We start from the raw sequence: 110,399 nt of genomic DNA on the forward strand, positions 1-110,399 counted from the left end.
AGCTATTTTGAGCTGTCATTATTCAAACGATGTCATACGACACCAAACAGAACATCAAACAAAGGCAAAAATCGAAAATTAAATTAAAATTTGCGAGAAAAATGTGAAAAGCGAGAATACCGTAAGCAATTCACTAAACACATTATAAATTATTTCCAATTGGGACACCTTCCAACACCATTGCGACCTTTCATTTGAGATAATTCAACAAGAGACCAAAAAGAACCACAAATATGTGTCAATTATCAAAAAAATTATGAAAACGAGCTTCGAAGTCAAAGAACCTTTAGTTAAGACAAAAACAACTACAAATATTAGCTTTGTTTTCAATTGAAAATGAATCCAACCTGTCGCTAATGAGAGTAAGTTCAAGTTGAAAGTTGACAGAAAAATTGAAAGATGGTCGATAACTCACTGATATCTTTGATATTTTATGAAAATCCATTAAAAGTAATCAGAGCCGTTAGTTAACAACTGAAAGACTTAGATAATATCGAGAACCCTTCTTTAGACAGCCGAATGTATCTTCCTTTAATCAGGACACATCATAAGCGAAAGATATAGAACAACAAATGAAGGCAAAATAAAAATTTGTCAAAAGTTTACGAAAAGATTGCCCGACCCATGAAAACGATTACGCTTTCTCTGAAAATATAATATTCGCTCATTAGGCGCCATTTAAACGCAATTGAGATCTCTCATTAACTAAACCTCTGTAGAAAAAGTGAATGATTTGCAGTTGTCTTCAAAAACAGAGAATTGATCTTTCCTTGAATGGTTTGCAGTTGTCTTCAAAAACAGAAAATTGATTAAAAACATGACCAATATGAGAATAACTCATTGCTACTGTGGTGAAAGAGAAAACGCAATAACGATGAGTTCGTTAATTCCAATTGGAGCGATGAATACTATTTCAAAGACACGAAAAGGCAGAACTGCACTTTTGCATTGTTGCGCATTTGCGCTATATATAGTGCTAGACAGACACCTGTCAGATCAACGTTAACACTTTCATTACATACTGCGATGCGTATTCAGTAACATACAGATAAACCGAAAGTAATATAGCTTCACTGCATTCAAGTACTACACTTTAACAGGAGTATATATATATATATCATATAGTTTATCAGTGTTTATAAATACTACTTTTAGGAAACTTGGTTGTCAGTTTGTTATCTCCATTTGGAGATAGGTACCCTGGTACCACAATCCCCCAACCACCGCGAAGAATTTCACTTGTGTAATTCTTCCTCATAAAAATCCTCGGGCTTGATGTCCAAAATCGAGATCTTCCCCGGGGACGTTGCTGCCATGTAATGTTCTTCATTACGATCGTTTTCTGCTTCCTTACATTCTTTAGACCTTGTTTGCTCGTTTTCGTTTTGTGTCTTGGAGTTAGATGTTAACGCTAACTCATCTGCTTTTTCAGTCTCTTTCGATCCGCATTGTTCTTTATTCTCCTGCGTTGTAGTTCCATCTGGAATTGCTATGTTCAGTATTGGTGAACTACTTAATGTCGGTGTTGATTTCAATTTATGTATCTTTTGGACTGCTTTATCAATCTTTGGTGTCGATATCGTTGACACAAATTTTTGGTGTATTTCGGGGCTGTTTGGCGACGTGACCATGAAGTCGTATTTATTGTCTGACGTGAATATCTTTATGGGGCTGCTCTGTGTTGAATCTGATAGTGTAATGACTTCGACATTTGGTGACTTTAGCATTTCCTTTTCGTCTATCTGTATAAAAGATCTGTTTTGTTGCTTCTCCAAGTGGATCTTTGATTGTTGGAGTGCTGCTGCACGGGATTCTGCAAGGAATGTGTCGTTTGGGTTTTGTTTACCCTTTGGTTTTCCGGCGTTTTTCTGATGAGTGTCTTTTTGAGGCATAGTGTGTTTTCTGTTTCTACGTGGTGATAGTTGTTGATTCTCGTGTTGTTTTCTTGGTTGTTGTTTCTTCACCGTTGTTTCCCGTCTTTGGTTGTTTCTTCGTTTCTGCTGTTGTACTTTTTTATTTTTCTTGGCGATGGATACCAATTGTTCGTGAGTATACAAGTTGTTTTCTCCGCCTGGAGTGTTGGTTGCTGAAGTACTTGGTCCTTGGGTCATTTGTTGTTGTCTTTGTTTCATTTGTCTCTTCTCTTCTAAACAGAATTGTTTTATCTTTTCTTTGTCATTGATTTGCATGCTACCATATGTATTAATCTTTTTGGTGGTGATAACTGTCTTTGTTGTGAGGTAAGTGGTTGTGTCACTATTGCAAGGTCGTTTTTCCTAATAACTGTGTTTTTTCTGTTATCGGTGTTAAGTGTGATTGTGTGTGGTGAGTAGTTTGTGATTGTGCCGTTTTCGATTATGTTCCATTGTGGTTTTAATGTTCCACGTGGTTCTGATTCTTTGCGTGCTATAGTTTTTCGTGCTATTTGTTTTCTACCATATATTAGTGTTGATGTTTTATCTCCGAATGTGATCTCAAGTTTTGATGGTATAATCTTACCCGGGGTGCGCGTGGGGCTAAGCAGCGGCGCATTCTCGGAGTCGTCGCTTTCGGAGGTGATGTTGTTTCCAGATCTTGCTTCTTTCTGTGCTTCTTCCCTATATTGGATGTTCAATTCCGGTTCCGAATCCTGCTCCATGTCCCAAATGGTCGCAGGTGACAAGACTGGTTGTTTGAGTAGTTTGCGATCTGAAGCAAAACTGTTTTGTTTTTATATGACAAGTTGTGTTTGGTTGATTTTGTGACTATGTTTGATAGTGCGGTGTTTGGTTTTCTGCCAAAGTGTGCTTCGAACGGTGTTATTTTTGTTATTCTATTTGGAATGAGTCTGATGTTTTGAATTATATTTGATACAATTGTTGTTATATCTTCTGATGACCATAGCGGATCTATAGCCATTACACCTAGTTTTCGATTTATAGTTTGAATTAGGCGTTCGACCATGCCAGTTGCTCTGTGATCTCCAGCTGGAGCTAAGATTAGTTTTATGTTGTTGTCCTTACAGTGTACGTTGAAGTCTCTAGATTTAAATGGTTGTTCTTGATCGCACCTTAGTAAGCGGGGTATGCCGTGGAATTTACAGTATTCTTCTAAATAATCTATTGCGGTTGATGTGTCGCAATTTTTGTATACTTGTGCGGTCGGAAATCTAGAGTATCTGTCATTTGTTACAAGAATGTAATAGTTATCTACATGGTTTCTAAAGGGGATGGGGCCTGCAAAACCCATTTGGAGTTCTTCATTTGGTTCTTCCAGCGTGTGAAGTTTTCCTAAGTTTTGTTTCGACATTAAAGGTTTTAAGTTTTTACCTTGGTTAGTGCACTCTTCACAGGCTTGGGCTTTATATGTTAGGCTACGGAGAATACAGGGGAACCAAATTAAGTTCCCTAGACTGAGCATGCCTGCTTGTCCCGGGTGTGTCTGGTGGATTTCATCTATTACGAATTGTTTTAGGTTCCTTGGTATAACCAGTTTATTATAAAGCATACAGCCGGAGTTTGTGACGGCGAGGTCCTTTCGTAGCAAATAAAAATACTTGTTCGATTTTCTGAGTGCTTCCCAGTCCTTGTCTTTTATCATTCTAATGATTGGTGTGAGCGTGCGATCTTGTTTCGTTGCCTCCGCCAGGAATTCTTCTCCGAAGACTCGGGACAAATGTTTTCGATAGTCTGGCATTCTTTCACTGTTACTGCTGAGGGGAAATATTTGTGGATGGAGTTCGGCTTGGATTGGATCGCGCCCTCTTCCGATGTTATCACTGTCCTCCGTTTGGGTACTTATTGTTACCAGGGGCGGTCTTGTTGTTTGGTTTTCCATGTTTTGCGGGATTGTCCTCTTCTTGTTCGGCGCTCTGTGTCTTCTAACGACTGGTCTATTGAATGTATCTACTTGTGGTCTATTTCTAGTTATAACGTTTATAAATTGATTTGTAGATTGATAATTTGTAGAGATTTGTGTAAAAATTTTAGGGGTTTGTGTAATGAATTATTTGAATTAGGCTGTAGTTTAATTGAATTAATTTTGTCCGTATGGAGAATTTGTGTGTTTAAGTTGCGTGTTAAATTTAGCGACTGTTTTCTAGGGCGAGAATGGCAAAAAGCGTGTGTTGTTGTTTGCTTGTGTTGAGAACGATTCGTGACGTCATTGTTGTTAAGTCTATTATTAGTGTTGTTACGTAATGTGTTCTTAATTAGTGTGAATTTGAAGTCGTTTATTTGGTTTATTACAAAATGTGTGTCTTCTTCGGTCGGTTGGATTGCAATTCCATTTGGATTGCGGCTAAAATAATCTCCAAATCCCATCTGTTTGCCTGGGATGTGTTCTATGTTGAAGTTAAATGGCAATAGTCTGTCAACCCAGCGTGTTAACCTACTTTGGTAGGTTTTGTTTCCTCTGTTTTCTTTTAATGCTGTTAATAATGCTTGGTGATCCGTTTGGAGTGTGAACTCCGAACCTTGAAGATAATGTTTAAAATGTTCCAATGACCAGACTACTGCTAGTAATTCTAATTCATTCGTACTATATCTTTGCTCGACTGTATTTAAAAATCGGCTTGCGAATGCGATTGTGTGCCAAATGTTTTCCGTTTTTTGTTCTAGTGTTGCGACTAAACCTAATTTGCTCTCATCGCATTTAACTCGTGTTTCTTTATCGACATCGAAGTGTTTGTTTTCTACTATTTTTGCTATCTGTGATTTGATGTTTTCGAAAGTTTTTGTATGTTTGTCTTCCCATTTTAATTTGTTCGAAGCCACTACGTTTTCCTTTTTTAGTAGTGGGCGTAGTGGTTCTGAAATTTCAGCTAGGTTTGGAATGAATTTAATTAGATGGTGAAAGCTACCCATGAACGATCTGAGTTTGAGCGTTTTCGGTGTGTCTAATTTTTGTAGTGCTTCTGTTTTTCTGATCAGCGGTGTTACTCCTTGTGGAGTTATTTTGAATCCGAGCCATTCAATTTTTTGGCGAATTCACATTTTTGTAGGCTGATTGCTAAACCTTCTTTGTTTAACCTATCTAGGATTATATCTAATGTTTCTTCGTGTTCTTTTACTTTTCCTTAGTTGCAATGAAAATGTCATCTAGAAAGGCGCAGTAATTTTTGCATCCTTCTAAGGTTTTGTCAATGGTTTTTTGAAATGTTGCCGGCATATCGGTTAGGCCGTAGAATCCGTTGATGAATCTGTAAGTTCCGGTTGCTTTCCCTCCAAGTATATTGAAGTTGCAATGTTCGGCAATGCTATTGTCTAGTGGTATTTGGCTGTAAGCGTATTTAAGATCAATCTTATTGAACCACCATGGACCTTCCTTGTTTTTGTTTGATGCTATTTGCATTGCGAGAGAGTGAGATGATCAATGCTTTGCATTTGATATTTGTTTTTGTGTATTGCTTTATTTAGTTGTTTTGAGTCTAGTGCTATTTTTATCGACTTGTCCTTTTTTACTGTTAATACCACTGGGCTTATGAATAGGTCGTCTGGACATTTCTCCAGACGGATGATTTGTTTATCTTCTATTAGTTTTTGTAATTCGTGTTCTACTTTTTCCACCAGATGTAATGGTACTCTTCGTCCTTTGTGTTGTGTTGGCGTTTTTTCTTTTTTCATGATGGAATTCGCAATGTGATTTTTGCTTCTACCTAATCTTGTACAAAGATGTGGGTATTTTTCAAAAATCCATTGTAATATATTCTGTTCGATTATATTTTCGTTGATATTGAAAACTTTCTTACCTTCTGTTTGCTGTTGCGTTAGAGTTAGTCCAAGTTTTGATAGCACATCTCTGCCCATGAGGTTTTGTGATCTGTGTTTTACCACCAATATGTTGCAGTCCTTGGCTGTCCAAGATCCTGAGTGTAGTTCCATTTGGATTTGTCCTATAATGGGGATGTCTTGGTTGTTGAAACATTTGAATTTCATCTGTCCTTTGTATGATTCTAGGCTCATGTTTTTGTTGTTTTGGATTAATTCATTTGCTGTGTTGAGGTCAATGAAACTCCGTGGGGATCCTGCATCTGCTAGCCAATTCAGTTCGTTATTCTTGTTTAGAGTTGTTTGGATTATGATTTCTCCATTTGGAGTCATGTTGTTTAGTTCGAAATTTTTTGTTTCTTTGAATTCTCTTTATCAGATTGATCTTTTTCCAGTCTTCCATGAGTTCTGTTATATACATTGTTTGTTCTGGGTCGATTGATTCTTCCTCTTCTAGTGGTGGTGCTATTGTTTCTTCCTCTTCGTTGATAATCTTGACGTTCCTTGTTTGTTGGTTTTGTCGTTGTTGGTATTGTCCTCTGTTCTTTGGAAGTGGAGGTAGTTGTGATCGACACATTTTTGCGAAGTGTCCTGGTTTTTTACATATGTTGCATTGTGATATTTTTGCTGCGCAGCTGTTGTTGTGATTGGGTGTGGATGAGCCTCCACATCTCCAGCATTGTGGGTATTGCTTTATGTTTTGTGGTGTGGGTAGTAATGCTGGTTTTGTTTTGCGTGCTGATAAGTGTGCTACTGTTGTGTTCCAATTGGAGTTGTTTCCTCTCAATATTTCTTTTTGATTTTGTTGTCCACGTTCTCTTGCTAGTGCGTAGTTGAGTGCTTGTGCGGGTGTTCTCATCTCCGAAAGGAGTTCCATTTGTATGGCTGTGTTGTTCATTTTGCCGATGAAGAAGTCTTTCACTAGGTCTTGTTCTACTGCTCCAAATGCTGCTTTTGCTCCTAATGTCTGCTGTAAAATGTTTTTACGGATTCGTGTGGCTCTTGTCGTGCGTTTATTATTTGGAGTCTGTCGTATGTTGTGTTTCTGGGTTTCGTGAATGTGACTGCTAGTTCGTGTGCAAATTCGTATGTGCTACATGTGTCTATTTTCGTGTGAGTTGTTTTGATGATATTGTCGTGTTCCTTCTTGTCCGGTTGATAGGTATAGTAAACTTTTGATTTTGGTGTCAGCTTCGCCCCAAGGATATCTGTCCACATATGGTCCTCTAAATTCTATGGTTTTACACTCATTTTCCCAGTCAATTTTTCTTCTTTAGTTCTTAATTTCTCTTTTTCTCGATTCTTCTTCTGATTCGTTTGGTCTTGGGTCCTCCAGACTTGGCATTGCCGGGTAAAATAAGTCAGCTGGGGTTGGTTTAGTCCTCAGCAATTTTTCCGCCTTTAGGTTCTTCTTTGCCATTACGGCTAATTTGAATGTCGAGAACCATTGTGCCCACTCTTGATTTGGGTTCGCTCCTGTTTCCCAAAATAGCGGGACTCCTATTGGAGATTTTAATACTGACTGCGCCATGTGGTGAATGAGAAAACGCAATAACGATGAATTCGTTAATTCCAATTGGAGCGATGAATACTATTTCAAAGACACGAAAAGGCAGAATTGCACTTTTGCATTGTTGCGCATTTGCGCTATATATAGTGCTAGACAGACACCTGTCAGATCAAGGCTAGCACTTTCATAACCTACTGCGATGCGTATTCAGTAACATACATATAAACCAAAAGTAATATAGCTTCACTGCATTCAAGTACTACACTTTAACAGGAGTATATATATATATAGTTTATCAGTGTTTATAAATACTACTTTTAGGAAACTTGGTTGTCAGTTTATTATCTCCATTTGGAGATAGGTACCCTGGTACCACAGCTACAATAGGCATGAATCGAAAAAAATATCCGATAAAGCTGCAACCAATTATAAATATCAGATAAAGCTGCAATCAATCTGGAAAATTGAAACAAATAGAATATGAAATCTCATAGCCAAGTTGTAGCTCATGAAGTGAAGATTTTAAACTTAAAATTGGCTTCTTGGGATAGTACAACACTTCATTTAATAGGGTGTTTTAGACCAGGCGGCGGGCCGGTAATGTGCATTTTCACATGATGAACCAACCCCGCTAATCCACATTTCGACTTTTATGTCCACGAAATGAGGAAGAGAGAGGAAACGTTCAAAAATTCACATGGCGTATGGAGAGCAATTGGCGTATGAGCAAAACAAATCAATAAAAATAATGCCGCATTAGTGAACCCATAAGACCTGCCATTGATGAGACTACAAGACGAGACAGACAACATAACCTGTACTTCACTACAAAGCAGATGGACTCTATCCTTTATAAGATTAGGTTATATTCGATAAAGAAAAATGACAATATTAAAAAAAAACGAATTTCTAGAAATCAAAAAACATCAAAAGTAAAAAACATCAATTTTTATTAAAGGGGCTGTGTGAAAAGACGACAAAAAGAACCACAAAATCGCTGTCACTTCGCGAATACCAAAGAGTCAGTTCGTAGCGTACTACGTTATTTGGCATGCAAATATCTTATACATCGAAAAAATATTCATTTTGAAAAATATCGATTCAAATTAGCAGAAAAGGCCGGCAAATTAAACTTCCAGAAAACTTACTTTCAGAGCGAAGAAAAACTAGCCTCAAACAGTCTAAATAAAGACTGTTCAACCACCTTTTTATCTCTGTACTCAGGCCAATTTGAAATTAGTGTGCAAAAAACGCATATTTGCTGCCATTTTTCATTAAAAAACATAAATCGACTAATGTCGGACGAATTGCTCTCGAACGACAGGCGAGGCAAATTATTTCAGGGGCTGTAGCCTAGATGAATTGTTCTGCAAAAATAGTTTACTACGCCGTGATTCGAACCATGGACCTCCCGATCCATCACCAAAGCACTGCCAACTCGGCTATCAGGCCCTCCTTCTTTCTCTACTGCAGTCGATTTTATATTAGCAACAAACTTTACTTCATAGTGAGAACGATAGCGATCAGTCAAAATGAAGAAGCAAAGCGTGAAAAAAGTCACTTACAGTCAAAAAATGTTCTAGCAGAAAAGCGCTGAAATAGCCAAGCAAAAAATTTGCATTAATAAAAGACCAACACCTTTACAATTATTGAAACGAACTTCGTTCGAGAGCAATTAAAAATTTAGCCCAAAATGAAATCAAACTGTTCAGCAATTCATGTACATTTGAATGTAAAACCAATACCACTACCGTTGCAAAACCAATAAAACAGTGTTAACAGAAACAACGGAAATCAGCGGAATGTTCACAAAATTAAGCCTCAATAACTTCTCTGAAAAAACGAGAATCTTCCAAAAACATTTTAAATCAATTTAAAATTTTACCCTTGAAGGTCTTTCTAATAATACACCTCGCAATTCAATATAAACAAAAATATAATCCGGAAGCTTACAAAAAAGAGAAAATAGTGAAAATCAGGCGACGTAATTGCTTTCTTCATAATTTTCTACGAGACGTAAATATTCAACGCCAATATTCTACGTTTGAAGTACTTTCTAATGATACCACTCACAACACTATGGGATATATCGATCGGCTTAACAAAAAACATCGATCGGCCAAACAAAATTGACTGAACAAAAAACACAGTTGCGCACATAGTTCCTCCCTTACAATACATAGTGCTGGAAATAATAAATATGAGGAGTTAACCGTAGGTGGTTAGAAATGTAAACAGCCAAGAAAACAATTTAATTCAGAACCTGAAATACTAAAAAAAAATCAAGTTTGAGAAGATTTAAAAACTCAGATAGAACTTCATAATTAGGCGGCGAATTGTAAATACAGAAAAATGGGAAATTTTAAGGCATGAAAACGGCATTGTGTTGTAAAAAAAATATGAGATCCAATTAACCTACATTTGATAAATTTTCGGGTAGGGGTGAAGTGGAAGGGGCCAAATTCATGGTGTAAACCACCCTTCACACCATGAATGTATGTCTCCAAAACAGATTCGGTGAATCGAATACTTAGCGTCTAGTAAGCCGAAAGGCTCTAAGAGAACTTGCCGCCCTCGGGGCGTAAACTGTTAATCACGTTTTAAAGGACGAAAAACAAAAGTTTCAGACGAAAAATGGGTCGAGCGAAAAATCGCTTTAGAAAACGACCACAGGAGTAATATACATAATTGCTGCTAACTTCGTTTGAGAGCAATTAAAAATTCTCTTATTCCACAAAAAATCTGAGGAACTTTTGTTCAATTACTTACAACTTGGCTTTTCAAGTCAAATGTATTTCACACGTTGTTAACTTAACATCGTGTCAATTACATATGAAGTAAAAACCTATCGACGAGCAGCTATCGTGGAAAACAGTGTCAAATTCGAGGAAATTTACTCAAAACTGTACGTTTTGCAGTGCAAGGCAAGATTAGTAAAAAGATACGGTAAAAAACAGCTAACGATTAAAGAAACAAACATCCTTTTTGAAATCCTGAAGACTGCTGTTGTGCTACTGTGTTACATGAAAAGTTAAAAATCAAAAACTGAAATAAATTAATTTCAAAATTTTTAACAATTGAGTAGGCTGTGTTCGTTTGGAACGCTTCCTTAAAGCAATAAAGATATCAATAAATTTCACTTTTGGATAACTTTAAACTGTAAAAACAAATGGTATATAAGTAAAAAAAGAAATCAATTCCTACCAAAAGAGCTTTTATTACTGACCATGCTGGAAATTTTAAAGCCATGAAGAGTAACGCAATTCAAAATAATCTTCCAATATACCAAACAGTAACTAATTTTTTTCTCTTCAGGTCAATGTAATTTTCAGCCACTTTCAAAAGATTGACAGAAGCAATAAATTAATTTTTTTATTCTAATAATTTGAAACTTGATTGACTAAAATTAGTGACACATATACTGCACACATCTGTTCTACACAGCAGTTTCACAAAATATTGCACAACACTAATCTGGCATTTGACTATAAGCAGCAGTACAATATCATAAAAAATTAAACTAAAATATTTTTGTCGATAGAAAAGAAGTAGTTTGCACCATCGCAATGACAAATAAATTTGATCGCATGAAAGTGTGAACGGTGATATATAAAATGGGCGCATTCCTTTAAGAAGGATTTGTTGAGCTTGTTTTCGGCGTTTAGCTCTTGGATTCCGTCCATGACCAGCTTCAGCGATTGCTTTGGTCTCGATCTCGGTTGATTCTCCTGAAAAAAGCTATCGTTGCAAAAGATATCTGATTATTTATTTCCAAAGTTCAATAAAAGAATGGCGAGTTTAAATTTAGAAATCTAAATCAAGCGACAGTTTGGAATCCCAAAAAAGCTATTCGAATTTTCATAGAAATCTGATACAACTAAACAGCAGTCTTTAAAAAATTGCTCCACTTTACTCAATTATATAGAAAATAATGTCATGTTAAATTATCAAATATATTGAAAATATGAGATTTAGAAATAGACACTTTATATCGCATTGAAACCCAACAAGCTGACAAAAAGCAGCTAACAGAAATCAACAGACGACTGATTTCAGAACGGTCCACTGAAACGTGCGCACCTGCTTATTGACCAAAAAAAGGCAAGGTTTTTTTTCTAAATTTTTACATAAAAAGGAAAGATTTTGGGGGAAAAAATCAAAGGCTTCTAACGAGAGTGACAGATGTTGGTACCAAATTAAAGAAACAGTGCATAAAATTTTCCAAATTTGACACAATTTTTAAAACAAACTTGGTATCAACATCTGTGACAACAAAGATATTTTTGAAACATAGCCGGAAGATTGTCGGAAAAGACCAACTGACCTACGTGGGTAAAAAAAACAGTTAAGAGGCGACAGTCTAAAAAAAATTGGCGGCATTTTTATTTATCAAGTGCCAAGTGTTCTAATTTGGCCCACCGTCTCATTAAGCTTAATAAATATGGTGAATATAGCCTCTAAGTTAGAGGACAACAAGCTTAATACAATTAGCAGTAGGAAGTATACACAAAGAAACTTCGAAAACTTAACAAACATTTAGTCTTAATGCCCGGGTTTTACTGCTTTGAGCGTCTTCAGGTAATATTGCTGAACGAATTCTAAAACTCCGTTTATTTGAAGCAATGAATGAGGTAAGTCAGAAATCAAACATACAAGTCGTAACTTAAGTAAAACAGAAAACGTCATCGAAAGACAAACAAAACAAACTAGAAATCTTAAGTCCTAAATGTCTGTCCAAAGAATCAAACAAGTAAAAACATGGGTATACGAATCCGTAGAACAACTTACGCTTTTTGAAAACTGCTTTTTGTTCTTTAAGTAACAAGTCGAATAATAATTAAACACATAACAAGAAAATAAATAGTTTGCACAACAAGAATTTAGAAGGTTATTACAAGCTTTGTACAAAACAAATCACAGACAAAGTAAAAGGGCAACAGCTAGCAAATTCGAAAAAATCAAAGTTGCACCAAATATTTCATTAAAAAATGGCAGCGGCAAAAAATCATGAAAATAGCTAACAAAAACATCCAATCTAAGGACAAAAAACAACTGCATACTAGAAAGAACATAACATTTCAGAGGTAAAATCGTGGTTAAAACACAAAGCTAACTAATGAAGGCAACAATAAAAACTGAGAGCAATCTGATTTTTTAAACACAAATTTTTAAAGTCAAACAATAACTACTAACTGGAACCAGTAACTCGATTCAATCTTGTCTCATGTAAAACAAACACTTAGATGTCAATAAAGACACTAAGACAAGAAACCAAACAGATTAACAAGCACGGTCAAAACTCAGAAAATCTCAATTTAAAAAAATCAAAAGCTCTCACGGGGAGCACCACTATTAGCTACGAAATTAAACCATAAACTGGTGCATTTTTCACGTTGTTCGGAAAGTCTGACACTTGTCATTAGTTTGACGAAGCATAAAAACAACAAGTCAAATCAAATAAAATCGTATCGAAGTCATTAAAGCTATTATATATGAAAAACTCCCACTAGAAGAAACTAAGCGAGAACCAAGGAGACCTTTTATTGCCGAGACTTAATCAGTGGACAACAAAAAAAATGACAAAACCGACAAAACTTAAAAAACTATTTAAAAAAAAGAAGTACGTACACGTAGTTTAACTAATTATATATGAAGTAAAAAAATATTCATTTAAAATTACTACGCTTGACTAGAGAACCAACCACATGTTTCAGATATGTTTTGAAATAAGTAGTGTCAATGTAGTGATAAATTTAGATGTAAATTGAAAAAAATTTACAGATTCGATTGTGTCCCATTATAAAGCCAGCGAGACCTGCCTTTACCGAGACTAACTGACCGGACAAAAAGAACGGGAAATTTAGGTAAGACCAAAAAACCCCCCAAAACTTTTTCGAAAACAAAATAAAAGAAGTGACAAAATAGCCAAAAACCATAAGTAAAAACCTGTTATCGATGAGACTAAGTGATAGCACAACAAAAACGGGCAATAACTACAAAATCACTTAGCATTTTTTAAGAAAAGCTAGAGCCAAATTCGCAAGTTTTGATATATATTGAACCTGTGAAAAACCTCAAATTTGGATCATTAGAGAGCCAGGAGAGCCAACGACTAATGAGAGTAAGTAACATCACAACAAAACGAACTACAAAATAACCGTTTTTTCGACAGCAAGTTGTGGCAAAGTAGCAAAACTCTTGAATAGCTTATATTACGACCCGTTGAACCCACTAGTTAAGAAAATCAACGAGATAAAAGCAAAAATAGAAGTGTGAAAATAGTAATTTCAAAAAACCAAAGTTAAACAAGCTCTCATTTCTTGCTTCAAAAATCTCTCCCGCCAGGGTTGCATTTCCAGTATTCTGTAAGAAAACGACGTCTACTGCTAAAAAGGAGGGAACAGTTTCTTATCTCATAAAATGCAGCAAGACAAGAAAACCAAACATAAACCGACTAATGTCGGAAGAATTGCTCTCGAACGACAGGCGAGGCAATATAATTCAAGGACTGTAGCCTATATAAATTTTGCTTTATGGGTGCAAATAGTTAACCATGCAGAGATTCGAACCATGGGCCTCTCCCGAACGCTCACCAGAAGTTTAGGGAAGTTGAAAGTTTTTGACGGCAAAGAGGCTACGGTCAAACTATAAACACCGCCTTCACATCATGAATTTATGTCTCTAAAGCATTTTCTGTGAATTCGCATACTGAGTCTAGTAAGCCAGAAGTTTCTAAGAGAACTTAATGCCCTTCGGGCCTTACACGTTTATGCCGTTTTTGAGGATAAAAAGCCAAAAAGGATCAGATGAAAAATTGGTCAAGCAAAAAATCGCCTAAAGGAGACCACACGACTATAATTGCTACAAAATTTGTTCAAAAGCAATCAATCATACTTTGAAAACTGTAAGCTACAGCGTAGTTCCAATTGTGCATATTAATGAACAAACTTCTTGAAAAAAGAACAATCCTTACCCGCTTTCAAGCAAGCTTTAATGAAAAAATCATGAGAAGCCCAGGAATTACTTATCATTCCCTCCCTTCCTTTATTTTGCGGTCAAGCAGAAACTTTACATAAACGCCACAAGACTACACTATCCTCTTTTGAGAGCAAAAAAAATATCTGGAAAATTGAAAAGTAAAATTCATCCAGATCGAGGACTTAAGAATTTGGGAGCCTACCAACCAAATATCTTTCAGAAAAAAAAATCGCAAAACTTATAAGAAAAAATCAATTCTGCATTGAGAGGTATATTATAATTTTGTAAATTTTCTAAAGTATAGCAAAAACAATTGACCAGATTGTTAAACCACGAGAAAACTACAATTACTAGCGCATTTCTGGATTACTTGAAACGCTCTAAATTTTCGGAATAAGTGCACTTTTTTAGAGATTTATCATCGTCCCTCATGAATGTATTAGATATTTCAAAGCATCCGTTTTCTTATGAATATTGAAAATTGAAAAGAGCAACAAACTTACTTGAAAACGAGATGAGATTAAAGAACAGGTAGGAGAGGTTTAATCTACTTTACATTTCGTGTAAAACGCAGACTTCTGAGAGATTGGTGGATTAATTTTTTTTCCATTTTTCTTGCAAATGAAGCAGAATCAAGAACTTTGAGAATTAGAAAGATTCTCACAATGCAGAAACATGAGATATCAACAGCTTTTCATTCAGTTGCATATCAGAAAGAGGAACAAGTTGCCACAATTTGAGGATGTCAACATTGGCGTTAGAACTTGGAGGCAAAGAGCAATAGATTGACGAAAGTGTATATCAGAACGGATGGACTAGCATTGATAAATTTATTGAGTAAAGAGTAAACGCGAGATAATAATGGAGGAAGAGTGTGTGAGAAAGGTAAATGTTGACCATAGTTTGACCTGAAAAGCATGCACACAAAACATGGTAAATATCGCAACTGTAATAAAAACTTCCTAGAAAGTAAGTCTAATTAATATTAGGTTCTAATTTCAATTCTACTGCCAAAAATATGCAAAACGCCAACTTAACAATTAATTGGCCAAAGTTCGTTTATCATCCAAACAACCCTTAAATATTTGTTACCGTTATCTATTTAAAAAGTGAGGTACTTTTCTGCGTTCACAATTTTTAATACATATTCAATGCCATGTTTAGCTTTTAAACCTCTTTCGATTTCTGATGTACTAATGTATCTTGTACCTGGTATAATTCGTATTATTTCCACCTCTGTTGTAATCAGGCGATCTTCTGTTTGACCTGATTGGACTCCTATCACGGTGCTTGCGATCACTATTTCGATCATCATCGTAATCGCTCCTTCTACGCCCGCTGCTATTTCCGCCCATGTATCCACGACTGTTGTTACCTGTCTTAGAGTGACCGTAGCCTTTGGCCATTTCCACTGATACACGGAGACCAAACAAAGTACTGAAACAATAAAAATGAAAATTTAAAGCAATTAATAGTAGCTGTACTCCTCTGTGGCGACCCAAATGATTAGCCCAAAATTAGCTCACCTTCCATCTAGCTCTTCGCATGCGTCTCTCGCATCCATCTCGTCAAAGAAGTCAATGAAAGCAAACCCAGGCGGATTCTTTGCCATCCAAACTGACTTCACTTGACCAAATTTCTCAAAGATCTGCTTCAATTGTTTCTCTGTCCCTGTGTCTTTAAGACCACCCACAAACACCTTCGCTCTCAAGCTAGCATCCGGTGCCATTTTCTGTTTTTACTATATTAACATATTCTCAATTTGAAATTGTAACCGGTGCCAATTATGAACTCTGAAACAAGTGACAAAATGGTATTCGAATGACCACTCATTTTTCTTATACGAATCAACGATAAACGATTCAAGATAGAACGATCACGAATCAAGTTTGCTAACGGCTTATCCATGGGAAAAACAAACTCCGTTGTCATCCGGAAACCCGCTTCAACTTAAACCCGCTTCATGTTTCTGCGTAATGCTTAGAGAGATAGTACCGGCCAAAATAGTTTCCAAGAAGTTTAAGTAGGAACACCTTAAGTTCAAGTTAGAACAAAAGCATACTTGGCATGTTTCCAGGCACTCTTTTGTCAGAAGTTGAATAATTTTGAGAAGGCTTTGCATATAAGATTTTCATAAACTTAAACAAATCAGCTCTCTAAAAACAGTCAAAACGGTTGGGCAATCAAAATTTCAACACAACAGAAGACGTTGTTATCAGTGTAAATGAGCGCACACCCCCGACATCCAATTGCAAATGCATGAATTAACAGCTCAATTCATTCGTAACTGAGAAAATTGCAATAACAATCAAAAGAAGTTGAACAAAAAACTTAAAGTAAAAAGAAAGTGACCAACATTTTCACAGACAAGAATAAATTCCAATAGGCAAACAAACAGAACAACCTAAAAGTGTTTAAATAGGATCTCAACAGGAAGGAAAAAAGAAACTAAACAAAAGTGCATTGTAGAAAAAAATTAACAATTAGTTGGATTTATACTTGACATTAAAAAGAAGCATGGAAAAGCAACAGTACCTTAGTTGAACAAGTTTTTTGACCAACTATCAAAAAAAAGCTCAATAGAAACCCCATATTTTAATGGCCACATTTAAAATTTAAGATAATTGTTCCGACCCACTTTAGTGGGGGAACGAACTATATACTCCAATTGATTTTTTTTGTTCAGTCAATTTTGGCCGCTCGATATAATCATCGTAGAGAGTTGAGTGGTATCATTAGGAAGCCTGTCTAGCGTGAAATATGGAATTAAGAAGATTTTGTTGAATTTCGCTTTTTACAGGGCGTTACCGAGGTTGTGAATAGAAGACAATAATCCGTTGTTTTTTTTTTCAATTTTTCGTATTTCTGATCAACTTTTCATCAATTCTGCTAAATAATGTTAAAACTGTTAACGGTAGTGTGATTGATTTTATCTTTACAGATAGTGGAGTGTTGCTGAATTGTTCGATCCGAGTTTTCTGGCAAGAATTAATGCTAAACTTCTCAAAACTCAGACTTTCGTCAGAAATGTTTTTTTTTAGCCAGCTTTCTTTAAATTTGCTGGAAGTAGACACCTTAAAATTGCGATCATAATCTTCGTAAGCTAGTTGCACTCCGGCTTTTGGCATTATGAGTCTTGTGGAATTTTAATTTTGCCAGTTTTTCGCAAATTTAAACTCGATTATTATAAAAATGCATATATTTTTGATATATTGAAAAATTTTGTTTAAAAAATGATCTATTGCACCCTTTTGCACAATTGAGTGTTTTATCAGCCGCGCATCCATAACTGGGCTGATTTTGATCTCACCATGGATTTTTTGTCAAAAAATTTCCGCATTTTTTCGAAATATTTCCCCATTAATAGATTTTCAGGTAAATTACAAACAAAAATTCAAATCAGGGCTCAATTATGAAGATATCATTCGAAATGAGGCCCAACAAAAATAAATTATGGTTTCAGGTTCACGCTCATGGTTTTTATGGCTGACCAATTGTTTTCGCAAAAATTCAAATTGGCCTTCATGTTTTATGGCGTTTATGTTTTGCTTTCATTTGCAATATATTTGAAGTCCAATGACTAAGCCTCCACAATCAAAGACCCAAGTGGCTTTTTAAGAGCTATAAGTGAAACTAGACAATGCTTTCAGTTGTTATATAATGTCTTTTATGACTTTGAAGATATTTGTTTTAAGAAAGTGCCGTAGACATTTTCTTAAAACAAATTTTATCTTTTTTCTCTCATTCTCTGGCGTAGTCTCAGTAAAAACTAGCGAACGCCATTTCCTGTGAGTTATAATTCAATGTCTGTAACGGTTTTATAATTTACGAATGGTTTCTTGGTTTTAATACAAAGAGCTAATTTTTTTTTCGATTTTTGAGCGGAATTGCACATTTTATAGGTTCATTTTGTTTTCCTGTCAAATTAAAACTATACTGACAGTTCCAATTGAAGGAAAGCATAGTTGGGAAAATGCACAGTGTTGAAGAAAGCCGTATCTGAAAATTTTCATCGTTTTTGTTGAATAGTTTATGCTTTTGGCGGAGATTTTAGCTTTTTTATTTTAGACTATGTTGTCTTCATTTTTTTGTTGTAGGACATATATCTGATAATGATATGTCTCAATTGCTTCGCCAGGACGTATAACTGAACCTATTTAAAAATTTCAATCTATAGCTATTAGTTTTAATGATTTTCAAATTCTCTTAAAAAATGATTTCGACTCAATTTCACTAATAGGAAATCTGCAATACTTTTGTCAATCCAAAAAGTTTTGTCTCTGCTAAAAATATGTTTTGAATGATGGCTTCGACCATTTAATATTATAAAATTTTCAAGATACTCTATACTGTTCAATATTGGGCTGTCTTTTGTTGTCATTTCTCCGTAGTCCTTTCGTAAGGAAGAACCGTTGATGTTCGGATGAGAAGCAAGTGATGTAACTCAATTTCACTAAGAGGAAATCTGCATTACTTTTGTCAATCCAAACATTTTTTCTCTGCTAAAAATGTTTTGACGGATGGCTTCGACCATTTAATTTTATAAAATATTCGAGATATTCTATACTGTTCAATTTTGGGCTGTCTTTTTGTTGTCATTTCTCCGTAGTCCTTTCATAAGGAAGACCCGTTGATGTTCGGATGAGAAGCAAGTGATGATTTACGGTTCCTGCAGATAACAACTTATAACTATATTGCCTTGAACATCGTGTTGTCGAAAAATTGTTTGTGAAGTTTTTGCTTCTGCCTGTATTTTTGGTTGTTTTGTGGTCTCGTGACTTACTCTCATTAACAGGCCCAATTGGCTTCCTGAGGTGTTGCAACCTAAAAAAACTCCTTTGCTGAAATTTTATGTCTGTTGTGACTTCTGAAAACATTTGTTTTCAAAAACATTTGGATTTTTGAGTTTCGCCATTTTTAATTTTTTTTCAATCGATCTGTAGCTTAGTCTCTGTAAAGACAGGTCAAAACCCTTTTCCAGTGAGCTATAATTTAATCTTTGTACCGGTTTTAATTTTAACCATTGTTTCTCGGCCTTGTTGCTACTGTTACTACGACATTTCATAAAATGTTTTGAGATTTTTATATATTTGTACGTCTTAAAAGATTTTTGTTCTCTTTTTAAATTACAACATAAATGGTAGGTCCCATAAACATGAAATTAAGAATGGATTCTAAATGGGTTCAAAACGGTCCCGTTTGTTAAACGGCCTGGTTTAATTTCAGACAATTAATAGATATCGCATATTTCCAGAGCCGGGAGAGCACTTAATGCCCTTCGGGCACTACCTGTTTATCCCGTATTTGAGGACGAGATGTCAAATGGATCAGACAAAAAAATCGGTCAAGCTAAAAATGGCATAAAAAAAGACCGACAGCACTAATATAATTGCTACAAACTTCGTTTGAGAGCAATTAAAAATAAACGATTGATTGGCAACAAAAATCTCAAAAAACCTCATCCTTTAAAATAATTTACATTTTGGAAATCAAATAGCAATTAATAGCTGGAACGCAAAACAATGCGAATGTTTCTGAAACCAAAACTAAGGGCATCTAAGTCGTTTCATACAAGGAGAAAACCCATTCCACTGACGATATGAATTAACTTAAAATCACTCACGAAGTCGAATAAGTAAACATTATGTTTGAAACACTGTTCAGAACTGAAAAGCAGACTACAGATATAATGTAGGTTGTGAAACAGCATAAAGAATCAGTCTAGCTGTCCTAGAAAAGGATAGCAACTTTTGTGTACTAATATGCAAATACTATTTTTCAGACTCAGCAGACAACAAACAAAACCGCTTCAGGTGACTAAGCGTAGTTCAGTTTTAAAGCTCAGAGTTGTCGAAGCACTATTAAATAATTTTAATAACTTTTTCACGAAAAACGTTAATATTTATAAACAGTTTTCATTAAATGGCATTGGTGTTGTAATAACGCATTAAAACAGCACTACTGTTAACGATGAAACAAATCTCAACAATTGGCTGAAACTGAAAACAAACATCAGATATCAAGATCGAACACAACAATACCTGACAAACAAGAACTGTTTGTTAATTGCGCCGATAAACTTCATCATTTCTCTTTTACAGCTACGCACTCTTACGCGAACAACAATAAAGTATAGATTTGCATACCAACATCGCATTAATATATACGGTTGTACGTTTATATTACAGCAAAGCTCAACATTAGGTTGCTGTGATCATGGACAATATTTTGGATTCCACTGTCAACTCAACTATGAATACGACTACGTTTGGGGTTTCAGTAGGAATCACTGCATTTTCTGTGTTTGTGGCCCTTGCAGGAATATTTTTCGGAGGAATCTTAATCAAAGACGCCTACATTAGAAAGTGAGTTCTTCTAATTGAGTTTCCTCAACTATTATCCTCTAATTAAATTTCTAAATTTAATTCTTATTAACTTATTGACGCCTATTTTGACAATCCTCTGAATGCGCAGGATTAACTCGGTAAACAAAAAATAATATCCAGATTAACATCAAAAAACTGCAGATTTAGAGGGCCAAGTTGTAGCCACCTGTGTGACAACGTAACTCAATATCAAATTTCATTTCAGGCAAGTGCAGCTGGCGGTATGTCTGGCCACTCTCTGGATGTATGTCTTGTAAGTTCCCATCTTCACAAAGTACCACATTAAATACTATATAAACTGAATCATAAATATCTACTAGTATGCATCAAAGAAGGCAGTGTTTATAGATCCGAGCAAACATTTTGAGTATTCGCAAAACTTTTATCTCTTACAAAATGTTGAAATAAATTGATCAGGAAAAACTGATTAGGCATCAGCAATGCTTATCCGAGCACAAACAGTACACTAAATAATAGAGCTTTATTCAACCACACAAAAATAATTGTAACCCTAATATAGTTTGAAGTGCTCATCTACAAATTAAATCCTGACGCCATCAAAAATTTTAAAATAAAATTCATATATGCTTCCTTTAAGTTAACTACAACCGACATGGGGCCGAGACTTGAAACTGAGAAATTCTAAAAAAACGAAGACATTCAGATTCGATTAATTTAAATCTCTGTTGTCAATTCATTTCAAAGATATTACCACCAATTCTAAGATCAAAATTTTCTCCTAATGCCTACAAAAACTCTACAACTTTTGCTTAGTATTCAACGCACCATTCATCTAAAATAATTAAAGGACGGCGTTGAAAAAAACGCTTCTTTTTGATTACCAACTTTGACAAACCCAAGAAAGGAGATTCTCAACTGGCAGTAATGTTGAAATATAACATGGCAAAACAATCAAAGTATCAGTGAAAACAAATTATCAGAACATGAAAACCAAAACATTTTATGAAAAGAAACAAGATGAGAAAATAAACGTTGAAATAAATTTCAGAGAAATTAATTAAATTAACTGTTTCCTTTAAATTTTCTGCTAGATTATTCATTTGTCGGAAAACTGTGCATAAATTTCAAAATTTGTTTTTTTATAAGGGGTGAACAAGTCTTTAATCTCAGGACCAATTTATCTCAAGAAAAAAGGCTATTTAAATTTTTCACCGGATAATTCAGTTTAAAAATTAAAGCCCAGAGCAAATTTACCTAGTATTGCTTACTGAAAAACAAATTTTCATACTTTAATACTCAGAACAATTGAGGTTCAAATCAACTGCAAGTTATCAATCTTAAAAGCACTTGGACGCAAAACAACGACATGTTAAAATCTTTTCAAGCATTGAATTTGTAGCTTAATAAACGTTTGTTATATTAGGCTATCGACAAATTTTTTAGGCAGTTACTATCACAAAAGCATGATTCAAGTTTTAAGAAGATCAAGCCCTTCTGAAAATAACGAGTGTTGTCAAACAATTTCTATGCAGGTTTCTAAACACCAAAATTTAAACTCGCATTCAATAAAAAGAAAAATTCTCCAATAAGCTCGACAAAAAACTACCAATTAACTAAAAACACGATTCAATTACTGCATAACAAATTATAGAGACATGAATTTTCGTTTTCAAAAAAAAGAATTATCTAAACGCCCAAAAACGCTGTTACTGGATTCCCCTAAGCTTGTACACTTCTACGCCCATTACTGTCTTTTTAAAACAACAGCATGATGCAAATGATACATCTGATCCAATAAAATTATCGAAACAACCAGTGCCATTTATGACCATGTTTTAACTTATGAACAACAGTGACAGTAAGCAAAACTAGTTCAAATTTGCTTGAGATTGGAAACATCCGTCAGGTTTGTCCACGATGCCTGTTTTCGATCAACCGTGAACCACAGTGACAAGATCTTGTCACCGTTGTCTACTCACTCGGTCACTGTTATCCACAACATCATCTACACAGTAACAAATTTCAACGAGACAGAACAACGTGTCAATTCAACCAAAATGAAAGAAAGCCTAACTGGTGATTAATTGCCGAAAAGTCCCTCGCAATATTGATTGTGCATTAAGACAACTGCAAGAAAGAGGCCAATTAAAGCTCAAAATTGTCACGAATTGTTACGTTATCAGTAAGTTCAAGTGACGAAATTCATGTCCTTATGCGGCTATTCTCCACGGTTAACGTATCGATTTTTAATTGTGAAAAACAGTTACAAAAATTATAAAACATGTAAGGAAGTATCGAAAAACCTTAAAAGTCCACAGAAGGCATTACCAAGTATGTAAATTCCTGGCGGTCGTTTTAAAATTAAGCTTGATCAAAAGCTTGATTATCAACCTCTTTAAATGTGTAACATTCTCAGAGCCATAAAAACCAAGCACCAACTTCGCCTATATCAATTCATGAATTATGAAGAACACTTAATGAAAAACTCCATTCATGTTCACCATCGCTTAGTTTGTTTCCAGTCGAAGCAATGAAAATATACTCTATCATTTTATTTAAAACACCAGAACGTTTGTTAAACAAGTAAACTAAAATTATAACAAAATGCAACACACTTCTTGTACATAAATCACAGCAAAATTTTAAAATTAATTTACCACCTGATGGAACCCCAGTTAAATCAATCTGTCTGATTTGTTTCATTCCTAAAGTAATTTATTTCCTCAAAACCTGTGCCATATCACTGTTTTCACCATTGCATATGAGTGAAATATTAATGCCTCAAATCTATCAAGCAAAGTTTACGAAGTTCTAGGCTCTATAAAAATAACAGGTCTAAAAAATGACAAAACTTTTGTACGATTGATTTTTAATCTATAGAAAGGAGCAAGATTTACCGCACCGAAATCAAAGACTCAAGCAGTACTAGGCAGGTGCATATTTCCAATGGTCCATCAATTCAATCAATTTATGCGCTCAATCTAATTAAATTGAATTACTTTATTTGAATGCGTCATGGTAATCGGTCAAAATTTTAAACGTGGAAGGATGAGTCCAATGAGACACAGTGTTTTTTATGGTTCGCCCTAATCGTTTTAATTTTTTTGATTTTAGCGAACCGTTTTGATCCACCACTTAGCAGAAACTCGAAAAAGCCGAAATAAAATTGCATGCAAAATACACAGCAATTTTAAATAATTTTCAATCACTAAATGGAACTAGCAGGCGGTGATTGACAACGTTGGACAGTTTAACAGACCAATTTGACTTCTAAATCCATTAATATTCCTGCCATTCGCAGTACACACTCATAAACGCAATAGAGCATTTTAGTGCAGCACCATAAATTATTGATTCAAAACGAATTAGAATGTCTGGATATTTCAGTACTCTCTTTTGAGTCAAGTCAATATAGCCATTCAGGGATTTAAAAAAGGAAGACCTTCACTTAACGCAATTTTCATTATAAATAACAACGGATGCAACATTTCGAACTGCTTGTCACAAACAAAATCCGACGTTGATTTAAAATCTAAGACTGATTAAGCAGGAGTGATAAAGGCCCTGAGAATGTGCTTGTAGTGTAAATTTCGACAGCTTTCAAGAAGGTAATGATTAAAGCACGAGCTTAGAGGTTTTCGCAATGATTAAAAAATGACGCATGCAAACTCGCCTTTAATATTTGAACTAATCACTAAAAATAATCAGAAACATCAAATAAGAAGAGCAACCTCATTGTTTTTTAAGAGCCTTTGAGGGATACCTTAACTAGCACAACTGCAAGTCAAAAAGAAAATGAACGTTAGTCCAGTTAAAATAAGTACTTCAAATTTTAATGATATTTCACTCTCCAGCACCTAATTCTACAGGTAACGAGGAACCTGGATACACGTTTGAGCAGCAGAACCACAATTTTTCATAAAAACTATTTTAACTCATCAATGCAATTAAAATAAACCAGCTGTTTTATCTGCCTGCGTTTAAAGAGCAGTCTTGAGCAAAGTGCCATCCAGTCCAGAGCAATGAGCTATAGCCATTAACAGTATTGAGCGGTATCTACAAATGAAATTAGAATTACTGACAACTTTTAGATTGCATACAAGAAACGGTGGCATATCACGTCATGGAGCTCAATCTGAGAAACTCAAAATTCCCGATCTGACCCAATGCAAAAGTTCAAACAAGGGATAAATTTAACAAAAAGGGGATCAAGGAGGCTCGGTTCGCACCATGTTCCAACCCGTTCATCTACACTTTTGGCTTAATTATTTACCAAATTAAGTAGACACAGAATACTTTCAATATAAAACAGTACCGAACTCTCAGTGATACTTGATGGATTCTCCAATACAGACGGACGTGTACAAAATGGAGGTCATTTTTACTTTGCTAGAATGGTCAAAAAGTTGTACTAGAAAAACTATATTCACAAACTCATAAAATCACTAAAAATTTGATTAAAAAATACAAGGATAAAGTCATAGAAAACTAAAGCCAACAACTGAAGACATACAGGCTGAACAATACCTTACCAAAAATCCAATGGCACCTACCAATAATACGACCAGAATGGGCTAAAAGCAGAAAATCCCACACCTCCATTCGCGCATTAACTTCTTATGATCCTTGAACTGATGCAAATAAAATTATACAAAAAGCATCGTCGTTTTTTAATATTTGAAGAATTTCACTCCACCATTAAATTTTAAACGGTGGAGTGCTATTGTTACCCTTAGAGATAGAAAAGCATTGCTGAATTGATTTGATGTTTTTCGGCTGAAAATTTTGATAAAATTTTAACAATTCGAACTTTCATCAAAAATGGCAACAAATGTGCTTTTTTGGCCTACTTTTTAAAAGTTCGCCAGATGTATTCACCTAGAAACCTTGAAAAAACTCATTAATTTCCAAAAGAGCACTAGTTGAAATCAGGTGCCCTATGAACTGCACATTAAACTCGATTAATTACACAAAAAGCATCGTCGTTTTTTAATAATTGAAGAATTTCACTTCACCGTTGGTGTAATTCGCAAACACTTGGATCAATTGGGCGGTTTGTTGGGCGCGCGGTAAAATCAGAGATAAATTCGATATCATTGATTCTTACAATCAGCAAATAATCCTATAATCAGTAAATCAGTTTTTATTTTGTTGATGCCTTTTTCAGAAAACTTTTCTTTTATTTTTCAATGTTAGTACTGTCGAAATTTTTTATTCACAGCTCCATTAATGACAGCTCCAATTGAAGTAACAATGATGCCGAATGTAGATATAGTTTGTTTTCAGAGAACCTAAATTTTTATGGCTTTGAGGAAGAGTTTAAGTCAACTTCAACTGAATTCTTGTGTTTTGACTTAATTTTTGTTTTTTTTGCAGTCTGATTAATAAGTCTAACCACTCATAGAACAAAATGGTTTACTCACAAGATGTAAGTGAACCTGTACCAAGCATTAGGTTGTTACCATATGTCTCTTATATCATTGAATGTATTTCTATTAAGGAAATTTTGCTGATTTTTTGAACGTGTATGTTTTTAAAATTGTTTCAGTCAACTTTTTGCGTATTCTCAGAAAATACAGGTCAAACTTCCTTCCTTATAGTAACTTTGTGGCGGAGTGTTTTAACAAAACGTTTTCTTGCTTTTGGCACTACAAGTTTTCAAACAAATTTTTTTTTGTGCATAACTGCCAATTTTCGCTGTTGTTTTTGTTTCCTTGGTAAATTGTCACATTACTTCACCATCTAACTGACAAAATCTTTAAAAAAAACTTGTAACTAAACATATTTATTGTTTTCATAACATGATTTTAACATAAATGAACTTAATAAATGATATCGGTATATAGCTAATGGTTTTATGGACTTTATTATTAAATTTCTATAAAAAAGTATTCTTCAACTTAACCCTTCTTGTTCTGCTATGCGTTTTTTTTCATAGTTTACAATGTTGAATCGTTTTCATAATGTAGCCTCATTATTGACAGGTCTCTTTAATGTTTTGCCGAACAATAAATTTCCTGTTGTTTAAACAATTTGACTGACGTCTTCAGGGCTTGTTTCCGATGAATTTTGTTAATATTAGATACTTTTCAATTTTTGTGGTTCTTTTTGCTGTCATTTTGTGATAGTCGTTTTACAAAAAAGACTTTAAGATTATGAAGGAGAAGCAAAAGAAGATTAATGTTATTTTATAGTCTTATGACTAAGTCTCACTAATAACAGTCGCAATTAGTTTTCCATGGACTTGCAAGATAAACTGTCTACTCGTTTAGTCAAAAGCTTATGTTGGCTATGGGTTTAAATACCTGTTTTTTAAAAAAGAAAATAGAATTTTTGAGCTTTACCAATCTTGTTTCTGTGAACTTGTAGCTTAGCATCTCTGTAGACAAATAACATCCCTTCTTATTCATTGAACTACAATTCAATTCTTATAACGGTTTTATTTTTCTCAAATGTTATTTACTCTTGGTACAACCAGTTTTCATGAAATACTCGTGATTTTTGCATATTTGCACAATTTTGTAGGTTTTTATTTTCTTTTCACAGTATCACAATAATGGGCGGTCCTCTGTTCATTTGAAAAAACGCAATCAATGATTTATAATGTTTTTAGTGAACAACTTCATGTTTAATAGGCTGGGAAATAGTTTTCGTGCAAACTTTTTCGAGCTAATTTTTCGTTTTTGCCTATATTTGTCGTTCTGTTTGTAGTCGTATGACATATCCTGGATCGTGAAAGGTCTCAATCGCTCTCTATGGAGTTATAAAAGAATCTCTCAATGATTTCATTTAATGCATAATGTTTATAATCAGTTTGAAATTAATTCGTTTGGAAAAAGTAACTTTTTTTAAACTTTGCCCTTTTGCTCATTTCTTGTCGCACCCTTACGAAGTTGCATTGAGGAAAAGTCCCATACTTCCTTCTAATAGAGTACAGTTAAGTCTTCTTAGTATAAGTTTGATCTGATGCCATTTTGATTTGGTCACTGATGGTTTTCAAAAAATGGACGAGTTTTGGTCGTAATTAATATTTGTAATTATTTGATTTGTATCGCCGTCTTTTTCGGCTAGTCATATTATGATAGTCACAGGTCTCATAGGCCCTCTAAAGTAGATTGTTGTATTCATTTAGTAGTTTGTTGAATGATATGTTGATATGTTAATTTTTGTTCTCTTCATTTGGTAGACAATTAATTGAAAAATGTAGATGAGCGGGGTCGGAACTTTACGCGTTAATGCACATTACTGAGCCTCCTTTTTACTTTTAAATTTTCATATTTTAGCCAGATCAGAAGATCTTGCCAGGTTGCTGGTAATTTTTAGCACCGAAAACAGGCGGGTTTAAATGAAGTTTTCAATGAGCAACTTTGCTGAACCATTGATATCTCAAAATAGGAATTTAAGAAATACATATCAGAATCAAATTTTCATTGTTGGATCTATAGAAGTTTACAAAAGCCGTCACAAAAGCAATTTGGGGCACAATTTTGGGGTTATTTTCCAAAGGCCCACAAAAGGCGAGTTGCAAATCTGATTTATTTTACATTTGTTACGAAGTAAATAAAACAGCGAATTTTAGCCAATCAGATTCGAGTATTTCTAAACTTTAAAATAAGATTTAAATACGTTCTAATATACGTAGAAAGTTCCGAAAAAGTTCAATTAACCTAATTTTAAGTAAATATAACCACGATATGTACCGATTGAGGTGGTTTTCGGCTTAATATTTTTAAGTTTTCTAGACAATTGCCGATTGAATACGAACTGATTTGACGTCAATAACATCAGACAAAAAACCAGTAAAAGAGCATCGAAAAAACCTTGCCGTCTAAGTATCACTTGTTGCTTTGTACGTCTTAATGCTTACACGTTGTTGCTATACTTACATGAATCAATTCAAAAATATCGAACTTCTGTTATTTCCGTCAGAGTTTACATTGGTGCCGCCCCCGGCTTACTATCTGTTGTGATAAAATTAATAATTCATAAGGCAAATAAATCGACAAATGATGACCGTACGCTGCCCTCTGCTCGTGTGAACTGCCCTCCGGTCGCGTGATTTGCAACACTGTGCTTTCCAATGATACCTCATTTTAATCGTTCGGTCTACACGCAACCAATACCCCAATATTCAGATCCGCATAACACTTATGGGGACGGCGAAGTGGCAAGATTCCCTCTTAGCACTCAGACGCCTAACAAACAATGGAAAACAGAGGAGGAGGTTCCATTTCTAGATCAATGTGGTTTAGTCCCGAAGAGCAAAAGAAAAGATTGGCTATATTGGAATGTCAATTAGATGAGAACACACAAGCAAAGCAGACTACGGAACTGAATGACCGCCAATGCATTGACATCAAGACAATGGGCTCACTCGAGAACGATTTTGCCAAATGAAGAAAAACAAACGTTCACAATCGGCAATCTGATAGTGCAGCTTATCTCCACAACTGTAAGACTGAACCTCAGTTTCTTTTATATATTCGACTGCAATATATTTGACTTACTTTTGATTTAGACGGCAGGAAACCCATTCCCCCCCCAAAAAAAATCAACGTAAGTTCAAGGATTTCCCGGTATTACTGAAAAAGTGTTTAAAAAGCTCACTAATCTCAATCAACCCCCCACAAACATAATTTTTGACAAGAAAAAACATCGATTTCGAAAATTTTCGGTAGATTTACCAAAGTTTCGAAAAAATTAATACAGTCGGTTCGTACATCAAAAATAACCTCTGATAATGAGAAAATTGAAAGAAAATTATGCTAATTTGTTCAATTTTGAAAATTTTTGGTCAATTTTGATGCAAATCAAAAAAACATAGCATATCAAAATAGAATATTGAAAAACCGTACTTTCAGGCATAAAACCGTCCAATTTACTGGATTACCGTTCCGTATTCAAAAAATTGCAGAAATGTTGACCAAAAATAGGAAAAATTGAACAAAAGTGTAAAATTTTGACAAATTTGTCAAAAAAAATCAATTTTCCAGCAAGAAGGTTCGTAAATTGAGTGAAACTCAATTAACACAAAAATATTGTGAAAATTTTTACAGCCTCCGGCCTACAAAAAAATATATATCGAATTCCCATAATTTTTCTCGTCGATCGTTTATGAACCGTTTTGCCCGCGTCCTTTTCGTCCTTTCGCTCTTTAGTTTTCCGTGTTACGATTTTTTTCTTCTCAATAACGTCGCTCTCCCAAAACTTCGCTTTTCGTTTTCTTCCGCTACTTTTCCAGATTTCGATGTAGTATGTCATATGTGATGAAGTATGTTGTTGTTTTTGCTGTAGTATGTTGAGTATGCTAGTATGCTGGTTTGTTGTTTAGTTCTTATAGTTTTCTAGGGTGTGACTTAAGTTTATTCTCGAGTTACGGCTGGATTGTCATTCAACTTTTCAACATTACTAATTTACTAGCCTTCCTGTTGTAGTATATTGATTTTGCTGCTCTATGTTTTGTGTACCTGTATGATTGCTAGTTGGTTTGGTCTTGTTACCTTCTAGGGTGTGACTTAAGTTTATTCTCGAGTTACGGCTGGATTGTTTCTTGACTTTTCCAACTGTCTTAGTCTACAAATACACTATTGTAGTTCATTCAATTTTGCTGTAGTTTGTTTAATACCGTTAGTATGCTGATTGTTTGTTTTGGTTTGGGTTTTGATAGGATGTGACTTAAGTTTATTCTGGAGTTACGGCTAGTAAATTCCTTGACCTTTACATCCTTTTAGTGTACTACTGCATTGCCGTAAATTAGTTTGTCGTTAAATTTGTCGTTATAAACCCATTATGAACTATGTTAGGTTGTCTTGCAGTAGTTTCTCTCCTTCTTCCTGGGGTGTGACTTAAGTTTGTTCTGGAGTTACGGCTAGGTTGTTTGCTTGAGTTTTTGCTGTGGTCTGCTAACATAGTTCTATCCAACCTCATTTCCCGCCCGTTCTCTCCCACCGTCCCGTTTCGTTGCGTAGCGCGTTTTCCACCCGCTTTCCCGCACGTCCCGTTTCCGTTCCGTCGCGCACTGCTCGCTCGACTTCTCGTCTGTCCCGTTCCCGTTGCGTCGCGCGTTGCTCGTCCGACTTCCCGTCCGTCACGTTTCCGTTTCGTCGCCCGCTCCTCGCTCGACTTCCCGTGTGTTCTTTGTCTCCCTCTGCGTTGAGCGCATAGTGTTCAGCGCTCCACTTCTGTTTTTGTCGGGCACAGTGTGCTCGACGACTTTCTTTGCTCTTTGGGCGGTTTGTTTTACAGACTGCCTACAGTGTGCTGTGTTTGGTGTCTTTTGCATTGGGTTTAATTCGCGTGGGTTTGATTTGTTTGGAGTGTGCATATAATAGATAACCGTGTGCAGTGGTAGTTTTGATTGTATTTGGAAATAATAACGTCGTAATGTCTAATAGTCTTGATCAAAAAGTCAAAAAGTTGTACGCTGCCAGGTCAAAGCGTGAAGCTGAATTGCATGCTATACATGAAGATATTCTTCATTGTATAAATAGTCAAAGTAGGCGAGTGAAAGTTGAACGCCTAGTAACAAAGTGCAACGAAGCATTTATGACCGTTGTAGACAAAAATGAGGACCTGATTGCATTTGCTGGAAAAACAGAAGATCCAAGTGCACTTGTTCCTTCATTAGAGTCTTATTTGGAAGCAATGACAACTAAGAACGACAAGATACTCACTTCAGCACGAAACTACATCAACTCTGCTGATGATAAAGTGAGCGAGTTCCAGGAACCGAGGGCTTCCATTCATTCTAGACTTCCCTCAATTATGACATCGTCAAAAACATCTAGTCAGCGTAAACATGATTACGTAATTGCTAAGATGAAGCGTGAAGAAATTGAAAAACAGAATGAAGCAGCCATTCGCCTTGCTAAACAGAAAAAGCAAATGGAATTGGATGAACTGGAGGAAAACAACAGGAAACGGTTGGCAGAGGCAACCCTGCAAGAATTTGAATTGCTGGACGCCGTTTCTAAAGGTAGCCAATCTGAAACAACTGCAAGTGCCAGGAGCTCAATGAGAAGTGAAAAGGCTGTCCAAGATTGGATCAACACCTCACTTGCTTTAAGTTTTCACAATGAGGAGAAAACTAGCGAACCACAGGTTATGATTGACCCTCCAGAATGTCCTAGCCACAACAACACCAAAACAGTGGAAGATCAGAACACTGAAATTTCAAGGCATTCCATTCCAAAAAATTGTCGAGGCAATTACATTCTAAGCAATGAGACCTTGCAGCAACTCGACCCCTATTATACTCCACCTGAAAATTTTTTGGCTGCTGCTAACACACAGGCGTTGTACCAGGCGCACCTAAGAGCGCAAATGGATCAAACAGGCCAGCAAGGCATGGCGCTTCCAAGCACAACTAATAAAGGAACCGCAGATAGTCAGCCGCCTTCTGTACACGCCCCAGGGGCTTCTTCACCACCCATTCAACAGCCCATTCCACCACAGCCGTTCGCACCGCAAAAAAATCAGAATAATGCAACAGAGTTATTTCCAAACGCACAACTTCAAATTTCACAATCCAGGGGACCTGAAACATCAAGTCTACCCAAGAATAATTCGGCCCAGCAAATATGCTCCCGACAACAAATTAATTTTGTCCCCCGAGCACCAAACGCCACTCTTCCTCCTTTTCCGACAAATCATCCAGCCCCCGCAATCAACGTTCCCCTGCACCCAAGCGCCCCACCAAGTCCAAACATTCAACAGCATAACTCCGAACCCGCTCATCCTAACGTCCTTCCCATTCCGAACCCAGTCTTCGCACCTAACCTCACTGCTCCCATCCCACACGCCCCTTTAATTAACCAGCCTCTCGTCAATAACAATTTTCAGAACAGTAATAACCGAGTACACAAAGTTGTACGTTCTGTTGCTCCTCCTTTCCCAAATATGCCCAATATCCCTCTCGGCCAAAGTTTTGTGCCAAATACGAGTCATTGGCGTTTTCCGCAGCACAGACCGTCATTAGTCAACCAAGACATTACTACCGTAAATAATGTTGCTCCAAATGTACAGGCACACATCGCACCATCAGTAACTACTTTTCCACAACAAATATATTCGAATTCACCCCTTTTGATTGATATGCAATCACCATCCGGCACACATCAGGAAAACCCGATTGCAACTATAAGTAATATTGTACCTGGTCTGGCCACTCCGGTTTTCCAGCCAACATACCCTTATGTTGGGCCCACTCATTTGAATGGGAGTGGTCCGCAGGTGTCTGCACCTGCCCCTCCGATACCGGACAATGCGTCATTGATTAGGGAATTAGCTGATGCAATAACCAGCAAGAAAAATGACCCCTTGCCAGAATGGAAACTTGCTCAGTATAATGGCGATCCATTACAATGGCACGAGTGGTATGGTCAATTCAAAAGCGCGATTGACTCGCAATCCCTAACTGATGACGTTAAATTGACATACCTCAAAACCCTCGTCACCGGTAAAGCAAAGATTGCAATCGCCGAATTTGCTTACTGTGGTTTAATGTACAAGGATGCACTGAGGACTTTAGAACGTAAATTTGGCCAGCCACAGGCAGTCGTAAGTGCACACTTGGATAAACTAAGCAACTTTCCGCCTCTTAAAATGCACAATAGTGATAACATCATTAACTATTCTGCAGCCATATCCAGCCTCGTTGGGGTTTTCAAGTCACTATCATATGATGCTGACTTGAAGAGCGCTTCCCTACTTAACCAAGCGGTACAGAAGTTACCACCAAACATGAAAGAGTCATGGTCACTCTTTACGGTTAAGAAGCACTGGGTTAAGCCTACCCTCCTCGACTTTAACGATTGGCTTAAAGAAAAGGCTGAGGCCCATGATCTTATGAAACAAAGCGCAACCAAGGCCAAACCTGAAGAGAACATCACTTCAGTAACCAAGACCAAAACAGCCTCAAAAGTGTTTGCATCAAATTCGCAACAAAGGGAAACAAAGAAGCAAATGCCATCTGCTTCCACAAATACTTACTTTCGATGCATTGTATGCAAAGGTAACCACCGGTTATGGGAGTGTCGAGTTTTCAAGGAAAAGACTCCAACCCAGAGAGCTAAGTTGGTGGCGGATAACAAACTTTGCTTTTCGTGCTTACGGGACAAGCACACATTCCGCCAGTGCCCTCAACCAAGAAAGTGCCGAGCAGAAGGGTGCAATAGTTCGCATAACACACTATTGCATGGAGCAGATAGGGTTTTCCCAACAAAACAGTCGACAAATTCCAATACCATTCAACCTTCTGGCAACACAGGTCAAAGTAAAGCAACTTCTAGTCAACTCCAGCCTAATAAGACCACAACAATGTCATCTGTTACTGATGTTAAGGGGCTCCTTCAGGTGACTGAATTGCAGTTGGTCAATTCGTCCGGTTTAGATACTAAGGCTTTAGTTTTGTGTGATACCGCCTGCAGTAACTCTTGGGTGGCCGGTAGTCTCGCAGATAGACTCGGTTTGCACGGTAAAGCACTAAAGCTAACTGTCAAGGGTATTAATACCGAAGAAGTAGTTGATACTAGGGTTGTTGAAGTTACTGTGAAACCAAGAGAACAACAAGATTTCGAACCATTCACCGTCAACCCTTTCGTTAAAGAGAGTCTGAACGTCGGCTCAGATATAATTAATGTACAGGCCCTGCAAGAGACTTACCCACACTTAGCAGTCCTTGATCCCGTAACATATTCCTATAAAGACATTGAGATGATACTCGGACAAGATGTCTATCATGCCATCCGCCCGTTAGAATACTTCTCTGCCGATGAGAAGCGTTCACCCGTTGCCGTACGCTTGCCCATAGGTTGGGTCTTAAGCGGTCCATTACCATCAAGTTCTTGTATAACCTCAACGTGCTTTAAAGCGAATATCGAACATGACAATGAGTTAGCAAGTCAAGTAAAGTCATGGTACGACATTGAATCATTCGGAGCGAATAAGCAGGTCGACTCAAGATCTGCAGCAGACGCAAGGGCTCACGAAATTCTTGAGAGTACCACCATACACAATGGCCTGAGATACGATGTCGGAATGCTATGGGAAGCAGATAACACCAAGCTCCCAAATAATTACTTCTCCTCCCTTGTGCAACTAAAATCTCTCGAAAAACGATTAGCCAAGGATGAAGACCTTAGAGAGAAGTATACTAACACCATCAAGGAAGACCTAAATAAGGGGTATGTAATTGAGGTTCCGGACGCTCACAAGGTTGAGAACCGGTCCGATAAAGAGTGGTACCTACCCCACCATGCTGTTTTAAACCCGAACAAACCGGGTAAGGTGCGTAGGGTGCTCAATGGAGCAGCAAAATTTCATGGCGCCTCACTAAATAAATCTTTGCTCACTGGCCCTGATCTGCTCCAAAATCTTATTTACGTACTTCTTCGCTTCCGACAACATCCATATGCCGTCTCCGCCGACATCGAGGGAATGTTTCTACAGGTTGGCGTGTTACCATCAGATCAACCATCACTTCGCTTTTTGTGGCGGTAGGACCCCACAACAAACGTTGTAGTGTATCAATATACGCGCCATATATTCGGGGCTAAAGACTCGCCCACATGCGCCAACTATGCATTACAACGCACCGGGAGAGACAATGCCAAGTTTTACCCCGAAGCTGCAAAAGCCGTCCTTGAAAACTTCTACATGGACGATTACCTTGACTCAGTGGAGTCTCCCGAGAAAGCCATCAATAGATCGAAGGAATTGGTACATCTTCTCCATCTCGGTGGGTTCAAGCTTACAAAGTTCGTAAGCAATGTACCAAATCTGGCTGACCGAATTGATGGTTCCCCTCAATCCACTGAGCCCAAGGTTATTGTTTCATGTCAGGAGGATTCATCGCATGTGCTAGGGTTAAAGTGGGATCACACTAATGACACTTTAGTTGTGAGTCGGGGTACAAGCTGCGCCATCACCAAGTCCCTCACGCAACGCTTGGTCCTAAGTCTTGTCTCGAAAGTCTTTGACCCCATTGGTCTTGTCGCACCGTTTACCGTCGCTGCGCGACTGCTCTTAAAAGACATCTGGCGTGTCACAGGACAACAATGGGATGACGAGCTCCCACAGGACATGGTTCGAAGATTTTTGGTTTGGAGTGCGGACTTACCAAAGCTTGAAAACATCAAAATTCCTCGAAGTTACTTTAGTGGACCCTTTGATAATATAGAGTTGCATATGTTCGGTGACAGTTCTCAGGATATTTTTAGTGCCGTTGCATTTCTCCGAGCCCGAGTGACAACTCCTACGGGCAAGATAAAAACAGAGCTTGCGTTTGTTTTGGGGAAAGCGCGCGTGGCGCCAATGAAGGTAATGACTGTCCCAAAACTGGAATTGCAAGCAGCTCTACTTGCCGCTCGGCTGAAGAACGAAATTATTCAGGCACTTACTGTAACTGTTAACCAAGTATTCATGTGGACAGACAGCACGACCGTTCTTCAGTGGATAAACTCTAATGAAAAGCAACCAATCTTTGTTGCAAACCGCGTTTGTGAAATTTTGGAGTATACCAGCGTTGACCAATGGAACCACGTCGCAACTAAGGATAATCCAGCTGACGCTGGCACGCGTGGAATGTCCGCTGAGGTTTTGCAACTAAGCAGTTGGGTCAATGGTCCACATTTCTTAATTAACACAAGGTTCCCTTTCGTACCGAACAAAGACGTCATTAATAACATCAAACTTGGCGTCAACCAAGCAGTCATCATAGAAGACACTGTATCTTTGACTACATCGGTCAAAAAACAGACAACTCCTGTTCCTTCATTGTTTCCGTTTGATAAGTTTAGTTCTTATCAAAAGTACTTGCGCATTGCCGCATACGTTCTCCGGCTTTTGCCGAAACATGCCGGCTACCGTAACCCCGATGGTAGCATTACTGACCCTACTGAGCTTGACGAAGCCGAGCGTCATCTACAGTACTTGGTGCAAGGAGAGTCTTTTGAAGCCGAAAGAAAAGATCTCATTGACAATAAATTCGTTAAACGGAGTAGCCGAATTGCTCCACATTCACCGTTTATTAGTCCAAATGGGCTAATCCGTTCCTCGGGCCGCATCAAGCTGTTAATTGAAGTTGGGTTCAACGTAAAGCACCCAATCATCTTAGATGCACGTCATCCATTTGTAAAACTGTTCCTTGAACACACGCACGTAAAGCATTACCATCAGGGCGTTGAATACCTAAGATCAATTGTGCAGGAACACTACACAGTACTGAAACTAAGATCATCCTTGCGTTCCATCAAAGCACACTGCCTAAGATGCCGAGAATTCCAAGCTGTAACTATGCAACCAATCATGTCTGACTTACCTAAGGAGAGACTTGCTTACCAGTCTCCTCCCTTCACGAACACTGGCGTTGACTACTTTGGGCCATTCTATGTTACTGTCCGCCGTACTACTGAGAAAAGGTGGGGCTTCCTCTTCACCTGTCTCACTACTCGCGCTGTCCATGTCGAGATAGTTACATCCATGGACACCAGTTCTTGTGTTATGGGAGTTGAGCGGTTTGTGTCACGTAGAGGTACACCTGCCATGATTTGGTCGGACAATGGCACTAACTTTATTGGAGCGGAGAAAGAACTCCGAGAAAGTATTGAAAAGTGGAACGTTGTCAACATTGCAGCTGAGCTCGCTCACAAAGGTATTAAGTGGAGGTTCAATCCACCCAGCGCACCACATCAAGGTGGTATCTGGGAGAGGTTGGTACGCAGCTTCAAGCGCGTGTTGTATACTATTCTTGGCACGCGTCGCCTCACGGATGAGGTACTGCATACTACCTTTTGTCTCGTGGAGAATGCTCTCAATTCGCGTCCTTTAACACCCGTAAGCGCCGATCCGTGCGATTTGAACGCTTTAACGCCCAACCACTTTCTTTTAGGAGAATACTCTACCGGTATTCCGTCTGTTGTCGGCAATAATGAGCTTGACCACAGTAAACGCTACGCCCGTGCGCAGTCGTACGCTAATGCGATCTGGTCCCGTTGGATCAGAGAGTACGTACCGACACTGAACCGACGCTCTAAGTGGCAGACGCCTGCCGAGCAACACCTTAAGACCGGTGACTTGGTTTGGATAGTTGAAGAAACCAACCCTAGGGGTTACTACCCAACCGCTCGGATTGTGGAACTCCGTTACGGCTCCGATAGCGTCGCGCGCTCCGCCGTTTTACGTACGTCGACTGGTTCACTTGTCCGCCCGCTTGTAAAACTTGTACCAGTTTTCCCAACATCTTCTTCCGGGCCGGAGGATGTTACGAAGTAAATAAAACAGCGAATTTTAGCCAATCAGATTCGAGTATTTCTAAACTTTAAAATAAGATTTAAATACGTTCTAATATACGTAGAAAGTTCCGAAAAAGTTCAATTAACCTAATTTTAAGTAAATATAACCACGATATGTACCGATTGAGGTGGTTTTCGGCTTAATATTTTTAGGTTTTCTAGACAATTGCCGATTGAATACGAACTGATTTGACGTCAATAACATCAGACAAAAAACCAGTAAAAGAGCATCGAAAAAACCTTGCCGTCTAAGTATCACTTGTTGCTTTGTACGTCTTAATGCTTACACGTTGTTGCTATACTTACATGAATCAATTCAAAAATATCGAACTTCTGTTATTTCCGTCAGAGTTTACAACATTCAAGAAGAAGCTAAACGTAGAAAACGTTTTGAAAAAAAGCACACATTTTGCCGACTACATTGCTCATAATCGTTTTCGTGCCGTTAAGTAATAGATAGTATCTATAGCTAGGAGTAAGTCAAAATAACTTGCATGCAACCCTTAGTAGAGGCGAACCTCGAATCATTCAGAACCAAAGAGGGGCTTATTCCAAGATGTCTTCATTTTGAACTTTTTCTATTTTTATTTTAGTTGGCTGTGCGTCAAAAACAAACTTATATTAGAAACACCATTTAACAAAAAATACACTTTCAGATAATTCAAATATTCAGCGAAAGATAGTTTTGATGCCATAAAAAAGACACATCGAGGGGATAGGACAATATAGATATGTAGTGCATACACAATTCGGAGTGTATTTAAAAACATACAAAGCAGATTAGATGTGGGATGGCTCAAAATACGGCTAATATCGACTGTATCTTCGGAATCAATTTACCTGTTACACTAAACTTCTAACCGAGAACGCAAGCTCAAAGATGTTAATTTAGCACTTGTGGTTGTTAAGTGTGTTGCTCGAAAAAGTGATTCAAGCAAAGTTACAAAAAATATTTAGCAAATATTGAGTTAAATATCACATCACGCCATGATTTCACAAAGTTTAAATACCAATAGTTTGAAAGTTCAAATCGACATGTCACTTTGGAGCACATCTATTATGGCTTCGATCTAATCTTTTATAGTTTTTCTCTAAATTTATTTCAGCTGGCTGTGCATTTTTCTACAACAGCTGAACCCGCTGATAGGACCAGAGCTAAAAGGAAGCGAAATCAAAGCAGTCTACTTCTTCTGGGATAACAAATCCTTCAACAGAACAATGGAAGACTGGCTCTTCGACTCTGCCAGTTATGTCCAATATATAACGAACCCACAGTAACCTCTGTAGACGATCAGGACTACACGCCACTCACTAACTTGAAAAAATATAATTGAAATGCATGCTGACCGATATCTCACCTCTTAACATAAGCACAGACCAAATAGATTCTATTACCTGACCTTTACTTGTTGATTCCCAAACTTCACGATGTTCGCCTTCAACAACTATAAGACGTGATCAAAAACAACAAAGTTTCTATATTTTGAAGTACATTTAATTATAAGAAAAGGCGCCCAATTTATGTACCAACTTGCTGATTTTCAATTTATATTTTATTCTATTTACTTTTCCCGACAAAGATCACCCAAATATAAACTGCGATTTCAAATTGAGGGTTATTTAGGAACATTCGAAATTAACAGAAGTTCACAGGAAGCCAATTTGAACTTGGACGCTAACACAAACCAAACATGAGACAATAAAAACTAGCAAAGCAAATATTTTCAATTCGTCAGAAAGCATAGACCACAATAAAATCCCAATTAAAATTTCACTCAATCAAAATAGGGCTACAGGCTTTTGAAATTTCTCATTCAATAACCTCTCTGAAAATTGACAAAATAAAGCGACTTTGAGCCAAGAAGTGAATTGAAAATAAAATCAAACTGTTTGGGTGTGAAGATCTAAAAAGCAAAATATGTGAGGGAACGAAGATTCTTAAGTTATAATTTTCCTTTCGAAGCTACAAAATTGAGGTAATATGAATTTACGTATAGAATTCCAGCCCAATTATTTAATAACCATGTACTGAAACTCGGAGCTCTTGTAGAAGCTATATAGGATCTTAAAGTGGATCATCAAGTCTTTTTTCTCCTTCAGTTTATTCCCGTGTGAAAAGGGGCTAAGAGCAAGGCAACTCTAATTAGAACATTTTCACCGAAAACTAGTAAACCATGAGAGCTGCTGATACCTGAACAGATTTAGAACTGAATTAAAATTTTTTGAGGAGGCTTAAAAATTCAAGCTTCTACTAAAAACACATTTCATCTGCTTTGAGCTGAATTCAATATGAAATGAAAAGCGACCCGACACGGACCCAACATGACAAAGACTAAAAGATTAGACTAGGCGGAAAATTTTGGAGCTATATGCGCAAAAGAGTATCACAAAACCGTCTTGTTTAATCAACGTGGACTGTCAAATTTGTCAAAACTCGCGCAGAATAAGACTTAAAAATGGACATGCTTAACTTACTTTCTTTTTGAAAAGGGCCGGAAGTTGAAAAACGTCTTTAAAATTTATATAACAATTAGTTTTTCAGAAATTGTAAACATAGCTGCTGATTGCCAGAAACTAGCTCTGATACCTTTGTAGATTGTAGACCCAAAATACCGATAGAAGAAATAAGACCAATAACACTAAGAAAAAATGTTTCTCTAAACCGTAATGTTGCTTTGACATCTACAATCATTAAGACTTCCGCAGTTTTCCCGAAAACTGCTCTCAAATAACCTTTAATTAGAGCGAGATACTGTCAACTGTGACTTTAACTCCTCAATTTAAAGCAAGGATAATATATATTGACAGTAAGGGAAGTCATTTTGAGAAGAGATGTTAGTTATGATCGACAAAAAAAATTATTCGCTCGCATGAGCGAAAGACTACCTCAAATAGGAGTAATAACTGACGTCATGCACACAACTCGGTCTAAAAACTGCAGGAATGAATGAACAAAAGCAGATTAAAAGCGAGTGTGCCTTGCCGAGGAAATAAAACCAGTGGAAAATCAGTAACAGCTCCAATCAGTAACTTCTACCGCAGCTATTAATGAAAAAATAAAATTCAATTTTTTATGAAACGCAACAAAGCCAGAAAACAGACACGATTCGTTGCAAAAGTTAAACAGAACACGTTTTGAATGAACCTGAACACGAACACCAGACTGATTCATTAAAGACAACCGGAGTTGACGAAACAGCAATTAGAAAACTGCACTTTGATGCAATTTGGTTCCCCGGTGAATCTTGGAAATAATATTTTACCAATCATCTTTAATTGTTAAAAAGACACGTTTAAGTTTGGTTAATTTGGAAACTTCTCTCGCAAATTTAAAAATTAGAAATTTTAAAGTTTAGCAGTATTTGCTGTGCTTTGTGTAGTCGCTCAAAAAATGCTAGATTCTGACAAATCTCAAAAGCATCTCCAGGATGCATAAACCAGCTAATTCAATAATTTCAAATTATAGCTAATAGCTTAATGACTTTCGGATGTAAAATGTTCAAAAACAAAGGGATTTCTGAATCTTTCTCTTTTCTGTTCACGATTTTGACATCGTTTAACCTGGTCTCATCATCAATAGGTATCATCAACTTTTGGCTCATACAAACGCTTAATTTTTTATTGGTTATCTTAATAATTTCTGTGGCTGCGACTATTTGTTTTCATTAGAATTTATGAGTCTTCTATACTATTCAATATTTCATTTTTTATTGTCTTTATCAAATAGATCCCTGGCAAAGAGGACAAATTGATGATCAAATGAAACCCAAGTGAAGAAAGGGAAAAAATTTCGGTTGATAATTCAGTTTTAAATGGTTATAAAAATCTGAGAGTCTCAATGGCTTCAACACTGTTCTCTCCTAAAATAGTTTGTTAAATTTTGAGTCCTGTCCGTGTTAAGTGTCTCTCGTATTTGTCTCACTTAGCATCAACAATACTGAGCCCAAATGGATAAATAAGGAGTAACCATTTTTGTTTTTGGTTGAAAGCTTATGTTTTTTTATGACTTTTGAAATTACGTGTTTTAAAATCAATTGACTTTTGAGCTTTGTCAATTTATTTCTTCTTTCTGTCAATAAGTAGCTTGGTCTCTAAAAATACAGGCCTTATTATTCCCATTTTTAGCAGGCCAAAGTCCAATTTTTAACTGTTTTTTTAACTGATGGTTTTTGGCTTTGATACTAGGCATTCTCATTTCAATTGGATAGCTGCGCATCTTTAGAGGTTAATCCTTGTTTCCATATCAGGATAAAACTTTAATGAGGAGGTCACTTTGGCGTTAAAGGATGCGCTATTGAACCTGTTTTATGTTCGCGGTGAATCAATAATCATTTTAAGGGCTGTGACACCGTGATAAACTATTTGACTTTTTAAATTGTTACCTGTTTTGTCGATCTTTTTGCAGCCGCATAACATATTCTTGATAAAGATAGCTCTGAATTGCTTCATTAAAAGTTTTATATTAACAGTTTTCAGTTGCTTCCCCAATTATACATCAAGATGTATAGAAAAACGAACCTTTTCAACAATTTCAGTGGAAACCTAGTGGGTTTAATCACTGAAATGGTTTTCAAAAATGCAAACTTATTTGAACATTTCTGTCTCTAAAGTATTTTTTCGAATTGTTAGGAGTCTCACTGAGGACAGGTCTCATAGTTTTTCTGGTAATGTAAAGGTCAATTTGTTCAGTTTAGGTGCTATCTCATGCTATTTTAATTTTGTTATTGTGTTTTTTTTCTAAACATAGACATCGAGTTTTGAGTGTAATTAATGTGTGTTCTATTTGACTCTCAGGTGGTCTTGTTTCTTAGCTTCATTAGTGGCGGGTTTCATCAACCCTCTAATGCGGCATTTAGTGGTTTGTTGAACCATATGTGAAGGTTTTAAAGTTTTCGATCTCTTCCTCATTTGGTAGACCACTAAGACAAAAACGCGGATGAGCGGGGTCGGAAAATTATATGCCAACGCATATTACCAAGCGTTCTTGTTTCGAATTCTAAATACAACCTAAGCTTAACCAAGAAAAGTTTTGCATTTTAGACAACTAACTGATAATTAGTTCAAAGTACAAAGTGTTTTTTTTATCGAATAGATGAAACCAGATTGGTTTCCTCTTAACTTTTCAAAAATGAGAAACGATTCCGAAATATATGGCATTGCTTCAAAAAATTTTGTTCTCCGAGCTTTCGGGATTTATCTATTCAAGATCAAAGCAGCTGTCTCCTTTTACAAAAGTATTCATTAGCAGAGATAGTTTGGGTCACTACAGAGCTTGAAAACTAAAGTTTTTGCGCATTAATCATTTCTGGCCAGACGCTAAATTTCGCATAACATTTTATTAAATTAGTAAAAATATTTGACAACTTTCTAGCAGATGATTGACAACTTTCTAGCAGACGCCCACATATAAGGGCTAGTGTAAACAAAACAACAGATATCCTGAAATTTACCAACTATGACTACCCCCACCCCAACAAAATCTCATGACATTCAAGTTAATTCATGTCTTGTTTGGGTTATTTTAAAATTTAAAGTAGAACAAAGTTTAAAATTCTCAACTTCAAAGTTCTTTACTTTAAAGCTTTTGTTAAAATCTTTGCTCAGCGGGGGAAATAATAGGCGTACTCAAGTTGTTGTATTTACATGCAGAAAAGAATCTTCGCCATTCAATATTTAAAAAGAGGAAGCCATACCAACAATAACTTCCTTTTTTAAGCAATTACGACTTTTGTTCAGACCAACTTTAAAGACTAATTTCTGACGCCTGAAAGTCGCTTAAAGCCAACTAACTTTGTTTGAACGGGAAGCAATTTTGAGCATTATTTCAGTAGCTTCCCAAACTAGCTTCTATTCAAAACCAATTAACGGCTAATTCAAACACATTTCACCGCCAGTTGTGAAGAAACACAAAATATGGGAACATAAATTTAGATAGTTTTGGTTAAAATTAATTTACATCATTTTATATTTCAGTATGTATAACAAAATGAGATCAAGAAATATACGTTCAAGTGCAAAACTATAGCTCCAACTGGAAGTTAGCTCAATTGCAAAAAATGAGAAAATATTGGGATGAATCTTCCATAGGCTTGTTTGCAATTATTTCATTGCAATAACGATTTCCGATAAGTCAAATTCTTTTGATAACCGCATTCGCCAGAAGTACAACTGCCACAAAGAGGTCAGTGAATTCAAAATTTACGTATCTGCTGCTGCTGAAAGTTTTCATGTTCAAGCACCGAATGGGTCGGTTAGCTTGAAAATGTGCTCAGATTTCCTTATTAATCAATCATCGGCATCTAAGAATCTTCCAGAACGTTCGCCTAAACACTTCATTTGCGTATGCATATAAGCCTGGGTTGAACAGTGAATTTAGGTAGCACAAACCATAGGTTGTATAAAACACACTATTGGGGACTAGGGAACTGTCAAAACTCAGAACAATGACCAGAACCGAATAGGGAGTCCAGCAGATAATGAATGAAGAAAGAACTGCTGTTAAGACCCGCATTGCTTTCGAGTTTCCTTTCGGTTTCGGACCTTGACTTATTGGCAGTTGCTCGTTTGCATTGTTCACATTTTGCTCATCGACCGGAAGCATCGTCGAGCAACTTGTTAACGCGGTCGAAGTTGTAGTCGCGGGTGATATTGACGTATCTCCATCGGGATTCCCAATCCCCAAATTGGGTAATTCTAGCAATAATCCGCTCGTTTTCCCCACCTGCCCAGTGTTCGGTACTTTCAAGGCAGTGTGTGGCATTTTGTCCAGGACTCCAGCTTTACTGCCATCCAGGACTTTGGACTGTTCGCTGGTAACTTTCGGTATCATGCTCTTTTTCTCGGCTCTCTTCTCATCGCCCGATTCCGGCGAGTCCTCTGAATCTGAACTAGTGTCGGCTACTTGGCGATTTGTTGGTGTACCCACATGACGCACAGTTTCGGGTTTTGAGGGCGAACAGGGAGTATGTGCGGCACTTCTGTGTTTCTTTTTGCGCCAGAAGAATTTAGTTATCTTGTATATTTTGTAGTACAAGATCAGAATCGCTACAATTATTGCCCAGTAATTGATCACAGTTGAAACTGTTGTGAAGACAGGCTCATCGTAGTAATGCACATAGCATTTCTCATCTTCCACATCCCTGGATCCAAATTGATGAACCCCAAAAATTCCGATTCCATAAAGCAAAATCGGAATAACCCAAGTTGGAATGATTAGAGAGATCACGACCCACGTGCTCATGTATTGTCGATAGCTGATTGGGTAAGCTAAAGACCAATAGCGATCTATGCAAATCACTAGAATAGAAAGACAACTGCTCGTACACATTGTGTAGTCCATGGTTAGCCAAAGGTCGCAAATCACAGGACCAAAACGCCATCGCCCTGAAAACAGAACATAATGGTTTCGTTAAAATAGCAAGAAACAGAAAATCGACAGACCATCGCATCTTTTCATACTTTCAGCGGTCTGCAAGCCAATATAAAAATATATTTTTCCGTCCATGTTCACAATATTTTGAGCGTTAAAAATTAGTAAAGTATTTTTGAACTAAATGTGTCGATAAATCTTGGTCAACAAAAACATTCTGACGTTTAAATTGACATTATACCAGAGACCGGGACTATTTTGTCTGTTTCTGCTACTATTTGGTCGGAGGCAGTTCCGTCTGGGGTTCATTTTGCAATTTAGGGCTATTTTGTCTGGGACGTTCACGAGTTCGCTTCAAAATTTGAAGCTGAAAAGCAAAAAAAAACTTTTCAAATTTAAGTTGTTTGACTATTCAGTAAGTTGTTAAAGTCCTCCCGATATAGATACATTTGGTCCTTATGGCCGGGACACCTCACATGTTGACTTCTGGTTCAGTCATGGCTATAATACATGGTACCATTATCGCACGTGAAGACCTCCGCTTTACAATAGTCCTGGAACAAAGCTTAGCGCTTCATCGAGATCAAACAAATATGCAATTATACAAAAACTGTTAGTCGCAAAATTTAGTCTCCATAAACATGTTACTGTTCAAATTCCTTTTTATTTAATACACCCTGTAAAATATTACTTGTCCTGTACTTTGAAGCATACACATACATTTCCAAGAGCTGAAACATGAGTTTCTGTTTCAATTAAGAGGCAATGAAATTGTTAATTGTCATGAACTGCTTCCGCCTTTTTGAACTCTTAGAACAAGTTTCACAACTTCACTCTATGATATGGAAAACCACCCCAACCTACATTTCACGCACTTATTAGAAAGTTAGCCCTTTTCCTCACAGCTTAACAATTTATTTTGGGAAGGAAACCCGCAGATAGGATCTATTTATGCTTTGAGGAATGCTTAATCGTGAGCCCATTTCATTGCTAGTGGGTCTGGGACAGATTAATCCCATAGACAGGCCAATGTCAACAAACGCTTACAACTGTTTCACACTCTGCTTCTTATTATGTACAGAAGACACAGTTTAGTGACGTGCACGACTTTCGAAATACCATTGGATAAAATAGATCACACAAAGTTGCAATAATTAGCAGGTTAATATCATAGAAGGTTTATAGTCATTTTTGCAGTTCTGTTAACATCTGTTTTGTCCCGAAAATACTGGCAGTTCAATTTCTCTCATATATCATTATGGTACTGGAGGCGTCGCTTAATCACAACTTTGGGCTTTTCAAAAATCTATCAGCAGGTTCCAATTACTTGCCAGTAAAATTCAAAAAAATGAACAGATACGTTAAACGGAAATGTTTTTCATACAAACGAGACACAAAAACTGCGACATAAATATACGAGTGAGAGTTCGCTCAGAATATTGATTTTTTAAGAACACCAGTCATTGAACGGGCAGAAGTTTAAAAACTAGAATAAAAAGAAGATAAAAAGAACTAAAAGAACTAAATAAAAAGAACTAAAACAAGATAATCTGCGTATGGTAAAAAAAAGAGAAAATCTGGATATTACTCTGCCCAAATATAAACGCAGAATGTACAAGGAAAAGATCATGGACAACCATAAGACTTAAGCAAAATTTCCCATGAATCACCAGGAACAATCAGGATAAAACAAATCAATTTATGAATTTCAATTTCAAATAAAATGTCACATTAAATTCAATTCCGCTAATGGATTGTTTTAGCGATTTGTGGGCTAAAGTTTTTTTAACGATTTGCATAGATATCGCGATGATTTGACCAAATCGTGACCAAATCACAAACATCCAACGGCAATCCTATTAATCGTGAACTCAAAATCAATAATTTCCGGAGGCTCGTTATTAATAAACAAGGAGGCTCGTTATTGTGCTTTCACACAATGTTCCGACCCCGCTCGACATTCTTGGCTTAATTATCAATATAATGAAGTAGAGATATCGAAAACTTTTCATACAGAACAGTACAGGATTCTTGATGGATTCTCAAATACAACCGACTAACGTGTAAACCAGTGAGGTCAGTTGTTTTTGTTTCACTAGAATGGACAAAAAATGGTACTGTATAGAACATAGGGCTGAAAAATGAAATCACTCATATACAATTTCAAGCAAAGAAAAAAATCACCAAGTAACTGCATAAATTTGTCAATTAACAAAAAATTACTGATGTCTTTCGAGCAATATTCTTCGTAGCCGGACTATTTAAATACAAATAACCACTACACTAATATTTCAGTTTAAAAGCGTTTTACTGAGTCAAGTAGGTCAAGAAAGCTCAACCAGTTTACCTCACATAAAATGCAGTAAAATTTGACCTCATGTAGATAAAATCATTTGCTGTGTGGTAAAATTCGCCAAACGTGTTGTTCTTTGAATTCTAGGCGCATGATGACATGGTCGTAACATCAATCGAGGAAGACGATGAACTGGGAAAACTAAAAAAGAGGACATTTTTTGAATTCCAAAACAAGAAAATGAGTAAAAGCGTGACTTAACAACAGCTTTACAAATATAGCCGCAGATTGCGTGAAAATAGCCACGATAGACGTTTGTGGCCTTCCATGAATTGAAAAACTAAAGAAATAGGATAGACAGATCGAACATCAGTCCTTTAATAGACTACTAGACTTTTTGGGTGGGATTCAGACTGTCAATTTTATGACACATAAGGTCTATATGGAAAAAACCCTAAAACAGCTTTTTCAAAATTGATATTCAAAATCAAAAACTCAAGACTAATACTGAAGAATTAGGGCATATAAGTTCGGCATTACTTGGATGCACACTATTAACCAGTAAATGTTCATAAAATTTAAAGTTCCATACTGAGTTCAGAAGTCATTTTTTAGTGAGGTAAGTCACGCAATTGACTTAAAATCAGAAATGACGTCACGCACAGAAATTTTAACTGCAAAGCAGTAGAAGTCACTGAAGTCATTGAAAAAGTCAATTCCAAGAAGTCAGGTGGTAAGAATCATCGATGGAGACGACAAATTAAAAAACATAGCCGGTAGAATACCGGAAACGACTCGAATCGTCGTGCATTATAATCTCTAACCTAACCTTACCGAAATCAGAACATCAAAATAGACAAGAGAGAAAAAACAAAAGTAGCCCAACAAACCACATTAAAGTGTTTTAAAAATACCGACAATTTTTTAGGTGCGGGGGAGCTAGGTGGGGTGGGTAAGGTTGGGGAGGTGGGTAGTTCTGGGGTAGTTGAGGGGGGGGGGGTAGGTGGGGGGTAGCTAGGTGAAGGCAAGGGGTAGGGGTAGGTAAGTTGGGCGGGGGGGGGGGGGGTTGTGCGGTGTAGTTTAGATATAGTGTAGTATACATTACAAACGAAGCTACTGTTAAAGTCCAATGTTCGAAAACAGAAGTCAACAATCAAAAACGGAGGTAAATGCTCGAACAGAAAGAAGTCAAAATTCAAGTCATGCTACTTGTATTCAACTTGCTTTCTGCTAAAAAAAACCTGTAGAATCTCAATACTCCTCTTCGAGTCCTAAGGAACCACGATGTCCCCAATAATAGCCGCTATGGCTTCGCGGCTATTAATAACGACAGGTTTTGATAGTGAACAGAGCATATGACCTAATATATGCGAAAATAAGTTAAGAAAGCAGCAAGACGAAACTCCATATTTCATCGAAAGAAAGTGGTGTTAAATTTGCCCACACCAATCACAAAATAAATAATAATTGATAGACGACAGAAACTGAAACCACGAAGTAAAAACTTATCCTTTTCTAGAAAGCAAATGGAGTCTGTCATTAATAAAACTAAATTACAAGTTGACTATAGGGAACAAAAAAGGCATAATTCGTCCTGATATGTCCGGAGCTATCAATTTAAAATGATGATAAATTATGTGTAAACCTCATTACAGAAGAGATGGAACATTTAATGCAAAATACCAAGAGACAAGAGAACAAAAAGTGCAACAATAAGAGGCAAAAGTAAAAATTTCACAATTATTCTACGAAAACGCGGCGTTTAGATCCCATTAAACGCAATCTATCAGCAAAAAAGTTTTTACGGCTCAACAGAAAGCCAATCCCACCCGCCATTAATCAGAATAAAATGAACAAAAAGAACAAGAGATAGGGGAACACTTCACTACCAATGTTTTATTGAACATTACATAGAGATTAGGTCATATAAAACTGTATCTATCAATTGAAAGCAATATATACGTCAAGTTAAGCTTCTCCAAATATAAATGAGACCTGCCAGTAATGAAGATAAAGATCAGACTAAAAAAAACAACGAGTTAAAAAAAACAAGCAAGTATTTACGAATACACATACTAAAGGCAGTAAAAACCAACAACCAAATAAGTGGAAACGTTAAAACGAATAGCAGAGGCCTGAATATAACGTCACAGGGATTTCTGATTAATGAGACTAAATGACAAGAAAAAAGAAACACGCGCTAAACATCACCAAAATTATAACATATATTATTTTTTGAAAACATCGTTTCAAAGCCAAAAATTCTTCAGCCGGCGATTGGGTGATTCAAACAATAGCATATATACAACATTACAACACGTCTGCAAACATGGGCAGCAACTGCAAACAAATCAAAAGAAACAAACGGCAAAATTTAAACTGACATATGTTAACAAGTCTCCGAAATAAGATCTGAAATCTTCTGTCACAAACCAATTTCTGTAGCTTCGCTTCAACATGAGTTTAAAAACATGGGTTGTTATTGCACTACGCAATTTCCAATATGTAAACAATACAGGGCCAAGATATAAAATAGAACGAAAATAGCGTGAAAAGTGAAATGCTACGTTTTCGATATAAATTACATAAAACTTTCAAAGAGTTTCTGCTGATCATCTGAGCAAGGTTTAGGGAAGTATTCTTGAAAAGTGTTAGCAGTATCAGGCAAAATACCTTAAACTTGCGATTTTACTTTTAAAAAAGGTAACTAATCAAATAGGGAGATCAAATAAGTAGAAACCATAAATCAAATAGATTCATGAACACCGTGTCATATTTAATAAAAATGACAAAAAATAACGTTGTTTTTGGTCAAATTTCATTTATTTTTATCAAAATCAAATAAAACCTGAGCAACAAGGTTTGCGAAACCAGCCGATATTCACAAAATTTAAAACTCAATAACTCCACGAAACAAGCGAAATTCGTGAGAAACTTTCAATTGCTTATTCTATGCTTGAAGTACTTTCTAATGATACCACTCACAATCCTCTATGATAAACTTATCTATCGGCCAAAATTGAATGAACACAAAAAGCAGTTGAGCATAGAGTTCCCCTAACAAAGTGGGGTCGGAACAATTGACCAAGCCAGGTTATTGTCCCACTTAAACCTTACAAAATCCATCAGAACTATTCCTAATTAGCACACTACAAACTTTAAGATTATTATAAATAAGCCTAACAAATGTTTCTGGCTGAAACCGTCCAACAGTTTACTGCTTCAAAAATTTGGCAACCAACTATGAAAGCCATCGAAAGAATTGATTGGATATTTCATGATGAATTAAGTCAAGTAGGAATAACCAAGAGAGCAGTCTCACATAAATGAAAACTCATGAAAAATGCTTGGAGTACCCTTGCAAATAATTTGTATGTTTTTAAGCATCCTTGAAAAAAATCGCCGAAACACTGCAGAAGGACAAGATCAAGAATTCGAGCTCCAACGAACAGCTTCAGTGTACTAAGTCAAAGAGGGTCCGGGCCAAGTCAGAGATTGCGAAGAGGTTGATTCAAAACCAAGCTTTCCATGTTTCAATTCAGAACTTTTAATTTTTTAAACAGTTGAAGACTTAAAACACTCGAAACTTTGGTGAACTGTTAGTTCTTTCATATCGTCACTGCTACCAGTTTCTTATCCACAATTAAACTTCTAGTCACCAATATTATGCCATGTTCGACGGTTAATTTGCGAGTGTAGCAATTTTAAAGACCCATCAATTTGCTCCAGTTTTTTGGCGCGTATGAGCATCATCAATTTCAATTCAAGTTTTTTCAATCATGACTGATTTGACTGAAAATGGCTGATTATGACTAAAATCCAATTCAAACAAGCGCCAGCCGAATTTCGGTCGGTTGTCAAACACTATTTTATCGCTTTTTTATCCGAAAACTTTCAGAAATCTACGCAGCCTTCGTAAAAATAACTCAAAGTTGATTTGGAAATAAGTTGATTTGGAAAAAATATTGCCTTTGATTGCGTTTACCGTTTTTGTAAGCGTTTAAGCCAATATGGCGCTCCGTATTAATAATTCCCGAGAAGGTAAGTTTTGAACCCTTTTGACGTCTTCATTTTTGTTCACTTCAATACCGAAATATTTCTTAGTGACAGCTTTCTGTTAATCACCTCTCTGGCGAATTACTACTACACTATAAAATACAAAAAATAAGGCAGAACTTGTTTCAGAGAATATTAATTTTTCTTAACATCCAAAATTGAACTTAAAATCAATATTCAATCAAGAACTTCTGCTGAGAATTGGCAATCAGTCTGGTACCTTGCAAAAATTTTGGTCGTAATTACTGGCCATTTTGAAAAAAAATGTGTCACATAGAAAGGAACTTCAATTTGATTATTCACAATCTGATTCCAAAAATAAGCTCGCTACAAGCAATGTTCCGGTATCAGTAGTAGTAGTAGACTGTAGGAGGAAGGGGAAGTCACTTTTTCAAATTAGGGTCTCAGACGTCCTATAATTACGTATAAATCAGTACGTATTGTGCATTCACCTCAGACACAAATTACAACATGCCAAGAACTGCAACTGACGTCTACATTCACAACTAGCTTCACGCACAATTCAACAGAACAAATTGAATTCCGTCCAATTCGCCATTAAAAGTCCCACAAGACGTCTTAATCGCCAGCTAAACTGCACACTAATCATACCAAGCCCCAGTTTGTCAATTAAGCTACCTGAGCGGATAAACTTAGGGTGGAGAGAGGATACGAATGGTAGTCAAATTGCGTGTCAAATTAAGGGAGACATGCCTAAACATTCCTTTCCTTTAAGACGTCAATCTGAATTACTTTTGCCTCAAAAAGTCAATCTAGCTCTGCATGCAAAAAGGTCAATTGTTATAATCTCAAAAGCTCCTTAAACATATTTGGATAAAAAGAATAACCGACTCATTTGGTTGATTGAGTTTGAAGTAACTTGGCATTTTAGCAACTAAATAGAGCACTGAATACACAATGCAACAACCTTTTTAAGGTTACTCAACACTCTAAATGCACAATTGCAATACGTTAGATACTTCGATTTGATATCCCCAAGTTCTTCATAAAAATTTTTCATTATTCGTATGTGTAAAATCGTAACCAATAGGCTGAGACCACAACTATTAGAATTTTAGTCATGAAACATTTTTTTTAGTTAAACGGCCAATTAAGTAAACCAACTAGTGACAAAAAAATAGCTATGAACACCGGACAACTTTTGAATACCTTTATGTGAAAATAAAATGTGGACAGGGAACAAGCTAACAAGCAGATTAGGGTCAGTGACGGCTGTAATGAGAGACTGAGAGCGGATTAATTTTGTTAAAACGGTTTACCTTGAACTCTTAGAAGTCGCAGGTAGTCTATTAAAGATTGGGGATTTGTGGTGCACTGATTGAGAGTTGGCGGAACCCCGGCGCATGCTGTTGTCATAAAGACTGGAGTCATAACAAATGTCATCATTATACTGTTATCAAGAAAATGATTATATCATGAGAGTCTCTATAAAAGGGTTGAGCCATCTCTTTCTATTTCCTGCGAGAATTATTTATGGATATCCTAGCTCTCATGATGCCTGACAAGTGCAAATGAAAGGCCGTTGCTACGCAGCTGAAGTTCATAAACCGAGGATAGCGTATTACTGACCTCAATGCATTTTAAAAGAATTTATATCAAATTGCGTTCTATACTGAATACTAGGTTGCTGTAATCCGCGAGTAGCTTGTTGCAACGAAAAAAAACCGTTAGTAGTCACTGCCAAGCATTATAAGTGAAAGAAATTAGAGTTTTACAAAATACCCGATTTTGGGCAAATCTTAAAATTTTTACAAGTTGGGACTGAAAATTTTTCCACCCCCCCCCCCTATTTTGTGAACCCGATATCGCCGAACCCAACCGGGATCACCAACACCCTAGAGGACATCTAAGCTCTTTGTGTACATGAACTTTTAGTGACAGCTTTACTAGGCGGGTAGCCATTAACACTTATAGGAGAAAATCCGAAATCGCTAATTTTTGAGTTTCATGAACGCCACCTATTACCGGTTGCAATAAGGCCTTGAGCCCATGCCTGATTAGGCCGAATGCGAACCGTACCCCCCCCCCCCCCCCAACTGCCTTATGTAAACGAAAGACCCGGAAACGTAGGATCGGCCGACAACTAAGCGTGAACCGATTTGTCGGCCATTTTGAATTATTTCGCTTATCACGGTCGTACGACGCAACCAGGCCGTAAGCCTGCAGCGGGTAAGCGGACACGAACCTTTCGAATTGTGAGATCTGGGCGCTATCGTTTTTCCGTGATAGGCAGCCTAATCAAAATTCAGAATCTTACAGTATGCATAAAAAATATTCGATCTCAGACATGAAAGAAAATCCAATAACAGAAACAAATTTTGTAAGTAAATCAATATTAATATTCTATTCACGCTGTATTCAAACAATTTCTTCAAAAAATGAAATCAAGCGAACTGCTTTTGGTAAAATTTACAAACAACTTCATTTAATATATCTGAAGTGCTAATACTCAATCAAAGAGCACAAACAACAGCTAATTGAACGATAACAACTTAAACGAGGCCGACTCAAGAAAATTATCACGTTACAAGGAAACCTGGATTACATTCGACGAAGCATCGCGCATGTTTAAATGCCAATGCCGTAGCTTACCCTGAACACAAGAATTGTCCTGAGACAATAGCTAACAATCGTTCTGGAACAAAACATGAGCATCAAAAACTTCATTAAAAAATTTCCTGAGTTTTGTCTGCCCGAACGCTAAGTTCAATATACTAAAAAGCAGATGCGGTTAAACTCTGGAAGACAGTTCCAGACAATATTCATCTAATATGCAAGCTTACTTTTGAGAAAACTCGTGTCGTAATTGTCATATGGTAATAAATGTATAATTAACTTTATTAAGTTTAATGCGAACCGTACCCCCAAACCGCCCTATGTAAACAAAAGACCCGGAAACGTAAGATCGGCCGAGAACTAAGCGTGAACCGATTTGTCGGCCATTTTGATTTATTTCGCTTATCACGGACGTACGACGCAACCAGGCCGTAAGCCTGCAGCGGGTAACCGGACACGCGGACAGTACCTTAGGAACCCCCTATGTAAACAAATTGCATGTAAGGACAGAAAAATCCGGAATTCACATATACGTAAATTTGGCGGCCATCTTGACTGACATTTAATAAGTATGTGTTGGTATTTAACACGTCACCATATTACGGCATTGGTATTACGGACTTTCAACGAAGTAGCCAATAGCAGTATAGAAGGCTGAAAGCCTTGTGCAATAATGACGGTGTTTTGGTTTGAGTAAACAAACTTTGCTCGGCTCCGTATATACGCGGCTTATACTATAAGCGCAGCGCAGAAGTTGAAAACCGTGAAAGAGTTAATATTCGATTGTTTGGCATAGTTTGCCGGTATTATTGAGCGAGAGGCTCTGTGAATCGTTATTGAGCGTCGTTGCGTTAACTTTGCCGGAGCGATTGAGCGCGATGCTCCGAATAGTCGCTGTTATAGAATTAGAGTTATTTGGCTAAGTTTGCCTGATTTGATTGAGCGAGAAGCTCTGAGAGCTCTTTGCAGTTCGGTTACATTATTGAGCACCGATTGCTGTTGCAAATGAGCGAGAGGCTCAGAAACTTGCGTTATTTGATTGAGCAAGCGGCTCGGATTAGTCATGGTTATTTGGCAGAGTTTGCCTGATTGAGCGAGAAGCTCGGACTTATTGTTGTTGTTAGACTGTGGTTCATCAGTCTGTTATTAGCTGAGGGATAATTCCAGCTGTCTGATTGCGTTTGAGTATAAGCGGCAATCGGTATTATAGTAGAGTTGAATCGGAAACAACTTAGTTAGTTATTGTTTCAAGCTTGTGGTTGCTTGTGTTAGAATTAGTTATAGTAGTAGTTATTTTGATTCTCATAGTGCATGTTACCTGATGCCTATTGAGTTATTGTAATTAGCTATTAGAGTTACTTAATTTAAGTGTTTTACCATCGACACTTTTGAGCAGCCAAGAGCGTAGTACGGGAAATCTATTGTTGTTAAGAAGACGAACCACCAAACTAAAAAGCTTTCGAATTGTGAGATCTGGGCGCTATCGTTTTCCCGTGATAGGCAGCCTAATCAAAATTCAGAATCTTACAGTGGCGCTCCTGGGTGGGCTTCTCCTTCAGCGGGACACAATAGAGCGGAAATCTACGAGTGGTGATAATGTATCTGAACAACGACAGATGATAGGGGGATGGCAACGATCGGTGTGACTTTGGCTCAAGTCCAGGACAAGTGGCGAGCGAGTACGGCGAAGAGAACGAAATACACAACGACAGAGGAATGAAGAGATGGAACTGTTGGAGATGAGTAGACAGCTCTACAAAATGTTTCGATCATGTTCTAATGGACGTGTTGTGGATTTGGAGCAAGTAGATCGCTGGATTGCGGATAATTGACTTAACTCAACAAACGTGTTAGAAATGATGCGAGAACAAGTAGAGGCAAAACCAGCCCCCGGTTTCCACACGCAGCCGTGGGACATAGAGGGACGTGAAGACTATAGAGCACCGACGGTGAGCTACACCGAACAGGATGTTGAGACGAAGACTAACCTGGACGAGATAAGTCCCAGACTGCAAGCCATTCAACAAGGCATCCACGCATTTGAAAGACAGGGACCCTATGAGATGGTAGAAGACTTCGCACAACGTGTTCATCTGTGGAGTTTAGAATTCAGTTGCTTGGATGAAGGGGAACGAGATGACATAACCATCGACGAGATGTGCTCAAAAGCTCGCGAGGAACTGAAGGAGGGGCTCGAATCAAACCACTACTACAGCTATTTCGAAGAAGTTGTCTGGCAGCTCCAGAGATTAGAAATAGAAACTGGAATCCTCGTCCCAGAATCAAAGACACTAAGTGATGGCAGCGAGGTAGCGGTGTACCAAACATCGAACGAGTGGTTAACCCGTAGCAAAGAAAATAAGACCCAGCAAGGGAGAATACTTGAAACTGAAAAACTTGTAGAGGAAGCCGTCTCCTCTAAAGACAGTGGCAATTCCACAGCACAATCAATTCCGAGCACTGAGAGGGAAGTGGAAAAGGAGACTGATGTGACTCTCAACAATCTCGAACTGGAGGACACATTAGAGGCAAGTGCCGAACCTGGAGTACTAGACATCGACTGGTCCAAGAGTATGGAGCTAGAAGGAAGCTAGCATGAGTTGGACTCGCTGATAGAAGACGAGTTAGAAAACTTAACTTTTCAAACACCAGAGGAACTGGTAGCCGATTTTGCGGAGCGGGTAATTGCTTGGAGCACCAATCATGATCTCAACGAGGCGTACATAGATTACGCCAAGATTCAAGCACTTTGGTTCAGAACGACAGATCAGATCTACCTTCAATTGCCTAGAGACAGAAACTGGAGCCACATGCCAGGTGGTGGAGCGGCAGCTCAATGAGAGACTGCAAGAGTCGGTTGAGTGCAACGAATTAGTGGGAACTGAATCAGCAGCAGCTAGTGCAGTCCTGGAGACTGAGGAGCCCAAAAACACTGATCAGTGGGACGAATGAAATCAAAGAGGGTCTACTGAAAACATTCTGGGTGACAGTAAAGAATCAGAAATGAATTATTTAGCTCTACCCACCAGTGAGAGGACAATAAAAACCTACCCCATTCCTCACAGCGATGCGCGAGTGGACGTAATCACGTTGTGCACTCAAAAATGTTATTTAGTGAAAATAGTGGCAGTAACAGACGTAGACGAACTGAATTGCGAAAGTCTTGCCTCCCAAATTGGCACGCAAGAAGACAACCCAGACAATCACAAGACAGCTAGTCCGTCAACTGAGAAGGGAAAAAATGTGAAAGAAAGAAAAGCAAGTAGAGGATGCAGAAAACGATTTAGAGTTTGTCACCAAAAGAAAACGAGGTCGAGCGCAAGGCAACGCTACCGGAGCCTAACGCAGAAAAAAAAGAGAAACTCTGATTCCACAATAGGGAACTGCCAATTGCTGAGGTGTTCAGTTTCTGCAATTCTAAAAAAGACCTTGCTCATTTTGACAAAACTGATGGAGATTGTATTTCCTACGGCTGCATGGAATGAGGAACGGCAAAGCTCTGCGAATGTTATGTCAGACGCTGAACAGTGCAAGGCCCGGGAAGTTCCAGACGAACTGAACGCCGACAACAAAGAAAGCTTATCTGAGGAAGCCTTGCACTCTGACTTAAGCGACAACACCGCTTCAGCAGGAGAATTAGATGAAGGAAAGACAACTCAGCTGGTCCAAAGCAATTTGCAGCTATCCCCAAGACTCCAGACGAACGAGGGGCCTGATGAAGGGCAGCAACGCAGCCAAGAACAAGCTGACCTCGGCCCTCCGACCCCGGATTGCGAGGAGAGCTACTCAACAGATTGGGAGCGTCCACCCTCTTCCCCCGTTTTGATAGATGAGAGGCAAGGCAGTCAGAATCTGGAGGATGCACAACCACAGGGAACAAATTTTACGGTCAGAGAATTAATTGATGTGAACACGGCGAACGAGCAGCTAGCCGTGTCGAACATTTGAGTGCACATCTCAGGCAGAATATAAAATTGAGTTCAAATATCAGTTGCATACGGCTGACCATTGGCGGGAAGCGATTGGTCTGGAGGCACCAGTGGTAGCTAACAGTCAGGAATTGTTCTCCAGTAGTACCACGGAACTTGATCCGGCAAGTAGCGAGAGAAGAGGCTGTCAAAAGGAAATCCGTTAACAGGAGGAGTTGACGACAGAACAGTCCCCACAGGACCTAACCAAAGCATACGAGCGAACCAGGCTGCGCAAGAAGCAGGAGCGACGGACAATCAAAACTTTCTTCCAGCGGGCGGGTGGGAACAAAACCACAGATGGAGTCAACCCCTACATGCAGGCCAGCCAAATTCTGGTCAACTTCCGGACGGGAGAAACATGTCTCTCAGCCGATGGGCAACGATGAAGGGGACCTAGTCAGAGTTTAGAAGGGAGAAGCAGGAACAAGAAAGAGGAATCATGTGGGTTAGTTCAATGGAAACTCAGATCCTTGGTGTGGCTTGTGAAATCCCGTTTGATCCAGGTCCTTCACGAAGTCCGTAAGACTTTTCAAACTTCTTGCTCATTAACTTTTGCTCTATTCATTCATGGTGCTAAAGAACCTCAATTTATGCTGTAAATATCACTAAAGCGGTAAATTGTTGCCTTCAGGGCCAATTGACAGTAAGCAATCACAAGCTAGAACTCAAATATGACTAGGCAAACAAATAGGTAAGGTGATATAGAAACGTGTATTGGTTTAGCAAATGTCAAACAGCATAATATGCACTCGCTAGTTAAACGTAAACACACCAGGGATCATTGTTAAGAATCAACAGTCTGAAGCCGGATATCACTCAGTTAGCAACGCGAAACCTCTTAATTAGGCAACTTAGAGAAAATACGGAGAAAACGAAAACTATAAATGGATCCGCAGTTTAGCGTGAGGCAAGCACTGCAGGACGATGGAATCTTCTCATCAGAAGTCGAAGCCGCTGCCAGGAACGTAGCGCGAAGCCTGGGAAGGGACCTTAAAACTGATGTTGACCCGACGATGCTCGAACTGAAAGTACGGCATCTCAACACGTGCTTCTTTGCCCATTGGGATTATTCTATCCACCAAGTGCTCCTCTATATGGATCAATCGTTCATTGGACAACCAGCATTGATGGCCAACAAGATACACAGGCTCGATGTTTTCCAAAGGAATGGGGGTACTCCAACTAAAGATGGGAATATTGGAGGAGTCTCTGAAGAAACACTAAAAATACTGCGATTTTTTGAGAAGGGTGCAAAGAAATATAGAGAAATATCAAAGGTGTGGTGGAGCCCAACCGAGGGAGAGCTTTTTCGGAGTATGTACGACACTCTTAGGGAAGGGAATGTTAGTGGGGTCAATTTGGCAGACGATACGCTCAGGAGCTTGATTCCGAGCCAAGTGATAGAGCGAGCCGATAAAGAAGCGGAAGCTTAAATTGGACATTTAAATAAGGTGAAGAACATTGGCCTAATCGAAAACTTTTTGTGTGTTCAAAAAGTCTTGGGTTAAAAGTTACAATTTTACTGATAGTGCATTTTGATCTGATGTTAAATTTATCCAGGAGGATAAAAAGTATAGAAGGGAGGTGTGTAAAATCGTAACCAATAGGCTGAGACCACAACTAATAGAATTTTAGTCACATTTTTTTTTCACATTTAGAAACATTTTTAATTAAACGGACAATTAAGTAATGCAACTAGTGACAAAATAACAGCTATGAACACCGGACAACTTTTGAATACTTTTAAGTGAAAATAAAATGTGGACAGGGAACAAGCTAACAAGCAGATTAGGGTCAGTGACGGCTGAAATGATAGACTGAGAGCGGATTAATTTTGTTAAAACGGTTTACCTTGAACTCTTAGAAGTCGCAGGTATTATATTAAAGATTGGGAATTTGTGGTGCACTGATTGAGAGTTGGCGGAACCTCGGCGCATGCTGTTATCATAAAGACTGGAGTCATAACAAATGTCATCATTATACTGTTATCATGAAAATGATTATATCATGAAAGTCGCTATAAAAGGGTTAAGCCATCTCTTTCTATTTCCTGCGAGAATTATTTATGGATATCCTAGCTCTCATGATGCGTGACAAGTGCAAATGAAAGGCCGTTGCTACGCAGCTGAAGTTCATAAACCGAGGATAGCGTATTACTGACCTCAATGCATTTTAAAGGGATTTATAAGAAATTGCGTTCTATACTGAATACTAGGTTGCTGTAATCCGCGAGTAGCTTGTTGCAACGAAAAAAACTGTTAGTAGTCACTGCCATGCATTATAAGTGAAAGAAATTAGAGTTTTACAAAATACCCGATTTTGGTCAAATCTGAAAATTTTTACAAGTTGGGACTGAAAATTTGTCCAACCCCCCCCCCCCCGATTTTGCCGAACCCAACCGGGATCACCAACACCCTAGAGGACCTATAAGCTCTTTGTGTACAATAATTTGTAGTGACAGCTTTACTAGGCGGGTAGCCATTAACACTTATAGTTGGGAAAAGTGATAATTTTAGGGGAAAATCCGAAATGGCTAATTTTTGAGTTTCATGAACGCCACCTATTACCGGTTGCAATAAGGCCTTGAGCCCATGCCTGATTAGGCCGAATGCGAACCGTACCCCCCCCCCCCAACTGCCTTATGTAAACGAAAGACCCGGAAAGGTAGGATCGGCCGACAACTAAGCGTGAACCGATTTGTCGGCCATTTTGAATTATTTCGCTTATCACGGACGTACGACACAACCAGGCCGTAAGCCTGCAGCGGGTAGGCGGACACGAACCTTTCGAATTGTGAGATCTGGGCGCTATCGTTTTTCCGTGATAGGCAGCCTAATCAAAATTCAGAATCTTACAGTATGCATAAAAAATATTCGATCTCAGACATGAAAGAAAATCCAATAACAGAAACAAAATTTGTAAGTAAATCAATATTAATATTCTATTCACGCTGTATTCAAACAATTTCTTCAAAAAATGAAATCAAGCGAACTGCTTTTGGTAAAATTTACAAACAACTTCATTTAATATATCTGAAGTGCTAATACTCAATCAAAGAGCACAAACAACAGCTAATTGTACGATAACAACTTAAACGAGGCCGACTAAAGAAAATTATCACGTTACAAGGAAACCTGGATTACATTCGACGAAGCATCGCGCATGTTTAAATGCCAATGCCGTGGCTTACCCTGAACACAAGAATTGTCCTGAGACAATAGCTAACAATCGTTCTGGAACAAAACATGAGCATCAAAAACTTCATTAAAAAATTTCCTGAGTTTTGTCTGCCCGAACGCTAAGTTCAATATACTAAAAAGCAGATGCGGTTAAACTCTGGAAGACAGTTCCAGACAATATTCATCTAATATGCAAGCTTACTTTTGAGAAAACTCGTGTCGTAATTGTCATATGGTAATAAATGTATAATTAACTTTGTCTCACCCAATGAGAGGTGAGCTCAATCGGAATTCAGGTTTCATTGAAGACCCAAAAAACAAAAACAAAAAAGCGTTCTTTAAAATGGGCGTCTGATGGAGGCAAATCAGTCGAGATTCTGAACATAGTTTTATAACCAAGACTGGAAAAAATAAGATTCGCTTAATTCAATAGCAAATGACATTTCGGCAGAATTATTAGGGTGAAAAAAAAAAGAAAAACGTGCTACTAGGAACTATATGTACTGAGGAATAAAGCTTTCTTCTTGAAAGCTCTAATCCACATCTAAAGCTTCATCTCTCTTGAAATATTGCTTCCAAACATTTTTGCATAACCATGAAACTCCTACAAAAACAGAATGCTACAGAACGCGTTGAAATTTAAGATACACCAAGCGGAGAAACTTCTAGCAAAATTAACTAAGTTTTAATTTTTCAAAGTTTTTTTCCGTCTCCCTCTGTTTCTGCCGATGAAAACCCATTGTAGGAACCAATAATTCTCTATATCGAACAGAGTTGTAGACGATTTCAGGTAATTTAGAGCTTTCAAAATAGCAAAAATTAACTTGGAAAATATAAATCTAAAAGCAAGAAATATTTTCTTTTCTAAATTCTAGAGTTGTTGTTGTGCAAGTAAACTGTCTTATTTAATCAGAACGGAAAATTGCAGCATTTTTAGAAACGCGGAGACGGAAAAAATGCTTTTATGGAATGAACATCAAATCAACCAAATTCAGTAATGAAAAGTAAAGATGGAAACCTCTTATCTTATGTTTTCAGAGCACACCGTTCGAACTAACATCCTTTAGTTCAATGCAAAACAGAAGAATTTGAGAGTTAAGGGGTTTATCGATTGCCGGGTTGAAAAATTTGCAATTTTTTGAAATTAGAAAAATTGTGTTTTTTCACTTATCTGTAAATTAACATTGCAGTTCGAATTGATCTTTTTCAGGCTGTGGTTGTTTCTGTAAAACAAAAAACTAAAGTTTGTTGACCGTGAAACTCTAACAAAGAAAAACGAAGAGAGTTTTTGAAAGATGAAAAAAATTCTCTTTTTCAGCTCGTAAAAGAACGAGAATTTTCCATTCTTTAAAAATATTCCGAAGAGTGAAGAACTCAAAAAGTAAAAATTACTGATACTTACCAAAATTACAAATTCTAAAATTACGTTATATAAAAATTTAAAAAATCACGTTATAATTATAAAAAAAATTACGTTATATTTGCAACATATTGCAGTTTTAAAAATCTTCAAAACCAAGATTGTATTTATTAAATATAGCTGGTAACACATCTGCAAGACTTTGAAAAAAGTAATCGACCCAGTATCATCATGAAACATCAAAAACTTTTGCAAAAAATCCAAAAAAGTTTAGTTCAAATTTTAGCATCAATTTCAAAATTAGCAACAATTACTTCAAAAAATCCACACCTATTTTTCCAATTAAAGCAAACATCAGTAAAGATCAGTTGCCATTAAGAGAATTTATTTAAATTATTTTTTTGGGTCTCGGGTTTTTTGTTTTTGTGCATGAGTACGTGCGCTTGTGTGGGTGCGTCTACCTGTTTGCGCGTGTGTGTACCGTTTGTGATGTGTGTGCTTAAACGAGAATGAGAGAGTTACTCTTAGAGAATTAGTTCAAATTTTAGACACAAATAGAGGCTGAGTGCAAAAACCAAAATAAACATAACATATTATTTGCTACAAATTGCGGTTTAAAAGGTGTTGAAAACAAAAATTTGTGGTTGCAAAACGACGAGAGTTTGAAAAAAAAACGAACTGGCCCATTATGCTCATGAAATATCAAAAATGACCAAAAAAATAAAAAATTACAAAAAAGTTGATATCATATTATAGTGTCAATTATACAATTACCGATACAATTGTCTCAAGAAGCCCACACCTAGTTTTCCAGATGAAACAAATAAGACATAAACGAACGAGGCGAACCGTGGGCGCAGGACCGTGGGTGGCTGCCAAAAAAAATTTTTTTCTTGCCGGGGTTTAATTTTTGTTTTTGTGCGTGCGCTTGTGTTTATATAAGTGAGCGTGTGTGTATGTAATGTAATCTATGTAATGTGTGTGTGTGTGAGAGAAAGAAAGTTGGTCTGAGATAGTTAGTTCCTTTAAATGTGAGGCACAAATAGAGACAGTGCAAAAAATGTCAGGAAATATTATAAAATATTATTTCTAACAAACTGGGGCTTTAAATTTGTCTGAAACTTGAATTTACTTTTCCTAATCTCTCCGGTAAAACATCAGCGAAATATTTCAAAAAGTTATATCCACTATCTGCTCATGAGACATAAGATGAAACTTTTTCGAAAAAATTAAAGCAGTTTCATTTCACAGATTAAAGCTAAAATCACATTTATCGAAACAATTGCCTCAAACACATCCAGTTATAAAGAAGAAAACGAAAACCGAATTGAACGTGACTAACCTTGATTAAAGATCAGTCGCCAAAAACAAAATTGATTTGCATGTTTTTTTTGGTGTTGGGGTTTGTATTTGTGTGCTTTTCTGTGTGTGTAATGCATGTGTGTGTGTGTGTTTGCATGGTTTGTCTGTGTCTGTGTCCTTCAAATTGCACTACACTTATCATTCTAGATTGTGCAAAGGAGTTTTCCTTTTCGTCTGCCAAAAAAAGACCCACATATTTTTGGTTCAACCAGTTTTGGTTTTCTCCAATGCAATTCAGTTTCTCGGACACTCCCAATGGTCTCTCTGACAGATAGTACTGGTTTTTTACAACCTTGAGAGTTATGTTTGAACATACTGTGCCACGCTCAGACTCGCACGAGCCATCCTGTTATTTTATGCTTTTAGAGCCCTCGGATAGTTTGCCGTTACATGTTTCTGACTTTTGTAATCGCAATTGTTAACTCTTTTAAGTACCCTTTTCCCGCAGCTCTGCGGCACGTTTCAGATGAACCTTCATGTAAAGAAAAAAAATACTGGAAGAATAGGTTCTTAGAAGTTGAAAAATAGAAAAAAAAACTGACTCAATCCTAAACAATGGACAATTAAATAATAGTAATCATTATGAATTTAACCATACATTGTTTTCCCAAGCAATGTGAGTCGCTTACGGGATGACAATCTTAATTTTATTAAACTTAATATTGACCATCCACAAAAACTGTAGTTTTGTATAGCATATCAATGAATGATAAAACTAAAACTTCAAGATAAACACAAATAAATCTTTTTCATTTCGAAATAGATTGTGTCCTACTTGAGTCAATCTCTTGAGATGCCCTAATTTTTATTACCCTTTGTTAATATCTGTCGCAAATTCTTGGTTAAAGAGAATTGAGGGTTTTTTAATTTTTTAAATTCAAATTTCAGTTCATTATCACCGCTCCAATTGATGATTAATCTATACATGTGGAGAAATGTTACGCAGAAAACTACGAGGCGGTTTTTCTACTTTAAAAACTTAAGTTGACCTTGCCACTTAGGCTGTATTCTAGTCGCTCAGAAGCCAACGTGTAATCACTACAATAATTATGGGCTAGTCATAGTCACTTCCAATAAAAAAGCCTCCCAGTAATCAGGAAAATGGATTCTTAGAAAGAAGGGCAAATCTGCTTTACTTTCATATGCGCAACGCTATCAGCAAAACACTTCATAACACACCCTTCCAATTCAATTATCACCACTGAGAAGTCTACGAGTTTGAAGGACACCTCGATTTTTTGTCTGAGCTAGACAGCTAATTTTGCTCCAAATTCCCTCTATACACTAGCTACTTAGGATAACTTTCACCTACGGCTACAACTTGGAACAATTACTCTCCCCGCTCTTACTCTCGTAACATTCACCCATTTGCTCTTTCAGTATAAAAAATTGCTGCATCTCTTGGTCGACGTGAAACTAGCCCGATGCCTCGAAACGCTGAAAAAACTTATTAGAAAAACGCTAACAAAAAACCACAATTGACAGATTCTAACTTAATAAATATTCGAAATTTGATATAAAATAGCGTGTTTGCAATGACACGGTTCAAGAATTTTCAGGGTCTATTTTCCCATACTATTTCAAGTCCAATATTTTCATATAAACAATCCAGAACAGATGAACAAATGTGAACAAGATCGGACACCAAATTTGAATTTTTAAAGTGACCGAAAACATTCTGTTAGAATTTCAAAGCCAAAGGTAAGCCTTTTCGAGAAGTCATGGCCTCTCAAAGTCCATCTTAATTCAGATTAGCCCACAAACACATCAGTTGAGTTGAACAGCAAACTTAAGTTAAAAAGTTAAGTAGCTGAACGAGCACAGCGTAGCTGGTACGCACTGTTCAACTCAAAAGCCGCCACTAGCTCGCTTTACTCGCTGTAATGAATCGATAAATTGCAAATATCAATAAACTCAAGTTCTCCCTCACTCTCCCAGGTGGATGGTGCTTGAGGCGGCCATTGTTCACATTTAACCCAAAGAACACAAAAGAATTCACACACCCCGAACACCAAGCCCACTCCCGCCCGACACCCAACCTATTTGCCTGGGACATGATTTTACGGTTATATGCCCCGCTTTATTACAAGACCAAATTGTGCGGGTCAATAGTCCAAACTTGGCGGCAACTAATGATTCTACAAATCAGAAGAATTTCAGATTTAAAAAAGTTGAAAATTTTAAAAAATTGGTTAACTTTTCATCACCTATATTATTATTGCAAATTTTGACTAGTTGGATTTCTCAACTTGATTTTATCTAAAGAAGAAGATATATCGAATAGTCAAAAACTTATGAACTTCTTAAAATAATAACTTTTTCCGATTTTTCCGATATGGGACAAAATAGGTGCTCGTTTGTTAGTTTCAGATGGACTCTTACAGATGGACAGTAGTTTTGTATTAGAGATTCAACGCACTGAAACTAACTATATAAAGGTAAAATATACAAAAAAATACACGTTTAAAGATTCCGGACTAAATAAATAGGGAAATGTTGGGAATTGACGAGGTCGATTTCGGGGGTGTCATGTTTCCAGGTGTCTTTAAATTTTTCTACTTTTTCAAAAATGTTCTCCACTGTTCGCTGAATTGAGGTTACAATATCTTCACACCAGTTCAACTTATCATGACAGTCGATAAATTTAACACTTCGGTTCATTACCTACAGTTCAAAATCAAAATGAACTCTTTCCCTGATCGATGTCCTGTGTGTGAAATTTAAATTTTACTGCTGTGACTACTCAAATTTAAGAGCGAACACGAAATTTACTTTAAAATTGCAGACTTCAACGAGATTTGTTAAGTTCCTTCTCCTCCCCCCAAAGAGAGGTCGAATCAAATGCGGGCGGTTCAAAATACAATACTTTCTTTTTGCAAAGCTGAACCCATGCAAGTCGCATGCCAGAGAAAGAATAGATTAATATAGATTAGATAGTGGACCTGTAGCTAAGTACTTAACTTATTGATTCCAGCTGGCTTCGGCGACACTCATAAAATGCAAGCCGATTAATTTTCATTTCAAAGCTCTGCTTTTTATAAAATCTCCTCCAAAGTAAATAGAGGACTATCATTATAGTCCGCCTATTCGATCCGACAGAAATGAAATCAAAAGATCAGAGAAGCCGACTTCTATAAATGCCTTAAAAGCTTCTGCAAGTTTCAAAAAATATTCGTACTAAACCGCGTTTAGAGCGCACAGATTATATTAAAACTTGAAATTTTAAAACCTGTTGGTTAGAATTAGGATGCACCTTAAAAGCAAAAAATGAATTCATTTCTCGGATTAATAAATATGGTCAGAGAATAAAACTTCCAGAAATTGTGGAAAAGGTAATACGTAGAAAAAGGTTTAAAAACAGAAAACAAGGAGAATGATAGCCAGTATCGGCAGACTTCTATAGCAACATTTTAAAACGGAGAGTGCAAAGATTAGTAAATGCTCAAGACACCTCGAACAGCCAAAACCAATAGTTTTCTAGAAACCAAAAATTATCAAAAAGTTGATTTACGTTGGAGAAGCGGCTTTACATTGCATAACTATTCGTTATGAATTGGGAGGAGGCGTTAACCATTTGACCGACTCATGAAAAATTTAGCTTATTATAGATAACCTATATTTCTCTTCATTTGTGATTGAACTTTCTGTAATATACTGATTCAATTTGCAGCGCAAAATAGAGATCAGTTACTTCTGACGTGCAACATAATGATGGTGACGAAAACAACCTTTTTAGACAAATATTTCGCGAAAACCATATGGACCGACCAACAAACGCGGAAAAAATTCAAACGCGTGTCGAGACAAAACAGTCCAAGACAAAAAAAGTCCAAATTGTAAAATAGTCTAAGGCAAAGAGTCCCAAAAATCAGAGTCTCAGACAAAAATAATCCCAAAAATTTAAAGATAGTGACTCAAAGCATTAAAAAACAAAAGTTAATCTCTCATTTAAGATACACAAAATCAAACTATCAAAGTATAAAAGTACACGCAACCTCGTTATTCACCTCAATTGAAGGATTAGTTTTCATTGACAACCATAGAATAGAAAAGCGCCCCACGATGTTTGGCGTTAAAATTTGATTGCAAATTGTTAACATGGTATTTATTCAGACAAACGGATAATCAGAATTTGTCGTCTTTGAAGGCTATGGCACCGACAATTTACTGACGGCCTACCCTCTTGGTGCTGCAGTAACACAATGCAATGGCAGAGTCAGGCTACGCAATGAACAAATCGAAGTTATCAAAGTTGATAGCAACCACCAGATCCACCAGATACTGAGAAGAAAATTCGGCCCCGCGTTGAAAGACAGAGCAGCAACGGCTGACGAGAGTCCACGCCAAAAAAAATATTTGTTGCCCAAAACGTTATCATTAAAAAAAACAGTGGTCAATGTTCCAGCCAACAATTCAAACCAAAGAACAGTTAACCAAATGCAGGAACAAAATCGTCCACAAATGAGTTAGCCCTGGTCACTGAAAGGCTTTAAGATTCCAGGTATCTTACAAAAAGCATATAGTGGTGAGATATTCATTAGGATTCAGGGCCCCAGTATGATAAAAATTGTGACTGGATCGGTCATTGATTTGCTAGAGCAATCAGATGATTAGTTCACATGATTGAAGGAGGGAAACACTCAACAGCTCCAAACGCCTTGTCATGTCTACACAATTCACGGTATGTTTACGGCGTCAATTTGCCATTCGTGTATGTTCTCCTTCCTGATAAAGAACAGCTATCTAAAAATACTCAGTTGGCTTCAGCAAACTATCAACAAAACGTATAAAATCGATTTCGAAGTTGCAGTTCGGAACGCATTCCTTCAGTGCAAAGTAAAGATTCAAATTTATTTTTGCTTCTCTCACCATCGTAAAAACGTGTGTAGACATGTCCAGACCGCCGGCAAAGCGTAGGAACACAACAAAAACTAGGAGTTCCGAGAAAATATCAGAATGATGCTTGGCACTGCTTTCTTGCCAATAAAAGATCTCATTGCATTTCAGAAACTGCTGTCAACTTGACCAGAGGGCTGCGAGCCAATTTTTAATTACTTTGAAGACAATTAAATCGGTCAATACAACGCTACTGGTCAGAGGCAAAAAGCCCATTTTTCAATTGAACGTGGGAACTGCTACGAGCGCATAAAGAATGGCTATACAAAAACTCAGTCGATGGCCGGAACAGTGATTTTCGATCAACTGGTTAATACAAAACATCCATCGCTACCAAAACAAATTCAGAATATCAAGGACGAACAAAAATCACAGAAACAATGTTGCAAAAAAATCTGGTCGCAAGTACAGCGGCCGAAAACAATTACGCTCAAATTGATGCAAATTACAGGAATTTGTTCAAAATTACCAGCATCAGAATATGAGTGATTTCTTAACAGACTGAAGTTTTATCAAACTTCAATGACGTGTTGATTGTGTTATTGTGCTACAAAATTTTCAGTAATTAAACTCTTGATTTGCATTAAAATTTTTATTATCGCATTATTGCATCATCTCATTATTGCAAAACATTGATCATAAATTAACTTTCAAGTTTCCCTCCTCTCATGGCAACCCGTGATCTGTTTCTCCGTATTTTAGCAGTTCTAATAGTTTTCCCAACGTTCTGATGTGATTAATCCTCAAGTTTTGATGTTTGCGAAAAATTTCGCTTCCAAGTCGTGCTCGAAACAGCAACCTCCTAATATGTTTAAACAGAACTAAGCACTGCGCTGATTTGGTTTTACGATTTTACAGCATTTCTTAAGAATAAAGCGGCACTTTATTTCTGATCTCTCTTAAGAGCGGTCTGACCGGGACTCTTTTGTCTGTTTTTTCAGAATATTTCGGTGACCATTTTGCAATTTCAGACTATTTTGTCTTCGACTGTTTTTTGTCTCTTCGACGTCTTAGAAGCTTCTGCAAAAAATTTTCTTTAAAAAATGCACTAAACCGCGTTTAGAGCACACAGATTATATATAAACAAGGCGGCTCGGTAATGTGCGATGGCACATAAAGTTCCGACCCCGCCCATCCACAATTTTGGCATAATTGTCTAGCAAATGAGGAACAGATAGAAAAACCCAAAAATTATTTTTTGCGAAAAGTCTTTTTCAAAAAATTCTGTATGAACGATAAGATAGCCTCCAAAGCAAATAACTCAGTGGAGTTAAAAATTGATGCATTAGCTTGATGTAATATGTCAATATTAAGAAAGCGAGTCAAGATGAACGTCAAAAACAAACAACAACAACAGCAACAAACATTATTTACATCAAAAAATTTTTTTCCCTCTTAAAAACTAAATTTAATAACAAAGTCAACATACCGTCAGATAAACCTAAAACTAAACAAAAATAACTAATAAATCACCAGAAATCATATGCGACCAGTCCATAAAAAGGTTTGGTAACAATTATACAAAAAAGAACAAAAACATTAAAGTGAAAAATATAACTTATTTTTTTGAAACAGTTAACTTCAAAGTAATAAATACCATTAGGAATCAATTAACATTACCACAAATTTACAATTACCACTGTTTCTAGAGAAGTGCATTAGGACCTGTCCTTATTCATTTTTTAAAGCGGCTAAAATGAACAACAAAAAAAAACAAACAAAATTTCAATTGAAACTTGCCAGAAAACGCTGCCAAAACCCTCGAGCCATATTTTGTCCCTCAAAATATATTCGATTGCGCCTTCATCAAACAGCTATAAAGTAGTACGTGGCCATTCATTAGTAAGACTAGGTAACAAGTAGACAAAAAAGCGAAGTGCTAAAGTATGAAATAATTTCAATTTTTTTTTCGAATAAAAATTACATTCAATGTCATAAAAGGCATTAATTACAAACAGAACTATTTGAATAGGGTCGTTTATTCAAAAAAAGGAAGCCCTCGAGACCTGCAGTTACCCAGAATATTTCTCGCATCTACAAAAAGAACGTCAAATAAGACAAAAATCAAATTAATTTACATTTTTGTGAAAAACCGGTGTCGAAGCCACTAAGGTCATAACAAATTCATTAAAAAAAAAGATTTTGGGACACCAATCCCTTTTATTCCCTTGACACCCATAATGTCATATTTTACCTGTAATGAAATAACGAGATTAGCTAACAAAAAGAAACATAAAAAGAACAAAATTGCGAAGTTAAAAAGTTTTTTTTTTTAATTTTGGAAAACGATTGTTTTCAAAGTCATGAAAGCCATCAGCTATTTACTAATATCAGAATATCGGTTCTTCTATTCTTCCACGAAAAGCCAATGAAAGTTATCACTATGCAGGAAATTTCATACGACCGAAACGACAAAGTATAAATGACAGTTAAAAACAAAATTAAAAAATTCAATTGATTTCTTCAAGAAAGAGGCGTCGAGGCCGTTAAAACGATTATGTATATCATTCAGGATTTCAATATGTTCAATTGTGCTTTATTTTTAACGCTAATAATGTGACAAGAGAACTGTCAATAATGTGATAATGTGACAAAATTCGGAAACGTGAAAAACTGGCAAATATCGAAACAAACAAAAATCTGAAATCTTGTAGTATCAAAGCCAGAAAACAATAACTTCAGGCTTAAAACTGCAACCGAGAAGAAATGTTAAATCAGTAGAAAGAAGAAGCATTCTTTTTTTGCAGACACTAAGCTGGAAGTTGAACAAATTAAGAAAAAAATAGAGGAAAACTTAATTAAGCCATTATTTATTGAAAAGTCAATTATTTTTAAAAGAAACGACCATAAACTTTCAAGTTAAAATTTAAATGGATTAGCTTGGAGCTTTCTAGTAAGCAAACTGGTTGGACCTATCACTCCTGAGCATTGATTCGATATGTTCTGTTTTTTATTTTTAAAGAAAGGGTCCTTTTTTTTAAAAAAAAAAGACCGACTGATTACAACCCGATTTCTTTGGGTGGTAGCAGTCCAAGAATGGCCCAAAACAAACCCTGCTATTGCTTATTGTCCGTTAGGAACATTTGATTTTCGAATGTTGCAGATATAGATAATTTGTTAGTTGAAAACTCAAAATAAGTTCTGCATTTTTGATAATCAACGAGTAAAGTTAGCAAAAAAAGGCAAAGTTTTAACTACAGAGCACTCTCAGCGTACTCTGAAGTAGAAATAGCCCCCCTCTGAGTCTACAAAGATTGTATGAGTGTTGTTTGGAGGTGTACTGTCGGCAAACTTAATCAAAACGGACTAAAGTAGCTTATTTCGTGCTGTTTTTGTTGAAAAAGGCTAAATTTTGAAATATTTATCCACATTTTTTGACCAAAAAAATTAAATCAAAACAATGAACAATGCTTGTTCGTCTTCAAAAATAAAATCAACGACACTATTCTTAAAAATTATAACAAATTTTAGCAAAATTGACGAAAATTTAGGCAAAAATTCCGGAAAATGTGAATAAAAACAACGGGAATTCACTCTACTTCTCTGAAGTTCTCAGAAGAAATTCAAAATAAGAAAAGCCGAGAAGATTTTTTATATTTAAAAATAAAATCAACAACAAGTTTTTAAAAAATGTTGACAAATTTTAGCAAAATTGGCGAAATTTTGGTCAAAAATTAGCGAAAATTCCGTAAAATGTGAATAAAAATCAACGGAATTCACACTATTTTCACAAAACTTTAAACCTCGATAACTCCCTGTAGAAAACGAAAATTAAAAAAATCTTTTTAATTCCATATTCTACGCTGGACGAGCTTTCTAATGATACCACTCTCAACTCTCTACGATGAATGTATCGATCGGCGAAAATTCACTGAACAAAAAAAAAAAAAACCCATTTGAGTATATAGTTCCTCCCCCCTCAAGAGGGTCGGAACAACTAGATGTATAAACTATAGGAATTGTGCTGGTTCGTTAAAAAAGTTTAAAACATGAATGAGAAAGATCAACAGTACCAATAAGTTGATTTACTTTGGAGACGTATTGGGAGGAGGCCTTAATCATTTACTGATATGAAAGTATTAGCTTATTATATACAACCTCACTTATGACTGCACTTTCTGCACGTTACTGGTTCAATTTACTTGAAAATCTGATATGCAAGTTACGCATATTGAAGAAAAGAATTGTTCAGACAAATATCTCGCAAAAAAAACCATATAGTCCGCCTAAAAATATTGCAATTCAGTCAATACAAGTTTCAAAATGGTCAAAAAAATACTTCAATTTGTATGCACTAATTTTAAAGGCACCAGGAAAAATAATTGTCTATAGTCCAGCAACAAAACGCAACTGCCGTTAAATTCGATCAAATTATGAGCCCAAGAAATTTTTAAAACATGCACAGGTAAATTCATATATTCGAACCTCGATCCTGCCTAATGAAAATGCCTTGTTTTTTCAATCACTCGTGATTACATTGCATGCCTCGGCATTTATTTGAACAAGAGAAAGGTTATAGGTTGCACAATGGTTACCTCGCATTCATCGTAAAACTGATAAACAATAATAACTATTACATCAGAAAAAATGAAACTTGCAAAAACAAGAGTTTCTGATGGACAGTTCGAGAATTTTCTTCTGCATTAGTTCCATCGGATTTTTAAAAAGCTTATTTGACAACCCGGGCCAACAAAAAAATAGCTGGCAGATTGCGAAAAGCAGCTGCCCAAGCTTCGTAGACTTTTAGCATCAAATACCCATAAAAAGATGGGCCTAAAAAAATTTAAAATCGGTTTTTCTAATAAGTGTTGTTCAGTATTGGTAATTAACCCTCAAATAACGTTCAAAGAGATAACGTCAAATCAATAAAAAGAGCGAGAAAATCCTCTTGAGAGCAAGAAATTACATATGACCAAACAATCACGCTGAATGGACAAAAAATTTGCTCCAATAAGTGTGAAAAATGATGTCACGCACGCAAATCGGTCAAAAAGTAGTCTGAATTGATGAAAAGGGTGTTTCCGAAAAAAAAAACAGTGTTCCATGCGCGAAAAAAAATCTTGACTCCTCTACTGTGGCTGTTTTGAAATGTACAAGTAGCGTTAGTAACTGTTTCTAAAATTTTGAAAGCTTCTCAAATATGTGTGGGGGATTCTCAGATTTGAGGAAAAAACTTTGCCGTCCGATTGTATTATATCTTTTTTTGTGGTCAAATGAGTGCAATAATCTCCACTGAAGATCCAGTCAGTCTATGGAAAAATCGGTCAAATTGTAAGATTCTCAAACTTTAACATGACTCTTATTTTGTATCGGTGGTCCTTGAATCAAAGAAGGTGGAACATTATGAGCGTGTACTATTGAAAAACAAAACGGGCCCAAAATATAAGGCGACGTCCATAGCATACAATCCTATTTTCTGTTTCAGGTTCATTGTGTCGCAAAAAATTTAGATTTCAAGTAGAATATCCTTTCCACTAAATGACATTGTTTAACAATCTCGCTCATTATCTCGAGATTCTAAAATTTTATTTCTGCGTCCAATTTGATTATCAACACAGTCTAATTCCAGCTACATGTAACGACTTTAATAACACCAATACCTTCAAAAATCTATCAGACAAAAGCATAGTGAGTTAGACAACTAAGGGCGTACTTAGCGATACACTATTTGAACTTGGCGTCATGTCAGGTACACGTGAAAATTTTCACCAACTCATGCTTATAACTTATTGCCACAATTTAGTCAGAACAAACCTTACATGAGCTAAATTTAGGCAGTCAATCAGTAGTAGTTGTAAAAGGGAGTAGGGGGACTTAATCGGCCGGCGCCTTTCATCCACAGTGAAGAAGCAGCCGTCTCGGTACCATTTGGTTCAGAGTCAACATAAAAATCCTTAATTGGACCTATTTTCTACAATCACTCACTTTCCTACTATCGCCTCCTTTTAACTTGAATTGAAATAGTGAAATATAGCGCACAATTTTTCCCTACTTTCAAATTTATCTCACTATTCACTTTTTTGTCTATTCAACTGATGGCGAATTGCTCTTTTATACTGGCAACACAAATCAGCACAATTCCAAGTCATGAATAATTCATCATTCATTCCTTATACTCTATTCACCCACCCCCGTCCACTCCCCCAAAACTTGCACCACCCCTCCCCAATTCATTTAATGCCAACAGTTGGTACAATCAAACAATACAGCTCACTCTGTAACCAAGTGCATGCTCCTATGTTAAACCACAACGACCTTCAAACATCATTTTACAAAGTCAGGGAAAGATGTCAGAGCAAAAAAGACCTCCGCGCTCAATATTTCTTATCTTTTTTTTCACCTTAAGATGAAGCCCCCCAGCACAATATGGCCACATAATTGATATATTACACCATTAAAATGGCGAAATGGCAGTATATAATTGTTTCTCGCGCCTCATTTTAGGTTTTCACGAACCAAACACTGCAATTTCTAAAAGAATACAACATTAGTTTTTTCACACAGGGTTATGCAAACAAAATGCACTCCGAAAACATCCAGCTGGTCCAGTTTTTTAATCAGCGCATTAGTCTTATTGCTTCAGTCTACTATTAGTACTCTATTACTACCAGACAACAAACAAGTCGAGAAGCTTGACAAATAAAACTGAAAATGATGCAAAAAAGGAATGAGGAGGAGGAATCTTAAGTACGAGATAGGATCAGGGGATTAAAAACAGCACGATACCTCAACTAACTAGTTCATAGGGTATGGTAGACCCACGAAGGTGGGGGGGAAGGGTACAATTTTGAGGGTAACAAAGAAGGAGGGTGGTAGTAGCATTGGTGGTATTGGAAAATAATAAACTCAAGGGCATAATCAACAATGGTTCTCAAGTTGCCCTCGGGGTATTGTGGGGCGGTCTATTGAGGCAATCAGTGAAAGGAACCCAGAGTGATAGAGACCATCAGCATAAAACCCAGGAAAACAACTTACCAATGACACCCATATGAAATTATTTCCACTTGAGGTCATTAAAATAGGGAAAAGTGGGCAGGGTTTGGGGGGATTCCTCCCTCTCCATATCTCACACAGGCGTGGACAACACGTTGTGCTCCATGAATACAGTTACTCAACATCTATTGAGAAGAAAACAAAACAATATTGACATCAGTGGCTAATACACGCTGAGCGCATCTTTCAAATACGAATAGAAATATCGTTAACATTGTTAGCAAATTGCCTTCTTTTGAAGTGAAAAGATTAACCTGAACGCTAATAGATCTCAAATATGAAATTATCTCCATATTTGCTTCTCAGGTATTCAGAAAGTTCTGGCTTATACAATAGAAAATGAAGCCCGATGGCCACAAAATGATTACTTTTATGCTTCGGAAGGACATTTGAGATACTTGAGGGGTAATTGTCCTCTGTTACTCCAATCTGCCGGTGATTAAAGGTCATCAATCAAACAAATGATTTGTATCTCATTACTGAAAGTGCCCGCCCCAAATTACACCACTAAAGGCATAGAAAGTGCGTAGAACTGCAAAACAAACACCATGCTCTAAAAAATAATAATTAGTATCCAACTTTTTATGTGGGGCAACACCACCCGAAACATCTAAGCATGCGAAAAACTATCCGAAATAAACATTTAGCCTGATAAATGTAAATTTAACCGAATCAAGAACCCATATGGTTGATCAAACAACTGATAACAATAAGGATAAATTACAGCTTCATGAACCAAACTGAAGTGAGAAATCACGAATCTACAACATCGTCAAGTTCCTGGAATCCTGCAAAGAATCCTCAATTGGATCGCTGATTGATCTTTATTTTCGGCCCAGTGATTGATCCATTCGGTCAATTTTAGATTTGGTTCTTTGATCACCTCAATCTTCTAGCCTCTCTCTCCGATTCCAACAGGGTCAAAATGTCTCCTTCTCGGACTGGACCCTTCACATTTCGAATGATGGATCGGTTGGTGTCATCGAGGAATTCAACTCTGACCTGGGTACATTGACCTTGACTACCGGTTCTGCCCAGGATTTTGGTCACCTTAGCCAGTTTAATAGGGACTGCTTTATCCATGCTTATTTCTGTTCTTTTTAGATGTCAGCTAATGAACTAAATTTGTGATGTCTCAGAAGAATCAAATGACTCTGAAAGGTGAAAGATGGTGAAAGAAGGTGAACTTTTTTATCTAAATTTGGAGCAGTATTTAAATGACACATTGCCCCCTACCGTTAACCAAATTTTATGTTTGGGGTGGTAAATTATTTCGTTTTTTAACCAAACATACAGGCTTTATAGGAACATAAACTACGATGCGTATGTGTTACGATAGATATATATTCACACGAAAAGAAAATTAAAGAAGATAGATTTTCAGAGCTCATTTGAACAGAGCATATTGTACGAGATAATTGTACTAGTGGTTATCATCCTTATTATATTCTGTCTATCATAGTTTCTGTAGACGATCATTTCTATGAAAGAACAATTAAAATGCGCGGTTTGAAAATAAAAATCACAACAAAACCAAAATATAAAAATGCAATGCATCTTATGTCTCTTACGCCTTCTATCTACATGATGTGCAGATGGCCGTTAAACCTTTTAAACCAAAATTTACGAAAACATTGCTAACTATACATCAATGGGAATAAATTCAGTACGATCACGGGAAACTTAGTATTCGTTATAGCCGTATATCAAATTCTGAGCGCCCCAAATAAACATCATTGACCAATAAGGACCGCTTTAAGGTGCTATGAATGAAAGATTAATAAATTCCTTTCTCGAGTTCGTTTAACCTAAATATCATTTTTAAGAGGGGGAAAACTTACTAGACTGCTGGAACATGCATTAAACTATATTGAGACTTGAGTGATCTAACGATGCCCACAAAACTGAGCATGTGTAAATCAAAACGTCTAATTACTTGCTGTCTTCCTATTTCAGTTCCGCTAACATCCTATTTATTTAAGCAGCACTGTATATAAATAGCATTGAATTAAACTTTTATGGTAATTCCATCCCCGTTAACTCCAAACAGTTGCTCAATTGAACTAAAATATCGCAAACGCTTCAATAAGCAAGAGCAGCCTATTAGTAACTATCGACTTGTACTTTTAATAATAAAATTTTGTTCAAAGTTATGTTTTCAGACTTCAATAATTTTTTTTCCACAGAAAAAATTCAGGTACCATTTGAAGTCTTCCTCCATACATAAACTTCTACCGAGTTGTCATAAGCCTACAAAAGAAAATAACTGATACACTGGAACACAAAAGTACCTTTAAAAAATAAAAAAAATGCCTCAAATCATCAAGATTTGAATGACGATTGATACATTTATAATGCACGCATAGGATTACAAAAAAATTGCAATTGAAAAAAAAATTATCATTCATTGATTATAGCCTTAGAATTTTCAAAATTATACAGGACAAAATGGTATGTTGAGTTGAATAGAAACTAAAACATCACCTCTTACGAGAAAAATATGCAGACTCATTTTTTCCCAAGTCATCTCCCTAAAATAGTCAAAAAGACGCAAATTGGCCGAGGTAAACAAACAAATTTTGAAAGACTGTGCGCCAAATTTGAAAAATTCAAATAAAAATTCTAACATTGATCAAATATTTTAGCAAATTCAATTATGCGGCCTGGTCAATTATTCTTCAGTGTTTTACCACAGAAAATTCTCAGCTAACAATATAAAAAATGTTCTTTGAGAGTGTTACATTACATCGTCAGATTTTACATAACATCGCCTTGATGAACCAAGCCCTTGTTTAAAATTTGTTCAACATTCTTAAACAGCATATATTTTATCATTCATTGCACATGCTATTATTACGTTGGTTTTGTCTAAAACCGAGTATTGGTTTTGTCTCGGTTTTTTTACAGGAAGTAGATTTGTTCACGCGGCATTTTGACCTAAAAGCAAAAGTGAGAAAAGCTGTCTTGGTGAAGATTTTCGCTAAGCGAGAGAAGTTTTTTTGATCATGCGCTGCGTTTAGTGAAAGACTTTTTGACTTTGAAAAGTAGTTTTTGGCTGAATTACACATATAGATGGCCATTTTAGCCGTCTTTTCGCCTAAGTGGCCCAATTTTTTTGCTTTTAATTTGGTTTCTTGTAGAAATAAATTTTATTCGATACTTTCGATACTATATTGAAATGTCAACCTCGGAAATTGATACCACAGTGTTTTCAACCTCGGAAAATCAGTTAATATGGCAACTTCTCTTTGATAATTCCTATACTCAACGCCTCTTTCTACCTCGATGTAATTTTGTTTCATAAAATTGTACATATGCTAATCCGATTTTGATAGTTTTTTTTCCGATTTTCGTCAGTTTTTCGTTTGTATTTTGGTTGTAATTGCTGGAAATAGTTTTTTGTGCAACATGAGGGACTTTAAGTTCGTTTCAATAAAAAATCGATCATTTTTTGGCGTTAAGTTTTGAAAAAACAGTTAAAACTTTTACATAAATGCAGTCTTAACTTAAAAGTTCTTTGACCATTTTTTTGCAAAATGTTTCAATGTTTCGTATTTATGAATTCTTCTTTTTTCTATTTTTGTTCTCTTCAGGAGGATAGATCTTTGTATCGGAAGACTAGTTATCTTTTCTATGTCTTGAATGCTGAACAATGAAATGTATTCGTTTTTCTTAAATTTTTTAAATTGATTTCAAACTTTCAACAATCAAGAATGTCTTCTTGTTACGGTGTTCCTTACATTGTGCTCATATTTACATTCTAGTTAGTATCATTCTAGCTTTGTCCTGGCACCTACATTTATTTTCGGTATATTGATTTTTTCAGTTTTAAAAAATCAATGATTTCAGCCTTTTCTTAGATTTTCGTCATTTCTTTGGTTTGCAATTGATTTCATTCAACATAGGGCAGTACTGAGGGTTTCATAGCAAGCTTTTTTTCAAAATTTCCAGTTATGAATAATTACTACAGCTTTCTTCCGGCCTTGGTATTAATTAAAACAATTTTTTGCCTTTGAATATTCTGCTGCTTATGTCTTTTCTATGATCAATTTTATTTTTGATTTAGTATGAAATCATGTTGTCTAGCTTATGTACAAGACGGAACAGGTGTGTGTTGTTTTTTGTCTTAATCGCAGTGATTAGAAGTGTAATTATAGGTGTTTTCTGATTCTTAAATGAGCTATCTTTTTTGAAAAGATTAAACGTATTTTCTAAGATTATTATCTGCCGTTTGCTTTCGCGATCTTTTCCAGATTAGAATCTTGAATTATTTGAGGGCTATTGATTACCTTTTTCAGACTATCAAGTTTTTGACCACCTTAATTATTTTGAATTTTTTAACGTTACCAAACGTTTTCAATAAAAAAATTTTGCTGCATTTTGTTTCTCTTGTTGACAGTGGTTTCAGTTTCACCAATTTTTAGAGCAGACCTGGGAGGTAGTGAGTTAATGGTTTAATACAAAAGGTAGTGGCTTCCGTTGCAATTGTGGTTTTGTTAGTGAAGTTCTCACGCTTCGAGTCGCTTCCGGAATTCTTCCGGCTATGTTTTAAGTTGAAACGAAAAACAACTTCAAGAGCACATGAGTAACCTCATATTTCAGTTTTCCTCAAGTAGAGTAGTCGACGTATCGCAGCCCAATAGATCGCAACCTTTTAGACAAGAGTCGCCCAAGTTTATTAACTGGCCTTTTACGTGCCCGGTGCCGTGTCATTGATCTAACTCATTACTTTGCTGTGTTGCACAGATTTATTCGACTGTGCAAAGAAAAATGGACGAAAAAAAAACAGAATTTGCCAGAATTTAGCATCGTGTCCTATGTGGCTTGGGTTACGCATACAAACTTTAATGCATGAAGCAAACTTCTCGAACAAAAAAAGTACATTTCTACTGAGACTATGATTTTTTATCAAAAAAAAAATAATGGAGGTTATGGAAAATTAGAAAACAAAGCTTAATCTGAACTTTCGATCATCTTATTGTCTGGAAAAAACGACGACCAAATACATTTCAGAACCCGATTTAAATTTTCAGCATTTTGATAAATCGTTTCTGCGAAAAAAGGTCGGACCAAATCAAATAAATAGGATATATTAGAGGGCCTCACGGCGAATAAATTGGATTGTTGGAAACAGGAACTGTAAATTTTATTACTGCAAAAACATTCTTACTGCTAAATTGCTCCGGTAATAGGGGTCCAACCGGGGTTAGGGGTGGAATAAGTTTGGGGGTTGAGTGAGGGCGGTGTTGAGTGGAGTGTAAAGCTGTCCTCTGAGGGCGGTGTAAAGCTGTCCTCTACACCATTGATTTGTCTTCTCAGCATCTTCGCTGATTTATACCGTTAGAGACTAGTTTGAGATTAGTTAGAGAGCTGATTTATACCGTTAGCTCTAAGAGAACGGCTCCGTTACTTAACGCCCTCAGCCTTTACCAGTTTCAAGAAAATTCACGAATTTGTTGGTCAGACAAAAATCGATCAAACAAACACGATACAAAAATTGGAGTAAAAATTATCAATAGGACCGATATAATTGCTACAAAATTTAGTTGCTACAAATTAATATAGGATGCATTAAGAAAAAAATAAAGGGGAGGCGATTAATGAAAAAGCTTTAATTAAACCTATAAGATCCTACAAGAATCAATAAGCCGAAAAAATAACTTCAATCACATTAAACCTTTGGCGGTGTCAGGACAATATACCCAATGCATTTTGATATTTTCGTTCAATAATCCGACAATAAATTAGCGGTCGCTATTACAAGTAAGTTTTAACGTACTTAATGGCCATGGCCATGCCTCAGCTTCCGTGGGACTTGATATGAAACTAAACCTAAATTGGGATTAAATTATCCGCTTGTGTATGTTAATAAACACGTAACAGCGACGGCTAATTTGCAGTCGGATAATTTAACGCAAATTTCAAATTGTATTGGGTATATTGGCATCGGACATATTGTCATGTAACCACCTTTGACTTTTTCCTGATTCGGCATGAGCTCACACAAGCAAGCTAAATTACTAACTGCAAAATAAATGAGAATTCCCTTTCAAAAGCATTTGCTATTTAAAAAATCTGCAATCTTGTGGTTTTCAAACGGTTACCTGGTAAAAATTAAAAATAAACAATTTGTCTATATCGTCTCCGCAAAAGATCACCACTTACACTTACCTATGAAAAAATCTGTCACTTTTGACAATTACAGCCAGGATAACCAGGGAAGAAACTCATCCAAGCAGGCAAAAAATGACCTTTAAATTAGGTTTGCTGGGGAACTAACATTTTTTAAAAGCAAATCCGCACTAGCAGAACGTTGTCCGCTCTGCAAGAGAACAAATTTTGACACGAAAGCAGTTTCTAAATTTGCAGCCTAATTAGTTTAATGTCCTTGATCAGGGAAACAAATTGAACTAATTCAATAATCTCATTATATCACATTTCAAAAGTACAAAAAGTAGTGCTCTTGTACGAAGCAGTGCAAGTATCAAATTAGATGTAGTAAGCTTTCTACCGCTCTAAATATAAATTTAACCATCCCTCGCTGCAACCATTTAAATAAAACATTGTTGGAGAAGAAGACAAAGACCTTAATACCTTTCGTGAATTGATCTCGCAAACAAAAACCTGAAATGGTTCTTATTTATTCCCAAATTAGCCTCAATGGTTCCTATAAATATGTTTGAATACCATCGCCGTTAACGTTTTCCACTCTCGGAGAAAATTCTTCATGAATTGTCTTGTCTAAATCAACTAGCTCATTTTTTGCATTTATACTTATTTGAATTGCGTAATTAGAAGCAGAAACAATATAGGTGGGGGCACTATAAAAAAATGAAGGTCCAATCTTAAAGGGCAAAAGTTTGTTGCACTCCAGTTGCGGAGGACAAAGGATTTCAAGTTGCGACCTGGAATCACTAATTATATTTATCAAATTTAAATAAATATAATTTGATTTAGTAATTTGAAAACATCAATAATCAGCTGTTAACAGTCAGCAGTCAACGTTAGGAATTTCACGTCTTTCAATTTTCTTGATACTGCCTTTGAAATCGGGGCAAAAAACATGGACCTCTGATAACATAATAGTTAGTAGCAAGTTATAACTCTTACACAGAGTGCCCTAGCAGTGTGCGCAAAAGGGAAGTTAGCCAAACAGTGATACTTGAGAATGTGAGAGAGGAAAGCGGCTTTTAGGGCCGCCACTTCCTATCCAGGGGATGTTGAACAAACACAGGAGGCCTGCAGATTACATGCTGGAAACAGTGCTTATAGCTTCTGCTACCATAAAAGCGGTCACTCAAAAAGGCGGAGGTGGTAAAAATCGCAGATCAGGTCACATTTGAACAGACTTTTCACGTGATTTCTGACGTTGATTCGGCCTTCGGACCTCCTTTTTGCTTAGATCAGTTAACACAACTGAAGAAAGTAAATAGCAAAAGTTGAAATGTTATATGAGAAAACGTAGTGATATCTCAAGAACAAAGCTGTTTTTACAAAGACAAATATTGACGATCGAACACTTGTCTCCAAATTAGTTGAATACAGATATATCTTGCTAAATATCAGTACTCATAAACTATCTCACTTCATGCTCTTTCTTAGGCCGTTTCTCAAAAAATACCAAGTTTTCATGGCTGTGGTACAAGACAGCAACTTATCAACCGCATTGCAAACCGAGTAACTTCTCAACCACATAGTAACAACCTTTTAGCATCATCAAATTCAAAATGAAAACGGTGGACATTATAAAAATTGGTGACAATGGGTGGAAAATGAAAACGTGTTACATCAGGCATAAAATGCACGATAATTAATCACTGCCCTCAATCTGAGCTCAAGGTGGCGTTTTTCTACTTCAGTAAAACTGCGGAAAAGTCACATTCAACGAAAACGAACACTAACGCTTATTTCCATTTAAAAATTTAGGAATTGTTTTTCACAAAATTGTATAAAGGAGGCTAATTTATTGACTACTTCTACGACCAAATTGAAAATCAAATCATTAATTTTTTAGAACAATGACCTGTCAACCAACCAATTCTTTCGTTGTAGCCTTTAAGAAAAAATTAAAGAAGACTAATTAACAATAAATTTCTCTGAAGCAAAACAATAAATTTATCTGTCAATGGACCATGCAAAAAGTGTTATAATTTTAGCGAAGTGATACAAATTTCACCGATCCTAAACCAGGAAAAAGCGCAACCTTTTATAATTTTCAAATTTCTACCAGTTCTCTTTACTGATTCGTCCACTAAATGATACTTGATTTGACAGTGAGTGAAGAAAATATTTAAAAGTTTAAGAGCTCCATTTTTTCTACCAAATTGCTAGTTTTGAATTTCAATGTATGATTGCTTTAAACCACCAATTAAAACGCACATTTTAAAGATGAAAATGATTTCCTTCAGATTATATGTAGATTTGAAGAGGCTCAGATGACATCACTTAAAAATTGCACAAGTTGCTTGCTACTTAGATGCCATGTAAAGTTAGGAGAAGCAACAAATGAGCGGGAAACTGCCCGTTTGAATCTACAGAACGACTAAACGTTAACTCACGTTTGAACATTTCAAAATAAGGAGATCTTTCTTATTAGAGCTGTATATTCTCGGCTTTCAGTTATAGCATACAAAAAATGACCGTGAAAAAGTCGCCTATTGCGGTTGTAGATTTATATTGTTTGTTCACTGCACTTGGATGAATTGAAAGCTCTGTTAGTTTACTTTGACGACACCAGTAATTGCAAAAGAGTTACAAATATATTCATAAACATACGAAGAATTTTCTCAAAGTATTAGAGAATAGTTGACCGTTATATATACCTTTAAAATTTCAAGAGCTAAAATCGATACCGTTTTCAATTTCTTGAAAAACTTGTACAGCTTTTCCATCTATTATGCAGGTCCTAATTGGATACCAAAACCGTAGAACTTAATCCTAAACAATGAAGTGTTTTGCAGAAAAGTTTGCTGCAGTCATTTCAAACAATTTGTTGATATGATGACGTATCATATCAACAAATTGTCATTATTGTCCGTCATTATGGAATCCGTCATTATTATCTAGTTTGACGTTGTGAACGACAAAAATTTGAAAACTAATTATTTCCCGAGAAAAAAATGAAAAGTTCTATTCAAATATCGATTCAGATCTTTTCAATGATTCTCTTTTGTTTATCTTCGGAGAAGATATCGATCGGCCGAAATCGACTCAACAAAAAACCTTGGAGGGGTGGAACAAATATGCTGCTACCAATAGTATCTTTTTCATAAGACAAACAAAATAATTAAAATTGTAAACAAAATCGATGTTTGAAACTATTAATGCTCAGGATTTAAGACCATCTCAATTTAAACATTAAGCTATGAATTAAAAGCTATCGACTAAGCGTTTCAAGTTATCAAAGTATTTTATTAGGTATTCTGTGATAGTTATCCAACTCGTAATTAAGGCAATAAATTTATAAGGCTTTTCAAAAATTTACAGCGTAAAAAATAATAGGAATAGTCCAATAGAATATCATAAAATTTTAATATGCATATCAGACGATGAAATTTCATTAACAATTAAAACATATTTGTTTAGGAAAGCTTCCAAATTAAAAATTCATCAGATGCACAAAAAACGACAAAATTTACTCTCTGAAAACATCATGCAATAATAATGAACTATCTTCTAAAGAGCACACAACATCAATACCGCCTTTGACTATCATGCTCTGTGCACAACCATTGGTAGAAAATATTTAGGGGATGAAACGATCACTTCAGTCAAAAAAAGTTCCAACTACGTCACAAAACAAGTCTTAAGAAGTGAGGCTACACAAAATCTTCACGAAAATGAAATGTCTTTCATTATTTGGGTTCTTACAAACGATTGAATCTGTCACAATAATGGCATTTTCTCCATTCATGCATGAAGAACATTAAATTCTGAACATCTCTCAAAGATGTGAAAACCCTCAAATCTGTTCAGCATGCAAAGTGTGAGTTGAAAACTATCTATTATCTTAGAACTAAAATGACATATGCGTGTGCTTCAAACTTCAGTCTAGGTCTTTTCTGCTGAAATTTTTTCTCCTGTCAGTTAAGAAGGGGATCTTAGAATTTGAATGATACAGGTGTGTGCTTCATTTCAGGCCAAATCATACTGTGATAAAAATGGTTTTTCAAATTATTCTTTCGGAAGCCTTTCTTTTGAAGATACGCACAATGAAGACCGCACTTTTTCATGTTCAAAGCCTTTCGCAAGCCTTTACTAGTTAAATTTTTCGGTGAAAACCGGTACAAATTTTCAATTTTGGAGCGCCCCAAATACCGCCGGCAATGGAAAACGACAATAAACAACTTCATCCTTGGGTGGTTCCAATTTAGAACACGGACAAAGGGCCAAACGAGGCGTGACCAACAATTCTGCAAAACTACCTGCATTGCTAGGAGTGCACTGTCACTGCGGGGGCTGTTAATGTCGCTTTAGGTCTCATATTTGGGGAATAGAGTCTTGAGTTTGAAGGAAAGGCGGCAGCCATGAACTGACAGGCCAAGGCTATATACCTGTCTAGATTGGCATGTGAATGTCATTTAGCGGCAATATTGCGAAATCAAGGGCTTATATCAACAGACACTGATTTTAGATTACAAGGTTCACGATATTATTAACTTTTAATGTGAATTATTAATCCCAGATGGCTCAATAACCTGAAGCGAAATAAACTTCGGAAGCAAAAGTCAAGTTAAAGAGATCGTAGAATTATTGTGGATTTGGTTAGTAAAGGAATTTATTTCTCCGGTATACTATATAAGTTTTGTTAATATATAAATAACATCATAAAGTTTTGGAGGCCCGAACAAGATAGGCCACTGGACCTGAGGTCCACAACACCCTACCCCGACCATAGAATAATAAAATAGAGAAAAGTAAAATATAAAAAAAACGGATTTCTTTACATTAGTTTTGCTACTTTCATTCTATTTCAACCTCTGATAGGATAAACGCTAGTAAACACAAAAGCATCAAAACGGCCGCCCTTCAGAACAGACTTATAAAAATATGACACTTTTGGCATCCCAATAGCTAAAAAGCTCTTCAAGAGGTTTTCTGGTTTTAAAAGTGTCAAATGACCAATTATTAAAAATCTCCCCGTAAACAATAAAAGAGCAGCAAAAAATAACAAAAGTCATAACAGGTGTTTTTGTACTTTGATCTGACGTCAAATGGGACAAATTTGTGCATTATGGCATTTCACTAAACTAGAAAGGAAAGAATCAACATTAGTGATCAATAACTTTGTCAAGAGTATTAATTCTGTTGTAACTTCAATTAGGCTCAAAATAATCAAAGGTTCAGCTTTGATCCACAATCATGGCTGCCTATAGATAAGTTTGCACGGAGCATCACATGATCTATGAAGAAGCAATTGTAGTACAGATTTCCATAAAAGTCAGCTACCTATTTACCTATTGAGAAAAAACTTAATGAAAAAAAGTTGCGACTTCAGAATAATTTCTGACGATTAATTCTCTAGTTCGAATGCTATATCAAAATATCTTAAAAGTTTTTTATTTGTCTTACCCAATGAGCAGGGAATTAAAATTGTAGTCAACATGACAGGATTCAAGAAAACTGAAAAAAAAGAGATAAAGAGACGGAGCTTCTGAGATCTGGAACAATTTTTTTCGGTGATTAAAATTGGAATGCCGCTCAAACAATGTTGATTTAATTTACCTTGTAATTGAAGAATGGAAGATTAATCAAGATCTTAAGATTTACACCTTACCATAAAAAATGAATCAGTAGTTCCAACCATAGCAGATATCATTGTTCAGAATTATTTCTTCATTGCAACTAGAAAGACCAAAAGATTTATTTTCCTGTTATTTTTCAATGACCAGAACGGTGTTCAATTCTACAACAAATATTAGAGATTGTGAAACAGCGCATCACATTATTCCTATTGAAAACCAAAGTTTATTCTTATACCGACTGCTACTATATTATTATGAATCGGGGTGATTGTACCAACCTCATATGGAACTCAGATTTCACAGAACTTCTACGGGTTTTAATAGAGATTGGAATTGAATTTCATGCACCAAAATCTATATTATAATACTTGGTTCTAATTCATCTCATCCAGTAAGCGCAAATTTCAGAGGCAAGGTTTCCCTATGATGACACTGCACAAACCTCCCATTCAATTATATCCACCGAATTTCGGTGATCAAGGAAGGAGACCACAGAAATTACTTTTTAAAAATAATTTGACAAAATGGCTTCATTACTTTCGTGAAAATGCACTGAGCGTGAAATTGTAGCTCACCATTCACTCGCCCGAAATAAGCAGAGACTAGACTAGGAACAATAGATCTTTCGAAACACCTGTAGTATAGACTTTACAACAAGAACATGGACCACTTTGTGTCTGAAGCGGTTCAATTCAACAATCGTTTCTGATATTTATGTTAAACTATTACGTTATAAAAATTTACCTCCCACAAACAATAGATAAAACTTCAAGATATACCATTTATCTGCCTGCTTAATAATTTCGTCAAAGCTCTCTTAGAGGACTTCAAAAAATACCAAAAGGAGGACTGTTCAGAAGAACTAACAGACTATAAGGACTTAACCATCCTGGAATTTCTCTGGTCAAAAAACAAACAAAACGGGCAGCTTGCCAGAAAATAGCCGCGATAGCTTGTAGATCTACAGTCTCAAAAAGAAAGTAAAACGAAAAAAAAAAGAAATTTATTCTTTTCATTAAGGCCTGAGATGTTAACTTTTGATTAAGAAACTCTCTCACTTGACCATATCTCAATATACACTCACCTGGCGATATGACTTATTGAATTACAATAATGAAAATCAAGTTCAGAGTGAGGTGGTCATTATTCAGAGTAGTAACTCATGTGTGACCAAAAACTCTTTCACGCGAATGAACAGAAAAAACTCACTCAACTAAAAGTGACAAATGACGTCACGCACGCAATTCAGTTGAAATTGCATGATCAAAAGGATCTATTCTGTTTCGCCTCCCCCCAGCTTAGTGGGCATAAATCTCTCATGACCCCCAAGCTCACGTGCTATTGTCCTCCATAGTAACGTGCTATATAACATTTGATTTGCAACTGGGGGTCATAAAAAAAACTGGGGGGCCGAAACAGAAAAGATCCGATCGAATAAACAAAACGCAGATCTGAAGAAATTGAGACATCATATGGTCGCAACAAAACCCTTGAAATAAAACCCGAGGAGGCCAATAACAGCTTTAGCTACCGCTTTGCAGCTACTAGTATAAATGATGTCTTTGCTATCCGAGACAATGAATGAACTAGACTTCATGACTCCAATCTCTGTTAGAAACTATCATAAAACTATTATTTTCGTCGGGCTTTTTGAAGGCAAAAAAGCAGTGAAAGACTTGAATTTATGTTTTCCCGCTCATTTAGCAGTACAGTTCCTGAAAGAGGATCCAATTAACTGAATTGAGAATTAAAAAAACCCTCAAATTGGCCAGCAGAAACTGAACAATACGAGCCAAAGGGACCAAATAGTTCCACAAATACAGAGAAAATAGTAGCATTTTAAATTTTAGATACTTGTGGTATCAACCACGAAAGGCGAAGATTTAAACGAGAAGTATATGGAACCAAAAATAAAAAATGGAATCCAAGAAAAAAGTTCTTAAAAGTCAAGAAGCAAGCAGAGGCTGCGAAAATGACATGCATTAAAAAAGTAGAAAATCGCCAATGCTGGGATTCGCTAGAGCTTCTAGGTATCACCGTCTTCAAAACAAAAAAAAACTGTAAAGCAAAAGTCTAAAGACGACCAAATCACCAAGCGCAAAATCATTTTTATTGACGACTTTAGGTCATTAAAATATCAACATGCTCAAATTCAGAAAACTTGGAAACTATTCAAAATAAGGCAACGGATGTCGGAAATTCTTCATACTTACCTCTTAAAACCCAATCTGTCAGACCAACGTCAACCCAAACATTGAATTGCAGTCCAGCAGAAATCTGGTTGTTTGAAAAGACACACAGAGGCAAGACAGACAAAAAATCACAAATTTGGAAAAACGGTCCTTGACTTTTAGAAAGCTTCCATTCTCAGGCGCCAAATTTGTTCTGCTTAAATGAGTATATTAAAAGCAGATTAGAAGTGAGCCTGGCGTCATATAGTCGTAGCAAAAACCATGAAGGAACAAAAAGCACGAGAAGGCCAATAACAGCTAGCCACCGTCGCAATCAAAACACACTTGCAAAGAAACTCAAAAAATAACTATAAATTTTGGCATTATCATTATGTACGTAAAAAAAAGCTACACAATTACTTTATAATTGACTGTACAATTAATCCCAATTAAGACATTTTGAACCTGAAATCAGGCATTCACAGCAACTTTGGCGCATCAAGCACTTGAAACACAACTGAAGCCTGCTTCGAGACTTTAATGTAACTTAATACCCACAGGGCTTTGCCTGTTTATTGAAAGCTCTTTAATGAAAAAATATGTGAACACACATGATAAAAAAACAGCGCCAATATCTCTTTGGACTTAAAAAATCTAAGAAAGGGTTTTAAAGAAAGGGTATCGAGTCATCAAAACAAACAGCTACAAAAAGAACAAACGCTCAAACTAACCACTATAAAAAGTGTACCTCAAACGTACCGCTTTGACGAAAAACAATGTGAATCGAGAATAATCAGAATACATACAGAATAATCATCAAAAAAGCTGTGTGAAGCCAGAACGAGTCTCGGTAAATCCACCCAAAATGATTGTGTAAAGAACCGTTGACTATCAATTCAAGAGACTTTTTGAAATGTTTTAAAATTTTGGCGAAATATTGTTTCTAAAAAACAAAAACGATGACTTATTTTAAACCTTATTCTAATGCCAACAATAATGAACTAACAAGGGAATTTGGATAAATGTCAAGCTTTCATAATTTGATGCTCACTAGTAAGAAGGTCAGCAATCCTTCAAGATGGCACACATCAATTTTTGAAAAGTAACCACAACAGTTTCTGTGGTTACTTATACATTATCAATAACAGTTTTTGGTTTGCGCCAGTGGATAAATTTTTTTTATTTTCTACAAAAAATTTGAAACATGTAGCTGTTCTATTTTCATAAATTGGAGACTGTGACATTCGATTTTTTTAAGAGTGAGCAAATTAAATCCCAAAATAATGCAGCAGCAATGAACAACTGTGTATTGCATAATTTGTTAAACATCGGCAGTTAGCTTTTATCAAAAGAAGTATTCTTGAAAAACCAAAAATATTATTTTGTTGTAGTTCTGAATTGCTTTGTCGAGCCTTGACAGACTTGAACAGTTGTAAAACTGAGCGAGATTGTAAAACTCTCTCACTTGACCATATCTCAATATACACTCACATGGTGATATCACTTATTGAATTACAATAATTAAAATCAATTTCAGAGTGAGGTAGTCATTATTCAGAGCAAAGAAACTCATGTGTGACCAAAAAACTTTTTCACGCGAATGAACAGAAATAACTCACTCCACTAAAAGTGACAAATCACGCACGCAATTCAGTTGAAATTGCATGATCGAAAGGATCTATTCTGTTTCGCCTCCTCCCAGCTTAGTGGGCATTAATCTTTCATGACCCCCAAGCTCACGTGCTAGTGTCTTCCAGAGTAACGTGCTATAAAACAACATATAATTTGCAACTGGGGGTCATAAAAAACACTGGGGCGCGAAACAGAATAGATCCGATCGAATCAACAAAACGCAGATCTGAAGAAATTGAGACATCATATGGTCGCAACAAAAACCTTGAAGAAAAAAACAGGAGGAGGCCGATAACAGCTTTAGCTACCACTTTGCGGCTACTAATAAAAATGATGTCTTTGCTATCCGAGAAAATGAAAGAATTGCTAATGAACTAGAGTTCATGACTCCAATCTTTGTTAGAAACTATCACAAAACTATCATTTTCGTCGGGATTTTTAAAGGCAAAATAATAGCAGTGAAAGACTTGAATTTATGTTTTCCCGCTCATTTAGCAGTACAGTTCCTGAAAGAGGATCCAATTAACTGAATTGAGAATTAAAAAAAACCCTCAAATTGGCCAGCAGAAACTGAACAATACGCGCCAAAGGGACCAAATAGTTCCACAAACACAGAGAAAATAGTAGCATTTAAAATTTTAGATACTTGTGGTATCAACCACAAAAGGCGAAGATTTAAACGAGAAGTATATGGAACCAAGAAAAAAAATGGAATCCAAGAAAAAAGTTCTTAAAAGTCAAGAAGCAAGCAGAGGCTGCGAAAATGACATGCATTAAAAAAGTAGAAAATCGCCAATGCTGGGATTCGCTAGAGCTTCTAGGTATCACCGTCTTCAAAACAAAAAAAAACTGTAAAGCAAAAGTCTAAAGACGACCAAATCACCAAGCGCAAAATCATTTTTATTGACGACTTTAGGTCATTAAAATATGAACATGCTCAAATTCAGAAAACTTGGAAACTATTCGAAATAAGGCAACGGATGTCGGAAATTCTTCATACTTACCTCTTAAAACCCAATCTGTCAGACCAACGTCAACCCAAACATTGAATTGCAGTCCAGCAGAAATCTGGTTGTTTGAAAAGACACACAGAGGCAAGACAGACAAAAAATCACAAATTTGGAAAAACGGTCCTTGACTTTTAGAAAGCTTTCATTCTCCGGCGCCAAATTTGTTCTGCTTAAATGAGTATATTAAAAGCAGATTAGAAGTGAGCCTGGCGTCATATAGTCGTAGCAAAAACCATGAAGGAACAAAAAGCACGAGAAGGCCAATAACAGCTAGCCACCGTCGCAATCAAAACACACTTGCAAAGAAACTCAAAAAATAACTATAAATTTTGGCATTATCATTATGTACGTAAAAAAAACTAACAAAAACCGTTTAAAAGCTACACAATTACCTTATAATTGACTGTACAATTAATCCCAATTAAGACATTTTGAATCTGAAATCAGGCATTCACAGCAACTTTAGCGCATCAAGCACTTGAAACACAACTGAAGCCTGCTTGGAGACTCTAATGTAACTTAATGCCCAAGGGGCTTTGCCTGTTTATTGCCAGCTCTTTAATGGAAAAATATGTGAACATACATAACAAAAAACAGCGCCAATATTTCTTTGGACGAAAATTTTCTTCGGAAAAAATCTAAGAAATGGTTTTAAAGAAGAAAGGGTGTCGAGTCATCAAAACAAACAGCTACAAAAAGAACAAACGCTCAAACTAACCACCTTGAAAAATGTACCTCGAACGTTCCACTTTGACGAAAAACAATGTGGAATAGAGAATAATCAGAATACATACGAATAATCATAAAAAAAAGCTGTGTGAAGCCAGAACGAGGCTCGGTAAATCCACCCGAAAATACTGTGTAAAGAACCGTCAACTATCAATTCAAGATACTTTTTAAAATGTTTTTAAAAAACTTGGCAAAATTTTGCGTCTAGAAAACAAAAAAGATAACTTATTTTGAAACTTATTCTAATGCCAATAATAATGAACTAACAAGGGAATTTTGATAATTGCCAAGCTTTCATAATTTGATGCTCACTAGAAAGAAGGTTAGCAATCCTTCAAGATGGCACAAATCAATTTTTGAGCAGTAACCAAAACAGTTTCCGTGGTTACTTATACATTATCAAAAACCGTTTTTCTGGTTGGCGCCAATGAATAAAATTTTTCAATTTTCTATAAAAATTTGAAACATTTAGCTCTTCTATTTTCATAAATTGGAAACTGTGACATTCGATTTTTTTAAGAGTGAGCAAATTAAATCCCACAGTAATGCAGCAGCAATGAACAACCGTGTAATGCATACTTTGTAAAACATCGGCAGATAATAGCTTTTATCAAAACAAGTATTCTTGAAAAACCAAGTATTATTTTGTTGTAGTTCTGAATTGCTTTATCGAGCCTTGACAGACTTAAGCAGTGATTTGTTGTAAAACTAAGCGAGACATCAACCATTGGTGCTAATCTTTTTTTGCCTATTTGAGCATTTTTGCCTATTTCTATGCCAATAAGGTGAAGCACATTTTGTGCTCAGAGCTTATTCTAAAAATTTTTAAATAAAAACATTTTTGTCTCATTGAGTTTTGATGCATATGAATAATAATCAGTACTTTCCAATTCATCCACGAAATTGTGAACTTCCGGAATATTTGAGTGGTCTTAACCGCCACAACTTGGTTTTTGTTCCAACATTACACAACCTGACTTACAAATGGTCTCCTGGCAAAAGATGACTGTTTTTGCAGACTGAAATTATTGAAAACTTTAAAAAATTATTGTTTGAAAAAAACTTTGGGCAAGGGGTAGGTAAATTCCTTTAAAATATGAGAAAGCAATTTTTGCAGGAAACTGAATTATACCACGTTATTTGATCTTGTTGCAATACATGAACCACCAGCATAGCATTGCAATGAGCTCAAGATGCCACAAAAATTTATGACTCAACTAAACGGAACTATTCAACAAAGTAAAGCCGTAAACCGAGGAACATGATACTATGACTAACGCAATTTTATAAACTTGGAATAACGCAATTTTATAAAATTGGATACAGTATTTTTATCGTTTCGCAAACAGGCATATCTGAAATCCAGCAAACACTTCTGAACCTGAAGTCTATGTTAAAGCAATACCATGTTCGATGAAACACCAAAAAACGCAAGCGAACAACACCTTGTCGGCAAAATAGTATAATCCATATCAATTAATTGATCGCTAAATAAAAAAAAGGAATTTTGTAACCAGAAAAGTTTCACTTTTGCGTAGAAAAAATATATCCCATTTTGATAGAAAAATTTGTACCGTGGCTACAAAAAACTCGAGACTTTGACTCACTGCAAGTTGATGAACTTAGAACCGCTTTACGGATCATAAAACTTATTTTAAAAAATTGCATTGAACTTTGGTAGCCTGCTACCGTAACAAAAATTTGTTTTAAATATACAATTCACATATTATTTACCGGAAGATGATAAACATAAAGAAAAATTCTGCTGAGCAAAAAAATATTGAAAAAAATAAAAACATGCAGATAAAAACATGCAGATTTAATTGCAATTAATCTCAGGGTGGCAACCAAGTCCACTCAAATAAGCAATTGATATTATCATTTGCCACTTTTTCCACTAGCTCGTAAATCAACATTCAAAATAATGCTGCCAGCCAGCGTTGCGTTTCAAATTGTACAAGTGACATACAAATGTGCGGTTTAAACAAAGTCCTTTAGTGTCAAATTGCGAGTTTCAAATTTTGAGCTCTAACCTTCGAGTAAATAAATAGTGTAGAATGGAAGAGAAACTGCCCCCACTAAAGTATCGGCAACTGATAAATTAATCAAGAAGTAATTGTTCCATCGTCTCAATTTCCTCTCCTTGAAAAAAGCTAGCATTACCAATATATTCCCAGCTACAGTGAGTACAGAAACAGTTCCACAAATTATAATTAGAAATATTGCTGGTATCAAATTCATTCTATTGCTAAACGTCTTCACTGTAAAAGGAAGACTTCCAAACTATGCATAAATTATTTTCCGGCGTTTACAGTTGAAAATCAAGCACCAAGCAGCTAGTGCCGCGCGCAAACTTAAATATCCATTTGGGCCAATCACGGATTAGAGCGGATTAATGGAGCATGCTTCTATTTTTCCCCTCTTCTCTTCTCTTTCCTAGCCCCTTCCATGTTACTTTACACATTCGATGCATAAAAACAGCCACGAAATATCGTCCAAATATAAGTTTCTGATTATAAACAAACAGATAAACAGAAATACGCCACCACGAAATGCAATTTCATGAACAAATTTTTTTCTGTTAAATTTATAAATTTTCATGAAAGTGGAAATGTTTGTAAATACAAGAATAATTTGATTTCCTTTGCAATTATTTGGACCAGACACCAGGACCGGCCTCCAATTCAATTTTGATTGGTAACATCCCAGCAAATGATTGGTCAACATATTTTAAACATTCTTAAGGCAACTTTAGCAACAACAAACAAGCGTGGCAACTAATATGCAAATAAAGGAATACGCCTTTTTAAAATTAAAATAGTTTTGAAAATGATTTCAGACAACTGAAAATTCCATTTTAGAAAATGATATTGCAATTTCCGGGAATCCAGTGAAGCTGTCTCAGTCCATTGCAAAACCATTTACATTTTCAATGTCACCTTTTAATTAATAACTTGAACTACCTCAAAAGGAGTTAATTATCTTATTAGCAACTTTCATTGACTGTAGATACGATCAAACACAAAATTGTGAAAGTACCGAGATAAAATTATGGAAATTTTTCTCAGGTCGTGGCGTGGAAAAATATGTAATATTTCTGATTTACAAAGATCGGCCATTAGGCACACCAAGATATGGATAATTGAACACTGAGAACTTCTATAGTAATAGCAGTTGTAAATAATTTTTCAGGTGTAATTCTGCTTCCAGTTGATCCATTTGGGCCAATCACGGATTAGAGCGGATTAATGGAGCATGCTTCTATTTTTCCCCTCTTCTCTTCTCTTTCCTAGCCCCTTCCATGTTACTTTACACATTCGATGCATAAAAACAGCCACGAAATATCGTCCAAATATAAGTTTCTGATTATAAACAAACAGATAAACAGAAATACGCCACCACGAAATGCAATTTCATGAACAAATTTTTTTCTGTTAAATTTATAAATTTTCATGAAAGTGGAAATGTTTGTAAATACAAGAATAATTTGATTTCCTTTGCAATTATTTGGACCAGACACCAGGACCGGCCTCCAATTCAATTTTGATTGGTAACATCCCAGCAAATGATTGGTCAACATATTTTAAACATTCTTAAGGCAACTTTAGCAACAACAAACAAGCGTGGCAACTAATATGCAAATAAAGGAATACGCCTTTTTAAAATTAAAATAGTTTTGAAAATGATTTCAGACAACTGAAAATTCCATTTTAGAAAATGATATTGCAATTTCCGGGAATCCAGTGAAGCTGTCTCAGTCCATTGCAAAACCATTTACATTTTCAATGTCACCTTTTAATTAATAACTTGAACTACCTCAAAAGGAGTTAATTATCTTATTAGCAACTTTCATTGACTGTAGATACGATCAAACACAAAATTGTGAAAGTACCGAGATAAAATTATGGAAATTTTTCTCAGGTCGTGGCGTGGAAAAATATGTAATATTTCTGATTTACAAAGATCGGCCATTAGGCACACCAAGATATGGATAATTGAACACTGAGAACTTCTATAGTAATAGCAGTTGTAAATAATTTTTCAGGTGTAATTCTGCTTCCAGTTGATCCATTTGGGCCAATCACGGATTAGAGCGGATTAATGGAGCATGCTTCTATTTTTCCCCTCTTCTCTTCTCTTTCCTAGCCCCTTCCATGTTACTTTACACATTCGATGCATAAAAACAGCCACGAAATATCGTCCAAATATAAGTTTCTGATTATAAACAAACAGATAAACAGAAATACGCCACCACGAAATGCAATTTCATGAACAAATTTTTTTCTGTTAAATTTATAAATTTTCATGAAAGTGGAAATGTTTGTAAATACAAGAATAATTTGATTTCCTTTGCAATTATTTGGACCAGACACCAGGACCGGCCTCCAATTCAATTTTGATTGGTAACATCCCAGCAAATGATTGGTCAACATATTTTAAACATTCTTAAGGCAACTTTAGCAACAACAAACAAGCGTGGCAACTAATATGCAAATAAAGGAATACGCCTTTTTAAAATTAAAATAGTTTTGAAAATGATTTCAGACAACTGAAAATTCCATTTTAGAAAACGATATTGCAATTTCCGGGAATCCAGTGAAGCTGTCTCAGTCCATTGCAAAACCATTTACATTTTCAATGTCACCTTTTAATTAATAACTTGAACTACCTCAAAAGGAGTTAATTATCTTATTAGCAACTTTCATTGACTGTAGATACGATCAAACACAAAATTGTGAAAGTACCGAGATAAAATTATGGAAATTTTTCTCAGGTCGTGGCGTGGAAAAATATGTAATATTTCTGATTTACAAAGATCGGCCATTAGGCACACCAAGATATGGATAATTGAACACTGAGAACTTCTATAGTAATAGCAGTTGTAAATAATTTTTCAGGTGTAATTCTGCTTCCAGTTGAACTTGACAAAATAAATCCAGAGTATTTTGATGATGTTCGGTTGCTTAACTCGGCTTCTGTAGTCTATCTATTAGCTTAACCACTTGTTGCTACAATTTTTTTTCATGTTTGCCTTGCTAGCTGTTATTAACAAAAGGAAACGTATAGTCAGAAATTTTAGTTTGTTTTTGGGAAATGAGAAAGGTACAGAATCGGTTCAAAAGACGTGCTCCGCAGGTTCTCAGATCTCTTTAGTTACCGTTAATGCTAGCGAAATCATTAGGTCAAGATCTTTTTTCAATTTTATCGTTGAAAAGGTGCTTTGGTCTAGTCTTGCTGAGAGAATTTCCCCAAGAGTTAGCGAAATTCACTAAGAGGTGTTTACCTCAGTAGAATTTGTTGAGCACAAAATATCAATTCTCACGTGTGAGTTTCCTTTTCATGTGTCGCTATTAAATTGAAATCATCGGATAAATCCGTTGACTCACCGGAAAATCATCGGCAAAATTATTGAAAAATCCCTATATTTTGACTGAGAATTCAAGCCGGTAGGTTATTTATGAACATCAAAACAACTGTGGGCCAAAAATTGGTCCTTGTGGAACTCCGCTAAACGAAAATTCTACGTTGGAGTACTGGTAGTTGATCTCGACAAAGTGTCGTCTAAGATTTAATTTAGTAGTGATAGTTGGGATTTAACCCGGAGATACATTTATCGTCTGACACGGGGATTGTCCCTATTTGCCGATGTGTTGCTGAATGACGGCAAACTAAATTCTCCAAGTCGCACTGTAAAGTTCGTTGGAGTTTTCTTTGAAGAAGGTCCAAAGATCACGGACTAGTCATGAGGGCGCCTGTACGGAACAAAAAACTCTGCTCGCTTTGGTGTTTTCGGGGTTTCCGATGATCAAATCTAACGTCATATGATCATCGGATGTCACGAGTGCAATTCCTCAAAGCTATGGATTAAAATTAAGTGCTCACTTCTGGACATTTTCCGGCGAATTTAAATAGTCAATATAACATACCAGTCACTGCTGCCGTAGATACGAACAAAGATTGTCATTGATTTTGAAGATTCAATTTGAATGGCATGGCAAGAAGAAGCGAACTTCTTTTCAATTTCCCCAATTTGTTCAGTCCATTTGAGATCTCGGGATATCGACAAACACGTCCTTTTGCGCTGTATGTTTTTGAATTTCGTTGCATGGAAGGAAGAACGACATGGAAGGAATTTCGTTGCATGGAAGGAATTTCGTTGCATGGTGGTATTGCCAAAGTCAAGATGGGCGCATTTCTTAACGTTGAGTGGCAGTTTATTGCAGTCATTCATTTTTTAACACGTGATAAATCCGACCGAATGAATAATGAGAAGCTGATTGAGATTAAATTCGTATCACCGGCGCAAAACGGTTGGCAAGTCTTGCAGTTGTAAGGCAAGTTATTGATATGAGGGACAAAGAGTACGCTGGAAAGAATTGAGCCCCCCCCCCCCATTGGGACGTCAATGGTAACTGGAATTTCTTCAGAAAAAGTTCCGTTGACACTGACACGTTGCCTTCTCTTCTCTAAATATGGTTGATTGCAGCAATTTAGAACGCTTTTCCATCGTCTGTGTACATAACGGAATTTCGTGGTCACCATCTAGAGAATTGTACACTTCCTCAAGGTATGTTAACAGTTCAATATAACAAGAGCGTTATTTTCGGAATCCAAACTGAAAACCAATGAAATGTGGCGAAACCAACGTGTAGAGAGAATTGAAGAGTTTGCTCAAAGATTTTCAAGACAATGCAAAGGCAAGACACATGCCTGTAATTTTCTGCATTCGATGTAGACCTTTTTTTTAAAGTTGGGCTAACAAGCTTTTCCAACAAGCAGTCCAAACACCGGTTGGCTTTATTTTGTGAACACTGATAGTACGGACATACTAATATTTTCTGCACATCTTTAAAAAAAGGATCGGATGTAGCCCATTTGGACCCATGGCTTTCGTAGTCAAGATTTTTGCATATAGATTGAATTTGACTTTGAGAAACGTCAAAACCGAGCAGGGGATTTTCTATCTCGTCTTTTTCACAGGTAGAAAATCACTAGACACAGTAAAGATAGAACCAAAGAATTTGGAGAACATAGCCGGCAGATTGCCGGAAAATAGCCTCGATAGACGCTTGTGGCCTTCCATGAATTGAAACAACTAAAGAAATAAGATAGACAGATCGACCACCAGTCCTTTAAAAGACAACTACACTTTTTGGGTTAGATTCGGACTGTCAATTTTTTGACATACAATCTATAGGGAAAAAGCGCTAAGAGAGCTTTTTCAAAATTGACATTCGAAATCAAAAGCTCAAGACTAATACTCAAGAACTAGGGCATATAAGTTTGGCACTACTTAGATGCACACTATTTTATGTTCATAAAATTTTAAGTTCCATAAGTGAGCTCAGAAATCATTTTTGTGAGTGAGGTAAGTCACGCAATTGACCTAAAAGCAGAAATGACGTCAGACACACAAATTTTAACTGCAAAGCAATAGAAGTCAATTCCATGAAGTCAGGTCGTAAGAATCATCGATGGAGACGACGAAGTAAAAAACATAGCCGGTAGAATACCGGAAACGACTCGAATCGTCGTGCAAAATAACCTCTACCCTAACTTGGACAAAATCAGAATATCGAAAAAACACTAAAAATAACAAAAATAGTAGACCAATATAACATAAAAAGCGTCAAAATTTATTCAGTTCAGGGGTGTGGGTAGGTGCTGGTGGGGGGGGGGGGGGTGTTGGGGCAGGTTGGTGGTGGTGGGGTGTAGGTAGTAGTAGTAGTAGTAGTAGTAGTAGTAGTAGTAGTAGTAGTAGTAGAGAGTCTTTAGGGTCGGAGCCCTCGGGTGTGGAACCCTTCAGTTTTCGTTTGGCACGAGTTTTTTCATTGGATTGCAGATTCCACAGTTGCATAGAAGTCTCCAGGTGCAGCTGTCGAGTTCGTTGTAGCTTCTGTGGAAATAGTTTTGGTACATCTCTGTCAGAAGTTTCTTCGTCATTGGCTTCTCCGTTGTCCTACTGATGATGTTGAATAGCTTTGTGGCTCTGAAGAAAAAAATTTTCGTCTGATTTATGTAGTCGGTGTTTGGGGAGTTCAAATTCCTGCTTTTGTCTTGTTTCGTTTTCTTTTCGCTTTGGCAGTTTGTCTTCGGGGACGTAGTAATTGCCTTCTAGGATTGAGAGGAGATAGAGGACATCGTGCATTTCCATGTACATGGAGAGTGGGAGTATTTTCAGCGTTTCGAGTCTTTGATGGTATTCGTCGTTTCCACCGCATATCCACTTTGTTGCCTTTTGCTGGATCTTCTCGATTGATTTCATGTCAGTCTTCGAAGGGTACCAGACTTGGGAGGCGTAAGTGAGTACGGGCACTACGTATCCTATGTAAGCGTTCAGTTTCGTTTCCATTGAGGTTCTGCTCGAAACATTTCGTTTGAGTGTGTAGAAGGCTTTCCACGCTTTGGTTGTTCTAAGTTGGCAGTTTGCGCTCCAAGAGAGATTTCGAGACACTACGACTCCGAGATCTTTTTGGGTGGCAACGGTTTCAAGACCTGCTTCGTCACGCTGGGCTAGATCCCCTCTGATGAGGAGAGTTTTACTTTTGCTAACATTTAGGTCCATATGGTTTGCTTTGCTCCATTTCTGTATTTCCCCGAGACAGTAGTCAGTAGGTGGGGTGGGGACTAGGTACGTTGCGGGGGAGGGGTAGGTAGGTACGGGGGGGGGGGGTAGGTAGGTACGAGTGGGGGGGGGGGGGTAGGTAGTTAAATGGGATCAAATTTTCTCAAATTGACCTCTTCACCTTGAATTACAGACTGTTACCAATTGCTATACATTACGAACTAAGCTATTGTTAAAATCCAATGTTCGAGAACAGAAGTCAACAGTCAAAAACGGAGGTAAAAACTCGGGGTCTTTCCCATTATAGCCCCCCCAGCTTAGTGGGCATGTAACCTATAGCCCCCCCCCCCCCCCAATCATGGTTATTATACCATAATGGGGGGCTATAATTTTATGGGGGGCTATAATGGGAAAGACCCAAACTCGAATAGAAAGAAGTCAAAATTCAAGTCATGAACAAACTTGCTTTCTGCTAAAAAAAACCTGTAGAATATTAATACTCCTCTTCGAGTCGTAAAAAACCACGATGTCCCCAATAATAGCCGCTATTGCTTCGCGGCTACTAAACAGATGACTTTGCGACCTCGACAAGTTATATATTAATTCAAAAAGAAAAGGTATGTAGACGCTTATAGTTTGGAGCAGTATTCCAGTATGATATTTCCAGTGTTGCCAGGACCAAACGATTTATGTAGTTGCACATTTTCGAGAACAGCGGAGACACTGTTTTGAGACACTGTTTTGAGAAAAATTTTATTTAACTTCCTCATCTATGGTTCAATGAGAAACTGAGTTTTTGATGTAAGCAAACTTGAAGAATACACTAGAAAAGGCTGCTTTGTCTCAGTCAGATGCGGCTACTGGTGAGTCAAATTTATCACTGGATGATAATTTAGGGCCCTGGACGGTATAGATGCTAGGTAATTTTGAATGCAGCTAAATGTTCTAGATTTCAAGAACATGCATTATTTTCTTTTGAGCCTTTAATTTGTTTATCAAACTTTCCAGTTGTAACAAACTCTGGGTGCCTGCCATTTTCGTCTTTTAGTTGTCAATGTTCCAAGTTGACAGTAAATCGCTAAGAAGCTTGATAAAGTTTTCCGTCCACAAAGCATGTTAACACATTCTGTGAAAGTCACAAAAATTCCACTGATCATCAATTTAAAACATAAAGCGTAGATGAATTGCTCTCGAACGACAGGCGGGACAATTTAATTAATAGGGGCGTAGCTTAGAAATTTTTTATGGGTGCAAGAAACTGTCCCACAATGGGGGGGGGGGAGGGCTTCGAAACCCAGACCTCCAGGAACTCAGTCTTACATCGGTTCCCGGAATCTCCTTCAACAGAAATTACAAAAACTGGTTCAAAAACGCAAGAAATCTCCTTCAGAAGGGTCATCTGAGCAAGAGGAAAGACTTGGTAGTGTGGCACGACCTGATAAATAGGCATCACTGCAAAATCAAGAGCTCAGTGAAAATAGAAATCTCCTTCAGAAGGGTCATCTGAGCAAGAGGAAAGACTTGGTAGTGTGGCACGACCTGATAAATAGGCATCACTGCAAAATCAAGAGCTCAGTGAAAATATTTCCAGATCCGACCAAAACGGGAAGTGCAAAGTCTGTAACCGGAGAGTGACTTTCCGAGGAAGAGGAGTTGTTGTTGTTGTTGTTGGGGATTTACAGTTTTCACTGAGGGGATTTTCGTCCAGTCGTCGTCTTAGAAAATTGTCCTATTATTTCTGCAGATCTGACAGTCACAGCATAGATGCCAGCTACAGATGTTATTTTCGTCGAATCGCTCGTTTACAAACTTCCACATGAAATTTAAAACTCGATTTTTAAGGCCTTTTTTCGTATTAAATTCAATGTATTTTTCTATTCGATTTGCTAGTCTGCATGTACGGAAAAAGAAATCATTTCTAGCCTTTTCAGTTCTGGTTTTCGGGAGCTTGAATAATTCATTTGTTCTCCCTTTGTAAATGTGAGTCATGCAAAAACATGGTTTCATGCAAGATGCCAAAAGATATCGAATGAGGAATACGCCAACATGCAGGATGTTTGGATTTGTACTTATTAGAGCAACCAACAGAGTGGGCGTTATGAGATGAAATTGTTTAAAAGGTATGTGGATGACATTATCTGCACGTTTCGTGGTGACCCGGACGAGTTTTTATTATTTGCAAATTCATTACCGAAAATGTGAGCAGCAAAAGTAATATCACCTGCCATTGGTATCAAAAACCAACTGACACTAGAATAATACTGAATTTTCGCAGCTGTGCACCGCTTCAGCATAAGAAAAATGTGATTCAGGGGACGGTTCGTAGGGTTTTAATGCAACCTCCAATTGGTTGGCCTTCGATCAGGCTCTTGAAAAGAAAAAAATTTGCTGGACCAAATATCAATATCCAGAGGAATGGCCTTCAAAGATAGTGAACCAGACTCTAGAAAAGATAATAAGTGGAGGTAAAGACCAATTGAGAACAACATCAAAAGAACCTCACAAAATCGAGACTAGATCTTATGATAAGCCAACTATTTTTCTACAATACAGCGGCAACCTTACTCAAAATTTTGCAAGCAAATTAAAGAAACTATGCGAATTGCTAGTGGTTTTTAAAACGCGGAAATGAAGATCATGCCTCCCCACACTGATATCATGCTTCGATAGAGACCTGAAATCCCACATTGTATATGAGATTAAATGTAATGGATGTGTATCCATCTATGTTGAGCAAGCAATCCGGCATGTTACCACAAGGATAACAAAACAAAAGAAGGATTCACAGGAGGGTCAACATCCAGTTGAATGTAGTGGCGCCACTAATGACATTGAATAGAAAATTCTGGACGCCCGTTGGACAGTAGAAAAACTAATGATTTTCGAAGCTATATACATCAGCAAGCTGAAGCCGGCACTAAACATACGCGATGAATATAGGGGGCGGGTACTCACGTTAAAATATTAGTTCAAATTATAAATTTGATTAGATGAGGAGACATAGGGCAAAAAAAATTTGTGCATGCCAATACGAAATTTGCAAAACGTCCACAAGAGGAATACATAAATTTAGGGCAAATTCGGAAAAACCCTAAAAATACGAGAACATGGCCAAAATAAAAAAAAAATAAGGAATAGGAATGTTTTTAAAAAAATTGATAACAGATGTAAATATGAGTAGTAAGTAGGCTAAATATTGTTTATAAGGAAAAATTTTCGATTGAATTCTTTAAAATAGTTACTAGAAATGTTTTAATTGTGGTCTCAAACAAATTTAAATTTATATTCATTTTATCTTTTAACAATTTGCAAAACAGTTTTAACCTGACGATGAACGTACAGTTCGAAAACGTTTGTTTTAAATATCGGAAGTAATTTTAATTTGACAATTTGGAATCTTTCACATCAGTCTTACATCTTTACGCCTAAACCACAGTTCCTTGTATTCTCGTTCGCTTAAAAGCGCTTTTATATTGGCAACAAACTATTCAAGAAACAGAGTAGCTTATCTCACTGAAAAATGAATAATTGAAGCGTGGAAAGGTCACCACAAGAAATGTCAAAGAATGCTCTAGAATTAGAGCTCGGTCAAACAAAAAGATATATACGGTTGCAGTAATTGCTTCATTGTTAGCGCGCAATGAAAAAAATTGTAAACATAACCAACTAACGTCAAAAAATTTGCTCGCGAAAGAAAATGACACAAATTTTGGCGCGGTTTTCATTGGACTTAAGTTCGGAAATGCCGGTAATTGAGTACAGCTGCTTTAGAAATTTAGATCACGCAAAACAACAAAAATCAAGGTTGCAGGCAAAGGTACCTCGAAGAGTCAAAACGGTCAGCTGCTGATTTTGCATTAAAAAGCAAAGCGTTTACAATAACTGCTTCAGATTTTGTTTGAGAGCAATTAAAAAATTTCTCTCCAGCTTAATTGTAAACCAATTTTAGTAAGAAAACATTGAGGCTTGGTAAGTTGTACTGGCAGATGATGTTCCATTTTCTCTTTGAACAGCAAAACTCAATTTTCGTATCACAGAGAGGAAGACATCCATATTTCCAGCCAATACAATGATTATTACCTTAGGGAAATGTAGTTTTGAAACCAGAAACGAGTACATAAAAACTAACTGCAAAGGTGAATTTGTCAAAAGCATAAAACTAACAACCAACTTACAAAATACGGTCTGCTCTCTAACGCCTCTGGCTCTGGTTTCTTCAGCGTACGCAGGTTAAATACTGACCAGATAAAATAACAATCCAACAAAAAGCCTGTAGTTTGAAAAAACTCTTTCAAAAGACAGGCACGAGTGTTAGAAAAATAAATTTAGAGCTACAAATCTTCTTCACGTGTTTAGAAAAGTCATTGTTACTTCTGATAATGAAACCAGTTTAGGGAATCAGTCAAAAGCATTTGAACTCGCGACAACACACAATTTGACGTCCCTGAAAGATACGTCATATCATAAACCCAGTTGCCTTGTTAGGGAATCAGTCAACACCAAAAAGTGTCAGTCAACATTATTAAATAGTGTCTTTTCAAAATTTGAATGAATGGCCTTGTACTGGAGACTTCCAGTAGGAAGGTTTTAGAAACAAGCCTTGTATGTAACGAATGAGGCATCATATATTCAAACCTGCACCCACAAGCCACCTACTTATAGCTAATTCGCAAGCTCGGGATTCAGAATTTGGGAATTTCAATATCCTCTCTCTCTCTCTCTCTCTCTCTCTCTCTCTCTCTCTCTCTGGTGGACAAATCCAACACTTCTACAAATTTAATAGTGCCAAAGTTCCGGATTTTGCAACTGTGGTTACTTCAGTCGATAGTCAAACCGTTTGTTTTCCTTTTCTTTCTCTGCTCGCAGTGACTTTCAAGTTACATAGAAACAAAACAAAAAAAGAAACCTTTTTTTACTCGCAGTGACCTCGCGGTGATACTTTGCTCGCAGTGACATTCAGTTTACACAGAGACAAAGATTAATTTTTCGAGGCATTATTTGAGAGCAAAATCATTACAATAATGACAAAACCCAATGAAAAAACGTCAGTCCCTAAATGTAGTAACAGCAAAACAAACGAACAAGAAACACGAAAAAGTTGTTCAACTTGCTGTAGCAAAATCAACAAAACCACAAATTTGGTTGCGTTCACTGTCAAAAACATTTGTGCCTAAAACCAGAGTGCACTGATTTTGAAAAAAATTGTATCGACGTCCTAATCAAATATGAGAAAAACTTACTCCACATTTGTAATAAATGCGCCGGGAAAAAAGGCAACACGATTTTAAAAATGGAATCAACTGATAATAAAGCTCTGAATGAACAACTCAAAGAACTGCAAAAAAATCTCAAACTTTGCGTACAGTATAGAGCAAACTAACATATCTCTGTATAACTTGCAAAATGAGATCAATAGTCTCAAAAAACCAAATGAATTGTACGCAAGTGTTTCTCGAGCAAAGAACGCCGGAAAACTAGTGAACAAACCGCAGACTTTCAATTAAAAATCTCTCGGAATTAGAATTAGGGGAATTAATGAGTCAAAATCCAAGGAGGCTGCTGACAGAATGCAAGAGGACCTCTGACATGTAGAGCAAATATTAGAGCACCTAAACATCGAGAACAGAAAAATCAACAAACTTGTGAGACTTGGAAAATACAATTCTGAAAACAAAAGAGCAAGAGTAATCTTTGTTCATAAAGCAAGTGTACTTAGTAGAGATCTCATCTTGAAATCAGTCAGCCGCTTGAAAGACTATAAGTACAACGATAAATCAATATATATCAGTCATGAATTGTCACCCAAGGACGAAAAAAAAGAAAGCTTTAATGAAAAGGCGAGAACTGATCACTAGCGGAATAGATTCAAAATTGCTACGTATTCGGCATATTGAAATCGAGAAGAAATAAAGCGACAATTGGGTTATCATTCCAAACGTCAATGAAGAAAGTCAAACGAGTAAGAAAATAATACATGAAGCGCTAAAGTACTCACCGTCAATGCTCGAAGACTGCTAGATCTAAACAGACAAACAAGTTTCGCTAATAGTCTTTCAACTTGCGACTATGACATTGTGTGCATAACAGAAACATGATTAACTACTGAGGTCACTAACGAAGCACTATTTCTACCCTCTTATTTTATATATCGAAAAGATAGGAAAATCACTGCCTTCAAAAGTAAACATGGGGGAGTTCTAATTGCTGTAAAATCTCCCTTAAACACAAAAATGTGGATATTCCTTTAATCCATGATGACTTTATTGTTGTTAACTTCAATCTTTCAATGTCTTCTCCTTTAATTTGTTGAATATACAATGCGCCCGAGCAAAGCAACTACCGGTGGACAGTAAAGGATTTCCTAAACCTTCTTGAAAAATTAAAAACACTATTGTGGACACCAATTCCTTAGTTGTGCCATAGGTGACATTAGTTTTACCGAAACTTCTTGAGCGAATATGTCTTCAACAGAAGATTACGAAGAATTAATTTTAGATCAAGTTATAGAAAATAATCTATCAAATGTAGCACCAAGTGAACTAGATGTGTCAATAAGCAACAGTCTAGAAATAGTTTCAATTGTACCTACGACCGTTCGCTTTTCAAGAATTTTCGTATTAATAACAAACCTTAATCCGACCATTTTCATATTTGCATTCAAATAAACCTCCTACGCGATTCAACATTAATTCAAGCGAGTGTCAAGTTTGCCCATAATAATACTGACTTGAAAGAGTTTAATTACAACATTACAATTGATCTCTTCACTCCTTTTTGCTACTGTAACGCGATTTTCTTCTGAAAAAATTCTTCAAATGGCTACGCAACAAAATAAGAGAAAATATACAGCTTGTCACTAAACATCTGGCAAGTTTACAACCATGGATCTCAAATGGAACATCGCATATAATAAATAAGTTAAACACTAAAAAGCGAGTTGAAAAATCTAATCTCAGCTTCAAACTGATGATTAAAAAAATAGAAGTGGTGGTTCGTAAAGCGGTTGATAATGATCTCTCAGTTTATGAAGCCGGAATTGTTGAAAACCGTCATTTCAGCGAAATACAAAATTACCTTTCATCAATTCACAAAAATCCACAAGTACCTACTATATTATTTTGGAAGGGTGGGGAGCTAACCATAGATAAACAAAAAGCTGAGAGCTTCAACTTCTTCTTTGCGAGCGCCTTTAATCAAAAAACAGGAATACCAACAACAAGCTCGAAACAAAATTTTAATTTCAAAGTTGACTCCATAAAAATCGAAAACCTGCTCAAAGCTCTTAATATCCAAAAGTCTACTGGACCAGACGGAATTGGAAAAGTACTGCTGAGAAATTGTAGTAGTTCATTCTTAAATTCAGTCAAATTTTTGTACCAAACAATAATGAATGAGGGAACCTATCCTTCATATTGGAAAGTAGCCGATTAAGTCCCGTTTTCAAAGACGGTAATAAATCAGATGTAACTTGCTACCGACGCATACGTCTTTTAAACTGCATATCTAACAAATCGCAAATAATATGTGAAAATCAACAATGAGTTGTCTGATTTGATAGAAGTCTCCAGTGGTGTCCCACAAGGTTCTATATTAGGACTTCTTTTCTTCATTATTTTAAATCAACGACTTACCTGAACACCTAACTGAAAAATTTTGCTATGGGTTTGCTGATGATATGAAACAGATAAGTGAGAAGCAATGCAATACTGAAGCCGAAGTTTCTAGTTTGTCAACTTGGTGCCAAGAAAATCAAATGAGAATAAATTATAACAAAACTCACCTCCTGATCATCAAGGGAAATATAACGGCGTCTATTGACAACCATAAGCTAGATCAAGTAAAAAATCAGCGACAGTCATTTTTGTTTTCTAAAGGAGCAGATATCATTCCAATTCAGGTTTTTTGAAATTTGGAGCCCAAAGTCTCGCTGATTTTTTATTTGATCTAGCTTATGGTTGTCAATAGACGTCGTTATATTTCCCTTGATGATCAGGAGGTGAGTTTTGTTATAATTTAATCTGATTTCATTTTCTTTGCACCAAGTTGACAAAATGGAAAATGCGGTTTCAGTATTGCATTGCTTCTCTCGTATCAGTTTTATATCGTCAGCAAAGCCATAGCATATTACTTCAGTTAGATGTTCAGGTAAGTCGTTGATGAAAAAATGAAGAAAAAAGGTCCTAATATAGAACCTTGTGGGACACCACTTGAGACTTCTATCAAATCAGACACCTCATTGTTGATTTTCACATATTATTTGCGATTTGTTAGATACGACGATATCAATGAATTAACTTCCCTCCAACGCAATGTTGTAAAGCATTTGTATCAGTATATTATGTGGTACAGCGTCAAAAGCTTTTGCAAAGTCAAGATATAAGGTGCTTAGGTCCTTGATAACTTCATTATCAAACTTTTTGTACACTGTGTCAAGCAATAATAGTAACTGCAACGTTGCTGATCAATTTTTCCTGAAGCCAAATTGATTTTCACAGAGTTTGAGTCTTACTAGTTTGTGTATTTCATCAAAAATAATTTTTTCGAGTACCGTGGACATGCAGTTCAAAAGACTTATGGGTCGATAGCAAGTTAAATCCGATTTACAACCGTCTTTGAAA

The 110,399-nt window shown here is 36.5% G+C and overlaps 4 protein-coding genes across 6 annotated transcripts; 1 reads left to right on the forward strand and 3 right to left on the reverse strand.

Annotated features, from left to right (window-relative positions):
* Positions 1–10,603: 10,603 nt before the first annotated feature.
* Positions 10,604–16,050, reverse strand: LOC142342415 (uncharacterized). Of its 2 annotated transcripts, XR_012759172.1 has the most exons (4): positions 15,762–16,050; positions 15,445–15,672; positions 14,739–15,143; positions 10,604–10,985 (listed from the first exon to the last, which is right to left on the reverse strand). XR_012759172.1 is itself a non-coding variant. In XM_075393737.1 (3 exons), exons 1-3 carry the CDS (start codon positions 15,962–15,964, stop codon positions 10,949–10,951), a joined length of 468 nt encoding a protein of 155 aa, XP_075249852.1. In that variant the 5' UTR covers positions 15,965–16,049; the 3' UTR covers positions 10,604–10,948. The 2 variants fall into 2 exon arrangements, 1 of the variants encoding a protein (XP_075249852.1); XM_075393737.1 differs by lacking the exon at positions 14,739–15,143 and having other exon boundaries at positions 15,762–16,049.
* A 4,211-nt stretch (positions 16,051–20,261) lies between these two features.
* Positions 20,262–39,434, forward strand: LOC142343203 (V-type proton ATPase subunit e-like). Its single transcript, XM_075394944.1, has 3 exons — positions 20,262–20,600; positions 20,827–20,874; positions 38,980–39,434. Exons 1-3 carry the CDS (start codon positions 20,452–20,454, stop codon positions 39,149–39,151), a joined length of 369 nt encoding a protein of 122 aa, XP_075251059.1. The 5' UTR covers positions 20,262–20,451; the 3' UTR covers positions 39,152–39,434.
* A 4,348-nt stretch (positions 39,435–43,782) lies between these two features.
* On the reverse strand, positions 43,783–95,999 carry LOC142343204 (muscarinic acetylcholine receptor M2-like). 2 transcript variants are annotated; one of them, XM_075394946.1, is made up of 2 exons: positions 95,249–95,999; positions 43,783–45,256 (listed from the first exon to the last, which is right to left on the reverse strand). In XM_075394946.1, exons 1-2 carry the CDS (start codon positions 95,454–95,456, stop codon positions 44,163–44,165), a joined length of 1,302 nt encoding a protein of 433 aa, XP_075251061.1. In that variant the 5' UTR covers positions 95,457–95,999; the 3' UTR covers positions 43,783–44,162. The 2 variants fall into 2 exon arrangements, with proteins under 2 accessions (XP_075251061.1, XP_075251062.1); XM_075394947.1 differs by lacking the exon at positions 95,249–95,999 and adding an exon at positions 86,354–86,727.
* LOC142343205 (small ribosomal subunit protein eS28) lies at positions 76,572–77,105 on the reverse strand. Its single transcript, XM_075394948.1, has one exon. The coding sequence runs from the start codon at positions 77,010–77,012 to the stop codon at positions 76,809–76,811; it is 204 nt and encodes a 67-aa protein (XP_075251063.1). The 5' UTR covers positions 77,013–77,105; the 3' UTR covers positions 76,572–76,808.
* Positions 96,000–110,399: the final 14,400 nt, after the last annotated feature.

Source organism: Convolutriloba macropyga, chromosome 7 (genome assembly GCF_964194025.1).
Source record: "Convolutriloba macropyga chromosome 7, txConMacr16.3, whole genome shotgun sequence".
NCBI lineage: Eukaryota > Metazoa > Xenacoelomorpha > Acoela > Convolutidae > Convolutriloba > Convolutriloba macropyga.

Coding starts and splice junctions, on each gene's coding strand:
- LOC142342415 (XM_075393737.1), bottom strand. CDS start 15,964: ATGGCACCGGATGCTAGCTTGAGAGCGAAGGTGTTTGTGGGTGGTCTT. Junction 15,673..15,761: donor TGCGAAGAGCTAGATGGAAG/GTGAGCTAATTT, acceptor TTATTGTTTCAG/TACTTTGTTTGGTCTCCGTG. Junction 10,986..15,444: donor AATAATACGAATTATACCAG/GTACAAGATACA, acceptor AGCTTTTTTCAG/GAGAATCAACCGAGATCGAG.
- LOC142343205 (XM_075394948.1), bottom strand. CDS start 77,012: ATGGATAAAGCAGTCCCTATTAAACTGGCTAAGGTGACCAAAATCCTG.
- LOC142343204 (XM_075394946.1), bottom strand. CDS start 95,456: ATGAATTTGATACCAGCAATATTTCTAATTATAATTTGTGGAACTGTT. Junction 45,257..95,248: donor CACTATTTATTTACTCGAAG/GTTAGAGCTCAA, acceptor TTCTGTTTTCAG/GGCGATGGCGTTTTGGTCCT.
- LOC142343203 (XM_075394944.1), top strand. CDS start 20,452: ATGGACAATATTTTGGATTCCACTGTCAACTCAACTATGAATACGACT. Junction 20,601..20,826: donor AAAGACGCCTACATTAGAAA/GTGAGTTCTTCT, acceptor ATTTCATTTCAG/GCAAGTGCAGCTGGCGGTAT. Junction 20,875..38,979: donor ACTCTCTGGATGTATGTCTT/GTAAGTTCCCAT, acceptor AATTTATTTCAG/CTGGCTGTGCATTTTTCTAC.